Here is a 144,179-nt window from a genome sequence, read left to right as displayed (position 1 = left end):
ACACTTGAAACCTATATAATTTTATTAACTGACATCAATACACATTTTTCTTTAAAAAATTAAATAAATAAAAATAGTGTTTCTCGCAAAGTGTTTGGCACTTTGCATATGCATTTTGGAAGAGTTGAAGATACCAAAGTAATTTTAAAAAATACTCCCTCAGGATTTCCACTTCTAAGAAGATGTTATAGAGGTACTTTTCTCTATTCTTCCCACTAAGTAAAACTGAAACCTTGAATGATATGCATAAACAAAAACAAGAATACTCTGAAAAGCGGAGAGAAGGTGTCAGACTAGCTAGAGAATTCAGGACCTGAGACAAGACATCCCGGCATATCCTGGGTTTCTTTCTGCCTCTTGGAGTTGAATAATATGACAACCCAGATATGGCAGTGGGCACAGAAAAAATATGCCCCCCAAACCCTGCTCTCTCTTGCCAAAGGACTAGGAAAAGCGTGGCACAGGAAGACAGAAAACTTTTAGATAAAAACACCTCTACTCCAAATATTACAGAAAAAAAAACTATGGCTTCACTCCTACCCACCAGCAAGGGCCAAGTGCCCCCACAACCCCACCAGGGTGGGTTCAGAGAGCTGAAAGGGGAGCTGGGACTTAATCCCCACCGGCCAGGAGTAAGCTCCTCCCACAGCATCAGTAGAGATCACTGGGGAACTTGGAATTCCTCCTCTACCAGCAGTAACAAGACACCTCCCCTTCTCTCCATGGGGATAGTATCAGTGAAGGCCTAATAGAAAGTCAGAAATTTCACTATAACAAGGCCATTTCCACACCATGAGCCAGGAATCCCATCCCCGGCTTAGCAGTAAGAGAGAGCCTCTCCACTCTGGTATCAAGAGGCAGAACAGGAACCAGACTTAGTCCATCTGGTAGCAATGAGGTGGCATTCTTCCTCTCCCTGTCACAGCAGTGTCAGAGAAAGCCAGATAAACCAGAGGGTTAATAAGATTTAGAGTCTCATAATATAACAAGCAAAATGGCCAGGTTCCCATAAAAAAATTACTCGTCACACCAAGAACCAGGAAATTGGAAATCGAATGAAAAAGAAAATTAGTAGTTGCCACCACTGAGATGACAAAGATGTCAGAATTATCTGACAATCATTTCAAAGCAGCCTTGAAAAGAATGTTTTAATAAGCAATTTTGAATACCCTTAAAATAATTTTTTATAGTTAAAGTTTCAATAAAGAAGTAGAAGATATATAGAAGAACCAAATGAAAATTTTACAACCAAAAAATAGTAAAAATTTAAAAAGTGGATGATCTCAACAGCAGAATGGAGAGAACAAGGGAAAGATAGAACAATAGAACTTACCCAATCTGAAACACAGTGAGAAAATAACTATAAAAATTAAGTAAATAGAACCCTGGGCTTAGGGGACTACTATTGAAGATTTAACATTTGAGTCACCAGAGCCCCAAAAGGAGAGGAGAAAGAGGACAGACCTGGAAAAATACCCAAAGAAATAAGGGCTTAAAACTTTCCATATTTGGCAAGAGTCATAAACTTACAGATTCAAGAAACTGAGCAAAACCCAAACAGGATAAACCTAATGAAATTTATGCAGAAACATGGCATTAAACTTCTGAAAATTAATGACAAACTAAAAATCTTGAAAGTAGCCAGAGGAAAACAATACCTTACCTATAGAAAAAGTAATCACAATGACAGCAGATTTCTCATTAGAAACCACAGAGTCAGAGAAAAAGGCACAGTATTCTTTTTTATTTTTTTATTTTTATTAAAAATAGAGACATTTATTGAAGAAGATACAAGAAACATTGGACACAGGACAATGACATCTTGGTCCCCTTCAATGTTGACACCTTGAGATGTCACACAGTTCTCCCAGCGTCTCTCCCACTGTTCAAAACACTCACAAAACCCTTTGTTGGAACTGCCATTTTTCAAGTGCTGAAAAAAAAGAACAGTCAGTTTGGAATCCTATGCCCAGTGCAATGTCCTTCGAAAATGAAAGGAAACTTACGGCACTCTGAAGGAAAAATCATTACACTATCTGATGTGGCTCCAAATGTATGTAGAGGAAATTTTCAAGACAATTGTAACTGGAGAAGGATAAAATGACAACAGCATTGGACTGTGAGAAATTAGATTACAGATTGGAATACCTAAAGTGATCACTAAAAACAGCTAGACAAGGGACTTCCGCCAAGATGGAGGCATAGGTGGAAACACTGTGCCTTCTCCAACAACCAAGTTTGAATACAACAAAGGTTTAGAGAAACAAAGACACAACCAAAAGACAGAAAATTGAATTATACGGAAGTCCGACTACATCTAACCGTTCAACGGGGACGGTAAGAGGGGAGGAACCAGCAGCGAGCAGGGTCAGGCAGGACAGGGCCCCCGACCCAGGTGCGCAGGCAGACGGGAACCAGTTGGGGTGCGGGGAAGACCGCGGGCGCATATTCGCACACAGTGAGAAAGACCACGCAGGCCCCAGGGGGCGAGGGCTGACGGCGGTGGCACACTCGCGTGCAGTGGGACGAAACGCGTGGGCCCAGTGACGGCAGCAACTGTGGCACCAGTGAGGGTCGTGGCGGCAGGCGGCGGACAGGACGCCATAGTCCCTCTTTGACCCCGCCCCCACATACAGCGTCACAACCCAGCGACTTAGTTGCCTTGTTCTAGTGAACACTTTAGGGCTCTGATCCTGCTATGGAACAGGCACAAACAACCCGAAAGATGGCANAAAGTGATCACTAAAAACAGCTAGACAATGACACACTCATAAACACTCTACACAAATAAAAGCAATTCCTAGAAATGTTTAATAACATACAGAATTCAGAAGAAATAATACAAATGAAAAGAGTACAAACAGAAAAAAAATAAAAACAAACCCTAAATATGAATAATTATGGTAAATACATTGATTTTCTATTACTGCTGTAAGAAGTCACCACAAACTTGGCAGCATTAACAACACAAATTTATGATGTTGTAATTCTGTAGGTAAGAAGCCAGGACAGGTTTCACTGGGCTGAACCCGAGGAGTCAGCAAGTCTTCATTCTTTTCTGAAGGCTGTGAAGGATCCACTTCCTTGCCTTTTCCAGCTTCCAGAGGCTGCTTGCATTCATTGGCTTGTGGTTCAGTCCTCCACCCTCAAAGTGAATCACATCTTTCTTCATTTGCATCACTCTGAACTCTCTGCCTTCCTCTTCCACTTTTAAGGACCCATGTGATTACATTGTTACCAGTCAAATAAATGAGGTGTCCTCTTATCAAGGTCAGCTGATTAACAACCTTAATTAAATCCATCTGCTACCTTAATTCCCTTTGCCACATAAGGTAATGAATTCACAGGTTATTGGGATTAGTATGTGGAAATCTATGTAGAGGCATTATTGTTCCTACTTCAAATATAAATGGTCCAGATGTTCCAAATAAAAGACAGAAAATGACAGTGTTTTTTTTAAAAAAAAACATATGACCAACTGTACACTGTCTATAAGAAACTCACTTCATATATAATGATATGTCAAGATAGAAGTAAGAGGATGGAAAAATATATGCAAATATTAATCAAAAGAAAGTAAGCCTGGCTAGGTGGCTCAGTTAGTTGGAGCATTGCTCCATGCACCAAAAAGGTTGCGGGTTCAATCCCCCATCAGGGCACATACCTAGGTTGAGGGGTTGACCCTTATCAGGTTGTCTATAGGAGGCAACCTACTGATGTCGCTCGCTTTCTCTCTCTCTCTCAAATTAATAAACATATCCTCAGGTAAGTATTTAAAAAACAAGAAAGTAAGAGCGGCTATGTTAATACCAGATAAAGTAGACTTAAGAGCACAGAAAATAACCAGAGACAATGAGAGACATTAGATAACAAAGAACTGGTCCACCAAGAAGGTGTAGCAATCTTAAGTGTGTATACACCAAACAACAGAGCTGCAAAATATGTGAAACAAAACTGATAAAATGGAAAAGAGAAATGCACAAACTCATAACCATAACTGGAGATTCCAACACCCTTCTTCCAACAACAACAGAAAAAATAGGCAGAAAATCAGTAAAAGTATAAAACTCAACACCATGAACCAAAAGATTCTGATGTTTATAGAACACACCCATCCAACAACAGCAGAAAGTGGACGTTCTTCTCCAGTGCCCACAGAACATGTAGCAAGATAAACTATATCTTGGACCATAAAATAAACCTTAACAAACTTAAAAGAATTGAAGTCATACATAGTGTGTGTTATGGACTTAATTGTATCTCCAGAAATTCATATGTTGAAGCCCTAACCCCCTCCAACATGACTGTATTTGGAGATTGGGCCTTTAAAGAAATAATTTACATTAAATGAAATCATAAGAGTGAGGCTCCAACCCAATATGACTGGTATCCTTATGGGAAAGAGATGCCAAATGCCTGTATGTGCAGAGGCAAGCCCATGCGAGGATCACTAGAGGGTGGCTATCTGCAAGCCAAGGAGAGAAGCCTCAGAAGGAGCTAAATCTGCTAGCACTGTGACATTGGACTTGTAGCCTCCGGAACTGTGAGAATAAATTTCTGTGAAGCCACCCAGCCTGTGGTATTTTGTCGGGCAGTGGTAGTGACACAGGGTGGTCTCTGACCGTACTGGAATCACACTAGAAATCAGTAACAAAGAGATAGCAGGAAAATCTCCAATCCCTTGGTAATTAAACAACATTCTTCTAAATAATCCATGGATCAAAGAAGAAGTCTCCAGGGAAATAATTTCTTAAATACTTTGAACTAAATAATAATGAAAATATATAAAAATCTGCAGGATATAGGTAAAATAGTGTCAACAGACAAGTTTAAAACACTAAGTGCATACATTAATAAAAAGGAAAACTCTCAAATCAATAAGCTACACTCCCTCTTCATGAACTATAAAAAGAAAAGTAAAAAAAACCAAAGCACATACAAGGAAGAAAATAATAAAAAGCAAAAGCAAATAAAATAAAGCCCCAGCTTTCCAGAAGTATATAGCTTCTATTTAGAGAGATAATATTTACACATGGCACAAAACAATGGAGAACCAGAGTTTATAAAGGTCAAGAAGGATCCAGGTCTCTTCTATTTCTGGGGCTCCCAATGTTCTAAAAAACAAAGAATGCCAAAACAGGGTTTTTTGATATTGTGGTATATTTAAAGCTTTACATGTAGTAAATTGATCCTTATAAGACCAAGAAAATGCAGTAGTTGTATTATTCACAAGATAACGACAATTTATAGACATACAACTTTAGAGTCTACTTCAAAGTGTCTAGTACTGGGACAAAAAAGTAAATCTGTGTAATAGAGTGCATTCTTCATGAAGCCTGTCTTGCTACATGTGACTATACCTGAAGTTGAATTAAGAAATAATGTTAGAAACCTGCACTTAAAAATCTGCAGATGTTAAAACATAATGTGAACCACCAATTATTCTACTCTAATATTTATGTGGAAATGTCTCAACCAATAATAAGCCATTTCTTTGCTGCTAATTGAGTATTCACAAAACTCTGCACACAGCCAAAAGGGTCTACCATTAGTGGTATTATCATAAAGCCATATTCTGAAATTGCATCAGTTTTCTTGAGTATGACAGTCACGTCTGTTACACATAAAAATGTCAGAATGCCTGTTATGCAAATTGAGCAGATAAACACCCAATTACCCAATGCGAATGCAAAAATGCAGGTTTTGAATGTGAAAATAATATCACAACTGTACTGTGGTAGAACCTAACAGAATTGTCCTGGAGGGAAACCCAGGGCATCTGACTGTATAAAGCAGAAATTTCTATGGTCTACTTCCAATATCTCATCTGCCATTGATTGCTTTGGAGGCATGTAGCCCCCAATGGGACCACTTTTGCCATTGGTTCTCTGTGTTCAAGAACCACATGGGAACAGATTCAAGTGGGTCAAAATAAAAAGTGCCATCAGGTCAGGGGTCTGCCGATGCAAACCTGCTGTCAGAGCTAAATATCCTCCTGCCTGGCAAGAAGTCAGCTTGTCCTACCACACTCAGATTCAAGGTTCTGCAGCAAGTGTGCCTATTTCAATCTGAGTCAATGCCAGAAGTCCCATTTTTCTAGCCTGGCAGGCCCCACTGATGGACACAGCCCCTGTAGATACAGGGAGAGGTTCACGTTTGGCTCACAGGAAGGAATCAGGGTGCAATGCACTGTGCCATTTAGGTCTTTGTTCAATTGCCCATGAGTCATGTAACCTTAAAGCCAGTCACTTCATCCCAGAGCCTCAGTTTAATCATTTGTCAAACAGGGATACTGCTCAACATCAAGGTTATTAGGAAGATAGAGTGTAGTAATGTATGGCAAAATGTGTGGGAGATACCACACCCTGAATGAATATAAGTAGTATCAATAGCTGTCTGTTTCAAGCATGAGAACCAGAGGAGAAATTCAGAAGGGAGCCCCTTTCTAGTTCCTCAACTTGAAAAAGTGGGAGGACAAGGTGTCCATACCTGAGCAGTCTGAAAGAGTTTAAGGATGAATCCTGGATTACAAACAGCCTTAGTCACTCTGAGTTTGAATTACTGTCCCCATTGTACTTTTCCAGTTCCAGGAAAATGGAATTACCCACTAGCATGTTTCCTTACCACTGTTATAGGAAGTCAAGAGGTTACCCTCACAACCGCCATAAGAAGTAAATACTAATATTGCTATTTAACATACAACCCATGAAAGGTTGGAAAATAGCCCAAAAACTTGAGCCTTACTCTGCTTATGCCAAAGCTCATGCTCCCTCCTCTATAACAGCACTACTTTCTAATGCCAGCATTAATAATTCCTCTGAAAGTGACTCAAGTATCACTAATGCCTAAGATTTATTAAATATTGATAATGTGTTAGCCACTTTCATAAATGAAATTACATGATTTTTACAATAATTCTGTGAGGTAGGTGCTGTTGCTATCTTTATAACACAAATTTAGAAACCGAGACCCACAGAGCAAAACAACTTGGCCAATGTCAAATGGCTGGTGAGTGTCACAAGACCCACAAATCCACAGACACAAATCCACAGAGCCAAGATTTATCCATGGTGCGCTCGACACTTATGAGATGGATGTAGCAAAGAGAGTCATGATTCTTAACATTCATCTCACAAAATTCTTCCCAGCAAGGTGTGGCCAAGAATTTTAAATCCCTGCCCTGACTGGTGTGGCCTAGTGGATTGAGCACAGCCTGCAAACCAAAGGGTCAATGGTTTGATTCCCAGTCATGGCACATGCCTGGGTTGTGGGCCAGGTCCCCTCAGGGGGCGTGTGAGAAGCAACTACACACTGATGTGTCTCTCTTTCCTTTCCTTTCCCACTTTCTAAAAATAAGTAAATAAAATATTTTTAAAAAACAGAATTATAAAACTCATCAGAGAAGCAAACTCATTTCGCCAAGATCACACAGTGGTAAAACTGGAACTTACACCTAGGCTTCATTGGTAGTGAATAGTAACACCTACTATTTATGGGGAGTCTACCAAGGTCAAGGCACTGAATTAGGTACTTAATATCTCAGAACAATCCAGCCAAGTAAATTACAATTTTCTTCTCTTCATAGGTAAGAGAATTGGAGTCAGTGGTTATGGAAATTATATGAGGCAGGCAGCCAGTAAACTGGCAAATTCAGGACTCCAACCCATGTTCTTCTATCTTCAAAGTCTGTGCTTTTCTCAAACACTCCAGATTACTCCCTCAGCTTCCATCTACTGTTCTTTCCATTAGTCTGTAATTTCTTGCTTCCACTCAAAGTGAAAAAATTTGTTTCTCAAGATCTTATTTCACAACTAAAGTTTACACAGGTGTTTTTAAGATGAAACAAAAACATTCCAAGGACAAAGATCTTTTCCAAGATTTTTTCCTTTATCAAATTATGTCTTATTTGTTATAAATTGTTATATTTCACCCTCAGAGAAAATGCCCCCACAAATCTTGGAATTTATGAAATGCTCGTGAAGCGCCAAAACCTTAAATTAGGTTTTCTCTAGCATGAAGAGAGAATTTTGAATATCTGGTAACTTTTTATGCTCTCATTCTAAAGTAATAGAATATTCCTGGTCCAAAGCTACCTTCAATAGCATCTATCATAATCCTCATTTTACTTATTTAGATTTTATTCAGAAAAATAATTTGAAGAAACATACAATAAAAATAGAGATGAACTGGAACATTTGAAAATAAGTATATAAATAAGAACCTTATAGACAAAGGAAATAGATCATTCCATTAGGAAACTAAAGGGAAATCATAATTGAACTTGAGTACCAGTTCCATTTGTGGTTTGTTGACAGCAAAGGCAAAAATGGAAAATGTTATTTGTACATAATTTATATTATGTAATAATGGGAACAGCTAACATACACAGGGTCTGGCAGTACTAATGCCTGCTTGAGTGTGGGTGGTAGGGTAATAATGTGGGTGTAATAATTTAGAGCTTTAATTTGCACATTTCACCTAAAATGTCATATGGTGTGCTTGAGTGTGGTATTACTGTTACAGAAGTACATGCTTATGATTTTGTAATATGAGATTTTGTAATAAAAAAGGGGCATTGTTTGTGCCAGACCCTGTATAAAAAAGTCTGAGATGGTTCCTAAACAAAGTTGTTCAATAAGTGTTACTTCTGTCTGACTCCCTTTTTTTCTTTATCTCACATGAATTCTAGATTAGGGCATAGCATCCCTTTGTGAAATAACATGGTTTTGAATTTATTTTCTCCTGTGAATTGTTCCTGGACACAGTTCTTTCTTATTAAATAAATAAACAATTCCTATATTATAAAATTTTTTAAATAAATTATTTATGTCCTTAAATATCTCAAACAACTAGATATAAAAGAGAGAGAGTAAAGGGAAGGGAAGAAAAGGAAGTAGAGAAAGGGAGCACAAGCATATAAAACCAACATCTAATATGTGTGCCTGTTTATTAAAAAGTAAATTTCATCAAGATATCAAGATTCAGCTGACAAGTTTTTTCCTGTAATCATTCAAGACAACTCACCCACAAACACCCAGTGACTCTAGGAAAGCCACGCCCATTCACTTATAAACATGAATGAATACTACTGACTTGAATTAATAGGTGCTGACCAACCTTAAGAGCTATATGCATTTGAGGCTTTGAATAGTTCATCAAATACTTCTGCACATTTTAGATGTTGTTTTATTTATTCTAAAATTTTAACAAGTACAGAAATGAAAACTCTAAGACTCCATAGACAAAATCCTAATGAAATGGAGGCAAGATGGAACAATTCTGAGCTTCCCCATCCACATGCCACTGCCAAGGGTGCAGCTGTGCCAGCAGGAGATAGGTGATCCGAAATAGTGTCTCTCAGCTCCAGGCTCCTGGAGCAAGCAGCCTTGCCATTGACCCCAGAGTGTATAACTAGTATTTTCTATATATGGAAAAGGGTGGGGAAGCACCCAAAGAGGCTGTGGAACAACAGGGAAGTTGGCCAGAACGTTGATGAGAGGAATACTTTAAAGCAGAAGACAGAAAAGTCACTGAACAGACAGTCGCCCATGATTATAAACACGGAGGCAATTTAAAAGAGGATAATAATTAGAAATAGGAGTTACAGTGGTGAGCTTTGCCAGGCAAGATAATAGGGTTAAGAGTTTAACAAGCAAATAAATACCTTAAATGCTGTAGTAATGGTGAAGTATCTAAAACAACTACTTTATTATAAAATCTGCTTCTAGCATACATGCCCAGGAAAATAAATAAATTTGGGGGTTGGGTTGGTTTTGAGCTATACAACTCAAAATTGCATTCTCTATAGTGTACTCTGAGATGAAATCACCAACTGGACACAGTCATTCAGCTTTTAATTACACTGCTGGATTTTCAAATGCATTATTTTTATTGGTAACTATAAAAATCCACTTGAGTACTAATATATATGCTATTCCATGAACTGATAATTAGTAGTATTTCTTATTTCAATGAGTATGAAATTTAAATTTTTGTCCTGGGGAACTAAGAAAATCAAAAGATTGGCCAAGTTACAGACTTGTGTTCAAACTTAATTTAGATAATCATATAAAGACTATTTCTTACTAACACTCAATTCAAATTCAAGTAATAAAGTGCCTTTGAGAACACTCAGAATGATTTGAAATTAAAATACCTTCTTCATTTTCAAATTTTTTTGTTCAGTCCAAAATGTAGGTAAAATCTTACAATTAAACCTCCTAGAATTTTTTTTTTACTTTTAAGAAATAGCCACTCAAGCTGTAAAGTCTTTACAGTCCTTGAATACTCTTTGCATTTTTCACTGTTTATTTTAAAAATAATACTAAAAACTAAAAGAATTTCTGTTTCCCTCATCTTCAGCCTTATTTTGTTTCAACCGATATACAGATAATTAGCTCATACTAGAGTTATAAAGCACTACAGAGATTGTTACTGTTATTACTCAAGAAAGTCTGGTTTAGGAATGTTCGTCAAGGTTACTTTTCTATTATCCCCGCAGAAAAAAGGTTACATAATAATCCCATAAACTAGAGTTACTCTTAACACTCTAGTATATTCTCTTTATTTTTGTAATTGGGAAGGTGTCAGTATAATTTTTTTTATTTTTCAATTATAATTGGTATGCAATATTATATTAGTTTCAGGTGTCATAGCATAATGATTAGATGTTTCTAAGAAGCCTGTCCAGAAAAAAATCCAACCATTGTTAATGTACAAGAACTCTTTGCATGGTGACATCCATGTAACCTGGCAGCCAAGGAGAGTGGAATGGAATGTGCATGCATGAACAATGATTACTTCACTGTACTAGTCGGTGAGGGTGGTAGATGCCGTTGAGTGAGCATGTGTACTGTGTGGCTGTGGTAGTCAAAATGACTGAGTAAAGCAACAAATCTGCATCAGATTTTGCATTAAGCTTGAACATTCCTCCACAGAAACTATTCAGATGAATCAGAAGGCCACAGCTACGAGCAGCTAGTGATTTGGCAGCTTCATCATGACAAGGCATCCACTCATGCATCATGTCTCATACAGAGTTTTTTTGTGAAACATCAAATCACCCCAGTGATTCAGCCCCCCTACAGCCCAGATTAGGCACCCTAAAACTTCTCGTGTTTTCCAAAACTACAATCACCTTTGAAAGAGAAGAGATTTCTGACTGTTGATGAAATTCAGGAAAATATGATGAGGCAGCTGATGTCAATCAGGGAAAACAGTGTGAGGTCCCAAAGTGCCTACTTTGCAGGAGACTGAGGCATCATTGTCCTTGGTACAATGTTTCCTGTATCTTGTGTCTTCAACAAATGTCTTTGTTTTTTATATTATATGGATGGATACTTTATGGACAGACCTCATGTAACTTATGAAATGATGCCCCAATACATCTAGTACCCACCTGGTGCCATACACAGTTATTCTAGTATAGCGGTCCCCAACCTTTTGGGCACCATGGACCAGTTTCATGGAACAAGTGGTAGGGGAACAGGAAGCAGAGTTCAGGTGAGCTTCATTCCCCCACTGTGGATGGGGCAGGGGAGAAAGAGAGTGGGGGAGATAGGAAACAGGGCTCAGGTGAACTTCAGTTACAGCCTGGGTTCTACCAGGCTGTGGCCCCCTACCAATCTGTGGCCTAGGGGTTGCGGACCCCTATTCTAGTATATACTCATAGACATTTTTACACATATTAGTGTTATTTTTATATAATTAACATCCTACAATTTTGTATCATGATTTCTAACCTAATATAGAACAAGCATTTTCTATCTAATTGATTATAGTTAAACCACATTATATGTAACAGTTATATATTATTACATCTTACAACTACATTGTAATTTACTTCAGCAGTCCACTACTGTTAAATAATGTTAAGTCATTTACTATATTTCATTACTAGAAATATTACAGACTTCCCTGGTCAAAACATTAAAGTGTGCACTAATGTATAACAAAAAAAATATTTTTTTTAATTTTAATATGCAGCCCAATGTAAAATAAGATAGGGAAATTTCTAGGTTCCAGAAACAAAGAGCAACCTTAAAGTCTTAAGGACATGTTGGAGATGAAAGCACGCACCAGGGGTATAAGAATCAGATATAGACCATAGGGGCTAGAGGCTAAAATCTAAGAGGAGTTAGGAAATGGGAGAAGAGAAGCCATACCTGTTAGAGTCAGAACTAAACTTTGCTTGAAACCAGGAGCCATAGAGAGCTGTGCATTCTATTCTATGAGTTCTGCTTGTGAGCCTAGGAAAGCTGAAAGAAGCTGATTATGTAAACAGGAATAAGGTTGAAAAATAATCACCAATAGAAGAGCAGAACAGGCCTGGCTGGGTTACTAATTGGTTGGATCATAGTCCAAGGTTGTGGGTTCAGTCCCCGGTCAGGGAATATACGAGAATCAACCAATGAATGCATAAATAAGTGGAACAACAAATCAAAATCAGCATGTCTGTCTGTCTCTTTTTCCCTCATCGATAAATCTAAAAAGTTGGAAAAAGAAAAACAGAACCACAAACCTGGGCTTCTCATGGGTGTGAGGGTCATGTTCCCAGGGTGTGGACAGCTCCACATGAAAAATTAGTAGAATAGTTTGTCCAAACTAGTAAAGCTCATAAATCCTTAGAAAAGGCAAAAACAAAATCATTCCACAGGAATGACTCCACAGGGACAGCTCCACAACCCAGGACACTCGGACTTCTGAGGTAAACAACCCCCTGAAGTACTGCTCCCAGCTTAAGATTACAAGCCCTGCCCACAGCAATGAGCCACACTGAAGGAGAGGGGGAAGATGCTACTAATGGGTCCATTTGAACCCTAAGAATGAAGATAATGGGGCATTGCAAAATAAAACTTTAAATAAAGGAGTGTCAAATGACTTAAGAAATAAAGAAACAGAACTCTGTGTCAAGAACAAATTAGTTATAAATGTGCTTTTTAAAGAGAAATTCTAGAGCTAAAAATATTTAATCAATGTAATTTTTAAAAACATAAATATTTTGCCCTGGCTGGTGTAGCTCAGTGGATTGAGCGCGGGCCTGTGAACCAGAGTATTGCGGTTCGATTCCCAGTCAGGGCACATGCCTGGGTTGCAGGGCAGTTCCCGGCAGGGGACACACCAGAGGCAACCATACATTGATATTTCTCTCCCTCTCCCCTTCCCTTCCCCTCTAAAGATAAATAAAAAAAATATTTTAAAAAAAACATAAATATTTTCACTCAAAAATCATTAAGCAGAGTTCAACAAGACAGGTGTCCAAGCAAGGTCAGTGAGTTGAGTCACAGCGGCAGTGAGAAATGGGCTACACACAGGTGGGACTGATGCAATAAATCCATATATGGAGGATAATGAGAGTCAGTTTCCCACTGTCAGAGAAAGGAGTGGAAAATATGAAAAGAAAAAATAAGGTGGATTGGAAGTGAAGGTACTGGTAGAACCCATGGTTGTGATTATGAACAGTTTGGGGAGTAAGTGTAGAAGTATAAATATGTGAGTGAGACCTGAGAATTATAGCAATGGTTATGCTTAACACTCAGATCTGTTGTAAATGACCACTCTCCACGAAAAGAGGAACCAGGACTCCTTGGAGACAAGGCTGCTTCCGGAGCAGGGGTAGGGGCAGCACAAGGTGAGTCTGGAACACCTTTGGGGCAGAAGGTAAGGAAATGATCAAAGAATCATGGTTAAATATCAGAGAAGCAAACACCAGCATAAAGGACTCCTAGACAAATTTTGGACACTTTGAGCATCAAAATAAATAATGACTGCAACAGATTATAACCCATTGAATAAAGTAGGGATTCATGAGTCCACACTGATGTAAATAATAAGTGAATATCTAAGTGTGGGGAAAGCTTTTCCTTACAGCAGACTGCCAATGAATAAGTGGAGATAAAGTAAAGAAATCAGAAATCATACTTTGACACCATCCCAGTAACACTGAATTCAGCTGAGAAACATCAATGAATGCTAAAGCTACTTAGAGGAAGTTTAAAGAGGAATTGGGTGGGTACTTGTACAGTTTCACAGTATTTTACAAAACCGGTATTAAGTACAAAGGGATAAAGAGCATTTTTACAGTGGACTATCTTGACAGATACCACTTCACTCATGGTTAAGTAATGGAACAAATCGAAGCCATGTGCCACCTGGTAGAATGCAATGGAAAGAATATGGTAATTTAAAAGCATGATAAAAAAATAGAACTTAACCAGCTGTCGGGTGGGGGGTGGAGGGTGGAGAGATCGAGCAAAAAAAGAAAAAGGACTTGTGGACAGGAACAACAGTGTGGTGATTTCGGGGTTGTGGGGAGTGGGTGGAGGTGGGAGAGGATGTAAGGGGGACAAATGGTAATAGGGAAAATACAGTAAAAACAAACTATTAAAAACAAAAATAGTAAAAAATTAAAATTAGCAACACCAAAATAAACATTCTTGGATATATCTCTCTACAAATGGAATCCCGTGTTAAATTTTATGTATTTATGTAGACAATTTTTATAAAGACACAGTATTTTTGGTGTATCACAAGTAAAGTAAGGTTTTACTTCACAAATTATATTTTTAATAAAAACACTAACTGCATATCCCTTAAGCTTTGCCACGCTCCACGCTACTGCTAATGCTCCAACCACACTATTCCTCTACCTGCTCCCCAAACGCACCAATCTCCTTCTCACCTTAGGACCTTTCCATATGCCGTTTTCCCTGTACTGGGCTTCCCCTTTCTCCCACACCCCATTACAAACACGCTCCTTTTGGTCTTCGCACAGTCGCCAAAGAAGGTGACTCCCCATAGTCACCTTCTAGGAATCACCTTCTTTTGGACTCCCCAAAGAAGTCCTCTCTTACATTCTTCCTTAAATAGCCCTTCCTGGAAGATCACTTTCCACCTAACATGTAGCCACACTCTGCAGAAAACTTTCAACAACTTTCTGTTCTAAAACTGAGGAGTATAGTGTCACCTTCTTAGGTTAATTTTTATAGCACAGCCTTTATCTTTTGACACACTTATTCAATTTTTTCTTTCACAAATCAAGCTGCTAAGTGCTAATAAGACATATAATAAAAAGGTAAATGGCCTCTGTATTAATCTTAAGTACTGTCACTTGTAACATGATTTTTAAAGCTATATTCTCAAATTACATAAACCCCATGGGGCTGATTGTCAATGTCTTTCACACATAAGAAAGCCTCATTGTGGTTGTCATATAGCTTATGCCAAATCTGTTTTCTTCTCCTTTAAAAAAAAAAAGAAAAGAAAACCTTGTTGTAAAGATACGCTTGCAGACTTAGTGCTGGTGAAAGGAGCACACTAACGGTGCTCATGACCTTGGCTTAACAACGGGAGAAACACTTTCTCACAGCATTCGTATGCCTCACACACACACATCAGGAAATCCAGTGCTCCTGCTAACAAGCATCTAATGCTGGTGAAAGTTTCTGTCATTAGAGTTTTTGCCATTTCCAATAGGAAATGACCTGGACTACCACGAAACAACTGGCTTTAAGAGTCCAGTGATGGCTGCCCGGCATGAGCTGGTGAATTATTAACATTACTAGACCTGTCTGTAGCATTTAGGATTTTCTGAATGTTTTACAATCTCTTTTCTCAGTCATAACTCAGAGTCTTGTGAAGGAGGCAGCTCCTGTCATTTTCGCTTTGCAATTTGGATGCTGATCCCCGGAAAGGTTAAATACCGTTTCCAGGGTCACCAAGAGTTTTTCTGACGGAGCCTACTTAAGCATTCATTGCCTCTGACATGGGGCTCTGGGGGAGAAGGAAAGGAACGAGGTGAGAAATAGCCCTAAACCACAACGAGAATGCAATGCCATAGCACATCACCAGGGGTAACCTTTCCCATGAACTGCGAAAGACAACTTCACCATGAAATATTTGATTATGTCCAATTCTTGCTAATATTAAATAACCGTATCTTTAGAATTCCTGGGAAATAATAGAGCTAAAAATTGAAATAAAATGTGAAGACAAGGGGAAAAAAAGGACATTGACTTTTTATACCAAGACAGAATATTTATTTTCTATTTACACTATGTTGATGCTAACACACGTGCCTCATGTTTAGAAACTTCAGTGTAGTTCTGTCATATGTGCTAAAAGCACTAGACATTGTTTGAGTTTTCTAAGTGTCACAATAAGATCTGCCAAGTGAATTCTGCCATTTTTCAGAGAACTTTGTGTTCGTAAAAGTTAAGTGGATCATCCAACAACACACAGATACCTAGTGCACCTTGTCCCCAGCTTATCGTCCTGTCCTCAAGCTGCGCCATCTTCCTCTGCCCTTCCTCTGGGGGGCACTACTGATGCCCGTATATATGTGGAGAACATTCATGAAGACATTTTACTTTGTGGGAGGGCATCCGTGGAGGATATCAGTTGGCAAGAAAGAGCTACTAATGAACTGCAGAGGATTTGGGTGAAATGTTAAAAACACCCCAAAATCACGTGATCTAGAAAGATGGAAGTAGAGGAGTTCATTATTGCTCAGTAATCACAAATCCCAGTTTACCTCTTTGGTCAGAGAGGAGTTCAGAAACCCAGATTGGCTCTGGCAGTGGGCTGCGACTCCAATCCTAGGCTCAGTCCTCATAATCGTGTATCATTGGACTGGCTTCTGAACATGGAAAAGTACAATAATGGCCATGTCTTACAGAGAGCAAAGTAATCATGTACAAATCAACTCTCCAGTCTTTTCTCTGTTTATTCAAGATACTAACACCTTCACTGTACTGTGGTTCATGAATACACTTGATCATAAAAACTTGGCAGTTCTTGGGGGTCATTGTTGTTTAACCTGGAGTAGCATAAATGGCAAAGCAGAACCTAGAGCTGCTGAGCAGACTTGGACTTCAAGACATTCCTTTCAGTCACACCATCCTCTAAGTGCAGTCCAAGCATGGTTCAGTTACTCCTGAATTCAGCAGCAAACCACAGACTTTTCACTGTGGGGTTTAGGGATTTGGTTTGTTTTCCCTTAGCCCTGTGATCATGGCTTTTCTAACATGTGAGCAAGTTCATTGTCTCTGTGCTGAGCTCCTCTATTGGTCCCCACAGAACAGACTTGGCACTCAAGATGACTTAGTTAGGCAGTCCACGGAGTCTCCAGAATGAGGAAATGATGGAAGCAGAAAATATACTCAGCTGAGCATTCTTCCTGGTAGTGTAAGGGAGAGCCTAATTTGGACCTTAAAGGTTCAGTGGTAACAACAAATGAACCCTAGCTGGTCTTCTTAGATAGAACAAGGTAGGTAATGTGAAAATAAATTTGAGGTTCTTGCAGCCTCTCTCTGCATTAAAAAAAAAAGTCACACTGCCATACCGGCCACTGTCATAGAGTCATTCAGCTCTGTAGCCCTTGTGTGTGATCCAAAGCTCTTTGCATTTCTGACCGCCTCCCAATACCTGAGGGCTAAGTATCCCACTGAAAGCTTGGAGAGAGAAGCCAGAAAGATTTGGAGCTGGTGAGGGTGGCTGTCAAGCACAGATGGCTGGTTATGGATGTAATCTGTGTATCTGTGAGGCATGGGCTTTAAGGAGGCAGCTGCTAAACCAATTGAATCAAGCCACAGTTTTTAAGAAGAGAGAGACTGTGGACTGGAAAGGATAGAATTCTTGAATATGCAGCTGTGCAGGGCTATGACTGATGGTTAAAATTCAAAATTACATGACTAATTGACTGAGGGTTTTCCCAAAGTATGGCCCTACAGAAAGTCAGAGTGATGATCCATTTCACTGGCGAGGCAGCGGGGGGGGGGGGGGGGGGGCGGGGGGGGTCACTTTGCAAGCTCACCTTGAACTCTCTGCATCTATTGTTCTCCTGGTATGCCAAAATGTGTTTTATTACTGATGGTGCTCTGTGTTTTAGAATAAGACAGTGGATCCAGGTTTAAAAGAAGGTATTGAGCTGTGATTTTCCTGTGGAAGGAGAACAGGGAATGTTTTTACTCCATTTTTCGGTCACTTAGATATGTGGCTTAATCTGTATGGCTGTATGAATTGTGAATTTCCTATTTATCCATGGTGTATCCCATTATGTTAGTGGAAAATGAGCCAACATTACTTTGTTCTGGCTATGTGAGCAGCACTGAAGTCTAATTGTGTTGCTCCATCTAAGCCCAAGAATGGAAACTGCCAAGATCAATTCATTTTGATAAATCAACTGTTTCTGACGGCCATCTACACTGAACTACAGCTGCTGTGCTTTTTTCCCCTAACAAAATGATTATGAAGCAAGCGTGCTCCAATTCTTACTCACCCTGTTTTACCGAACTAATGAATTGCTCCGGGAAGCCTGTTATGAAGACTTTTGATCAATTATTGCATACAAACTGGTTAAAAAGAAATACATCATAATTAGGCTAACAAATCTATTGTGATGCTTCCTGTCCTGATGAACAAATTCCTTGGAGATGGAGAGCTTGGTGGGCACATAGGGGTACTTTGCATTTTTCAGTTTATTGATTTTCATACTTTGTAATATGATGGATTAGCAAACACTGGCTCATAATTGCTCTTTGTCCAGAATTTAATAGAGAAAACAATACCTTTCAGTCTCTTTAAAAGAGCTTCTCCTAGACATGCGAGAGGAATAAGCATATGGTCCCCAGCAATACTACTGAGAACATCACCTAGATCACAATGAGGATGCATTTCAGCTGTCACTACCATGTCATTACAGCCCCTCCTCAACTGCATTTACGTTGCCAACAAGAAGCCTCACCAGATCAAAATAATTGGAACCAGGCCCCAGACAGCTGTGGCCTAGATAAAGGAAACCAAATGTTTTCAGTCCCCTGGACACCGAAAAACAGCACATGTCATCGACAGCCAGTTAGCCATGTTGTCCTGCACTGCAGTGCCGCTCGGCTGTAACACTTCCTGTCCAGCGCTTGGACTGCCGGTGCCTGTCACAGTTTAAAGAGAAAAGGATTCCGTTTTCTCTGAAAGATTTTTACGGCAAAGTTGGGACCTCAGACAGCAAGTGTCACAGAGAAAACTTTGCAAGGCTATGAAAAGAACCAACAATCCAATCAACTACACGGGCCTTTATTTCAGAATAATTTTATTTTTCAAAAACTGTGGCAAAATTGGTATGAATATATATATTTTAGACTAGAGACTACCAAGTGACAAATGGAGTGTGACTCTACGTTTATTAAAATTTGAGCTTATATATTACATAAAAAAGGGAAAATCTACATGAAGAGAAAGTCATCAGTTGAAACCCTCACAAGAAGTTTTGGACATTGAAAAGAAAGTAGCCCCTTTATACCCATCTAAGTTTAAAGATGCTATCACCATTATGCGCTATGAGATGAAACTTAATAAACTGAACATTTTACAGGTCAGATATAAATATGGGTAGTTGAAATCATTTGGACTTTATGCCCAAACAAATAGAAAAGAATCTCTGGACTCAAGGGAAGGACATTTCTTAGAAAGAATCAGTGCACCATGTACCCTGTCCCGTGAAAGAAGCCAAAAAGTGCCCCTGTAATGCGCCTTCATTTTCCCTGGGCAGTGAGTGCTCTTGCTCTTATCCCAGGGACTCTCCCCAGGAATTCTTGCACCTCCTCATTCAGAGAGCTTTTGTTGCTCCAGCTTCTTGTTCCTCTTTCTGCAATAAAACTTCTCTCTTCCTAAGATAAAGGTAATAATACCCAACAGTACGGATGGAACTGGAGAGTATTATGCTAAGTATAAGCCAGGCAGCAAAAGACAAATGCCATATGATCTCACCTATAATGGTAACCTAATGAACAAAACAAACAGAAGAGCAAAATAGAAGCAGAGGCATGGAAACAAGGAACAGACTGACAGGGACCAGAGGGGAGGGTGGAAGGGGATGAGGGAGGAAAGAAGGGGAAGGGTCTAGTCAAAGAACAAGTATAAAAGACCCAGGGACATGGATAACAGGATGGGGATTGACTGGTGAGGGGGAGGCGGGGCAGAGGAGAGCAACAGGGGAAACTGGGACAACCGTAATGAACAACAATTGTTTAAAAAAGATAATAATACCATGTATGAGATAATTTGAAAAAGTGCGGTTTCCTTTGAAGACCAGTGTTAAAAGAGTCAAATCACTAGTAATTTAAAGAGTGATTCCCAACCTTTCTCACACTGCAGAACACATGAAGTTACTGTTTGTACACACAAGTTACTGTTTGAGGTCAGGCAGTCTGCCTGGGTTGCAACCTGCCCCCCTGAGGACTGAAAGCAGAAATATCTCAGGCAACCTGTACGCCATTCACATGGCAGCTTTGCTGTCCAGCAGAGGCGCTCAATTTTCTGTGTGCAAGGGACCCCTTCAGTATCTGGTAGCACCTGTGAGTGCCTTCTCAGAATATTTTTAAATGTGTAAAGTAAGTCATAGGATTGAAAAGGAACTAATTATACTGGAATGCATTTATAAAATGTTTTAAAACCAAATGCATGACATAGTATATTTGCTTTTCATTAAAGTATTAAATGAGGTCTAGTAACAAAGTCTAGTAACTACCATAATTTCAAAGTACCTACAAGTAATATTTTAAGATACCTGCAACAATTAGATTGTAGTATGAAAATATTTGTTAATTTTACAAAGTCATTGGAGTTGTTAGTACTAAAGTAGTGTGTGGCCTATATTCACAGTTGAGGGAAATTCTATCTTTCAATGAGAAGTGAGAGGAAATAAGGATGTAATTTTTTTTTAAATCCCAACTCACAGACCCTGCATTTTCTCCATGGATCTCAGGTTGAAAACCCTGAATTAAAAGCAGAAAGTTACAGTAAAAAAAGTCTTCCTTGGTGCTTTCTATTCTTCTATCCCCCAGGTGTGTCCTCTGTCTCTTAAACACTTTCCTGTTCCCTTTTCCTGCAGTTTCTTGCCGTTTCTTCTCCGTACTTGCCTTCCCTTCATTCTTTCCTTACTTCCACCCCTACTGCCTTCCTTCCCTTCATTTTCTTTCCTCATTTCCCATAATCCCCTTCTCGAAACGCTCAGTACAGGAGCAGACCCATGGGGGCAGGCCCTTGAATTAGTCTTCCCTGGCAAGCCGTGAAGGTTTGGGCAAAGAGGGAAACACGCCTTCAAATGCAGTCAGGTTGTGAGATGGATATAGTTTGCTCCAGACCAGGCCTCTTTGTTATAAGAAAAAGAAAGAAAGCAGCTTCCACAGCTCAGAATGAAAATGGGCAACTCTTTGCAATCTTTAGTCAATATTCAGTCAGTAAAGTCATCTAGTTTCCAAAGTAGAATATTTGTAAACATTATTTTCATCATTTACATATCCAGCTCTTCCTATAGAAATTAAGGCTACATTAGCTAATCCCTTATCACAATAGGAATTAGTATTAGCAAAATCCTAAAAACACTTCTGGACAGTGGAGAAGATTGTAAGAGGAATTAAGCATTTAAAATTATTATTCACATACCTTAAATGCACAACCATACACTGGCATTCAAGAGTGTAATAATACCTTACACACACACACTTACCAGCCTCCTCCTCAAGTAATATTCTTGAAGTATCTTATATGGTTATTCTCTTAGGGGCCTCTGGATCCTCTGGTTGGCCTCTAGGCCATGCTGAGTAATCCAGAAGACTATTATTGGGTCGGCCAAAAAGTCCATTTAGTTTTTCTGTAAAATAAAAAACACATTTTTTTCACCAATAACTTTATTGATTTGGATATTTTGCGTATGTTGGCTCTCTCCTACTATTGGCTTCTAGTGGGTAGAGTACAGGGTGTTGCTAAACATCTTCCCATGAATAAGACAGCTCCACAGCCAAGAATCATTTGGCCCAAATGTCAATGGCACCAAGAAACTTTGCAAACCACCTTTGACACATTCAACCAGTCACAGCACCTTCTCCACACAGTGCACAAATCCTTTTTCGCATTTCAGTCGAATTTTTACCTTTCTTGAAGCATAATACAGCTAAAATATTGTGTGTTTCCTTCCATCTTCAATATTAAAATGGTTGCAGAAAAATTCACCAATTTTGATAAGTTTTTTTATCAAAAATACAATCAATCTAACCAAATTATTTCAAATGAAGTTAAAGACAACAAAGCACTACTAGAGCCATCAATTGGGAAAAAAAGTAAATGAACTTTCTGGCTAACCTTAATGAATCCCCCAGTAACAATGGAAAGAAATATACTAAATAAAAAGAAGCAAACAACAAGTGCTGGAGAGGTTGTGGGGAAAATGGGACCCTAGTTCACTGTTGGTGGGATTGCAGACTGGTACAACCACTATGGAAAACAGTATGGAATTTTCTAAGAAAACTAAAAATGAACGTGCCTTTTGACCCAGCAATTCCACTGTTAGGAGTATATCCTAAGAACCCTGAAATACCAATCCAAAAGAACCTATGCACCCCAATGTTCATAGCAGCACAATTTACGATAGCCAAGAGTTGGAAGCAACCTAGATGCCCATCGGTAAATGACTGGATCAAAAAGCTATGGTACATCTACACAATGGAATTCTATGCTGCAGAAAGAATGAAGGAGCTCCTACCTTTTGCAACATCATGGATGGAACTGGAGAGCATTATGTTGAGCAAAATAAGCTAGGCAGTGAAAGACAAATACCATATGATCTCACCTTTAACAGGAATCTAAACAACAAAACAAACAAACAAGCAAAATATTGCCAATGACACTCAAATATGGAACACGCTGACAGGGTCCAGAGAGGAGGGGGGAGAGAATCACAGGGGAAAAGGGGATGAACTCACATGAACAAGTATAAAGGACACATGGACAATAACTAAGATGGGGGGCAGAAATGGGAGGGAGGTGGGGAGCACTGGGGGGCAAGGCTGGGAATATAAGACAGAAAACTGTACTTGAACAAAAATTAATTTAAAAAATTAAAATTTAATAAATAAATAAATAATTTTTTAAAGAAGAATGTCCTACATGCTGTTGGAATACAAAGGTGACAATTAAATGTGTTTGTAGAATCAGAGAAATCTTTACAAAAGATTTACAAAGAAGATGACTTTTCTTTTTCAAGAACCAGAGATGCTCTAATAGAAAGATCTTTAAACCATAAATCACATGAATTTTGTCCTAGTTGTGAACTTAGGCAAGTCACTTGAGCTCTCTGAATCACAATATACATTGTACAAATTATCTGTTGGTCTATCTCGTGAGAATCAAATGTTTGTGCAATATCTTTATATAGCACAGGTATAGTTGGCTGTATGTACCTATAAATGTTATTAACAAAGAAAGTGTTGTTAAATATCAATCTGGATTTTAAAAAAAGAAATATACTAAATCAGTATCTCTCCCTGGGTGGTGTGGCTCCGTGGATTGAGCACAAGTTTGTGAACCAAAGGGTCATCAGTTTGATTCCCAGTCAGGACACATGCCTGGGTTGCTGGTCAGGTCAGGTCCCCAATAGGGGGTGCGTGAGAGGCAACCGCACATTGGTGTTTCTCTTCCTCTTTCTCCCTCTGTTCCTCTCTCTCTAAAATAAATAAAATCATTTTAAAAAGAAATATATTTGATAAACATGAAAAGAAGAGATTCATAAATTATTTTTTCAAATTGCGCTGGATAGATTAGACTCACCCATAAGGAAAGGGAATTCATTTCATTTTAAATATTTCATTTTGATAAAGCATATGTTTACAGAATTTAATGTAATCTTGTGTAAAACTATCCAAATTATTTTTGCAACAAAAATTTGGCCACTTGGGTAGAAAACTGTGTAGAAAAAAATAAAAATTTATAAGAACGCCAATTGAGGAAAAGCACTTAATACCATGCTATCTAGCCCCCCCCAAAAAATGAGATCTACTCCAGTCACTTCATTACCCTGACATGAAGTTTTTCACATTATTTTATTCTTAATCCATCACAAATAAGACCAAATCAGGAGGAAGGCAGACGTACAAGTGTGAAAGTCACACCTGAATTCACACTTCTTTTCCCAGATGACTCATCTCTTTCCAGACTCCATAGGTCTCCCTTCCCGTTGTTTCAAGTACGATAAACATGATGTCTCTGACTCAAATCTTGGCTCCCCTAACTGTGTGAGCATAAGCATTTACTTTCTTCTAAGTCCCAGTTTCTTCAAATGTAAGAGAGGGGTTATGAAAATCAAGGTAGATCATCCGTGTTAAGTTGTTAGTGCTGAGCCTGGCACAGACTAGGGTCTCAATAAACAAATGGTGACAGTGTTTACCTGATCCATCCAACTGACCAGATATTTCAAAAATTTAACTGTAGTTAAGTGCTGTGTACTGTGGGATGCTTTTTACCTGTTTAAGAATCTATTTTGTTCTCCTTACATTTGGTAAAAATATATGTCCTTGGTGACCCAATGCTGTGCCACTTCTTACACACCAACGTTGGTGGAAGTATAATTTTAACTTCAAGTATAAGCATATTATGCCTAGGACTACATCATCTGCCTTGATACCACATAAGGAAAAACTCTCATCCACCTGGAGAGAGAGGACAGCTATGGCATTGTTTCTGTGATGAAGAATAAATTAAATTTTTGTCATTTCTATACTTCAAAATCCAAAGTACATTGGCTCAGCCTACAGATTTCCAAAATAATATTTTAAGTACTATTGATCTCTAAAACTAGGAAAATGATTTAAAATCCATCTCCTTTATTTAGTACACTCAAATATAATATCTATAAAAGCTTTGTATTGTGGTAATAATCCTTTATTTCCTCTCTCTCCTTGGTCTTTTCATTTATTCATTTCCCATTAATCGTAAACTTGAAATAAAAAGAGAATGAATTTTTTAAAGTCACTTTCCATTCTGAAGCTTTGTTAATTTCTTCTAAGTACACTTCAGTGCAGTTTAATCTGTATCTAGGGCAGCACACTGGTGCAGCACTATTCGCTATTCCTCTAGACAGAAGCAATTAGCTGGGCTAGCCAAATCCTCCACCTGGCCACCATCAGCATATGCACAGCACCAGGAGAAAACAGGAGGCTGAGTGTTCCTCAGGGCCTGCTTCCTGTGATATTCAAAATCCCCACTTTCTCTGCTGCGTCTGTGGTAGTGGAGGCATATTTATGAAACTCAGATAATCTCTGATCCTATTCCCAACAGACAATGAACACAGTTGTATTTCCATGCTCATATTTCAGAACCACCATGTTTTTCTATTTAAAAGCTATTTCACTGACAAGGAATCTTTAAAGCGCACTTAAGAATTTGGCATTGGTTAATACTTCTGATGTGTGTGTGTATGTGTGTGTGTGTGTGTGTGTGTGTGTGTGTTTTAACACCACTAAGAAATTTGCTGTGACACCAGCTGCTTATCTTAACATTTACCTCAATTTGGACACTATCTACCTGGCCATAATATCAGATTCCATTGGTTAATGACTCAGTCCTACAAGACTTGACCCCTCCCCTGCTTCAGATGCCGATTGCAAGTCCTGGTTGTCACCTGGGCTTCAGAACCACCATCAGTAGAGAGAAGGTTCGCATTACCTCCTCCTTGAATTTGATTAATTTGCTAGACCTGCTCAAAGAACTCAGAAAAATATTTTGCTTACTAGATTACTGGTTTATTATAAAAGATATAACTCAGGAACAGCCAGATGGAAAAGCAATGAATGTGGGAAGGGGCTCAAAGCCTCTCTGGGTGCACCATTCTCCCCAAAACTGTGCATGTTCACCAACCCAGAAGCTCCCCAAACGTCATCCTTTTGGGCTTGTATGAAGGCTTCAGTACACAGGAAAAATTGACCAAGATCCTTAGCCATCAGCAATTGATTCGACCTTTCACACTTTTCTCCTCCCATTGATGAGGCTGGTAGAGCTGAAAATTTGAAACTTCTAATCACAGGGTTGATTCCCCTGGCAACCAGCCCGCACCTTAGGTGCTTTCCAAAAGTCATCTCACTAAGACATACTCAGGTGTGGTTGTGAGGGGTTTGTTATAAATACTAAGGCACCTGTATGGCTCTTATCACTCACTAAATCCCAAGGGTTTTAGAGATTTTGTGATAGGAATGGGGGCAAAAAAACAAATGTATATTTCTTATGATAAATCACAATACTAGAATTCAATAGGATGGGAGTAAAAGACAGAAAACTGTACTCGAACAACAATTAAAATTTTTTAAAAACGATCAACGTTTTGGTAATGTTATCTATGAAAAGTCTAGAGGCCATGGCCAGAGAGCTCAGTTGGTTAGAGCATTGTTCTGATATGCAAAGGTTGTGGGTTTGATGCCCTGGCACTGTGGCTCACTTAGTTGTGTGTCATCCTGCAAACCAAAAATTTACATGTTCGGTTCCCAATCAGGGCACACTCCTGGGTTGCAGGTTCAGTCCCCAGTTGGGGCACATGCAAGAGGCAACCAAACCACGTTTCTCTCTCACATTGATGTTTCTCTCCTTCTCTTTCTCCTTCCTTTACCCTCTCTCTAGAATTAATAAAAGAATTTTTTTAAAAAGAAGAAACTGATGAATGCATGAGTGGAACAATAAGTGTTTCTCTCCACTTCCTCTCTCCCTCTCTCTCTGTCTCTCTCCCTAAAATCAATCAATAAAAGAAAACTTAAAAATTAAATAAAAGAAACAAGAGTGATCTTGTAGCTCAAACAATATTATGACTGCCCAGACTTTGGGAAATGTGTGGATTTTGGATCATAGTGAGATTGTCATTGCAGGGTCCACGAATAACTCCACACCCCTTTGAATTTGATTTGTTAAGTTTGAAGTGTAACCTGATATATTCCTATACTGAAAATGATTTTTTTCCCTAGATGATGGCAGCAACAGTTCCTAAGTTTTCTTCCCCGAACTTAGCATAGCACCGTCTCTAATGTACAAAAAGTTTCACTCCCTAGATGTCACCCGATGAACACTTATTTTGACACAGAAAAGTTTGATTTAAAAAATTAAATCACACTTCATCTGGGAATCTGGTACCTAAGAGAGCAAACATCTTTAACTAAGGATCTATGGAATTACATTCAAAGGAAGCAAACATTAAGCATTTTGTATAAAATCAATAGTGTGAGAAAATATGCAAAAATTTAGATGAATAGGACAAAACAATATTTTCATATGAAATGTTTGTAACTAACCCTTAATTTTTATTTTGAACAATACTTATACCTTTATTCTTAGGTTTCAATAAGAGATGTAGGATTCAGAAGTCCTGGAATTTGCAACCTAGAGAGTGATTCTTCTTGTCCTCGGTCATGTTTTTCCTGGTCTTCGAAGCTGCTAAATACCAAACCCACAGGTCATTCAAGGAAAAGGCCAAATGAACAATTACATCACCAAGTTGAAGGGAAGCCCCAAAGAACTTCAAGTCAAGTAACCAAAGTTGTAAGTTTCTTCTTCTAAAGCAACTTACCAGTAATTTTTTAAAAAATTAGTTGGGAAAACCATCTGCTAAATAGCTTCTTTCTTTACTGTGTACAATTTGAACAGCTGTTCAGAGTTGCAGTCTAGGTGCCTAGCTCAGAGACTAGCACATGGAAGATGCCACATAAATATCTTTAGAAATACTAAGAAGCTAATTTAGTGAATACCTAATTGAATGAATGAATGAAGACCATATGTTTTTTAAAAGAATTTTTATTTTTCCATTAGAGTTGACAGACAATATTATACGAGTTGCAGGTGTACAATACAGTGCTTAGATATTATATAACTTATATAGTGAACACCCAAATAAATCTAGTACCCATCTGACACCATATACAGTTGTTACAATGTTATTGACTATATTGTCTTGGCTGTACTTTACATCCCCATGACTATTCTGTAACTACCAATTTGTACTTCTTAATCCCTTCACCCTATCTTGGTTATTGTAAATAATGCTGCAATGAACATATGGATGTATATGTTTTTTGGCGTAGTTTTGAGGGTGTCTTTGGAATAAATACCCAGAAGTAGAATTGCTGGGTCCTTCATTGTCTCTTGTTTTCAAGTCTAATTTGTCTGGTACAAGTATTGCTACCCCAGCTTTTGTTTGCTTGTTTGTTTGTTTCCATTTTCATGAAATATCTTTTTCTGTCCCTTTACTTTTAGTCTGCGTGTGTTTTGATCTGAAGTGAATCCCTTGTAGATAGAATGTGTACTGGTCTTATTATGTTATTCATTCAGCCTTCATATGTCTTTTGATTGGAGCATTTAGTCCATTGGCATTTACAGTAATTATTAATAGATATGTATTTATTGTCATTTTATTGTTCAAAAATTTTATCTATTTTTTCTTCTTTTTTAAAAAGACAATCTAACATTTCTTGTAATACTGGGTTGATGGTGATGAACTCCTTTAGCTTCTTCCTGTCTGGGAAGCTCTTTATCTCTCCTTCAAGTCTAAATAATAACTTTGCTGTGCAGAGTAATCTCTATTTTAGGTCCTTGGGGTTTTTTTTCCATCACTTTGAATATTTCATACCAATCTCTTCTGGCCCTTAAAGTTTCTGGTAAGAAATCACTTAGAGTCTTATGGAAGCTCCCTTGCTGTTTTGAACATTTTCTCTTTGTCTTTAACCTTTGGCATTTTAGTTACAATGTGTCTTGATTTGGGTTTGGGACTCTCTGGGTTTCCTGGACTCGTATTCCTTTACCATGTTAGGGAAGATTTCCATCATTATTTTTTCACACAGGTTTTTTATTCCTTGCTCTCTCTCTTCTTCTCCTTCTGGCACCCCCATTTTGTGAGTGTTGGTACACTTGAAGTTGTCCCAGACGCTCCTTATACTATCCTCATTTTTTTATTCTTTTTTCTTCTGTTATGACTGGATGTTTTCTGCTTCCTTACCTTCCAAATCTCTGATTTGATCTAATTCTGCTTCATCTACTCCATTGTTGATTTCCTATAATGCATTCTTCATTTAGTTACTGTATTCTTCATTCCTGACTGGTTGTTCTTTATGTTTTTCTAACCTGATTTTATGTTTCCTGTCTCTTCGTTGAAGTTCTCAATAAGTTCATCTACTCTTCCCCTAAAGTCATTGAGCATCCATATAACCAGTGTTCTGAACTCTGCAACTGAAAGATTGCTTGTCTCAATTTTACTTCTTCTTCTGGAATTTTGCTCTGTCCTTTCATTTGGGACATGTTTCTTTGTCTCCTCATTCGGGCAGCCTCCCTACATGTGTCCTATGTATTAAGTAGGGCTGCTACATTTCCTGGGCTTGGCAGGGTGGCCTTATGTAGTAGATGTCCTGTAAGGCCCAGTGGCACAGTGTCCAGAACTCAGCACCCCATGTGCGCCCTCATGTGGGCTGTGTATACCTTTCTGCTGCTGGCACCTCAATGGAAGGAATTAACTGTTAGGCCTATTGCTGAGAAGACTGGCTATGACCTCCAACCACCATGATGGATCTGCTGTGCAGGGGCCAACCTCATAGAGGACTTACTTTTGCAGGGCTCTGGTGCCTATAGACTTTACCTCTTGTATTTTTTGCTTGTGGAAGTGGTTGGGTGGTGCTCCAAAGTGGTCTGAAACTTTCCACCAGGTCTACCAGCTCTGGAACATTCCCAGGAGATGCATTCCAAGGCCAGCCGCTGCCTGTGGCCTACCTGGGGCCACCCAGTATAAACCACAATACAATCTGCAGATGACTGCTACTTGTGCTGGACTTGGAGGTGCCCAGAAGAGGCCAGTCTACAAAGAGAAGCTGGCTGCCACTAGTGCCATGCCTGGGGCCACTTAGTAAGAAGTACAGGACACTTGAAACCAAAATGCTGCTTGTTTATGAGATTTTAGGAAAGTCCGAAGCATGAACCAAGTCAACCCTTTTGTATGGAAAAGTCACCGGAAACAGCTTGGGTGCGCCTGCAATTTGGGTGGGGCAGGGTTTCAGGGACTCACCAGGGCAGGTGAACTGTGTTAGCCAGGTTGGTGGAGACTCATATATGGTGCCTACTTGCTGGCTCTGTGGAAGGGTGGGCTCAGAAAAGTAACAGTGACCTCTGCCAGCTCTTCCATTTTGAAGAAAGCTGACTCTCCAGCTCTCACCCTAAAGCCAGACAATTTAGTTTCTCCTTTTATGTCCTTGGTGTTCTTCCAGCTGCTATGCCCCAGTGCTGGAGCTCACAGCAAGTAAATACCAATCCCTCCATGGGCCCTTTAAGAGGAACGAATACCCGGGACGCCAAAAGCCTTCTGTCTCACTCAGCCACCCTCTCTGCTGGTTTTTACAGCCAGAACTTATGGGGATTTATCTTCCTTGCATTGGAACTCTGGGTTGAGGGGCTTGGTGTAGGGCCAGGACCCCTCATTCTCTGAAGGTGGGGAGGGAACAGTCACAATAGAGATTTCCCTCTCAGTTTTTATCTGCCACATGGTGTGGGACCAGCCTGTCCCATGTCTTCATCCCTTCTGCCAGTCTCAATGTGCCTTCTTTTTACCCTCAGTCACAGGACTTCTGTTCAGCTGGACTATATTCTGTCCTTTTTTTTATTGTTGTTCTAGTACAGGCATCTCAATCCCCCCCCCACAATTCCCCCCCACCCATCCCCACCTCCCACCCTCTATCCTGCCTCCCTTCCACTTTGCCCATGTGTCCTTTATACATGTTCCTTGACCACCCTTCCCCCTAATCGCTCCAATATGCTCCCTACCCTGCCCTCTGGTTACTGTCAGTTTGTTCTTAATTTCGATGTCTCTGGTTATATTTTGCTTGCTTTTTTGCTTTGTTGATTAGATCCCACTTATAGGTGAGTTATTCTGTCTTAACCTATCACTACCAATATAGCAGAAGTGTCCTGAGAAGTTTCTTTGTTAATGTTATATTAACATTCATCATCATCACATTTTCTGCATTCCTACTATCAAAAACGGGCAAATATAGAATTGGTCTCTAGACTGTATAAGAAGCCAAGGAACAGAGCAAATCAGGATTAGGAAAATTTTCCTATCTCTCTAACTTCTCTGATAAATTAATAAACTATGCTGCATGTTCAGAATTTGAAAAGGTTTTAAAACAATTACTTTTTTATCTTGACCCTTTAAGAATCAATCTAAATCCTAGTTTTCAAATGTAAAATGTCCTTTTACCATAAAAGGACAAAGGGGGAGGGGATAAAATGATACACTCAAGGACACAGTTTTACGGAGTTAGATTGCTATATCGCTTCAGAGCAGTCTGGAAATGACAATTGGTAAGCTGTTTGTTGGTATTACCAGAGTAGTTAATATAATGTCTGTCATTTTTACTTAAGACAGGAAGACTGAAGGCCATTACTAGTGAAGAACAGTAAATTGTACCAGTAATTTGAACAGCCTTTTAGCTGCACTTCTCATATTCACATACTCACTAGTTTTTTTAATTTTTAGGTCTGTAATTCAATACCAAGTTTTAATGCAGCCTCACATAAGAAATACAATTTCAAAGATTTCTACAAAACAACATTCTTTTCTTGAGACAGGTATTCATAGTTTGATAAAGAAATCATTCAGTATCTACCCAAGAGAACGAAAACATATGTCCACACAAAGATTTACAGGTGGATGTTCATGAGTAAAAACAATATAAAATGCTCATGAAGTGGTGAATGGATAAACAAAACGCGGTCCATCCAGACAATAAAATACATTCAGCATCAAAAAAAAGAATGAACTACTGATAAACGCTGCACCATGGATGAACCTCAAAAACATTATGCTACATGAAGTAAGCCAGATACAAAAGAGTTAGGAAAATATGATATAATATTCCATTAACATAACATAATAATATAAAATTCAATTTCATATTAATTATAATATAAAATCATACAAAAATCGATTTCTATAATATAACATAAAATTCCACATATGAAATGCCCAGTAAATAAAAATGTACAGAAATAGAAAGCAGATCAGTGATTACCTAGAAATGGGGATAGGATCAAGGATAGACTGCAAAGGGGCCCGAGAGATCTATTTGGGGTGATGAAGAAGTTCAAAAATTAGACTTTGGTGATAGTTGCACAGCTCTGTAAATTTACTTCTTTATGGGTTACGCATCAATCCCTATTTACACGATTTCTCAGGAGTATGCTTTGGGGCATTATTGTTGGTGCTGTAATGAATTGAGAATCTGAGGAATGCTGGGGTGGGTGAATGCATTTCACCCCTTCACCTCTCTAAGGACCTAGACCCTCATTTCCAACTCCTACCGTACACGTCCACTGAATAACATATTGACAGTACAGTTTCATACACTAAATTTCATCAAATCTAAATTGACCTCAATTATACAATAAACCATTACTTTGCATACCACTAACTAATTTAAAAAGTCACCAATTTGATTATGATATGTTGTTCATTGTAAGAACCATAACAAAATGAGACACATGAGTGTGTGAGTGTGAGTGTTGGGGATGTGGGCGACACTGTGCCTTGGGTTCTATGTAGAGGGAGAGTTTCCTGGTTGGAGGGGGGAGACTTCAGAAAGGAAGACATTTCAAGCAGCTCCAGAGCATGAGCAAAGATATGGAGGTTTGAAAATACCTGGTTTGTGTGGGCAACCATGGCATCTGGAAAGACCAAAGCCAACAGTCTGTAGCCAAAAAGATCTAAGCAATTAATCAGGCTCTTGACAACCACCCTCAACCCCCTCGCTCTGAAATGTACTTCAGCATCCACATTCAAACTCTCACAGCGGGACAGTTCCACTTCAAACGAAAATGCACCATCCACTTTAGTGTCAAAACACCCTTTTTTAAATCACCCTATGAGCAGTTACATATTTTTAAGAATTCTATAACTCAGAAATGAGTCAATTACATTGTTTTTTTAGAATTTAGAAAGAATAGTTTTCTTTCAAAACTGTGTTAAAGGTGAAAGAAAAAGAAACACATGAAGAATATCTGATGCTTGCACAGATTTTTACTAACAGGCAGGCCAAAATCCAGCACGTACTATGACCTGTGGGAAGATGTTAAGGATAAAAAATATCATTTTGAATTTTTGAATCCAAATCAATTGGAACACAAAGACACAAGAATTGGCAAGTAATGGGTTCCTCTTCTTCCCTTCACTTTGGGAAGACAGTATCAAACACTAAAACAAAAAATAGAAATAAAGGTACAACTCCCTCTCACCCCAGCCTGTTTTCACCTAGAAGGATACGGAAGAGTAGGAGCACATCCAAGCCCACTTACTGTGGTCACAGCCTCTAGGCTTAGTTGGACTGTGCAGGAATCCAGGTTCCCTGGGGGCCTGGAAGCACTTGCAGATGTTCAGAGGAAAAAAATAACAAGGAATTTTAAGGAAATAAAATTATCTCTATTCAAGAAAAACTTCCCACTCTATAATTGCCACCCTCTTGGTAAGCGATTGTCATCTCTGTCCAGCTTGTCACATCTCAGCTTCCACTCCTTAGGCCCAGCTTCAGGGTTACTGCTGCCCTGGCTACAATTGTTCCACCTCACCTCACAAAACCACAGCTGCCTACCTGGCCGCCAACCTCTCTGCTCTGCACATTCCAGAGGATCGTCTGTTGGAGCGAGCCTCGGCTTCATGCTGGCATGTAGGAAGTATCTCACAGTGGCTGATGTTCACATGTGATTTATGCTGTAATAGGTTCGTGGGAATGCCGATGGAGCCATCAAAAACCATTGCAATGTCGAATCTAAACATACCACATGTATAGCTTTTTCCTGATTTGCTTTGCCACCTGTGTCCACAGCCTTTCTCAGGCTCACGGAGGCCTAAGTTGGATTTGGAGGCCCCAAGAGGACATTTGGCAATGTCTAAAGATATTTTTGGCTATCACAATTCAGTCAGGGCAAAGGGGGTGACCACCGGCGCCTGGTTGGCAGAGTCCAGGGATGCCACTAAACATTCTACAATGCACAGAATGGCCCCCACAACAAAGAATTGCCCAGCCCAAAATGTTAATAGCCTTAAGATTGAGAAAACCTGTGGTAGTCTAACAAAATGTCACTAATTCCATGACTATCAACTCATTTCTCATTTGTCATTTCTTGGCATACAGAGTTATAGTGCCTGCCTTCCAAGATTTAACAATAAGAGACAGAACGTGAAGCTGTTCTGCATAGTTGCCATGTGTACATCTCCATATTCAGAAACCACCAGCATGATATAAAATATTGCATGTCAGGAACATTGCTGACCTTTTTTTAATTCCCAGAATGCATGTAAGCTGTTATTAACCTGTATAAATCATTCACAAATCATTTTAAAAGTACATGAAAGAGCAAAGTCACTGGTGGTTTCTATACAGAATTTTCACTGACGAACCTACTATCCACATTGTTTCTGAGCCTCAAGAAACTCTGATATCCAGTAAACATGACATCCCCTCCCATAACCAGGAAGAATGTATGGATTCCTCTTTCATGTTGGATCTGAGCCGCATACCTGACGCTGTATGGCCAGAGTGTAGATTCTGCATGTAACTGATTCCCAAGATGATGTTCCTAAAACACGGTACTGATCTATGTGAACATTTTGTTTATTCGCTAAAATACTAAGTAGGAACATGAGCAAATGAATGGTTGCAAAAATGGGCATGAGTGAGGAACTGATAAAGGAAGAAATTGGGGACAAAAAGAGACTTTTGTTTCTTTTTTGTTTCTTTCTTTTAACACCAAGGCCTATGCCAGCAATATTGGGGATAATTACTTCAGCTGCATCCTTTGCTCTGCCTCTGAAGCCCGGCCATTGTCCACAGAGCGTGACTTGGTACTGTATTTCTCTCCATCAACTTGTCAGTCTGCCAGTTACAATTTGCCATCAAACAAAACTTTTACCAACTGCTACCCTTATGCCCATTGGACTTAAACCAGCTACTCTTCCCCACATTTTATACTCTGAACTAAATTGTGTGTGAAAATTACCTTTTATTGACTTTAGTGAGAGCCTTATACAAACAACTGAGGGCAGATTTCAGCTGCCCACTGCCAAAGTAGCCCTCCGTCCCATCTGTTGGATGCACATATCATTAAGACTTTTATTAGCCTCAGAAATAGAGACCTCATTTTATGATGTTAGCTAAAAATCTACAGAAAGTCCTTGAAGTGCAGTTCTTACCAGTCCTGGTAACCACTGCATCTGAACAGATGCTACTAAAGAACCAGATTGGCAGCAGACATTGAAACATAAACATGCCTCCAAATGATAGCACCAAAATGTGATTTTACCCTTTGCATTAAGCTGCTCAAAAAAATAGACCTACTGTCTCTTTGAAAACAGAAAGTTTTTAAAATTCAAGTTTTGAAATAATAGAACATTTACTCAGAAACATTGGAAAAAATATATTTAAAAAAAATGCCATTAAGTAAAGACACACAATCAGGAGAAATCAAGAACTTCCTTGGAAATGGAAAAGTTGTAAAAGGCTTAACCATTAGAGGCTCAGGGAGAAGTAATGATCTTTTGCCAGAAGAAGAGAATAAAATCATGGAAGCCTAATATGGCTTTTTACAGTTCTGCTCACAATTACTCATTAAACAATTTACCCCTCATGGATGGGTTCCTAAAGCCTGCTGAGATGTCGCACTTGGAGCAATGAGTACATGCTGCTTTTTCTTCTGTTGTGGTTTGTTTTTGTTAAAACAAAAACTTATAACAACCAAAAAATCACTTCTGCTAAATTTTACTCTTTCCAAGAAGACCAGCATCATGGATGAACATTTGTCTAGTGTTTGTTGTTAGTCCAACAGTAAAAGACAATGGCCTACACACCCATGCCCAGTCAATGTCCTATGGACTGGAATTCATAAAATTAGGGCAGCAGATGGCATACCTAAATTTTATTTGCTGTTTGATTTACCCTTGTGCTGGTACTCTGAAATGCAGATGCTGAATGTTAATCTAGCACTGTTAGAAAACAAGAGACCAGGCTTCAAGCAAGTTTATCATGTAATCTGATGCTGGTTTACTAATCCTGAGAATGAAAGCTATAGCCCATAGAGAGACACTCTCCCCAGATTAAGAGGGACCTGTCGGCAGCCAACACTCCATGTGTCAAGGACGACCTTTCGTGCCGTTTGAAACCACTACTCATGGCAGTAAAGCAATACCAGAGACCATCGAGAGGAAGAATGTGCCTTTGATTCTGCTGGTCTAATCTGAAATGAGAGGGGAATTTGTGTGTTTCAGCCTTACTTCCCAATGTTCCCTGAGAAAACTGCTGTTTTGTTCAATTGATAACGTGATCACATTTCCTTGCGGGTTCTTCTCTTGAACATTGTGCTACTGTCTTTGATGGTCCATTAGTATGTAGACATCAGACCAATGTTCTAGGCCACCACGTTCTAAAATGAAAACTTCTTGAGTCTTACGTTACTGCTTCTGGCAGCTGTCAAGATAATTCCTGCTGACGCCGTGTTTAACAGACTTGCCTCCAAGTCAAATCAATGTTGGGGAGCAGCATGCCGTGCTGCCAAATGAGCTCATTGATTGTGAAGCGAGCTCACCTCCCCTCGCATTTGGAGACCAAAATTCTGAGCTAAATGGGAATTAAACAAAGATCCTGGAATATTCTTTGAAATCTCAAGCAAGGTAACAATTTAGCTATTTTTTTCTCAGAGGTCTCTGGAAGAATTTTATTATTTAAAAATATCATGACTTCCTACCTGGTCCTCCACAGAAACTGTACAGCATTCCAACATTAAAATAGATCACTTTCAATGGGTAAAAATCAACGTGCTGACATCCATCGTACTGATCATCTTTCTCCGCACTCACAGGTCAACTTTTTCAAATGACTCCAGGATCTCTACCTGTTACTCACAAGTGTGAACCAGAGTGGTTGTCATAAGGTCAACTTATAAAATTCCTCACAGAGAAAAACACAAGCATCTCAATGACTTCAAACTGGGCAACAGAGAAAACCAACCGGGTAGTTAGAACCAGATTGCCAAAAGACAGCATGAGCGGCATTACCTGGAGGCTGCCCTTCCGCACTCATTTTAAGAATAAATTGAAATTGAACTGGAGCCATAAAGTCGAACACAGACCTTTTTAAGATTCCTATCAGGTAAATAGTAAATAGGTTGTCAGAATATATCAACATTTTCTTTTTTAAATTGATTTTATGCTTTTAGTTCTCTACCCATATGACATTTCATGTTATTAAGTTTATTTATGAAAATCCTGCCCTTTCCTCAAAAGGTTTTAAGGAGCTTTAATGTTTTGTTACAGCATTTGAAGAACAAACATAGTTCCCCAATACCCTACAACTAGAATAAAATACCTATTTCTTGTATATGAAGTAAAGGTGTCAATATGAAAATAAAACATATAATTTATTCACAAAACAATCCAAATACCTGAGAACTTTTTCCTACTGTCCACCATTTCATACATAAATCAAAGTCAAAATATTAAGACGGTCTATAAGAATTAACAAAGATAAATGTAGGTATAAAAACAGGTTGATTTATCTGGCACCGTTCCAGTTCACCTCCCCACGCCTCTATTCTGATTAATTGCCCTCAGCAAGGAGCTGGAGCCTAGTTATGCTGTTTTCTTAATTCCTGTTGATGGAGTGTTGATTCAAGTCTAGAAAGAAAACCAACCGCCTTTTAACTAACCCATTCTTCCTGAGTTAATCAATCATAACTTGTCCATTTTAATTATCTCCCAAATTCCAAATAGAAATATGCTTGCAGTTTCCAAATATTTGCATGATTAAAGATGTTTTCCTTGTTTCAATAAGAAACTTCAAATTGGTGAGTCAGGTGGTAAGATTTATGGGATGAAGTTGTCCTGTTTATCTCCCAGCTTTCAAAAATACTGGTCTGCTTTGCAACAAACAGCATTCCCACCAGAGATATGCAGACTACACCCATTAATGATGATGATCATGTTAATATATATAACCCAACATCAGTAGACACCAGAGAAAAAAGCCAGCCAAGAAAATGTTTACTACCCTCCCTCTTCATATCCATAAAAAAGACAGTTTATTAGAATATTAAATGTAATTACACAAAGCTAACAAGCCATTGATGCACCTGGATAACATTTTCAGGTTGTTTTTTGTCCTCTGTGAAACAATACCAATAGACTGGGTCATCAATCACTTATACCCATCAAGTTACAGGGAAACCAGCTGCCTCACAAACAACTGGGCAGTTCAGGTAACATAAGGGCATGAGCAGAATTGTCACTCTATTGACGGAACCAATTAGTTATTTTGATTGGATGCAAACAAAAAAAAAAAGAAGCTAACTCTTTTCTGAAATAACTCCCCATTTAGGAGCTTCCCACTTTTATCAATTAAAATATTTTTGTGTTTTTTAATACATAATCTTTATCATATTTTTTCACTACCATTTAGTCCCCTTATACTTGTCCCCACCCAACAATCACCACCCTGTTGCCCATGCCCATGAATCCTTATTCCTTTTTGCTCAATTATTCCACCTCCTAACCTCCCTCCCCTCACTAGCTGACATCTGCTCTCCATCTATGAGTCTGTCTCTGTTTTGCTTAGTTCAGTTTGTTCATTAGATTCCACAAATGAGTGAAATGATATGGTATTTGTCTTTCTCTTACTCACTTATTTCACTTAGTATAATGTTCTCTAAGTCCATCCATACTGTTGCAAAGAGTAAAATTTTCTTCTTTTTTTATGGCTGAGTAGAATTCTATTCTGTAAATGTCCCATAGCTGTTTTATCCTATTATTTATTGGTGGACACTTGACCTGTTTCCATATTTCAGTGATTGTAAATAACACTGCAGTAAACATAGGGGTGCTTATGTTCTTTGGAATTAGTGTTTTGGATTCCTTCAATATACTCCCTGAAATGGGATCACTGGGTCAAAAGGCAGATCCATTTTAAATTTTTTAAAGTATCTCCATACTGCTTTCCACAGAGGCTGCAATAGCCTGCATTCCCACCAACAGTGCAAGTGTTCCCCTTTCTCCGCATCTTAGTTAGTGTTTGTAGTTTGTTGATTTGTTAATGATAGCCATTCTAATATGGAATACTTGTATTCAGAATGCATAAATAACTGCTATAAAACAGTTTTAAAAAGCAAACAATAAATTTCTTTAAAAAGGCAAAAGACTTCAGTAGATGCTTCACTACAGAGGATTTACAAATTGTCAATAAATACATGAAAAGATATTCAGCATCAGGAAAATATAGATTAAAAACACAACTAGATACACTGCACACTCACTAGAATTACCAAAATTAAATACTAATAATACCAAAATGTTGGAGAGAATGAAAAGCAAGTGGATAGTGGTGAAAGCTTAAAATGGTCAACCACTGTGGAAAAATGTCAAAGTCTTATAATATTACAACTCATCTACATTATTTAGCAATTCCACTCTTATTTACCTCTTCCCAAAATTAAAGCATGTCAATAAAAAGATCTGTATAGTAATTCTTTTTTTTATTTAATTCTTGTTCAAGTACAGTTTTCTGTCTTGTATTCCCAGCCCTGCCCCCCCATGCTCCCCACCTCCCTCCCATTTCCGCCCCCCACCTTAATTATTGTCCATGTGTCCTTTATACTTGTTCATGTGAGTCCTTCCTCTTTTCCCCCGTGATTATAATTCTTATGGTAGCTTTATTCATAATAATACAGAATTGAAAAAAAAACATAAATATCCATCAACAGGAAAATAGGTTAAAAATTATGGTATATTCATGCAGTGTAATGGAACTCATTAATATAAAGGAACAAACCAATAATGCAAATAAAAATACCAATAAATCTCAAAAACAACACCTGGAATGAAAGAAGCCAGATACCAAGGAAATATATATGATATGATCTCTACTACATAAAGTTTTAGTATAGGCAAAATTAATGGATGAAGCTAGAAATCTGAATAGCAATTTCCTGAAGGACAAACAAACTTAAATTTACTCAAAAGAACTTCTCAGGGTGAGGATAGTTTTCTATACCTTGATAAGGATGTTTATTACATGGGCATATACATTTGTCAAAACTCATCAAAATTTACACATAAACCTATAGAATTTATTGCATGTAATTCTCCATTCAAAACGAAATCAAAATATAGACTAAAAAATAGGTTTTATTTAAAACTCATCTCCAGACTACTCAAGGTCTGACATCCAAATTAGACAGGTTGACTTTGAGATTATTTGCTCTGTTTCCACAGGTGTGGAGAGAGATAGACTCTCAGATTTTACACAGCTACCAAGGCAACAATGCCAGGAAAACCATTAATCAAAATTTGACAGTGCCTATTTGCAATCAGAAAAAAGAAAACAAAGAACACCCTGAATTATAAAAGCAGGTGAAACACCCAAAAGACCTACTCAGGCACAATGTTGGCACTCTTGGTTCTCACCACTGTGGCCCTAGCATCTGCTCAGCATTCTGGTGAGCACTTTGAAGGGTGAGTAAACAACTCCTTAAATGAGCAAGTCCTTCCTTGCTAATCCAAAAGTGCAAAAGTGCGAACAAACTTGTGTAAATTTGTGAAGAACCAAAGATACCCAATTTAAATTTTTCTCTTCTTCCATTGCTATTTCACCATTCAGTGATAAAGTGTTCCGTGTCACAGTTGAAGATGAAAATCACATCAACTTGCTCCAGGAGTTGGCCAGCACCAAAGAGGTAAATAACAATTCTGTACCATAGGTTTGCTTCACACTTACTCTAAAATCTTAGATAGTTTGCACTGTGATTCCATTAAAGGAAGAATGAGATGAAATAGTAACTATAGCATTTTTATAGCAAGAAATAAAGGCTTGAAAAATATTTAGTGCCACATACCTTTTTTTCCTGCTTAAATTAGATTGCTATAAGGGCAAAAGTATTATAAATCCATGGTAACTTTTTTAAGAGTGGACAGAGCTTGACAACTGGATGAGTTGGAACTGTCACGAAGGTCATAGAACATCTAATGTACAGTCACTTCCCTTGTAAGGCAAAAAGAAAAATGATCAACTTCAACATGACTGAAAAACTGGGCTTTTGTCCAACTTGAAATTCATTTCCACAACTCATGTATCATCTGTTCTCTTTGATTTTCTTTCATTCCAAATCAAACAGCTTGAGTTTTCATGACCTTGATTCAGGCCCTCTTCATGATATGACATGAGGGAGAAAAAGAAGGTAAAAAGACATAAGAGATTTTCATTCTTTCTTTTCACTTTCACAAAACCAAAATCTCTATGCTACTTTAAAAACTCTACTGGATACAGGATAAAAACTGACATTTTTAAATTATGTATGCAATGTGGGAGGACACTACTGCTGATCACAAATAGCTCACTTAGGCCAATTCTGTTTCTTCATGAATATATAAACCAAAAAAATCTACTAGCTCCTAAACATTTGTCTAGCCTTCTATCTATCCAGCTATGTTTTCTTTCTATATTTTTTTACCTTTCAAGATGTGGAAGGGGAGAAAGGAAAGTAGGCAGTGTCAGAATGTGAAACATTCAGAAGTATAGAATTAAAAAATAATATAATATAAAGTCATCTATCCCAGCCTTCCACTCAAATCTGGAATTTCCTCCATAGAAAGAGCGTACCTGGTTGCTACCACTAATAAAACTTGTTTGAGTACTTTTAGGGATAGTAGGGATAGTAAGAAAACTGATTTTCAGAGTAGGGTTGTGGGGTTGCCTTAAAAATCATTCCAAGTGTTATGTGAAGCTGAAAGCTACCTTCTCTAACTTTGACCCATTGGACCTAGCTCAGTCAAATGTTGTCTTCTAAGATTTATCTTTCCCAGGCCTTCCATCATTTCTCTTAGCACTGGTCTACAGACACTTGATCATTCTGGTCACTTCTGGATATTGTTCAAGCTTTCTGTCTATATTTCTTTTTTCAAATGTAGCTCTGAGAATAGACCTCCAAGTGTGGTCTGATTAATACCTAGTGCAGGATCATTGCCTACCTTCATTAATGAGGCTCAAGATTCTTTTCAGCATCTTGAATAGCTATTGAATACTCTTATCTCACAGTAAACCTATGGTCAATCAAAACCATTAGGTAATTATTTCCCACATGAATCACCCTCAAGGAAGATATTCTTCCTTATGTAATTGCCTAAATGACTTTATTTAAATTCAAATGCCAGATTTGAGATTTACCCTGCTAAAATTTATCTTGATAGCCTGTTTCCAGCATGTTGAGATCATTTTAAAAATGAATTCAGTCATCTGGGGTAATAATTCTTCCCCCTAACTTTGCATCACCAGCAAGTTTGATAAGCATGCCTTCTCCACTTTTATTTTTGTCATTCACAAAGAAAAACATTAAGTAACTCAGAGGTCGGCACGGAATTAGAGGGCTCCTTCATTGTTTATCCATTTAATACTTATTTATCTTGACTCTTTAATGTATCAAACATAGTGTTAAGCACTGAAGTGATTCATTAACCAACTCATCTTGAATAGTTTTTGTCAACTACCCATGTTGCTGGGTGTTGTCTACAGATAACACATTGCTTTTCAACTTGAAAAGAACATAAACAGAGACATGGTGAAATTCTTTGACCAAGTGTCTTCCAGATTCAGCATTCAGGCTAGTAGTCTCTCCCAATAATAAGATGAAGTTAATTGGGCCTGACTTATTCTTGCTTTAAACTGTGCTGGCTCCCAGAAATCACAGCTTCCTTTTCTGAGCATTCACAATCCATCTGCTTCCAGTTTACTCTTCAACCTTGCCAGAATCCATGCCAGGTGCCAGAAGCTCCTGCTTCTTGGACTCACCTGTTTTTCTCTTTATGAAATCCCAGACTTGACCATTCTATCCTCAGTGATCCCTTTGAGTTTTGATCCCTCCAAGATTGCTGAGAAAGTAGTTTGGCAACCACATCTGCAGTACGTTTTTAGTTACCTAAAATTCAGCATTTTATGGTGGTCAGGAGGAAGAGAATCTGGACTCCGAGTGCCTAGGTTGGACTCCTGGCTGTACCACTTGTTAGGTGGATCTCAGACATCTCTCTGGGTCTCAGCTTTTTAGTTAATCAAATGAGGAGAACAAGAGTATTTGACTTATAGGGTTGTTGTGAGAATTAAAAGAATTAATGTGAGTAAAGCACAAAGCAAGAATTTACATAACAAGAACTATGTAAGTATTTATTACATCTGGGATTTGGAAGGCCATTCACATAGCCAGCATGGTTCCCTCTCTCCTCATCTACTGTGGGCCTCAAAGTATTCTTTCCAAAGAAAGCTGTTTCTGATAAAATTATAACATGTGAAAAATTCGTTACTTATGTTGATTTCATCTCTCAGAAGTAGAAGAAACAAGAGATAGTGGTAACTCCTTGTGAAAAACAAAGCCAAACAGGAGTTAAATAGGTTACTTTCTCTCTTCCAGCTGCAAATGCCACGCTTTAGCTCCAAGCAGTGGAGCTGCATGTTTCTTCGTTATTCATTTTATTTCCAACATGATTGAAAAAGATATTTTTATTCTCCTTAGTGATCTTGCAAACACAGCATATTCTGGACTGTAGCCTTCCTGATAAGACCATTACAAGGGCATCTAGTCTTTGTATTCATCCTTGGCTTTGTGTCCTTCCTCCCAGCTTTTGAACATGTCCTTTTAAAAGTTAAGTGTGTTGGAGAGATCTGTGACCACATTGGACTCTAGCTGCCTCCCCTTTTTCATCTATAATTCTATAGTAAGGACTTTATCTCCTTGCAATCAGAGTTGTACTTCTTCATTTATTGTTGGCATTTACCATAAAACCTATTTTCTTTTTCTCTGTACTTTTTAAACTCTGTTTCTCTAAGGTACTGGTTTATTTATGCCTATAGCAGGAGTGTCAAACTCATTTTCATCAGGGGCCACAACAGCCTCTTGGTTGCCCTCAAAGGGCCGAGTGTAATTTTAGGACTATATAAATGTAACTACTCCCTAACAGTTAAGCAAGAGTTCAGCACTGTCACCGGAACAGATAAAACAAGGTGGAGGGCCTGATTTAACTCTTGGGCCTTGTGTTTGCCACCTGTGGCCTAGAGGTACCTGGTTATAGTCTTCAAGTGTTCTCATTATTCCCACTAAATTAGTAAGTTCTTCCATGGAATCAGGAGGAATCAAGCCTAGAATAAAAGTCACCTCCACTTGCAATAAAAAAGAAAATTCCATTAACATAAATGAAGAATCTGTAATATGCTCAACTTATACTCAAATGCAATGTGAAGAAACAAACTTGTGTAAATTTGTGAAGAACCAAAGATCCCCAACACTAATATTCTTTCATACACCCATCTTATTTCCAAAAGAATTTCAGTTAAGATAATTCTTCGTCTTTATCTTGCTATTGCACTAGTTTTGTGATATGTTTTAGGAAGGACTCTTTAGTTATTATCCAGCTAGCTGATTAAGCTGACATTCTCACAGTGTTATCACTTAAAGATATTCTTTTATCTTCCAACAAATGTTCTTATGGGTTTTTATCACTCAGTTTCATGGATTATAATTTTACGACTTCAACTGTCTAACTTCTTAACACATAACTCAGTTCCCTCTATTTCATATTATATATTTTATGCCATTTCCATACTTCCAATATAAATCTCATTCACAAGTCCTCGGTAATTATTGAAATTTATGTTTATCTATTTGTGCTAATAATTTGAGTTTATTATTTATTTCCATACTTGATGCACTGGTAAACATCATGTGACTATAGTGTTACTCCTGATTTTTGGCTCCATTTCTTCTGAAAAGCACTGGGAGTAACTTCAGTTTAATAAGTCTGCATCATACTTGCAGGACTCCGTAGAATCAGATGTTGGTATGTGTGCTGAACAATTTCTCCATGTCGAGCTGAAATTTTAAGAAACCTCAAGTTAGGTCTGCAATTCTTCTGTCAAATATGATTGATGTAGAAATTTCTCTACCTTTTGTTTTTTAAAAAGCATCATTCTTACTGCAGAATCATATATATATTTCTCCCTCACCTCCCTGGAATATTTATCAGAGCCAAGATGAATGGGCAAGAGGTTATATCAGGGAAGGCAACTTTCAACTTATTAACAAAAATTACACTATCCATAAGATTATTAGGCTATTCTAAAGTGGTATAAGACATAATCAACATCACATTAGAACCATCGCTAAGGATATTATGCAGGCATTTTTTGTTCTGAGTGACAAGCTACATCTTTATATATGTTGTTCCAAATAAGACCCTTAGACAAAGATTTGTAGGCAAAGATTTTTTTTTTTTCAGAAAAGCAGAGAGTACTGGTAGAGAAGTGGGGAGTGATGCAGAGAGGCCAACAAAGGGGGCCCTATGAAGTCACTTACCACAGAGGATTACTAGAACTTCATTCTACGGAGAAACTCTAGGAAAAGATGCAGACCACATGCTTCAGAATTATCCCACCTGAGAACTGAGGGAATTGGAATATTTAGACATCCACTTCCAGGGTCATGGGTGAGCACTTTTCTGAAAAGAGTTATTACTTGGCCTACCTCCAACTGTTAGCTTAGCTTTTTCTAATTCTTGGCGAAAGAGCTTTCAAGCATGGAAACACAGATCTCAGCCATGGGGAGTCCTCTGAGTGCACTAACAGGTCCCGGCATCAGGTATGGGTGCCACACAGCCAACTCGATACAGATACTTGAAGGAGTTCATGTGCTTTACCAATTCTAAATTTCTGTGTCTATAAAAATACACCTCCCTCTCCTGTTCCATCTTAGAATGACAAGTATTTATTAGAAATATAGATTAAGGGTTAACTTTTAAAAATATGCTTTCTAATTTAACATTCTTGTCTTTATCACACTTCTCTTTACAATGTTAGCTAACCAGTCCATTATTCCATCTGTTTTTCTTATAACACACCTTTATACTTCCTCCATTACCCTTTTTTAAATTTTTTTACTTTATTTTTATTTTTGACACTATTATAAATGTCCCTATTTCTCCATCCCCTTTACCTACCTCCATCACGGCCTCTCTCCCTTTCTACTCGGCTATCACCACATCGCTGCATCTGTGGGTCATGTATATACAGTTTTTGGCTAATCCCTCCCTCTTTTTTCAACCAGTTTCCCTCATTCCCTCTGATAGCTATTAATCTGCCCCATGTATCCAAGCCTCTGTTTCTATTTTGTTCATCATTCTGTTCATAAGATTCCACATATAAAGCAGATCATATGGTACTTGTCTTTCTCTGACTGGCTTATTTCACTTGGCATAATACTCTCCAGGCCCATCCATGCTGTTGCAAAAGGTAAGATTTCCTCCATTTTTATGGTTGCATAGTATTCCATTGTGTAAATGTGCCATAGTTGCTTTATTCATTTATATATTGATGAGAGCTTGGGCTGTTTCCATATCTTGGTTATTGTAAATAATGCTACACTGAACCTAAGGGTGCATATATTCTTTTGAATTGGTGTTTCTGGATTCTTAGGATATATTCCCAGAAGTGGGATTGCTGGGTCAAAAAGTAGTAACATTTTTAATTTTTTGAGAAAACTCAATAATGTTTTCCATAGTGGCTGTACCAGTTTTCATTCCCACCAACAGTGTACTAAGGATCCCTTTTCTTCACATCCTTGTCAGCCATTGTTTGGAGATTTCTTGATGATAGCCATTCTGCAGATGTGAGGTGATACCTCATTGTGCTATCAATTCACATCTCTCTGATTATTAATGACAATGAGCATTTTTTCTTATGTCTATTGGCCATCTGTATGTCCTCTTTGGAAGTGTCTATTCAGGCCCTTTGCCCATTTTTAATTGGATTGTTTGTATTCATGGCATTGAGTTGTATAATTTCTTTATAAACTTTGAAAGTTAATCCCTTATCATATGTCTCATTGGCAAATATGTTCTCTCATAAAGTGGGTTTCCTTTTCATTTTGTTGATGGCTTCTTTTGCTGTACAGAAGCTTTTTAGTTTGATGCAATCCCATTTATTTCTCTCCTTCATTTTCCTTGCCCTAGAAAACATATGGGCAAAAAAATATTGCTATGAGAGATGTATGAGATTCTACAACCTTTGTTTTCTTCTAGAATTGTTATGGTTTTGCACCTTACATTTAAGTCTTTTATCCATTTTGAGTTTTTCTTGTATGTGTAAGCTAATGTATGTATGTGTAAGCTAATGGTCTTGTATGTATGTGTAAGCTAATGGTCTGGTTTCTTTTTTTTTTTACATATACCTGTCTGACTTTTCCACCACTTGTTGAAGAGACTATTTATACTCCATTGTAAGTGCCTGCCTCCTTTGTCAAATATTAATTGACTACATAGGTGTGGATTGATTTCTGGGCTCTCTGTTCCATTCCATTGGTCTATACACTTATTCCTATGCCAGTACCAGGCTGTTTTGATTACAATGGACTTGCAGTGTAGTTTGATTTCAGGTATCATGCAAGCTCGAACTTTGTTCTCCTTTCTCAAGATTTCTGAGTTTTATGGGGTCATTTTTGGTTGCATACAAATCTTTGGAATATTTCTTCTAGATCTGTGAACTATGCCTTTGGTATTTTAGTAGGAATTGTGTTGAATACATAGGTTGCTTTGGGTAGTGTGGACATTTTGATGATGTTAACTCTTCTAATCCATGAACACAGTATGTGCTTCCACTTATTTGTATCACTTTCTTCAATGTCCTATAGTTTTCTGAGTAGAAATCTTTAACATCCTTGGTTAAGTTTATTCTTAGGTTCTTTATTTTTTGTTGTGGTTGCAGTAGTAAATGGAATTGCTTTCTTAGATTATTTTTCTGATAATTCATTATTAATGTATAAAATACCAACCAGTTTCTGAATATTAATTTTGTGTCCTGCTACTAGCTGAATTTATTAATTAGACCTGGTGTGTTTTTGATGGAGTCTTCAGATTGTTCTATGTACAATATCATGTGGTCTGTGAACAATAACAGTTTTACTTCCTCCTTGCCAATTTGGATGCCTTTTATTTCTTCTTCTTGTCTGATTGCTGTGACTAGGACTTCCAGTACTATATTGAATAAGAGGTGAAAGCAGACATCCCTGTCTTGTTCCTAATCTTAAAGGAAACACTTTTATGTTTATTGTCATTGAGTATGATGTTGTCTCTGTGTTTGCCATATACAGACATTATTATATAGAGGTATGTTTCCTCTATTCCCACTTTGTTGAGGATTTTTGTCATAACTGGGTGCTGCATTTTATCAAATGCTGTTTCTGTTTCTATTAATATGATCATATGGTTTTTATCCTTCATTTTGTTTAAATAGTACACCATGTTTATTGATTTTCAAATACTACACCAACCTTGCATTCTCAGAATAAATCCCATTTCTCATGGTATAGGATCTTTTTAATGTATTGCTGGATCCAATATGCTACTATTTTGTTGAGGATTTTAGCATCTATGTTCATCAGGGATATTGGCCTGTAATGTTCTTTCTTTGTAGTGTCTTTATCTGGTTTTGAAATTAGGGTAATGGTGGACATGAATAATGTGTTCTTTCCACTTGAATGTTTTTGGAATAGTTTGAGAAGGATAAAGATTAGATCTACTTTGAATGTTCAGTAAAATTTATCTGTGAAGCTATTGGGACCAAAACTTTTGTTTGATGGGAATGTTTATAACTACTTCAATTTCACTTATTGTAATTTGTCTATTCAGATTCTCTGATTCTTCCTGATTCAGTTTTAGAAGACTATATGTTTCTAGGAATTTATCCATTTCTTCCTGATTGTCCAATTTGTTGGCATATAATTGTTTATAATACATCTTAAATTCTTTGTATTTCTTTGATTACAGTTGTTACTTCTTTTGTTTTAATTTTATTTATTTGGGCCCTCCCTTTTTGTTTCTTATGAATCTGGTTAAAGGTTTGCCAATCTTGTTTATTTTGTCAGAGAACCACCTCTTAATTTCATTGATATTTTGTATTGTATTTTAGACTCTGGTTTATTTCTGCTCTGACATGTATTATTTCCTTCCTTCTACTCACTTTGAGCTTTGTATATTTGGGCATTTTTTTAGTTCCTTTGAGTGTAAAGTTAGGTTGTTTATTTGAGTTTTTTCTTGGTTTATGAGGTAGGCTCTTGTTATTTGTGAGAAACCCATGAATTTCTCTCTTGGAACTGTTTTAGCTATGTTCCATAGATCTTGGGTCATTGTGTTCTCATTTTCATTTCTTTCAAAATAACTTTTAATTTTTTTCTTAATTTCATGGTTAACCCATTTATTGTTTATTAACATGTTATTTAGCCTCCATAACTTTGTGTGTTTTTCCGTTTTTGGAAGGAGAATTGATTTCTAGTTTCATACCACTGTGGTCAGGGATAATGTTTGATATGATTTTAATATTCTTAATTTATTGAAACTTACTTTGTATCCTATCATATGGTCTACCACAGAAAATGTTCCATGTGCACTTGACTAGAAAGTATATTCTGTTGCCTTGGGGAGAAATGCTCAGAAGATATCAATTAAATCCATATGACTAAGTGTGTCATTGAAGGCCAATGTTTCCTTGTTGATTTTCTGTCTGGAACATGTACCCATTAATGACAAAGAGGTGTTACTCCCATACTATAATTGTATTACTATTGATCTCTTCTAAACTATTCTCATTCCTTTATGTCCATGAATATTTGCTTTACATATTGTGGTTTCTTATGTTGGGTGTACAAATGTTTGCCAGAGTTATATCCTCTTGTTGGATTGCTCCTTTTATCATTATGCAGTGTCCATCTTTGTCTCTTGCTACAGCCTTTGTTTTAAAGTCTATTTGTCTAAGTACTACTACCTGAGGTTTTTCTTTACTTTAAATTGCATGAAATATCCTTTTCTATCCTTTGCTTTTAGCTTGTATATATCTTCATTCTGATGTGGGTATCTTGTAAACAGCATATATATGCATCTTGTTTTCTTATCCATTCAGCTACCTTATGTTGTTGATTGGAGCATTTAAGCTATTTACATTTAAAGTAATTATTTATAGATATGTATTTATTGCCACTTTATTCTTTGAACTCTGTTCCTCAGTTTATTTTCTTTTTCCTCTTTTATTGCTTAAATAAGACCCTTTAATATTTCTTGGAATACCAGTTTGGTGGGGGGAAAGGCCCTTTAGCTTTTCCTTGCCTGAAAAGCTTTTTATTTCTCTTTCAGTTTTAAATGATAGTCTTCCTGGGTAAAGTACTCTTGTTTTTAAACCCTTGCTTTTTGAATCTCATTGAATATTTCATTCCAGTCCTTTATGACCTGAAATGTTTCTGTTGAGAAATAAGCTGACAGTCTGATGGGAAATTCCTTGTAGGTAATTAACTGCTTTTCTCTTATTGCACATTGTCTTTAAACTTTGCCATTTTAATTACAATATGTCTTGCTGCGAGTCTCTTTGGGTTCATCTTTTTGGGGACTCTCTGTGCTTCCTGGAATTGTATGTCTTTTTCTTTCACTAGGTAAGGAAAGTTTCCTGTCATTATTTCATCATATAGGCTTCTGATTCCTTGCTCTCTCACTTCGTCTTGCACACATGGAATATGGATGTTGTTACAGTTTATGTTACCCAAAAGGTCCCTTAAACTATTCTCATTTGTTGTTGTTGTTGTTTTTGTTTGGTTTCTCTGATTGGGTGTTTTTTTTTTTTACCTTGCCTTCCAAATCACTGATTTGATCTTTTGCCTCATCCAACCCACTTTTTCTTCCTTCCAGTTTATTCTTGATGTCAGATATAGTATCCTTCATTTCCAACTCATTCTTTTTCATGGTTTCTATGTCCCTTTTCACAGTGTTGTAGTTCTCATTACATTCCTTAAGCATCTTTATAAACATTAGTTTGAACTTTATATCTGATAAGTTGTTTGTCTCTATTTCAAGTAGATATTTTTCTGGAGATTCCTCCTGTTCTTTCATTTGGGACTTGTTTCTTTGTCTATCCATTTTGACTGCCACCTTGTGTTTGTTTCTATGTATTTGATAAATCTGTTATGACTCCCAATCTTCACGGTGTGGCCTTATGTAGTGAGTATCCTGTGGGACCCAATGGTACGCTCTTGATCTCTTGAGCTGTGTGCTCTAGGAATTTCCTTCATGTTGGTTATGTGGGCTCTCTTGTTATAATTAAGTCTTAATTTCAATTGGCCCTTTTGTGCATGGGATCAGCCTTGAAGTTGGCTGACTGGGCACTTCAACCTCAACCAGAGCCTGTGAGCTGTTGTGCAAGTGCAGTCTCTATGTGGTTTCTTCTGTAAATCCTTTGTTGAAAGACCCTCTTCAGCTACTCTTTGTTGGTTATTCTGGGTGATTGTTCTTTAATTTAGTTGTGTTTCCAGGTTGGCCCTGGAAGGAGGGGAGTATAAGATCCACTTACTCTGCTCCTATCTTAAAATTCCCTTCCTCCATTACTTTTTAATACCTCATCTTTGTCTCTCATCTTTGATTCACTAGGTACATAAAATCATAAATACTTTCTCCTTTCAACACCTTAGTGTCAACCACACTCAAACCTTTTCATCTGGAATCCTTCCTAATGTAGTCCCGTGCACCTGACTTCCACTGTGCTGATATTCCCTATGACCCCGAATCATGACTCAGCACCCATTAGACATCTACATGTTTGAAGAATACTAGGACAGGATACATTCCATTGGATTTTCCATAGGTTTATCTAAAATTGAGTCATCGATATTTCTCCTGACCAGTTTCTAGTAAACAACCTCTAAGTCTGTCTAAACTCCCTTCCAAGTTTCCAAGAAATGGCCCTAAATGTCTCCACCTGTCACATCTGCAGCTTGGGACTAACTTGTACACATCTACACAAGGATTGCACATGACACATAGGTAGAGAAAGACCCACTGTCAGGCTCATCTCATGTTTTTAGGTCTTTACTCAACTCAAGGAAGGAACAGAAAAACAGTACCTACAGGAGACAGCATATCCTTGGTTATTTTTTTCATAGAAAAAGGATATTTGAAACCACAGATGTACAAAGAAAGCCATAGAATTGTCAAACACATCATACTGTTATTTTGGGGCATAATTTTCTATAATTTATCCCTGAGGGCAGAAGACATGTTTCATTTGCTCAGTATTATATTTCTTGTTTCAGGCACAGAGTCTAGCACCTGGTAGGTCCTCAATAATAGTTGACAAATAATTGAACAAATGAAAGTGTCAATATATTACTGTATCTCCAAAGGTGATTTGTTTCTGGCCATAGAATCTAGATGGCCACTGTGGAAAGATACATTTTTCTGCCCTCAAGTATCCTCCACAAGTCAGGAATGCTCCTCCTGGGTCCACATGTTACTGTGATATGCACAACACTGGTTTCCTCATAAAATAAATCCATTAAAAATCAAAAAGAAAAGCTCAATTTCTCTTTTTTAAATTTTGTGTCTCATTACACATTCAGTACATTTATCCATCACCACAAACATTGCTATCCCAATAAGTGACTGCTCCCAAAAATCAATAAATAGAAAAAAATAGCTATAAAATACTGCAATTAACTAGCATTCTGGGAAATAATTATACATTCTTCATGTTTGTTGATAATAAATTAGGGCTATGAATATATGTATAAACATTTTTATTGACATCTAACTGCTTGGTCCCAATTCTCATTCACTCAAAGGGTACATCTCTAAGAGATTTCATGAGTAATTTGAGTTTGAGAATGACTCAATGGTGTAGAGCAATAATGTGCTTGACAATGATAATTCACCCAAAAGATTATAGGTGTCCAATACAATATATCTTATTCCTTACTCAGATTGACTTCTGGAAACCAGATTCTGTTGCACAAGTCAAACCTTACAGTACAGTTGACTTCCATATTCAAGCAAATGATACTTCCAACGTGGAAGACTTTCTCGAGCAAAATGAACTACAATATGAGTGAGTTTGTGTTTTATAGCTACTAATATTCCCTTCCATGTATGTTCTCATGTGAGCCTCTGAATAACTCTGGGAAGGTAAAAATAAGACCAACACCATGGCTTTCCTAGGGTCCCACAAATAGATCATGACACAGCTGGCCCTAAAATCCTAATATTAGGACTTCAGGCCTGGTAGATTTGTGTTTAGTTATTGCTCTAATAAAAATGGTTTTGATTATTGAACCCCAAATCTTCAGTCAAATATCTGACCTGCTACTGGTTTATAAGTGATATATAGGCTACAGGCCAAATAAACTGGCACTCTTTTATCAGAAAGACCATTTTAGTCCCAAATCATACCAAGTCTCCTTTCCAAGTGAACAGCCAGATATATTGTGAGCCATGAGAGCTATTCATGTTCCTTTAGATTAAGGACCAACCAGAATCAGAATGAGTGGTCCTCCTGTCCTTTTTCTCCCAAGGCCCTACTACTATATCTAATGGCAAAAGAAACATGGAGAGAAAGACTAAAAAAAGGAAGTCATTTTCCAAAATCCTACAGTAGAGTTGGCTAAGCTGATCACACCATGCCTCCTCTCCCTAATAGTACACTGGTCCATCTAAGCATTTTGAGGTGAGAATGTCTTCCTAATTAGAGGCAGTTGTCCATTTTTTCACCCAACAAACAGTGAATTCCTACATATACCAAGTACCAAAATTAATAGATATGGCCCTTCCCACTTCTGGGTAAAACAGATTATTAATAAAAATTGCAATAATGTGTAATAGATGTTAAGAAGAGTAGACAGCTCAAAACACAAGAAAATAGACCAAGTCTGGGGGCTAGAAAGGTTTACCCTGATTTTTTAAGATTTAAGATGGTGGCAGAGTAGATGGATATTATGGTTACTTCTTCCCAAGACAAAACTGGCCATTAACAGCTAAAATATAAAAAAATCAACCTAAGTAACAAATTGAAGACTAGGTTAAGGGAAGTTTTTAACCCTAGGATTCATAGAAGAAGCCACACAGAGACTAGCAGGAAGCACAAAGACACAGAAAGGAATGGCCACCCTCCCATGAGCAATGGCTGAGATTCCAGAAGGATATCTTAGCTATAGGAGATATGACCTAAGAAGTGTGATGTTTCAACTCCAAGCTGGGTTCTAAAGCCCAAAATACCAGAGCCAAGAAGAGATGGCCACACAACATCAGACTGTGAAAATCAGTGAGGATTATATTTGCCAGGGAGAAATGAAAGTACACTATAAAAACAGGTGTCCTCTTAAAGGGCCAACCCACAAAATCTCATTCACAACCACTCAACCTGGGATCAGGTGAAGTGAGGGCAGAGTGAACTAGAGTCATCCAAAGAGAGACTAGGTTTTGTGGCTCTGGGAAGACAGTTAAAGGGACAGCCACCAGATTACCTGTGCTAAGTCACTTTCCCATACTGCAGACACCATCTTTTTTGGGTGGAGCACTTCCCTCCATATGGCATCAGCCTGTAAAAAATCAATAACTCCACCCTCTAGACTCCCTGTAGCTTCACCTCTACAAAGATTGTGCCCTGCAGAGAAGTCAGTCAGCTGTCTAGGCTGTGGTGTGGAGATCTGAACCAACTCAGGAGGTGCCAGTGAGTGTGTTGTGTGGCTCTGGGGTAGGAGCCACAACTCTACCTTCCCCCAAGCCTAACTGGCACCTCCTTCTTACAGCAAATCCATTAGACCCATCCTCCTGATTCCCAGAGGCCCTGCCCTGCTGAGATCAGGTTCCTGACAAAACTATGGGACAGACTGAGTTGTGTGATTCTAAGAAAAGGGCCATTTTCTCCTCATATGACTAAGCAGTACAGAGCCTTCCCCTTACAAGGCCAAATCTTGACCTGGTTGGGCCTGATAAACTCTGCTAGCTTCAACTTGATTACTCCCTGAAACACCAGCCCACCACAAAGGTGTACGAACACCCAACAGGTGGTAGCTAGACTTAGTATACCCTGGCGCATCAGCTGAGTGGCCTTAAACACAGCCTTGTCACCATGTTTGAATCTGTAGCAATCTGATGAGCACTTTCCCCTACCTGATAATTAACTAAGAACCTACTTCAGGAAGTGTGAGTATCACCAGAGGCTCTTGCAGTGATGGAGCCTAACAAGAGCTGACAGGCAGAGGCAGGCAAAGGCAGACCTTGAGGTGCCTTGGGACTCTTGCAGATCTGTCCCCAGGCCTGGTGCTGGTAAAAGCTGGCCTTGGTGTGTAGCTTAGTCCTTCCTGCACATGTGAAAGTGATGCAGAGACAGCTACAAACTATGGATCACTTTATAGCCACAAACAGGTTGCCCAGGGCCAGTCACCAGCATCCTCTGACATTGACCTGCACAGCAGTCCCTCCCTACAGGCCCCAAAACAAATACACCCAGTGGCCAGCTTCAGACACTATCAAAGCAGGATACAATTAGTTTCACAAGTGGCATATCCAATGAGAGAACTCAGCAGGGACTAGAACCTGAAGCAGTGGGTTCCGCTTTGTCTGGTCAGCACCTGCAAAGCAGCTCATACACTAAACTACAGGTCAGTCCTCACAGACTTCCAGCATGAAGGTCAACCCATGCATAAAACAACCAATATAATCAAGATTTAATTTAAAGAGGAGGGCCTACATAACCCACAAAAGGGACACTCAGGAGCACCAATTTAGGAGATCAAAGAGACTATACCTCTGGGTCCCACAGGACACCCACTACATAAGGCCACACCATGAAGACTGGGAGTCATAATAGATCTATTTAATACAGAGAAACAAACACAAGACAATGTGCAATAAGAGAAAAGCAGTTAATTACCTACAAAAAAATCTCCCATCAGACTGTCAGCTTATTTCTCAGCAGAAACATTTCACATCAGAAGGGACTGGAATGAAATATTCAACATGATAAAAAGCAAGCGTATAAAAACAAGAATGCTTTACCCACTTTACCCAGGAAGGCTATCATTTAAAACTGAAAGATAAATAAAAAGCTTCCCAGACAAGAAAAGGCTAAAGGAGTTCATTACCACCAAACCAGCATTATAAGAAATGTTAATATGTCTTCTTGAACAAGAAGATAAAGAAGAAAAAAGAGTAAGAGGAAGAAAAAGAAGAAGGTGAAGAAAGGAGGAGCAGGAGGAGGAAGGAAGATGAAGAAGAAAAAGAGGAAGAAGGAGAAGGAGGAGGAGGAGAGGAAGAAGAAGAAAAGCTATAAAGAATTAAATGACAATAAACACCTACCTATCAATAATCACTTTAAATGTGAATGGCTTAAATGCTACAATCAGAAGACATAGGATAGCTGAAGCATAAGAAGACCCATATATATAATGTCTACAAGAGAAACACTTCAGGATAAAAAATACACATAGAGTAAAAATATATAGATGGAAAAATGGTATTTTATGCAAATACAAGTGAAAAAAAGCTGGGGTAGCAATACTTATTCTAACAAAATAGATTTTAAAACAAAGGCTGTAGTAAAAGTCAAAAAAAAGGACACTATATAATGATAAGGGGAGCAATCCAACAAGAGGATATAGCCCTTGTAAACATTTATGGACCCAGCACTGGAGTATCTAAATATATAAAGCAAATCTTCACGGATATAAAAGAAGAGATCAACAGCAATACACTAATAGTAGGAATTTTCACACCTCTTTGATATAAATCAACAGATCTCCCAGACATACAATCAACAAGGAAACAGCAGCTTTAAATGATACACTAAATTAGATGGATTCAATTGATATGTTCTAACCATTTCACCCCAAAACAGCAGAACACATATTCTTTTAAAGTACACATGAAACATTTTCTAAAGTAAACCATATGTTAGGAGACAAAATGAGTCTCAATAAATTTAAGGAGGTTGAAATCATATCCAACATCTTCTCTGATCATACTGGTATGAAGTTGGAAATTATCCCACACAAAAAATGAAAAGACATGAAGGCTAAATAACACGTTATTAAACAACTCATATGTTCATAATTAGATCAAGCAAGAAATCAAAAGAGATGTTGAAAAATGCAAATGAGAACACAACAACCCAAATATATTGGATACAGCCAAAGCACCTTAAGAGAGAAATTCATAGCATTACAGGCGTAGCTCAAAAAAAAACACAAGAAAAATCTCAAACAAACAATCTAACTTCACACTAAAGGAACTGAAAAAAAACAATAAACAAAATCCAAAGTGAAAGGAAATAGTAAATATCAGAGCAGAAATAAACAAAATAGAGTCTAAAATAAAACAATACAAAAGATCAGTGAAACCAAGTAGTGGTTCTTTGACAAGGTAAACAAGATGAACAAACATTTAACCATACTCATTAAGAAAAAAAGAGGACCAAACAAATAAAATCTGATATAAAAGAGAAGAATAACAACTGTCACCAAAGAAATACAAACAATTTTAAGATACACTGCAAACAACTACATGCCAACACATTGGACAATCTGGACAAAATGGATAAAACTCCTATAAACATACAATTTCCCAAACCTGTGTAAGGAAGAATCAGAAATCTGAATAGACAGGGTACAACAAATGAAATTGAAGTAGTAATACAAACTAAAAAAAAAACTCCAAAAAACAAATGTCCTGGACTAGATGGCTTCACAATTGAATTATACCAAACATTCTAAGAAGAACTAATGCCTCTTTCTCAAACTATTCCAAAAAATTCAAGAGGTTGGAAGACTCCAAAGCTCATATTAGAAGGCCACCCATATCCTAATTCTATAAACAGATTAAGACACTACCAAAAATGGAAATTATAGACCAATATCCCTGGTGAGTGTAGATGCTGAAATTCTCAACATAATATTAGTAAACCAGAGGTAAATAGATGATACTTCATGATTAAGTGGGATTTATTCCAGAGATGCAAGTTTAGTACAACATCTGCAAATGAATAAGCAATACACCACATAAATAAAATGAAGGATAAAAACCACATGATCATATCAAAAGGTGCAGAAATATCAATTTGTAAAATACAGCTCCTATCTGAAATAAAAACTCTCAGCAAAGTGAGAATAGAGAGAACATAATGCAATAAAAATGCTACGTGACAAACCCACATACTCAATGGGCAAAAACTAAAAGTGTTTCTTTTAAAGTCAGAAACAAACAGGGATGTCCACTTTCACCATTCTTATTCAACACAGTACTGGACATCCTAGTCACACCAATCAGATAAGAAAAAGAAATAAAAGGCATCCAAATTGGAAAGGAAGACATGAAACTGTCATTATTTCCAGATGACACAATGGTGTATATAGACAATTCTAAAGATTCAACCAAAAAACTACTAGACCTGATAAATAAATTCAATAAAGTAGCAGATACAAAATAAGTATTCAGAAATCAGTTGCATTTTTATACACCAATAATTAACTATCAAAAAGCAAAACTAAAAAAAAATCCCACTTACATCTAGGAATAAATTCAACTATGATATAAAAGAACTGTACTCAGAAAATTATAAGACACTAAAGAAAGAAACTGAAGAAGATACAAATAGGTGGAAGTATATGCTTTTTCATGAATAAGAAGAATTAACATTATTTCAATGCCCATACTATCAAAGCAATCTATAAATTTGATGCAACTCCTATCAAGATACCAATGATGTATTTCACAGAAGTAGAACAAATACTCCAGAAATGTATGTGAAACCACAAAAGACCTGGAATAGCCACAGCAATCTTGAGAAAGAAGAACAGTTGGAGGAATCATAGTATCTGATATCAAACTATACTATAAGACCACAGAAATCAAAATAGAATGCTATTGGCATACAAACAAATATATTGGCCAACAGAACAAGATAGAGAGCCCAGAAATAAACCCACTCTTTTATGGTCAATTAATATTTAACAAAGTAGGCAAAAACATATAATAGGATAAAGATAGTCTATTCAATCAACGATGTCGGGAAAATTAGACAGATTTTGCAAAAAAATTAAACTAGACCACTTTCTTACACCACACACAAGAATAAAGTCAAAATGAATTAAAGGCTTAAATGTCAGAGTCAAAATCTTAAAACTTCTAGAAGACATAGATGGTAAAATCTTGAACTTTGCTCATAGCAATATTTTTTCTGATATATCACTTTGAGCAAGGGAAACAAAAGAAGAAATAAACAATGAAACTACATCAAACTAAAAAGTTTTGCACGGCAACAAAAACCATCAAGAAATCGGAAAAACAACCCACTGAATGGGAGAACATATTCTCCAAAGATATATCTGGTGAGTAGTTAATTTCCAAAATTTATAAAGAACTTATACGATTCAACATCAAAAAAAGAAAATCCAATTAAAAAATTAGCCAAGGATTTGAATACACACTTCTCCAAAGAGGACATACAGATGGCCCATAGACATATGTTCAATGTCATTAATCATCAAAGAAATGCAAATTAAAGCTATAATGAAATATCACTTCACACTTGTGAAAATGACAATCATCAATAAATCAACAAACAAGTATTGGCGAGGATGTGGAGAAAAGAGAACCCTTGTGCACTCTTAGTGGACCCTTGGTGCACACTGGTGCAGCCACTATGGAAAGAGTAGGGGGATACCTCAAAAAATAAAAAATGGAACTGCCTTTTGACCCAGCAATCCCACTTCTGGGAATACATCCAAAGGAAATAAAGACACTGAGACACTGATTCAAAATCATATGTGCACCCCCATGTTTATTGCAGCATTATTTACAACAGCCAAGATCTGAAAGCAGCCCAAGTGCCCATCAGTAGACGAGTAGATAAAAAGGCAGTGGTACATTTACACAATGGAATACTACTTAGCTATAAAAAAGAAGGAAATCTTACCCTTTTTTGACAGCATGGATGGACCTGGAGAGTATTATAAGTAAAATAAAGCAGTCTGAAAAAGATGAATACCATATGATTTTACTTATATGTGGAGTCTAGTGAACAAAATAAACTAACAAAATAGAAATAGATTAATAAATACGGAGAACAGACTGACAGCTGTCAGAGGGGAGAGGAGGCTTGGTTAAAAAAGTAAAGAGAGTAAGGAAAGAAAATAAACCTCCTAGACACAGACAACAGTATGGTGATTACCAGATGGAAATGGGGGTTGGGAGAGGTAGAAAAGGGTAAAGAGGGAATAAATTATGGTGGAGACTTGACTTGGGGTGGTGAACACACAATATACAATATGCAATAGAATATACAGCGATGTATTATAGAATTATACACCTGAAATCTATAAAAGTTTATTAACTGATGACACCTCAAACAACAACAAAAAAATGTAAGTGGCCACCCTAAGAAATGAGGCTTCTGCTGAGCACTAAAAGATGAGCAGGAATTAGCCAGACAATGATATGAACCAATCATACTCTACCAGAGGTATCCAATCCATGGCCTGTGGGCTTCATGTGGCCCAGGATGGTATGAATGTGGCCCAACACGAAATCATAAATTCACTTCAAACACGAGATATTTTTGTGATTATGTGTCGCAATGCATTTAATGTGTGGCCCAAGACAACTTTTCTTCTTCCATTGTGGCCCAGAGATGCCAACGGTCGGACTCCCCTGCTAGGCAGAGGACAGACTACTGTATTTTTCAGACTGTAAGACACATTCCCACCCCCAAATTTGGGAGGAAAATGCAGCAGCAACCCTGCTCCTGCCTCCTGTGACCGCACTCCACTGCCACCCACCCCCACAGGGAGCCAGGTGAGCTACATGCCGACTATAAGACGCATCCCCCTTTTCCTCCCAAATTTGTGGGGTGCATCTCATAGTCTGAAAAATACAGTATATGCTAAGGCTTAGAACTGGGAGGAACCATATTGACCTAGGAGGAAGGAGAAAATGAGGCGTTAGTTCAAAGCAGAGTTTTTCCTCCAGGGAGGGGTAAGCATGGAGCAAAGGGACAGTCTCAGACTCTAGGTCTAAACATTGAAATGCTTATCCAACAATCCCCCACCAAAAGCTCAAGTCTTCATTATATTTTGATAAAATGTGATCTACATAATTTTTAACATCAAATTTATTTTTCATATCTTAAACATATAGAATGCATTTATGCTACTGAACATGTCAGAATTTTCACTTGTAAAATCTGTACATCCATCAGGGGAAGTGATGCAGCATAGTACAATGATTTGGAAAAAAGCATTGCTCTGAAAATGCTTTGAATGTTTTAAATAATGCTTTGGGGGGAAAAAAGTAGACCAGATTCAAATCCTGGCTCTGGAACCTCCTGGTGGTGTGATCTTGAAAATTTGCTTGACCTTTCTGATCTTCCATTTCCTTCTCTATAAAATGGGAATATGATGCCTCTCTCAAAGAACTGCTGTGAAGATAAACCCAACAATATGTAAATAAATTGCAACTGATAGTCCTATTACTAAGGATGCTGTGGTTTAGATTTACACAAAGAGGGAGATGATATATTTTTTAAAGGTCAACAAAAAGTATATGTTTAACCCCATTATCATGTTTCGCATAGCGTAGCTATCTGCTTCTGCCTGTGGAAAGTAAAACTTTGACCTTAAGAGTTGACTGCCCTTTAAAAACAAAAATATAACAGAATAAAGTTCAAAATGCAAGAGTAATTTTTGTGACAATTTGCTCTTCTTATTACACTAGGAAGGACTTCTAAATTCCTAGCCTATAGCAGCCTTTGGGAAGATTTTAAAAGATGACTGTTTCTTTATAATTCTTTAAGAAAAGAAGATCAGTGACCATAAGCTAACCGTAGTCACCTGAATGATGTCCAAACTACTCATATCAGAAAGTAGTAAAATGGCTTTTAATGACACACCAATCTCCTTGTATGAGATAGAAAATTTACATGCATTTTTAGTGGGTAAACTTTTGGGGAATTGTGTATGAGCGTTGTCTCACCTAGAACACAGGACTTTCCCCAAGGGCTGAGATCTTGTTAATTTTTGCTTCTGTATTCACTGTGGAGCACATCTGTAGCATATAATTTTTTAAATATTAAATAATAATAAGTCCCTAGAAATCCTGGGGAAGCACACCAGCAATATCCTTGCCCAGGCTGCAAGCAGTCCCTGTGCATCCCATTATTACCTCATATGGTAACTAATTTGCATTTGGATGATTTCCTGCCAGCAAGAGTCTGCAGTTGTGTTTGTACACAATAAGAACCATCTACTGCACAAGTTCCACCAAAATAGCTTTTCAGATATTTCGGTGATTCCAACCCTCTTCTCCAATACTTGTATCATTTGGCAACTTTAATCAGATTCTGAATTATCACGTGACAAAATTCACAATGTATATACCCAGAAAAAGAACTATTTTTAAAAGCTTATGTTGCACCCTTAGATACAGAAAGACTATGAATTCAGTGGTATCAATATCCAATCCAGGCAGAGACTTATTATTCCTAACTGCCTATAACATCATTTACCTACATCTTTCAGATTCTCACAGGAGAGTGCCCCCGCAGAGCATGGGTACATAATAGTGTTCTTCAGTAGCAATGGGCACACAGTCCAAAGACTGAGCAAGTACTCCTTTGTCAGGAATCTGAAAGGCGAGAACTGAGCCATGTCTCTCCTTCTCAGGCATTGTATTCCTTGCGTTGTTGGGAGCCCCTGTTATCTTATTTGCCTGCATTAAAAAAAAATAAAGTTGCACAGCACTACAAAAGGAACATATAAAAGTACAAAACAGTGTACATGCCTCTGTATTTTGGAGCTGTAATGTGGTCGCTATTACATTAAGAGGCATTGTTTTAATCTCCTAGAATAGGAGCTCATTATTTAGTAATAATATTTTGTAATATAGCTAAAATAGTACTTTGTCCTAAATCTAATAAAATCAAATAATCATAGGGCTGGAAAGATCATTGGAGGTCAATTCCCTGCCTTCAGGCAAAAGTCAGCACCACATTTCAACCTCATTCTGATGCTATTTTTGCAAGTTACTGGAGGATACTTTTACTCTTTGGCATCATCTTAAATTTACCTTTTTTATGCTTCTTTGTCCTGGTTATTGATGAAAATGTTTAATATTTAACATAGTAATAATGCTAACAGAATAGCTCATCAGTACCAAACAGAACACCAACCCCCACACAGTCACCGATTCTCCTAAATAATTTTCATTCTAGGGCTTGGGTGCAAGAGAAAGGCAGCGATGTGCTGTGAAAGCTCTGCTGCCCCTGCCATGCAGGGCTGGTCCGTGATAGGTCAGAGATCATCGCCATGGTTATGGTCTTAGATACAAATGTCTAGGGAAAGTCTTGAGGCTGTGGAATACCTGGGAGCAATTAACTGATGACTTCTTTTCTCTGGGCATCCACTAAGAAACCTTATGACCGAGATGCTATACTTCCTGCTCACTGACCATGGGAAATCTTGTTAAAGTGAAAATAGATGTCATTTACTGTTTCCTCTTCAATTTTTAGTTTTGTCATTTGATCAAAGAAGTTCATCCCTGTGTTAGACAGGATTTATTCTTCTAATTTGATAATCTTGGGATGTAATTGCTTTCTTAAAAGTTTCTGCTTACTAATATTGTTTATTTTCATTTATATTTGAAAATCATTTCCTAAACTATCTCTATTCGAAACATTAGTTTGCTCTGTGCTTTTCTGAATTTTATGAAAATGTTAACTACAAACTTGACCATAGTTTTTTTTTTCATAAACCTTGGAAAACATCTATGTAAATGACCAAGGCCTATGCATTTGAGTCAAGTCATTGCATCTTAGAGCTGAAAAAAACATTAAATACCAGCTAATCAAATGCTCTCATTATAAAAATTATAAAATTAAGGCCCAGAGGTTAAATTAATTTTCTAAATCCTACTTATGAGTTAGGCAAAACTATGACCCTGATCTTTGATTTCTAATTTAGGATTTCTTCTACTTCTACCTTCTTCCCTAACATTGTAATGTAGGTGTTGAATATAATTATGGAGCTTACTATAATCATGGTCCCTAACTATAGTAGGCAGAATGATGATCCCTCCAAAACTTATATATCCTAATCCCCAGAACATGTGAACACATTATGCTAATTGGCAAAGAGGTGTTAGTGTTGTGGATGGAATTAATGTTGCTAAGCAGACGAACTTAAAATAGGTGCATTATCTGAATTGTCCAAATAGGTCTACTGTAAACACAAAGGTCCTTAAAATTGGAAAAGGGCGGCATAAGCAGAGGTCAGTGATGCCACGGGAGAAAGACTTGAGCCACTGTTGCTGGCTTTGAAGATGGAGGAGAGAGCAAAGGCCCAAGGACTGTGCCTCTAGCAGCTGGAAGGGGCAAAGGGTCAGATTCTCCCCTAGATCTTCCAGAAAGGAACTCAGCCCTGCTGATTCCTCAATTTTAGCCCAGAGAGACCTATGTTGGACTTCTCCCCTACAGAAATGCGAAGTAAAAAAGTCATGTTGTTTGTGGTAGTTTACAGCAGCAACAGACACTAATGCACTAACAAAATACTAATGATGGCTCATCAGAAAATTTTCTTTCCACAGGGTAAATTTTAAAATCTGCTCCTTTTCTTTAAAAAAAAACTACCTTAAGACAGTATTTACCTTTTGCTAGGAAACAAATATCAGTTAGCATTATTTGATTTCGTTTTCTATAAACAGATATAAGTTCATGTCCAAGTTAACCAAATGAAGGAGAGACCAGGAAGGGGGGAGGCTCAGAGGCTGACTCAGCCACACTTCTGCAAAATGCCCCAGGTCAGCTGGAAGAGAGGTAGACTTTTGATGTGGGGCTGAAAGGCTCAGCGTGTCAGATAAAAACATTTCAAGGCTTGACAGTGGTTAACAGAAGTTTCTGCGACCTGGCCTCTGCCCGTAATATTCACAGTGCTATGATTAAGGACATTAGTGCTCATAAAATTTTGTCCCTTCAGAATACACTTTCCATTTAAAAGTAGCAAAGAAATGAAGGCACATATACACACAATCTCAGGCCTGCTTCTAACAGTAGGAAATTTCACCAGAACAATCATTTATAGAAATAATCAGGCCTCAAAAGTTCTATCACTAATTTTCATATTACCTTGCTACAAAAGCATTCTTAGATTACTTTAAACAGTTGAAAGAAAGGCCCGCAGAAACTAGGTCTTAAACTCAGTATTCTTTGGTCTAATAAATCCTCTGCTTGTTAATATTTCTGAATTTCCACCCATCAAGTTATTTTTCTCAAAAACATAGAGAAAGATGACAGATGACAGATGACAATTGTGGGACTGAGTAGGTTCCTGGGACATGGGACTTAGTGCTAACAACAGCAGTGTCCTGAGGAAGAAGGACCACAGATAGCATACTTAAGTGCATACTTTTGTGTGGCATCCCATGGCCCTGACCTAGAATGCCCCTGTTACCAAGATAAAACATTTTTTCAGGGTTGGGTCCTAGGCCACCCGAGAAGAGCCTGCCCTGCCCACACTCTACAATATCTTTCTCAGTGATGTACTCATCATTTGTGAAAACCAGCTCAAGTTGAAGGACATTAGGAACTATCACAGAACACAAGTGATTCTATGGAGAATGTATTGTACCATCTACTAATGCAGCAACTCTGGGTTTTCACATGTATTCATCGTGAAATACACTTATGATCACAGATGCACCCATTTTGGTTTATTGCAGGGTATTGATTAGCAACCTGAGATCTATGCTGGAGGCTCAGTTTGATAGCCAAGTCCGTGCAGCTGGACACAGTTACTTGAAGTACAACAACTGGGAAACGGTATGAAGCACACATGATTTAGTCAGACATTCCTTTGGGAGTTGAACCAAGAATATCACATTAATCCACATGGTTCTGTTTGATAGATAGAGGCTTGGACTCGACAAGTTGCCAGTGAGAATCCAAATCTCATCTCTCTGAGTGCAATTGGCACCACGTTTGAAGGACGCACTATACATCTCCTCAAGGTAATTGCTTTTAACCGTGACCTTGCCAAATCTGAGGGCTTTAAATCAATGAATTCTACATATTAACATTTGTTTCACAGATATGCTCATCCCAAACATTGTTATAGTTCTGCCCCCATCTATATCCCCCAGGGAATCAGATTCCCCAGCTTCTTTTATCATATGTTGATTTTTAAATCATTATGTTGATTTATTCAAAAGGAAAAATACAATAAAATAAATGTCCTATATATTTAACCACACTTCTCTAAGCAATGTAAATGATCATCTACCTTGATGAAATACTCCTCTCCCAGATGTAGTTTGCAAATCCATTTGCTAAAGAGGTTCATAAACTTCATGTCTATCAAACAACATTACAAAGCGTATGAATGATCTGTTTCTGTCATCCTCTAACATCATTTAGGTCATATAATTCTAATGAAGAACATTAAAAGACAAGGAATAAGTGGGAGAGTAGGAAAAATTCTTACAAGATTAGCAACAATCATAATTACTTCTAATTATTTATCCAGTCCTGGCCATGTCTCTTAATCATAGCAGCTGAGAATAACCTCCGCATGACAATTAAGCAGACTAATCAAGCATCTTCTGAAAATATGAGCTTGTCAAGCTTAATAAAAATAATAAACAGCCATGTAAGCCTTCAGCTCGAACACAGTGAGTGTGTAGAAGTAAGAGCATACTATGTTGGTATTACGTTTTAACTTAATCATGGGATAGAACTCTTGCTGATATCAAGTTTCACCTGTTGAGTTCAAAGCTCAGAAACACAATGAATGTTAAGCCTTGAATGTGATGAAATCTGAGTTTTCCTTTTGTCTGCAATAGGTCGGCAAACCTGGACCAAATAAGCCTGCCATTTTCATGGACTGTGGTTTCCATGCCAGAGAATGGATTTCCCCAGCATTTTGCCAGTGGTTTGTGAGAGAGGTCAGTACATAGAATGATTCTGAGCAGAGGGTAATAGAAATTATTTTACTTCAATCAATTCCTTATAAGCTAGCTATAATAAAAGAATAATAAGAGAAAAATTATAATTTTAAGGTTCAATTTTTGGATATTAGTTTCAACTTTCACCAAGAGAACTTAATAAGGCAAGATTTTTTTAAATAAAACAGAAAATTGTATTTACTTGCATTTCACTCACTTGAACTTGCACATCCATCTTTAGTGGAGAGGGCAATTGGTAGTATACTGGATAAAAGTTAATGATTGTGTATAAACCAGTAACTGGATCATTACCTCCTGAATAATAATGATTGTGTGTTTTGGAATAAAAGAAAACAGTATAAAAGGTGGGTGGGTCAAGGGTAGGAAGTAGGGATGCCTGGGATGGGAGAGTGGTGGGGAGAAAATGGAGACAACTGTAAAAAAGAAAACAGTATGAGCGATCCCTATTCTAAATTATATCATTTTCATTCTTTACAATTATAACAATACTATGTATTTGAAAGCCTTTTAAAAACAAAAAAATATTTGAAGTTCCATGACCCCTATTGATATAAAATAGATGAATAAGTAAATAAATAAAAGGGGAGGAAGGAAGAGTCTTTCTTACAGAATCACAACTAATGGATGCACAAAGAATGAGCAAGACAGAAAATCACCACCAGAATACCACAGGTATAATCAATTCAGTGAAATCAATGAATGGGTGCAAAAATCGGGGGGTAAAAGTTTAAAGAGAAACAGAATGCTTACAGTCTCAAAAGTTATCTCCTCAAAAATACATATCAAATTATAAAGGTAACATTGACAGTTAAGAAACCTAGCACAAATTGCCTCAATCAAATGATCCAGGTTAACACCACCAGTGTTAACACACATAATCAATACAATGTACCTTCTGATATTACCCACTGAACAGGCATGTTAAAAGCTTATGCATAACCTCTCTCTAATTAATTACTTTTAAAAAACGGGAGAAGACCACTTAAGGGACTTTCTGAAAAAATAACCAGACCAGTACTCTTCAGCAGAAGTGTCAAATCATGAAAGACAAAGAAAGATTGAGGAACTGTCACATAAGAGGGGACTGTGGAGACGGTACAACCAAATGCAGTGTGGGGTCCTAGAACAGAAAAAGGACGTTAGTAGAAAAACTGGTGAAATCTGAGTAAAGCCTGCAGCTTCGTTTATAATATTGTACCAAAGTGTGTCACCTGGATCAGGTACCATGGTTATGTGAAATGGTGACATTAGGGAAAGCTGAGTGAAGAGTGTATGGGAACTCCCCCTACTTGCAGTCTTCTGTAAGTCAAAAGTTATTTAAAAATTCAAGGTTTAAAATATTAAAGTGCTTTAAAATATAAGTATACTATTGTATACAACATAATTTCTGTGAAGCACTTCTGTATCTATTTGCATGGTTTTGGTTTCCAGATGTCTTACGTATCTAGTTGGTATCATTTAACTTCAGTGCGTGTCTCACCATCTGTCCCCTAGAAGGAAAGAACTTTTATCATTACTTTGATTCTCTCCAATTGCAGGCCACTGAAAAGTGTGGTTCTATAGCTCCTCTCCCCTAACAAGCCCACACTTTACCATGTGTTATTATACTGAACATACACACATAGAATCACAAACGGTATTTAAAAACTATTAATCCATAGAAGCCTTAAGTATCATAAAGTCTATTCAAGCAAGCCTAGGGAAGACTTCAATTTAACTTTAAAACAATTCTGGGGCTGAGGGAGTGTGACTAAGAAAGCATAATGAGTTGGCATGAGGCCCTCATTCATAGAAAAGTGTCCGCGTTACCTAGCATGTAGAACTACTCCTGCCCCTTAACAGAGCTCCGTTCTGAAGAAAGAAGGGTAAGAAGGACACTTCCATCAGTGTGCAGTGTGGAGCCTCTGTGAGAGGCTCCCCAAAACTCATCAGTGCAAACTCACTCTATAATGGGAGAGTTTCTCACCTTTCTTCCATGATGGACATTCTGGTGAGACCCTCAATAGGAGGTTTTCTAGAAATTAAATAAATTTTCTAGATGATATGAGAAACATGCATAGCCACCCATAGACATTCCTTACTTATGAGAATGGGTCTCACCCTCATATCCTGCTAACTTTGAAAAAAAGTTATTGCAGTTACTATTGCAAAGAAAGTGTGAATATACCCAAAGGTATGCCCAGGAAAAGTCCAGCCATTTTTTAAAGATAATATTTATTGGACTTCCGCCAAGATGGAGGCATAGGTGGAAACACTGTGCCTTCTCCCACAACCAAGTTTGAATACAACAAAGATTTGGAGAAACAAAGACACAACCAAAGGACAGAAAATTGAATTATACGGAAGTCCGACTACATCTAACCGTTCAACAGGGACGGATGGTAAGAGGGGCGGATCCAGCAGAGAGCAGGGTCCGGCAGGACAGGGCCCCCGACCCAGGCACGCAGGCAGATGGGAACCAGTTGGGGTGCCCGGCAGACCGCGGGCGCATATTCACGCACAGTGAGAAAGACCACGCAGGCCCCAGGGGGCGAGGGCTGACGGCGGTGGCACACTCGCGTGCAGTGGGACGAAACGCCTGGGCCCGGTGAGGGCAGCAACTGCGGCACCGGTGAGGGCCGTGGCGGCAGGCGGCGGACCAGACGCCATAGTTCCTCTTTGACCCCGCCCCCACATACAGTGTCACAACCCAGCGACTTAGTTGCCCTGCAATACCAGTGAGAGCCACTGTCCCTCTTTGACCCCGCCCCCACATACAGCGTCACAACCCAGCGACTTAGTTGCCCTGTTCTAGTGAACACTTTAGGGCTCTGATCCTGCTATGGAACAGGCACGAACAACCCGAAAGATGGCGCAAGAAGAACTCAAAGTCCCAGAGCCAATAACTCTAAGCGACCGAGAAATTGCCAGCCTCTCAGAAGCACAATTCAGGACACTATTTATCAGGATGCTCACAGAACTGGTAGATTATAGTCACAAATTAGAGGAACAAAGTCACAAATTAGAGGAACATATGAAGGCTAAACTAATTGAAATGAAGGGAGATGCACAGGAAACCAATAGTGATGGAAAGGAAACGGGGACTCAAATCAATGGAATGGACCAGAAGGAAGAACAAAACATCCCACCAGAAAGGAATGAAGAAATGAGAATTCAAAAAAATGAGGAGAGGCTTAGGAACCTCCAGGACATCTTTAAACGTTCCAACATCCGAATTATAGGGGTACCAGAAGGGGGAAAGAAACAGCCACGAGTGGAAAACGTATTTGAACAAATAATAAAGGAGAACTTCCCCAGTCTGGCAAAGGAAATAGACTTCCAGGAAATCCAGGAAGCTCAGAGAGTGCCAAAGAAGTTGGACCCAAGAAGGAACACACCAAGGCACATCATAATTACATTAGCCAAGACCAAAATGAAGGAGAGAATCCTAGAAGCATCAAGGGATAAGGGGACAGTCACCTACAAAGGAGTACCCATCAGACTGTCAGCGGATTTCTCAAAAGAGACCTTACAGGCAAGAAGGGGCTGGAAAGAAGTATTCCAAGTCATGAAATCCAAAGACCTACAGCCAAGATTGCTTTATCCAGCAAAGCTTTCATTTAGAATGGAAGGACAGATAAAGTGCTTCTCAGATAAGGTCAAGTTCAAGGAGTTCATCATCACCAAGCCCTTATTATATGAAATGCTAAAGGGACTTATATAAGAAAAAGAAGATGAAAAATATGAACAGTGAAAGGACAGCAAACACACAGCTATTAACAACCACACCTAAAACAAAAGCAAACCAAGAGGACAGCTAGATCAGGAGTGGAACCATAGAAATGAAGAACACATGGAGGGTTAGAAACAGGGGGGTGGGAGGGGGAGAACGGGGGAGAAGGCACAGAAAATAGCATAGATGGTAGGTAGAACATAGATAGGGGGAGGGCGAGAATAGTGGGGGAAATATAGAATCCAAAGAACTTGAGACACGTGGTTATAAACTAAGGGGGGGAGAATGGTGGGGGAGGGAGGGTGCGGGTGGAGGGGAATGAAGGGGGGGGAATAGAACAACTGTAATGGTATAATCAATAAAATATATTTAAAAAAAATAAATTAATGAACTTTAAAAAAAAAGATAATATTTATTTATTTCTAGAGAGAGGGGAAGAAAGAGAGAAAGAAAGAGAGAGAAACATCAATGTGTAGTTGCCTCTCACATCCCCAACTGGGGACCTAGCCAACAATGCAGGCATGTGTCCTGACTGGGAATCGAACCAGCAACTCTTTGGTTTGCAGACCAGCACTCAATTTACTGAGCCACACCAGCCAGAGCCAGCTATTGTTACTATAACAAGAATGGTGTGACATCCACGTAACCTGTCAGCCAGGGAGAATGGACTGGAATGTACATGCATGGACAATGACAATTTCACTGTACTGGTCAGTGGAGGTAGTAGATGTCATTGAGTGAGCACATGTACTGTGTGGTTGTTGCATTCAAAATGACTGAGCAAGTAGAGCAATAACTCTGCATCGGATTTTGCATTAAGCTTAAATATTCCTTTGTGGAAACTATTCAGATGATTCAGAAGGCTGCAGCTATGGACAACTGGTGACTGGCAGCTTCATCATGACAATGCACCCACTCACACATCACATCTTATGCAGTTTTTGAGGGAAACATCAAATCACCCAGGTGACTTAGCTGCCCTACAACCCAGATTTGGCACCCTGTGACTTCTGGGTTCTCCCCAAACTAAAATCACCTTTGAAAGGGAAGAGATTTCAGACCATGAACAAGATTCAGGAAAATGACAGGGCAGCTGATGAAGATTGGAAGAATTGTATGAGGTCCCAAGGTGCCTACCTTGAGGGGCACTAAGGTATCACTGTCCTATGCACAATGTTTCTTGTATCTTGTATTTTCAATAAATGTCTCCATTTTTCATATTATATGGCTGGATACACTCTGGACAGACCTAATAAGTTCATTAGAAGTCTTTAATTTTGTTAAATTTTTATTCATCTTTAAAGTTAAAATAAAAAATAATAATTATATGGATTACATAGAGATAAAATAGAGTATCCCAAAAATAGAAAAATTAGAAACAAATATTTTAAACAAAACTATCAGTACTATTTTGCTAAATGCTTTTTAAATATTAATAACATCTACCTTAATAGAGAACAAGCTTTCATTACCAAAGTCGATATTCATCCAGTCTACATAAATTTTAGCAGCAACAAACAATCCATTTTTTTCATGAAATTCTGCTTTATATTTCATACACAGGCTGTCCGCACCTATGGAAGTGAGAGCCACATGACAGAATTTCTCGAAAAGTTAGACTTTTATGTCTTGCCTGTGTTGAATATTGATGGCTACATCTACTCCTGGACGAAGGTATATGAACCAATACTGAGAGGCACTAATCAAATTAAAACCAACTACTCTCTATTGTATTTGTTCTAACCATATAACTTACTTTCAGAACCGAATGTGGAGAAAGACCCGCTCCACATATAAAAAAACTGGCTGTGTTGGCACAGACCCCAACAGGAATTTCGATGCTGGTTGGTGCAGTAAGTATCTGGCTGACCATTGTCCATGAATCTGTTGAAAAGCATAGGAGGAAAAATAATATAGAAACACAACAGTGCCTAAAAGAAGAAAAAGTATAAAATTTTATACTTTAGAGTTCTAACTTCTGAAAATATAGATAATAAAGTTTATTTATTCAGTCAATAAAAATGCATTGCATGCTCTACTGTGTTCCCAGCTGTGTTCAATGCTGGAAAGATAAGACTGAACACCCCGGCCATAATCCTACTACTTGTAGAAGAGATAATCTAGAGGAAACCATCTTCAAATAGTTATTTAAATAAAATTATCATATAATTGTAATTTTGTGATTTGACTCTCAAAAATAATTACAATAATATGGAAATTTCTCATGTATATTAATTTTCTTACTCTATATTGCCTGACTGTATAATACAACACAGGAAAACACTGCTGATTTCACATATAATTGATTACCCTGTTAGCTTAAAAATGTGCTATCCTAATCTTGTGACTAAATGTGTACATACTTTATAATGTATACATACATGAGGGTGATTATAAGTAGCCCTGTGAAAAACACTTACTTTTAACTCTCTAATTTGAAAGTTTGAAACATGCCCTGTGAGAACTTCAATAGATGATGATTTACCAATAACAACAATATATGTGTTTTCAGAAAAAGGATCATCTAGAAATCCCTGTGATGAAACTTACTGTGGACCTGCCGCAGAGTCTGAAAAGGAGACCAAGGCCCTGGCGAATTTCATCCGCAGTAACCGATCTTCCATCAAAGCCTATGTGACCATCCACTCCTACTCCCAGATAATGATCTATCCCTACTCTTATGACTACAAACTCCCAGCGAACAATGCTGAGCTGGTAAGTAGTCATGACAGTAGACGTGGTATTTCACTCTTGGAATTTCTTAAATTTTATTTCTGGAAAACACTCTTTAAGAACCATTTCTTCAAGTTCCATTAATAATTTTTAGTAATAGAAGCAAAAACTCACAATGGATTTATAGGGGATCTAGAATGGGCTAGATGAATGAGCTAAAAGAAATACAATTTTGATGCAGGGATGGTCCCCGACGGGTGGCTTATTCACGAATCTTCAGAACGACAATAGTTCCACCTCCTCCTGCTTCACCACAACACTGACTCACACGATCATGTCTGAGGCCTCTGGGCTAATCAGCAAAGTGCCTTCATCTCATACGTAATCTTAATAAGAAAGTCGACTTTGTCAGGTTGCCTTGAGCTGGATCTGACACAGGCAGAGCCCTGCAGATGTCATTAGGAAGGTGGCACATTTGGTTGATGTGGGTTAAGTGATGAGATCCTAAAATTACTTATTTCACTGTTTGATTAGGTGAGACACAAAAGTAAATCAATCAATGAAAAAATGATGTGAATGAGTCCTTACTAGATATAGGAAATAGTGTAAAAAATTTAAAATACCTGACTCAAAACCTAGCAATTTTGTTGGAGGATCAAGATATAACTATATGAAAAGTTACATTATATAATTAACAAATACCATACATCAATGCATATTTTTTAAAGAAGCAGGTTTGAATTCTTCAAATAATTTTTTTAATTTATGAAACATCTGGCTGCCAGAAGTTGGGACCAGTAATCTAAAAGAACAAGTATAAGATTTAAAGCATTTGAGTAATGTCAAAAAAATTATCCCACTTAGTGACATAGATATTTGGCTTACCTAAATACATAAATTTGAAAACACAGTAACTTTAGCGACTGGAAATTATTGTTTTGTACTTTCAGACTCAGTCTTTCAGAAACAAATCAAACATGTAATGCTGTAAATATTTTGTGAAGAGAAAAATGGAAAAATAACTTAGCCTCTTAAAAAAACGATAACTAATACAATAGTTGGCCGGGTCCTCCTTTAAGAAAAAAAGGCTATTTTTCAAAAAGCTCTCTGCTTTCCCTGCCTGCAGCCAAAACACAAAGGAAAACATCATTAGTTGAAACCATTAAATATTTCAGTTTTCCAGTCATACTCGGTCCATCAGTGTTCCCAGTGGGCGCGCTCACAGGTTTGCTGTCCCAGAGGTGTGTGTGTGGGGGTGGGGTGGTCAGCTTTTCATTGCTGTCCCAGATTTCTGGCCACCAAAGGAGAGAGGGTGAGGTGTGCTGTTTGCTTAATTCATGTCAATATGTATATTTTTTTAAATACAGTTTATTGATTATACCATTACAGTTGTTCTATTCCCCCCCCTTCATTCCCCTCCACCCGCACCCTCCCTCCCCCACCATTCTCCCCCCCTTAGTTTATAACCACGTGTCTCAAGTTCTTTGGATTCTATATTTCCCCCACTATTCTCGCCCTCCCCCTATCTATGTTCTACCTACCATCTATGCTATTTTCTGTGCCTTCTCCCCCGTTCTCCCCCTCCCACCCCCCTGTTTCTAACCCTCCATGTGTTCTTCATTTCTATGGTTCCACTCCTGATCTAGCTGTCCTCTTGGTTTGCTTTTGTTTTAGGTGTGGTTGTTAATAGCTGTGTGTTTGCTGTCCTTTCACTGTTCATATTTTTCATCATCTTTCTTATATAAGTCCCTTTAGCATTTCATATAATAAGGGCTTGGTGATGATGAACTCCTTGAACTTGACCTTATCTGAGAAGCACTTTATCTGTCCTTCCATTCTAAATGAAAGTTTTGCTGGATAAAGCAATCTTGGCTGTAGGTCTTTGGATTTCATGACTTGGAATACTTCTTTCCAGCCCCTTCTTGCCTGTAAGGTCTCTTTTGAGAAATCCGCTGACAGTCTGATGGGTACTCCTTTGTAGGTGACTGTCCCCTTATCTCTTGCTGCTTCTAGGATTCTCTCCTTCATTTTAGTCTTGGCTAATGTAATTATGATGTGCCTTGGTGTGTTCCTTCTTGGGTCCATCTTCTTTGGCACTCTCTGAGCTTCCTGGATTTCCTGGAAGTCTATTTCCTTTGCCAGACTGGGGAAGTTCTCCTTTATTATTTGTTCAAAGAAGTTTTCCACTTGTTGCTCTTCCTCTTCGCTTTCTGGTACCCCAATAATTCGGATGTTGGAACGTTTAAAGATGTCCTGGAGGTTCCTAAGCCTCTCCTCATTTTTTTGAATTCTTGTTTCTTTACTATTTTCTGGTTGGATGTTTCGTTCTTCCTTCTGGTCCACTCCCTTGATTTGAGTCCCAGTTTCCTTTCCATCGCTATTGGTTTCCTGGACATCTCCCTTGATTTCAATTAGTTTAGCCTTCATATGTTCCTCTAATTTGTGACTAAGTTCCTCTAATTTGTGACTGTACTCTACCAATTCTGTGAGCATCCTGATAAATAGTGTTTGAAATTGGGCTTCTGAGAGGCTGGCAATCTGTTGGTCACTTAGAGTTATTGGCTCTGGGACTTTGAGTTCTTGCACCATCTTTTGGGCTGTTCGTTTCTGTTAAGTAGCAGGAACGGAGCCCTAGGTTTTCACCAGAGCAGGGCAACTAAGTCGCTGGGTTGTGACGTTGTATGTTGGGGCAGGGTCAAAGAGGGACAATGGCTTCCCTCCGGCGCCCGCCTCCGCGACCCCCACCAGCACCGCAGCCACCACCGTCCCCAGGGCCATGCGCCCCGCTCCACTGGACGCAAGTGTGCCACCGCTGTCAGCCCTCCACCACTGGGTTCGCCCCCTGGGGCCTGCGTGGTCCATCTCACTGCGCATGAATGTGCGACCTTGGTCAGTCTGCCCTGCACCCCGACTAGGTCCGGGCTGCCTGTGCTCCTAGGTCTGTCCTTCCCGACCCTGCGCCGCTGCTGGCTCTGCCTCTCTTACCGTCCCCGTTGAACGGTTCGTAGCTGTCGGACTTCCGTATAATTCAGTTTTCTGCTCTCTGGGTGTGTCTTAGTTCTCCGAAACTTTTGTTGTATCCAAACTTGGTTGTGGGAGAAGGCACAGTGTTTCCACCTATGCCTCCATCTTGGCGGAAGTCAACATCATCTCATGTCAATATGTTTAAATTGTACTACATTAGAAGAGAAAAGGACAAAGCCATAAGAACTAAACACTAATGAGTTAGTAAGTACAACAGTAAAACTAAAATTATAAACTATATTAAGTGTAACAATAATCAGAGTAGCCAGTTTACTTAACAGCAACTAGTTTCAAACATAAATTCTAAAAAACTAATGCTTAAAATATGCTTTGGAATGGAAATGCTTCACAAAGTTTCAGTGTTCGTTCTTAATTTGAGAAAATATTCAAGCTCTTTTAGATGAAAACTTCATTGCGATGTATAATAACAACACAGTATCTGGGCTACTCTAAAGTTTACAGATTATCCTCCTTAAAAAAATGCCAACATGTACTTTTAGAAGCTCATGAATAATTTTTGGTACTCCCTGTTGTAGTTTTATTCAGGAAAAGACCCTGACCCAGAGTTGCGGAGTTTAGCAGGCCAGTCCGCACGTGCCCCGTGGTGGGCAGGCATTCCCTCACAATGCTGCCCCCCACTGCTCCTCCAACAGCCACTTCTTCGTGGAAAAACAAGGAAAGAGAGGGAAGAGTAAAGGAGATATTAGAAATCCTGCACTTCAAAACTGTTTGTAAATTTGGATTAGCAAAAAAAGTGTAATCAGCAGAAATATATCAAAGTAACATTTTCACAACCTATTGTCCAAAAAAGCAAAAACCACAAAATAATCTTATCTTGGATATTTATTTTTATATTCAAAACATCAATACATTCAAGGAAAAGTACATGCTGCTTCTCATCTTTTTCAGAGTATAACAAGATAGGTTACTATAATGCAAAATGTAATTGTACTGATATCACACTCATTGATTTACAAGTTACTTTAATTTCCAATAATTTTTTCAATGATCAAGCTTTAGCCTAGTCGCTTAAAAGAATATTTAAATGCTACTAGTAAAATCTAAGGTAAATGTTATTTGAGTCATTCAGAAATCTGAATTTAGTTTGATACTCCAAAGCAACTTTAAATCTTTTGAATAACTGACAAACCTTTCAATCTTTTTCTTATTTTGTGTAAATCCAATTCACTTACTTCCTTAGCACATTTTGCTGGAACTCATAACTATAGCATCATTACAAATGTATGTATAGCCAAAAGAGAATTTGAGTCTCTCAAAAAGAGCAATATTAGCTTTTTCACAGTTGTTATTTGTAACGAAGATATCAAGGAAAAAGTAAAAGTCCTGATCTAAAAAGGTGAATGTTCCATCCTAATCTAGTGCCTCCATATTAATTCTCAGTTTTAAAAAATGTGACCCCAGAGCAGAAAACAAAAGGTAGAAAAAAAATTAATGGGATAAATTCTGGGCATACCACATTAGTATAGATAAGTATAGATATCTATACTAACACATTATAGATATCTATACTAATACATTATAGATATCTATATCTGTACATTAGTATAGATATATAGAAGATAAGAATCTTCTTAAAGGAACACTAAGCAGATTTTTGTCTTACACAAAATTTATGTGTGTATATGTGTATATATATGGATATCTATATGATTCTAATTTCTCTGCATGTACTTATAAGGTTTATAAGATTATACTTATTACCAAAAAATGCTTCAGGAGAATAAGACTCTAGGCTGAAGAAATTATTCTGTACTTATATTAGCATTCTCTGTCCAAATATAGGACACTTTGAAAGCAGCAGTCCTTTGATATCTGAGTCATGATAAAAATTTATGTAGCTTCATTCCTGAAAGGTCTTACATGTAGATTGCCTGCCAATTGCTCATATCATGAGACAGACTTCAGAAGGAAGGCAGGCAAAAATAGGAGTGCAAAAGACCACTAAGGTAAAAGAACAGAAGTACTGCATGTGTCACAAGGAAGGCTACAAAAAAATATGTCTTCACCTGATTAGTGTTTTTTTTAAGTATGAGGAATTGTAAGAGTATCTTACATGCGTAATGCTTCACTGTTTACAAACCACTTTTACATATACTATATTACTTAAAGGAAGAATAGAAAGTGTATTACGAGCTTCCAGTGGTTTAATAAACTGTTCAGTTCATCAGTGTTGACTTCTTCAATATAAAGCTATCACTATCTTCAAAGGAAGTTTTACCCAAATAAAGAATAGCATAACTGGTGTGGCTCACTGGCTTGAGTGCCATCCTGCAAACCAAAAAGTCACTGGTTCAATTCCCAGTCAGGCACATGCCTGGGTTGCGGGCCAACATCCCATCAGTGTTTCTCTTACTTTGATGTTTTTCTACCTCTCTTTCTTTCTTCTGCTCTCTCTAAAAATAAATAAAATCTTTAAAAATTTTAAATATCCAGATAAAAAGTATACTTACATTTTCAAAATTCTAAAAGATAATGAAATATTAGTTTGTATGACCTCTTTATTGTCAGAGGAAATTAAAACTAGGAGACATAATTGAAAAAGCTCCCAAATCTATTCATGTCTTTTCATATATTGCATATGTAAAAGTTCTCAATCTTTGTTACCTTCCCCCTTAAAGAGGACTACATGGCACTGTTAATAATGATTATTATTATTAAACCACTTCTAAGTTCAAAAGCAGGAAACCAGAAAAATAACAGGTCAACCAAGTATCCTGACCCACTCCCCAGACTGACCAAACAGAAAGCTGACATGCATTCGCTCTACAAAGGTTCTCAAAGGGGCACGCACCTTACACCACATTTCTGAATTAGAAGCACTGAATTTTATAGCTGAAAATCTTGGAATTTCTCTCGTTGTTTTCTCATTTTCCAGCGGAGCCAATAAAAGCTTGGCTAAGTCAACAGCAATAGTAGAGGCAGCCTAGGGCCTAGAAGTATTGCATCTCAAAGAATTTCCTAGGCTCCCCCAATTTTCCAACACACACACACACATATTGGTGTGGCCCCGTTCTATGTTGGCACCCCATGTACTGTCACTCATCAAGTAAAGTCTTTCCTACCTCTGTCCATAGACTGTGCTAAGGATTCACTCATCCACTGAGGTGCTTGACTTCTCAAGGCTCAATCTTGATGATTGTGGCTGTACTTTCATGGCTATATATTCATTTAACAGGAGAAAAATGACAGTCTTACTGAAAAATTAATAAATGACCAAAAAGATAGAAATCTTCTTCTAAAATCTAACACCTTCTAGTCTCATGGCACCTCACTACCACTTAAAGTTTCAGTTAATGAGCCACCAAGATAGAAATCCAGCACTTCACCCAAGCATGTGAGCATAGAGCAAGACTCTGGTTAGAGAAAAACATAAAAATCAGAAGGAAGGAAATTGAGATTAGGAGGTGGACAACTGCAGGGCCACGAGCACACCCAGTCACAACCACCCCCATGGCCATGCCTAATAACAGGAGTGAGGAGGCCATAGCCCCTGTGTCAGGCAGGCGAGCAGCAGCTACAGCAGACAGGACAACAGGCACAAAACATCCACTTTAGGTATTTTCTCAGAATTTGTAATTTTGCTTAAAAGACAAAAAATTTTCAAATAACAACTGCAGAGTTTCTTTGATTAGAAAAACTGGTTGCTGATTTACCACTATACATTTTAAGTGACTTCTTGGCCTATTAAAGTTCTCCTCTAGGGCCTGGTCAGTACATGGCTCATCAGGACACTACCGGAAATTTCAAAGAGCACCTAGAAAGTGCTCAGCGTAAACTATGGTCCCTCCAATAGGGAACATAGGATCCCACTGGAATGAGAAGACTCGGCTGCGTGATACACACAAGAGCAGTACCAATGGGAAGTCCCCACTAGGCACAATATCAGGACTCCAGGGCGGGGAAACCACAATGTGTGATGCAGCTATTCCATGAAGGCTACAGAGAGGAGACCTGGTTAGTTCTGAGCCTCGGGGGACGGGGAGAACTCGGGCGACAGAGGAAGGAAGAGTGCACTTCGGGCAGGGAGAAGACCTAACAAATGTGCCACAGTAGGACTGAGAATGGAGTCGAGGAGGAGAAAGAGAGGGTAGGCCTGTTTTGAGTGATCTTGTGAGAGTGGGAGTAAGGTGACCAGATTCTGGAGGAACTTGAACGTCACAATGAACATCCTGTGTCAGAGTGGGGTCCTGGAGCTAGCAACCTGGAAAATAGGATTGCCAGGTCAGATATAGGACTCTCAGTTTCATTTGAATTTCAAAAAACAACATATAATTTTTAGTGTTTAAGTATTTCCAAATATTGCACAGGGCAGACTTATACTGAAAAACTATTTATCTGAAATTTAAATTAAACTGGAAATCCCATATTTTTGGCTATATCTGGCAACCCTGCTGATAGAATGATACTTTAGCAGGATTGACCCAGCAGTAGTATTTAGGAGAGACGTATGCCATTGTCAACAAAGGAAAATAAGGATTCAGGGCACCTTTAAAACCAGTTACCAGCCCTTTTAATATTCTTTCTACAAAATACACTCTTTTGCCTTAATTATGTCCTGTATCTGATTTTCCTTTAAACTAATGTTTCCTCCTCCCCTGCCCTCAGGGGGCATTTGGCACTGTTGGGGAGACATTTTTGGTTGTCATAACTGTGGTAGTGCTTGGTCTGGAGTTGGTAGAGGCCAGGGGATGCTGATAAATATTCTACAATGCACAGGATGGCCCCACAGCAAAGAATTACCCAGCCCACACATCAAGAGTGCTGAGGTTGAGAAACCCTGCTTTAAACAAAGATGAGAACCGAGTCACATTCCCAGCCAAAGGTGCCTGGCTTTCACAGGATCAAATGCCCTCCTCACCAATGGTTTAGGATGCTCTGCAAATCTGAAGTGCAGGAGACCCTGTCCATCCCCATTCTGTAGCACTTGTTTTTTAATATTTATTTGGAAAAAGCACCACTTCCACACACACAAAAAAAATCTCTGGACTTTGAAACTTCAGCTGACTCATGCTTCACATTTTCCTTGAATTTTAAAGAGCTTAAAAATATGTCTGTAGATCAGCCAAAGGAAAACTTTGGTTTACATCAGGGCAAACATTCCCACACTCCCCAAGGGCTCTGCTGAGATAGCAGGCCACACTCCTGAGCCAAGCCTGCCCCTAACTCCTTGCCTTTCTCTAATCTGAGGATTCTGCAACAAGGGCCTGCGCCTGTTTACTCTCTTCCTTTTCCAGAAACATATTTGTTTGTTAAAGCCCCAAAGGCTTTCTCTCCAGTGCCTTCCTGTAGGCCCTGCAGGCTTCTCCCTTTGCACCAAAAGTATAAAAGTTCAATTCCTCACTGGTCCCTTGGTTTAAGGTCCCCATTATCACAGGAGGGAAGGAAGGAAACTACAGTTAAAGATCATGTTGATGCTTCCATTCTCTCAAGCATCCACCAGAGAGATGGTTAAACTAAGGACTTCCAATAGGAAACAAAGTTCTGCAGAAAATTCCTTTGAATCGGTTTAGACGTCAAGTCACTTGGGGGCCTTCATTCTCTTGTACTATAAAAAAGGACCAGTGGAAGATTAGAAGGCAGCATCCCCAGTCTTGACACTGGCTGTGTACACGGAGGCTGCAATGAGGACCATGAGCTCAGTCACGAGACAGGGGCTTCCTGATCACGTGCTACCCAAGAACACAGGTCATTGGGAAAGAAACACCCTCACTTTATTAATCTCCCCAGCCCCCTGGAGCTCAGAGCCTGGAGAAGCATTACAGTGGTCCTCTGCCTCTGGGGCTTTGAGTTAGACGTGACACTTTAGACTCTCTCTGTCTTTTGCTGTATGACCAAGGCCACTTTCTAAGAAAACAGGTGACAAAAGAGAACATGCATAAAATGTGGTAGGAGATTCATATCTAAGGATTAATAAAGCCTCGTTATGTTTGGCCTTGACTGAAAGCAAAGTTTTCTCTGAGGCTGATTTATATTTAGCTTTCTTCTGTTCTTTACAATTGGTAAAACCAGCTCCAGCAACACTTCCTTTGAAGTATTCGAAGGCCACAAGGAGAAGTGAAAAAGAGCACAGGATTTAAAGTAAGAAGAACCTAGCTGAAGTCAGCCACTTACCAGGGGCTGCGTGCCCTTGGGCACGTTCTTTTATCCTCTCTGAGTTTCAGTTCTTTTATCTGTAAAATGGGGATAAAAATATCTAGCTCTTATCAAGAGTTCTTTGTAGAGTCTAAAGTTTATGTAAATGTTAGTTCTTATTTTGAATCTATTGAGCAAAGATGTAAGATATCCCTCAAATGACAGGTTACATAGAAAGTGTCATTAATTGGAGTTTTGCAAGATGTGGATCACACTCTGATGTGCAATTGCTTCTGTGGGTGTTTCATCAGCTGTCTCTGTCCCTTTTTACAGGGTCATACAAGGGAAAGGAGTTACCACTCTAACATGTTAGCAAATGCCAGGATCACCTCCCTCTCTCCCATTCCCCGCAGGGGGTCAGTCACCCAGCTTGGCCGAAACATTCCCACCAAGCATACTGCCCCCCATGGCATTCCATTCTGCTGCAGATTCTGTATCAGGGAAATGTGGACAGATAATGTTGGGAAGATAAATGACTAATATTTGTGAAAGTATTTGAATTCTTCAAAAGAAAAGACCCACACTGATTCCAGGGATTTTTTAAGATTGTTGGAATTTTAAATATGATATTTTGGTTGCTTAATGTCCATTCTGAACTTTTTATCTCTTGGCTTTGAGGAGCTAAGAGAAAGGGTTCACAGATTTCATTCATTCAATATTAATGAAAATAAGAAAATCCACAGCAGAGGTCAATGTCTAAATGTGGCAACCCATCAGGCATCACTGTATGGTTCCACCACCCTCCCCACAAGCATCTCAATCACCACTCATGTGGGTTACAGTTCAGCTTCTGCAAAGAGGTATTTACTGCATCCAAATCAGGCCCCGAACCCGTAAGTCCTAGAGTAAAACTAAATCAACCAACCATGTGCTACGTGCTGTGCAATCTGCTAAGGGTACAAAATGAATAGCCAAGAACACCTTCTCACCTGGGGGTAGGAGGCAAATAAATGCAAAAAAATGATTACAGCACAGAGCTGTAATTCCTCAATCATTCCTATTGAGGAACTCTGATCAAGGTATACGCCCTCACAAAGGAGGGGACTCAGTGCTCCCTAAGAGAGTTCAGACAGCTTAGCAAAGACAGATGATGCTACAAACTGAATCTTCAAGAACAATAGCAATTTTTCATATGAACAAGGAAAGAAAAGGGAGTGTAAAAAAGGAAGAAGCACACTCGAAGTCTTGGAGGTAGGGAAGGCAAGGTAAGGTCTACAGGGATGAGTTCAGGGAAATCTGGCTTGGAAGGAATAGGGGAGGCACGGTAAGCCTGCAAGAGAAGGGGGCACCAGCACACACTCTTATGCAAAGAACAGAGGCTCACCTTCATTAGAAGGTGAGAGTCACTGAAGATGTGATGAGGTGGCGCTTGTTAGATGAGTGATGAGGTAGATACCCAGATGAGAGAGCCCCTGAGGGCAAGGAGGGCTAAGGCTGAGACATATAAACTAAGTGTTCCTGCAACATGCACCAGTGACAGAAGCAAGGCAAAGGCAGTTTTAAGATAACATCAGTCTTAGATATTGCTTCAGCATCAAAGGCAGAGCAGCTGTTTCCAAGAGATGCTTATGAGGCTTACAAAACACTTGGTTATCACTTTGAGAAAAGGCAAACGGAACTCTTCTGTGTAATCTTAACAGTAGTATATGGCTAGATTGACAAATTGATTAAGTCAAATGGAGTAACAGATCACGAGTAGGTTTTCTTGGATAACTCAAACAGTATGTGACCCCGATAAATATGTCACGAGACTTGAAGGTCAACCAACATATAGGAGTTCCACAGATGACGACAATGATCTTCTTGTCTTAAATCCTCTCTAGTCTTTATAAATTCTCACATTTGGGATCAACCCTGGAGAATCGTGTATCTCTTTGTTTCCAGTTTTCTTGAGACATAACTGACATATTATAAATACTAGTAATACAATGATTTGATCCATGTATATATTGTGAAATGTTGACCGTCTTAGTCCACACATCCTTTACCTCACACAATTTTCATTTTGTTATTGTCGTTATGGGGAGACCGTGAAAGCTCTGCTCTCGTAGCAGCCTTCACCTGTGTAATGCGGCATTGTTAACTACGGCCACGGTGCTGCTGTACCCGAGATAACCGGAACTTACTGAACTCATATGTCTCCCAAATAAAAGGAGTAATTCAAGGCTGAAGGGGAAAAAACAAACAAATGAAAAGCCTGGAGAAGGTAACAACGGGAGGAATAAAAGTTTTTTAGGATCGAATGTTCTGCCTTACAGAAAAATAACAAACTAGAGATGGCTTTGGGTAATGGCAGGTCAAAGAAATTGTGGACCAGTAAAAACATGCTGTTTACCTGCCAAAAGAATTAGTACCTCACCGTGTTTCACATTGCTAAAAGATGGTTTTAATCTGAGTATTATACAATGTTTGCAGATTATTCCTATTCTATCTGGCAATAGGCCCTACTTAGGGGTGAGAAGACCTAATTCTAGTGCGTTGATCAGAGTAAGATGAACAGGAGCTACACACTTAGATCCCACGGTGAAGACTCCATGCAGTGAGAGGAAGCAGTTGATAGTTTGCCGGTGTGGAAAAAAAGGAAAGTGAAATCCTAAAATTTTCAAGTTACTAGCCACAATTCTGAGAATAATAGGTGAACAACAAAAAAACGGACTATGTCATTTCAATTGACCAAACCAAAAAATCATGATTAAAATTGTATCATTCTTTTTAAAGTTTCTAATTTACCACTTGGTTGACTCTCTGGGAGCAGGAACCCTTGCAGTCTTACAGACATGGCCTCATCGATTTTACCCAAGACTCTACTAAACTGGTTTGAATATTACAGAAAGAACTAAAAGAAGTTGCTCTATTGTAAATAGAATTATTCTGTTTTCATCACTAACCTCACAGTTTTCCAAGCATAGGTACAAGACATAATTATGATGCCAACGTATGAAATATAGCTAGTTTCATAGCCATGATGAATTGTGGCTTTTTCTCTTACAGTAAACGGATTTTCAAATCTGTATTCCCCAGACAGCCCATGCAGGCCTTGCTTTTCTTGTGATTCATTTAAATAGGCCGTGTGCGAGTGCATGTTAGAGCACTCAAGGTACAAGGAGGGGCTGGGTACCGAGCCCTCCCTCTCTTGAGGAGCTAAGTGCAGGGGCCAGTAGGCAACGGGTCCTTCGAGAAGGTGATGATGCCTTTTCTAAAAAAAAGAAGAATACTCAAAGGTTAATATTTTCTACTTATTCTAGAATTCGAATGTTCTGCATTTTGAAATAGAATAAATGTTCTCTAGTTTTTCAGTCTAAATCTCTTCCAAGCTGGAACTACCCCACATCCTTGCAACTGTCAATTCCTAAGCATTTATTTGCTGGACTGGGGATTGCATATTAGATTGCACTGGCTATTCCGTCCTTCACACGTGTAGTTTCTAACGCTCCTGCCCCAACTCCCATTACCCTGTCATGGCTTTATCGCGACTTCATAACCTGCCACATTTCCAGGAGATTCGTGTTTCTGTTTGGGGTCATTTTGTGATTTTTGTTCATTTGTCTGTAATAGGCACACAACCTCTGCACAATCATAAAACCCTCCTTTCTTCTCACTTTTCCCTCACAAGCTCCAGAGACAAGATAAATTTGCCAAACTAATCCTGAGATGTGACCTAACTTTTAATACACAGTGACATTTTGTTATGTCGACAAACGTGATATCTGGGACAGTTACAGATTGGTACAGCCTCATTTCCCTAGCCTGAACTAAGGTTTAAATAAGTTGTTTAACAAGCCTAAATAAGAATTCCAGGAGGAAAAGCACACAACTAAGTTCTATGTAAATAAAAAAAAAGAAAATGAAGCAAAAGATTGTCCTCTAAAGGACAATCTTTAGTCTTACTAAAACAGAACTTACTCCCAGAACTCATACTTCACTGTAACAATGATTTAAAATAAATAAACCAATTCTCAAATAATTGGGTAAGAAGAGTGCTAACCATCCTCAGAGTTGCAACAAATAGTTCCTGAACAATCACTAAGTGACAAGCCCTGAACTAGACCCTGGGGCCACTGAGAAAAAGTCCCTGAGAACTCAGAGGCCAGCAAGTGGTGTTGACACAATTAACACATTATGCGTGTGACAAAGAGAAGCTCAGAGTGACTGCTTAGGGCATTAGGGGAAGGCATCCTTTTGGGGCAATCACTGGGATCACATGTCTAAGTTCAAAGGGAAAATTGGAACAGGTGCTGGTAAGTATGAAACGTTAACCAGAACTGTGACTTACACCTCTTCAATGTCCTTAAAATAATGCGTGGCTGTTTGTTTGTCCGTTTGTTTTTTGTCAGGATGTGCTCTGATTTACTTACTCACCTCCCGCTGGTCTTTTTGCAGAACGCCCTGGCTAAAGCTACCGTGAAAGAACTGGCCTCACTGTATGGCACCAAGTACACATATGGCCCAGGAGCTACCTCAATCTGTGAGTCTGCAGAACTGTGTGGAGGCCCCATGCCTAAAAAAGCAACAAATGGTTCCCAGGGCCTTTTCTTTCTGATCATTTAAAGCACATGGCTTCTGCCGGACAGTGAATTTTCTATTAAATATGTCATCAGTTTTCTGTTCAGGAGACATTCGCTCCCTGTAAATACCTATTGAGCATCTGTGGTGTGCCAGCCCCTTACTAGGTCCTAGGGAAGAAAGGAAGGGTGGAGAGGAGGGAAGGAGAAAAGGAAGGAAGGGCCCAGCACAGTCTTCAAAGAACCCACAACAGGGAAGCAGGGAATGCAAGGATAGGTAAGCTTTGTGCTGGGGCCGAAGTGTGCAAAGGAAAGAACACACCAAGGACTAATCAAGCCAGCTCGTGGTGCCAGCAATGACTACCCAGGATTGTGACCCAGAAGCTTTGTCTAGAAGGACAATGGCCTGAGGAAAGTATAAGAGGGAGTGTTTCCCTGGCTCACCAGTCACCTGGGCTGTGCAAACAAGAGGACAAGAGACACACAGCAAGAGAAGTAGGTGGGGGCTAGACCCCAGAACCTTGGACTTCACTGGGAAGGCATATTCTGCAGGCTCTGTTTTCAATTTCTACTGATATTTTTCTTTGCCCCTGTGTGACTTCTTTCTGCCCCACATCGGAAAGGACTAAAAATACAAGGAAAAAGACTCAGTCCTGTCATCCAGGGGCCTCCCATGCAATTGGACAGGCTCAAAACCAAGGGCGCCTTTTTAAAGCTTTATGTAAAGCACAGTTTTCTGTATTTTTGTCCTTTTTAAAACTGCTCTGGATCCAATGGGGTATACTATTTTTAAGGGGTTCTAGCAGAAATAACCCATCTATTCATATACTGAGGACATCTTGTCTACTTTATACTGTGAGACCTGAGAGGGCGGAGGCCACGTCTGTCCTTTGTCCTGACTTCCCAGAGTTGAGGCAATGGCCTGCTGCACAGTGGGTCTGTATGTCATTGACTGAATGAAAGAGATGAAAAAATGAACAAACGAGTGATCGAGCGAATGAAGAACAAGTGAATGAACGAATACATACTCTGTGTGGCAGTGACGTCATACCTGTTAATGAATGAATGCTTCACCTATGCCAGGACAGATGCCAGACCCTGAGGAAACCAACGTGAAGGCACAGCCCTGCCCTCTAGCTGCCCCGTTTCATCACGCAGCACAGTTTCTGCAGGGTGTGGAGCCCTTTCCTCTCATCAGTCATCACCCAGCTTTTCTTGTTTTCCTAGGAGATATGCATTCTTTTCCCAGAAAGTGTACATGTTTTGTAAACAAATCACAGCCAATGTAGCATAGTTTACCATAGCCTACAGGCACACTGAGAAGATGGTGTATTACAATTACATACTTCCTAAGGTATTAAACACATCATTCCTACAAAAAAAGCTTAGAGGTAACAATGCACTAATTTTTTTAAGTAGCCCCTGTGTCTTTTATGATTCCGTGTACTAGACAACTAGCCTAGTTCTTTTATGTTGCACAGTGAAACATCTGCAATTATAAAAGGGAGTTGACATCTTTAAAAATTTCCTTTCTAGATGTAAAGATTTTTTTTCTGCTGTTTACACATTTTAGATCCTGCTGCTGGAGGCTCTGACGACTGGGCTTATGACCAAGGAATCAAATATTCCTTCACCTTTGAACTCCGGGACAAAGGCAGATACGGCTTTACCCTTCCTGAATCCCAGATCCAGCCAACCTGCGAGGAGATGATGCTGGCCCTCAAGCACGTTACTGGCTACGTCCTGGAGCATCTATACTAGTCAAGCGTGCAGACAGCCTTATTTCAAAGTGCTCTTTCTTTTTTGTCCTGAATTATAATTTCTGTTTGCCTAAATACTTTCAGATCCCAATCCTTCTTTTAAGTTTCTGGGTTTATTAAATTACTTGGATCTTTGAATGTTTGCCATGAAAAGAGTGAATCGTCGTAATTGGGAAACCTGACAGATTACCTCCTTCTCTGGGGGGAGAGTGATGTGAACAAATGACTGAGCAAGCTGTGCACAGGTAGTGACCTGGGTCAGCACACATAGGAGTTCAAGTCCTCAGGGTATCAGCCAACACGGGCAGAGCACAGAGCTGCACAGGTTCTGATGGGGGCTTGCAAGGAAGAATAAATGTAAGGGGAAATTAAGGACTGTAAACCCTAGTATAGGTGAGAGGACCCCATCTTGGTTCAGCTTTCCTCTCACTCAGCTCACTCAAGTTATTTTCTGCCCTGTCTACTACATGCCAAGCACTTTGTGAAGCAACTGAGAACAGAGCAATGAATGAAAAAGAAAGATAACATTTCTGCCCTCAGTGGTTGTATAGGCCATTTGGAAAGACAGACCTGAAACAAATGTTTACCTTATTATTTAGTAATTCATTAATTTACATGAAACAAGTAAGTGTTGGAGTAAATAAATAAATAAACAAATAACATTAAAAGATCTACTTACCTGATGTCAGGTGAAGGCTCTCTCAGGAAGTGCTGAATCCTGAAAAATAGGTCACAATTAGCTGACAAAACGAGCACCCCTTTCAGGCCCTGTGACTACTCAGAACCTGAGAGAGAAGCCAATGAGGGTGAAGCTTAGAGATCGGACCACAGAAGGGTATGTGTTTGGGCTGAGGAAGGAGCTGGGGACCCTGTCAGGCAGGTCATCTTAAGGACTTGGAACATTGTTCTAGGGACAATGGAAAGCAATTAAATACATTAAGTTGTAGATGACAGGATCCGTTTTTAAAATACCCACCAGGCTAAGGTGTGGGAGGCAGACTGGAGGTTAAACAGGAGATGTCTGGAAACCTGGCTGCACCAAAAATCATTCCATGACTTGAAGTTTTCCAGAATTGGAACTGAACATGCTAACATTGGAGTGTATTGTGCAAAGGTCAAATTTTTTAAATAACATGTATTTAGGATGTATAATTTGAGGATGTCCCTTACTTCAAATTCATAATCAAAATATTAGCTTATTGTTTCTATGCAGATTCAAGTAAAATCAAGTTCCACATCTAGCAAAGTATGTTAAAGTGTCTGTGAGAGTGCTCTACTCAAAATAAGAATTCTACTTTGTGCTCAGCATCAAAAGAGTACACAATAGCCCTGGCCGGTGTGGCTCAGTTGGCTGGAGCATCATCCTATAAACCACAAGGTCGGATGTTCTATTCCCGCTCAGGACACATACCTAGGTTGTGGGTTTGATCCCGGGTCAGGGCACGTGCTAGAGGAAATAATTGATGCTTCCCTCTTTCATCAGTGTTTCTCTCCCTCTCTCTCTTTCCCTCTTTCTAAAACAATAAGCATGTCCTCAAGTGAGAATTTTTTTAAAAAAAGAAAAGAAAAAACCATAGGGGAAAAAAGAGCAAGCAATAGAGTATACAAATATTTTGACTTATAATGTTGTACACCTGAAATTTATATAATGTTATTAACCAACATTACTTCAATAAAAAAGTAATTAAAGTGATAGTATGTGACACAAAACCAAACCAAAAAGAATCATTTGAAGTACCAATAGTTTAGAAGTTGTCAAGCTGAAGAATGATTAATGCATTAATTGTCCACTAGATGGTAGCAGTGAAGCTGCTACACTTTGTCAAGCAAACAACGTAATTTAGTAATATATTATTTAAATAGGAAGATAAAAAGAGACATCTTAAGGGCAAAAGAAATCCCCATAAATTCTTAAGCACTATTGATAGTAATTTAAAAAAACAGATGTAATTTAGCTAAACTATCTTTCCCCCATTCCAATTTAAGTTATATCCATGCTGTGAATTGGAAGGGTAACTCAACTGTAGCTACCTGGGTGAAGTTTTCTTACTGGAGGCGCATCTTTCAGTTCATAGACAGTTCCACAGCGCACGCCCTTACCTGCCTCTCGCAGATAACACCGACCCCTAAATAAGGGATGCTGTGACCCAGAGTTCAGAAGTTATGTGAGTAAAACATGAAGAACTTTCCAAAGTCCTTAAATTGAATGCTTTGAAATAGAAAATAGGAATATGAATGGGATTTTTCTAAAATTACAAGGAATTTTTAAGAAGAAAAATAAGAATTGGGTGAGCAAATACACAAATACTCTCATTTACAACCCGATGTATCCGAGATCTCCTGCACTGGGACATTTTTGCTGTATCTGTTGCAAACTGGCTGACGGTGTCAGCTAACTGGCTAAGAGTGTCACTTGCCTGAGCTAAAGTTTAAAAAAAACAAAACAGAAAAGTCCACTTTATCCTTCCCAATGCAATGGTGCCACATGCCCTCCTGCCCAGCTGACCAGAGACTGCCAAGGGCACCAGCCCAAACTTGCCCCCTCAGGGATCTCAGGCTGTTAGGGCATCTCTTCTCCTCCCTTCCGTAACGTACTCCCAGCCCTAGAGCTCAGGACAGACTCTGAAGACTCTGAGCCCTGCCTTCAGCTCCATATTCTCCTCTCCCTCAAAGCAGCAATCAACCAACAACACAGGAACGGCCCGCTGAATCTCTCTTTTCTCCAATGGTTTAGCTATAAAATAACAAGACTGGTTTTCCAGACTGGATTATAGAAGTTCTACACACCTAAGACCACATTCCATAGGTTTATCTGCTTTTTTCAACTCACTATATGAACGGGTTGGGGGAGAATTTCAGGCCTAGACGGAAGAGAAGGAGTAATCATGGTAGTTAATGAGGTCATTTGGGCCTTGATGATCCCTTGGGTCAAGACCCCTGATGGAGTGTTGATGATCCTCTTGGGTCATTTCATGGGAGCAGGCAGTCACTGTCCCCTGGCCAGGTCTGACACTGCCTGAGTCACACACCCAGGCCTTTGTCCAGAGACGCTACCTTGGCTACAATGACTGAGGACAAGACTCTCTGCAGCAAGGCAGCTTCGCTTCAATGTTATGAATCCAACACCCACAATTAAAGGGAACAAATTTTTCTTTCACCGTATCCATTATGAAACACCTAAAGGTATCTCTGGGGTGGATTGGATTGGATTTAAAGTCAGAGAAGTATTTGAAAGATTTTAATAAATTACAAGAGAATCCGGACTTCCATTTTCTAGGACATTTTTCTTATAAGAATATGGCCTGAAAAATATGCAGAAATGCATAGTTTAAAATAAAGTGATGCTTTAAATCATGGTTAGACATATATTACTAAAAAATCCTAGGAGTACAAAGATCCAGGAAGATGGAAAATGAATGGCACGTGAGGCTTCAACTTTAAATCTTTTAAAAGTGATTAATTGAACCTATCAAACATGTTGTCTTACACAGTCGATCCTGAAGTGATACAGTGCCCCAAAACTCGCCCAGTCCATACACATGCCAAGATCTTTTATGAATCTTGCTACAGTCGTATAAAGCTGTACTGAACGGTGCTTGTCAAAAATCTCTGACCTGTTCTGAAAAAAAGCATCAGTATTCTCTTGTACTCCATCTACTGTACAGTTCTTCAGAGGCTAAACAGATTGGGGAAAAGTGAGAGGTCTTAAAAGCATCACATATTTATGTCTTACTCCCAAAACAGGGAAGTGTCAATACACAACAGACATTAACGAGCCAAAGATTTATTTACTTTGAGTCTTAACCTGGGAGATATCAGGATCCTTAAAATATTTACCTAGATCCCAAAGTAAAATAGGAGTATCCTTCCTACTTGACCTAAAAAAAGATACAGAAGTCTTTTCCACACAGTTTTAAAACTAGTCACACACACACACACACACACACACACACACACAGGATTCAAGAAATATATCAGAATGTTAGAATTCATAGATTTTTCTGTTGTCTTCTTCTAACTTTCCTATATTTTGCTAAATTATTTTCAATAGGCATTTATTACTTTTAGAATCAGAAAATAGATTTTCACACAGCAAAGTTATTACATAAAAAAATTCTTAAGGTAGCCCACAGTGATACAAATAGAGAGAGAGGTGTTGGTCGCCCCGGAAGGTCACAGCACACACTTTAGTCTGCCACGCCATCCATGCTGACACTCGTCAGCTGTGCGACCCGCCAGTGGCCAGTGTGAGTTGGTTTACAGAATCTGACAATTTCGTCAACTACCTAGAGGTCACCGCATGCTTTTTGGCACCTGCCATCCACCAAGTCCCTTACATGTGCTCCCTCACGTCATCCTCACAGCCAATTTTTAGAGGTGCATTTGCATCCCCGTTTTACAGATGAGAAAACCAAGGCCCAGAATGACTAGGTAGCTTGCTCAAGGTAAACTAGCCAGTGTTTGGGAGCTACGCTGAGGTTATATCTGTCTAAGTCCAAAGTCAAGCTCTTTCTTTTTCTCTGCACCCCTGCGAAACATATGCTTAGAAACAATAGAATAAGCATTTGGTCTGGGAGTTTCTAGCTCTGATGAGCTTATCCAATGTCAAGAATATGAAACCATTTGTAAAACCCTCTTCTTCCTTACCTGCAGGGCTGGGGCTAGGGGACCTTTGAAGGAATAAAGGAAAGTCATACAGTATATCACACACCTATCAGATGGAGAGAAATAAACTATTGCTGCTACTTATAACCTATAATCTCCCCCAAAATATTATTTTGATAATGAAAACAGGCAACCATGACGCTAAGAAGTTTCATATACAACCACCTATACATCTGTCAATGTAGGGGGGGATTTTTAAAGGGCAATTCTAGTAACTTCTCTGATTAGATCAATTCACTCACTCTATTAGATTACCCATGATTCTGGGTAAAGGTGTGTTGTCTCCCAAATAACCCATAATTAACTGAGCTGTATTCAAAACTAAAGGCCCTCCCCCAAGAAACAATTTAAAATGGCCTATAAATGACATTCATTAATTCAATTTTCATAAAAGCATTTATAGGGCACCTGCCCCACCCAGATCCTGAAGATAGCAGCCAACCTACAACATCTGAGGGACCCTGTTATCTTGCCCTCCCGAGTCCTCACTGCTTTAGGCACAGGCACTGCCTCTGAGGACAGGGAGGGAGAATGAGAAAGGAGTGGGGAAGTGGGTGCTTTAGCTCTTTCCATAATGCTTACTTCTTTACAAAGAGAGGTACAGAACAAATATAGCAAAAGTATTACCACCATAAAGTCTAGATGGTGAACGCATCAATGTTTTCTAGATTACTTATAATATTTCAATAAATTTAAAATATTCTGTCCTGGCTGCTGTGGCTCAGTGGATTGAGTGCTGGACTGCAAACCAAAGGGTCACTGGTTCGATTTCTGCCAAGGCACCTGCCTGGGTTGAGGGCCAGGTCCCCAACTGGGGGTGTGCAAGAAGCAACTGATTGACTTATTTCTCACAAATCACTATTTCTCTGCCTGTCTTTCTCCATCCTTTCCATTCTCCCTAAAAATAAATAAATAAAATCTTTTAAAACTATTCTGCAATTTAAATGCTTTTAATTCAATGATTTACTAGGTAGCTTCAAAAAACATGTTATTGCCCTGGCTGGTATAGCTCAGTGGATTGAGCGCAGGCTGCAAACCAAAGGGTTACCAGTTTGATTCCCAGTCAGGGCACATGCCTGGGTTGCGGGCCAGGTCCCCAGTGGGGGCCATGTGAGAGGCAACCACACATTGATGTTTCTCTCTCTCTTTCTCCCTCCCTTCCCCTCTCTCTAAAAATAAATACATAAAATCTTAAAAAAAAAAAAAACATTGTTATTAAGGACCACCCAGCAAGGTTCAGTGGCCAGATACTCAAATGCATCTCAAATTGCAGGCTCCAGATGCAAATTTAAACTGATTCCTTCCATCATTCAATTCAAACATATGGTAGAGTAGTATTTTAGAACAAAGAACTAGGTTCAATGCCAGCTCTGTGATCATACTAGCTCTGTTACCTTAGGCAAGTTATTTGTTTAAAAAGAAATCTGCCTGAAAGACAAATACCATATGATCTCACTTTTAACAGGAACCTAAACAATAAAACAAACAAACAAGCAAAATATAACCAAAGACACTGAAATACAGAACAGGCAGACAGGGACCAGAGTTGGGGGAGGGAATTTCAGGGGGAAAGGGGAAGAGTTTACAGGAACTAGTATAAACGACACATGGGCAAAAACTAGGGGGGGGGGGGGTGGGAACTGGAGNAAGAGTTTACAGGAACAAGTATAAACGACACATGGACAAAAACTAGGGGGGTGGGTGGGAACTGGAGGGACGTGGGGAGGGCTGGGTGGGTGGGCTGGGATGGGAGTAAAAGGCATAAAACTATACTTGAACAACAATTAAAATAAATTTTCTTTTAAAAAAGGAACCTGCCTCCCATCCCACCTGTAAAACGGGAATTCCCTATTATAAAATATAAATGAGTAATATGCCCTTTAGTGTTAATGTTGCTCCCCCACCTCTCTCCCCTCAACTAGAAAACATGGTGGGGTGCATGGTAGAGGGACATTTCATCCACCAGCACCCTAAGAGGAAGTCAGCTGCTCCTCCAGATAAGAGCTGAGGCATAAAACTGGCAGAGGATCTGGGGACAGGCAAGCAAGAACTATGCAGTTTGTCCTGCTGGTGTGTCTGATCGCTACCACCCTGGCGGTTGCTCCTGTCCGCTTTGACGGGTAAATCTCACCACCCTATGTGGCCGTCTCTGTGTGGGAAGAGGATCAGGGAATACTCTTTACAGTTCATATTTTTCATCTCTTGCATTCATAAAGGGAGAAGGTGTTCCGCATAAAGCCCCAGGATGAAAACCAAGCGAACATCATCAAGGACTTGGCCAAAACCAACAAGGTAAAGCATTTAGGGAGATATTTTATCTTTTCTTTCTATTCTCTAAAAGCTGCTTCTTTTTTGTTTTATGTGTAATGTCCAATGACAAAGATAAAGGGAAGTGGCAGGAGCTGCTTGGATAGTTCAGCCCATCGTCAATGCTTCTTGGTTTTGTTTTTCTCCAAATTACCACTCCCACTTTTCCTCCCAAAAGGGTGGTAAACAAGTACTTTTTGTAGCTGAAATTGTGAACTAAGGGGATGTTCCTGACCTTTGCTGGGGCCTCCTTTTCTTCCTTGCCCACTCCATACCAGTTATGGGAGTGTTCACTCCCACCCTGGTCTTTACCCATGGCATCATTTCTTTTTAAAGTATTAACTGATAACATTAAGGACCAAGATGTGACCCTTTCCTTTCCAAGAGCAGATCCATTTTGAAAGGAAATTCTTCAAGTTTGATAAGTCTTTTTAATACGCCAGGCTGACAATCACTTTATCGTTTTTTCAGCTGCTCCCATACAAAGGTGCATGTGCCGGCCACCTTGCAGACATCATTTCAAATTCTCCAACAGATATTCAGTGTCAGCGTCATGACTTAGCCCAGGGGCGTCAAACTCATTTGCACAGGGGCCACAGCAGCCTTGCAGTTGCCTTCAAAGGGCCAAGTGTAAGTTCAACTCCGTAACAGTTAAGGAGTAGTCACATTTATACAGTCCTAATATTATTTCAGCCCTTTGAAGGCAACCATGAGGCTGATGTGGCCCCTGTGCAAATGAGTTTGACACCCCTGACTTAACCCATTTAAAACAGAACTGAACTTCAAAGATAGTAAATTCAATAATCAAGATGATGCATCAGATTTAAACCCAGAACCAAACGTGGGATTTATTCTAGTCCAATGCAACCTTATCTCCACTTCAAATCAATCAAAGTTCCACCTATTCTAATTCTAATTCTAAAATCCATACTTTTCACTGCATTTCAAGGCTATTGCCAAGTTCACATTGGCTCTACCTCTTACTGGGACAATTTTAGTAACAATTCAACTAGCATTCAGGGTCCTGGTCCACAAAGTCATTCCACACCCCAACTGATTGCCCTCTCTAAAACTTGATGTTGCATTCCTCCATGTGAAACTTTTTCATGAGAGGCAGACAATTATAGACAGAGCATGGTCTTCACAGATTCCAACCCAGCTGTGTGGCCTTAGGCAAGTTACTTAACCTCTCTGGGTCTCAGTTTCCTTCTCCATCAAATGGGGTAATAATCATACTTATTTCCTAAGGTCGTTTTAAAGACTAAACAAGCTACTATTTGGGGAACAGTGAGTAGCAGGCCTGGTCACAGTAGAAGAAGCACTTTCTATTGGTGCTGGTGTATCAAGGTCTTAAGATCTGCCAGACTGCCAGCCTCTGTGGTATCCTCCTCCCCACCTGTCTTCCTCTAAAACCCCATGAACACCATCAACTCACCCAGTGTGGCCCCACACAGCTTTGCTCAGGAGGAGTGTTTACTCTTTGACTTGGCTAACTCTTCTTCTTCAAGACTCAACTCAGGCAGTGTCTCCTGCAGGAAGTCTTCTCTGGCCACCAACTCTCACGGCCCAGCTGGGACTGGTTCTCGTGCTCCTGGAGCACCTGTGCTTCTCCCCGGTGTTGGTCAGCGTGTGATGCCTCTCCTGCAAAACATCTTGTTTCTCCCAAGTCTTTTATTAGTCTCCATAGTGGTGACCCCCAGCTCTGTGCCTGTTGCTTAAAAAGTGCTCGTGAAAGGTCACTGAGCCCTAGGCCTTGTGACACGCTACCCTGTTCAGACAGAGAAACTGCCATTACAGTTAAGTGGCCCTGCCTAACTGACCTTTACATCACCTTTACATTCTCGTATGTCCAGCTCATCTGTAGCTTTTTGATCAAAACAAACCAATAAGTATTAATTCATAGCAGTCTCATAATGATGAACTGAGAGGTACAGTGGGATTCAAATTTGAAAGAGCCAGGCAAACTTAGATGTGCCCACAGGCCCAGCGTAATGAGTAGAAATTGGACATTTCCTTCACGTCTCCCAGGTTGGAGAGTTGTACTTCATTAGTGTTCATAATTGAATATGATTTTGAAGAAGAACACAAACTGGAATCTCCTCAAAGTTATCTTAATCTGAATGCGATCCTATGGGGCCCATTCACCAAATTTCTGAAATCCTTAGCCAGAGGAAGAGAAAGGGAAGGAAATCAGCAGCTGTTAAAAACCTGCATATGTCAGACCTCAAACCATTTCACAATCTTCACAATATCCAAGTGGAGTCCTACTAGCCTTGTTTTTTAGGGAAGCAAAGTGAAACTCAAAGAGTTTTAGTAATTTGCCCAACGGCATACTACTAGAGAAATTACAATACTGAAGATTGTGCCTTCTTTTGGAACTTCCAGGAATTCCAGAGTTTACAGAGACATCTGGTTTTGAGGTTCGAACTGAGAAGGGTAGTGGAGAACCATATGTTTAATCTATATTCCCAATTAGATACAGATGCTGTGGCTAAATCAATTATGGAACACCCCAATCAAGCCCCAAATGGTGGAACCAAACAAATTAACCAAAAGCTGCTCATTCTTTTTGTATTTATAGGTACCATGTCCTGTAAAACTGACTGGCACAAATGGTTTTTTCCTCACTCTGTTATATTCAACAGATATTAAGTATGTGGTATTTGCAAAAATTTCATACGTTTGTTAAGAAAAGGGTCCACACCTTAGTCATATTGAATCCAAATTCCTTTCATGATGCATGACATACAGTCATTTCTGAATAAATATGTTTTGGGTGAGCTAACAAACAACTGTTTCTGCAGCTCGACTTCTGGTACCCAGATGCCAGCCACCATGTGGCTGCTAACATGACAGTGGATTTCCGAGTCAGTGAAAAGGAATCCCAGTCCATCCAGTTTGCCTTGGACCGAAACAAAATGCACTATGAGTAAGTCCTATTATTCAATATTCAAATGTGTTGGATATGCAAAGTTCAGGGCAGCTTGAAAGAGAAGTACTATTTTTTTAATTGGGAAAAAAAAACTTGTATCTATGACATAAAATTTACAGTTACTTCCAAACAGACTATTGAGGCCTGACTCTAGAGGCCATTAAATCACACCTGGCCCCACAACTTCCACCTTCTGTTTGCTCTGATCTGCAAGAATGGCAATGAGTCTACACCTGCCATCTCCAAACCAGCCCCTAGTGAGGACCGAGTGCATGTGAGCAGACACGGATGCCTTAGGCACACTCACCACCTCAACAGGCAGTCACCCAGAGCCCAGACACTACTGGTGACCACCAGCACCACATTTTTGTATGTGAATTCTTCTGATACATAAAAGGAGAACCAAATAATAGCATTCATCTCATTTGTCAGAGGTGAGGGAATATAGAATATATAGTAAATAAATAATTTTTATGAAAAACTTCTTCCTCAGAGAAAGCAAAAGCAATGCAATGGAATAGGACAAATCCAAGAGGAGAGAATTTTTGAATGGCCAAAGATGCCAAAATGAGTCATTTGGATCCCAGAAGAAAATGAGGGGAAATTACAGTATATTGATCACCAGCCATGAGTCGTATACTGTCCGGGGGTTAGTGAACAAGAAGGAATGAATATTACAAATGAACGCAATATAGAAAACAAAACGTGTTTTTATACTTTCAAACATTTAGCGATTAAGAGTGGTCCCATTCTAACTTCCCCAGCCCTTGGCATCTCAGGAATCCCCTTTATTGAGATCCTCACCACTCAAAACACTGCTAAGCACTAGTTCTTTCTTCTTGACTTGCTATTTCATGCCCCTGCCACCTTACTTAGGGCTGTCACACAAAAGGCTTCTTCCAGCTGAGACAAAGATCCTATAATCTGTTGCAGAGTGGATTTCCTGCTGCTCATCTTGACTTGGTTACACGTGTAATATTCCTTCAACATCCTCAATAAATATAAACCCTACTGAAATTTTAAAAAAAAACATATGTAAAACAAGTTAAAAAACTCTTGTTTGTGGCTTAATAGCTTAAAAAGTAGTAGGTAAATGACTTTAAAAAGTTGTTTATCTCTGTTTCTGCTGTTGTTTCAAGAGGGAGGTGAAACCCATGAAGTGAATAAGTGAGGAAAATGTATTCAAAATTAATTTATAGCAGCATTTAACTCCTTTTAAATAATATGTCAACATGCATTTTTCTATTTTTAATAAATGGCAGCACTGAGTTGGAAGAGACACTTTCTAAAATACACCCCCAAGATTACAGGAATTAGTAGTGCACGACGCTAAGGTTCAGATGACGTCTGGACTCTCCCATCTAAAAAACACCACCTCTCCACCCTATGTCTGCCCCCTAGTGACTGAGTCTCTTGATGCACTCCACAGCCAGCCTTCTCGAATGTGTGCCTCAGGTACTGCACTCTTCAGTTGGCTTCATTAATACAGACCTGAGTCAGATTCCTACGATCATCTAATTCTTACACAGTATCAAGCCTGAACTAAAATACATTTTAGCTAGCCAATCTTGTGTAATTTGGTTTGACCGGCAGGGTAAAAATGAAGTATTATGTTTTCCTTCATATCTCGGTAATGTAGACAAAAAGCTAGTTGCTTGGCATGAGTGTGGGTAGTGGAATAAATCACTGTAACGGAAGACACCTGGGCAGGTGGCGGACACGCCTCCATTTTACCCAATCGCTCACATCCTTTCTTTCTCTTCTACGGTCCTCTATTGGTCTCTCCCAGCCCGACTTCAAACAGAAGTCTAATGATCTAAATTCAGATGCTCATAAGTAGCGCATTTTTCAATTTGTCTTATGCCATCGTCCTTACTTGCTATGCACATCAAGAACCAAAGTGTTAAACTACCTATAAAAATTAGTTTTATCTAATTAGGACATGATTTCTAGAAATTGGTCCAAATTAGCCACAGTTGTAGGAAAGCCACCTAATTAGATAGTTACCTTACTCAGAAATATAAATATGTAAAGTGATCTCTGCAGATGAGAACTACTTAAAATCTTGTCTCCAAGTACTAATTATATAGATAATTTTATTTGCATATTAATTATATGTGTTACTTGGTGTCAGTCAGTAACAGAAGAGGATTCTAAGAACAGAAACATCTGGTTGGACCCAGGCACCAGTCTGAATAAAACCACATTACGAGGCTGGTTTGACACAATGATTTACTTCGACAGCCTTCATTAGACAGTGCATATAAACCACTATTTAGTGTAAAGCATCTGTGTGTGATTTTTTAATTTTCAGAAAATTAAATTACTAAGATTTGATTTTAAAGCAGCATGTTTGCTCCATTTTTATTTACACTTTTACAAAATCATGTAAGGCCAAACCAAAAATAACCCAAATAATATGTATATACTAACAAAAAATGTATACAAGAAAGTACATCTATTCAACTGAGCCTAAAGGTGTAGATACCATATTTAGATTAAGCAGGTAAAAACTCTAGCATTTTTACTATTTTTTTGTATTTTAGATATTTGTATTTTAGAGACATTTTCGGTTATCCTTTCTTTCATCTAAAGTTAAAATTATAAGATAAAGAGTTGTTCACTATTAATATAATAGTAAAATTCAAATAATACAATTAAGTAAAATCTTATTCAGATGCACATAAGACTATGTGGGAAATGCAAAGGATATTTACACCAAACTGACATAGCAATCATCACCACTTCACATTAATGTCTAAGTATCTGATGATGTTTAGTCAGACACATGTTCATGTTCCAAGTATGTACAGAGTCCTATAAAATAAGTATTTTACTTTATGGTGTTTCACAGGGGTTTTATGAAGATTGACTGGGACTACAGAATCACTCTTTGCCTGGGTCCTTTACTTCTATTAAATCAAGTGGAGGAAAGACCACTTACATGTGCTTACACAATCATGCGTGCACGCTCACACACACTGTACAACAGAGGATAACTAGAGGCTATCGGCAGATGCTCCCTGTCCCTCCCAGTGAATAAATTAATGCCATATAGCTTATTGTCCAACACTGGATATGCCTCAAATGTGGGGAAATCCACGTCAGAAAGTGACGCAGTTTGATACATGGCAACCCAGTTAGGAAGCTACTTGGGATGAGTGGGATCTCATGGAAACCTGAAGTCATGCTTTTAAGTAGACCTTGTCCTACTGAAATGTGGGCATAAGCCCAGGTGGGGCTTATAAGGCACATAACAATGACTCTGCCTCCCTGAAACATGTTTCCCCCCTGTTGGTATACACACAGGCACACACGGACTGTTTTTAGTGATGCAAACATACCTATGCTAAAGTTTAATTTATAAATTAAGCATCATAAGACACTAACAATAACTAATAATAAAATAGAACAATTATAACCATACACTATAATAAAAGTTATGTGAATGTGGTCTCTCCTTCTCAAAATATCTTATTGTTCTGTACTCACCCTTCTTCCTGTGATGATGTGAGATGATACAATGTCTGTATGAGATGCAGTGAGGAGCACTCAGAAAGGCATCCAATTTAAAATTTATGAATTGTTTATTTCTGGAATTTTCCACTTAATATTTTTGGACCATAGTTGACCACAGGTAACTGAAACCTTGGGGAGGGAAAGTGTGAATAATGGGAGATTACTGTAATATTGAGACAGGTTTCCAAGAGAGCTGGTCAAGTGGACAAATGTTACTCAGTAGGGCTAAGAACCTGCGTTTCTCTGCAGGTCTGGTGGCCTTGTCTAGGGTTGTCACTCCTTGTAACCAAGGCACCATTGTGTGATGTTTCACAGCTAGAGGTCGGCCCTCTCTCACTTCAAACCCCAACTTCTGTATTTTACCAATTGTGAGAACTTAGTAAATCTATATAACCTGTATAAAGGTGGGGGTTATAATGGTAGCAAATTAACAGTGCTGAAGTCCAGATTAAAAGGTAAAATGTAAATGCCATGCTGAACCGAGTTCCTGGCACATAAGAAAGACTGGATAAACATTAGCCATTCACATCATTAAACCCTCAATGATAATCATTTATCTTTTCACCTACATTTAGAAATATTTTAATAAATTAAATAATTATTGGAGTGCTAAAGTAATATTTAAGAGCAAGTAATTTGTTTCATCTAAGCCTGGCTGCTGGTTATTGGAAGAGCTCATGAAAATAACATCTGGCCCCGGTTCTTAATTTTCAGCCTTAGGCTCAATTTTTAGTCCTTATCAGCAACAATCTGGCATTGTTCTGATGTCCACATGCAGCTGCCTTTGTGGAAAGGTCGTATTTCAGCTCACCCAATTTTCTTTTGCTGTTGTTATCACAAGAGCTAAATTGATATGTGTTAGTCTAAAAATATTATTAGGTATAAGCTTCCTGTGATTAATACTGTCTTATGTTACAAACCAACCTTTGGGACCATAAAATTTTTCTTTGGCCTATTTCCTCTACTTCTATTAATGCAGGTAGAGAAAAATCCACATGCCCTATTTAGGATATAAAATAATTAATTATGTATGCAGGTACCACCCAAAATATAATTTCCAATCTTCTCAGGCCTTTGTGTGAGTTTTAGTGCAAGATGTCCTGGCTGATTCCAAAATTTTCATAATTTTTTCTCAGAAATCCCAGATTTATCGTAAGTCAAAAGCCAAGCAAACAGTGAGTTACACATAATGTGCATAATAATGTGCTTGTCAGTGCTGTTAATGGGAATCAATATTCATGAGCAGTACTTGGTCTCATGTGCTAAATAAACCCTAATTAGGAGTATACCTCATTTAAGTTATGCCTCCAAACTCAGATCAGTCAGTCAATCAGCAAGAAGAAAATGACAAGTAGAGTGGGTGCTTCAGTGTCACAGTTCATTATTGTGAGAAACTGAAGAAATCGGAGTCAAATGAATACAAACCTTCCAAGCCTGGTTTAAAGACATCTTAAAACTGTGAGGTGGTTGTCAGTTTCATGACTCATTTTCACTATCATACTGAAGTTCACTGGGTGCTTAGGGAATGCCAGGTACCTCTCACATTTCACTTAATTTCATCCTTACCACAATCCCGGCTGGTATATTTGGTACTATCGTTAAAGTGAGTGAACTGAGAGTTAGAGAAATAGTTAACCTTCCCAAGATCACATTCAGTATTAAGATGATAATGGGTTTGGAACCCAAGATCATCTGGTTCACAGAGCCTCTTCCCACTGGATTCCTGCTTCCTTACTTGATGGGATTTATGGAAGTAAAAGAGTGCATAATACTGTCCTAAATGACTAGAATAAATGTTTAAAGCTAGAAAGCATCTTTCTACATAGAACTCTTGGCTAGCAGAAAAAAAAATCATGTATTTTATCAACAAAATAGAATAATGCCTTTTTTATATGAAGTCTAGATAATTCAAATAAAGAAATTGCTCAGATAAGTACAACTTCAGAAAATCCTTTATTTTAAATATTTCACAGAGATATTTTCATTATAAGCCACAATGCCCTATAAAATAAAGTATATTAAGTATAGTTTATTTTTGGTTACAAAGTTATTATTATAAAAAGCAAATTTTCATATGGTGCTGTAAGGGAATGACCTTTTCCAGGACTAAATTCCCAAAATATGTTGGGTAATTTGGATTTACATCAGACCCTTGTGTTTCCTAGTTCCTCTGTCTATGCAATTTTACTTTGCTTTTTTTGCTGCCAGCTATCACCTACAATGGTATGCTTGCTTCCTACAAATTATTTTCCCTGTGTCCAGTGCATTACTCCTAGGTTGCACAAGATTTTATAATTAGACTTCCACCAAGATGGAGGCATAGGTGGAAACACTGGGCCTTCTCCCACAACCAAGTTTGAATACAACAAAGGTTTGGAGAAACGAAGACACAACCAAAAGACAGAAAATTGAATTATACGGAAGTCCGACTACATCTAACCGTTCAACAGGGACGGACGGTAAGAGGGGCGGAGCCAGCAGCGAGCAGGGTCCGGCAGGACAGGGCCCCGGACCCAGGCTCACAGGCAGACGGGAACCAGTTAGGGTGCCGGGCAGACCTCGGGCGCATATTCGCGTGCAGTGAGACAGACCACGCAGGCCCCAGGGGGCGAGGGCTGACGGCGGTGGCACAGTCGCGTGCAGTGGGACGAAACGCGTGGGCCCGGTGATGGCAGCAACTGCGGCACCGGTGAGGGCCGTGGCAGCAGGCGGCGGACAGGACGCCAGAGTCCCTCTTTGACCCCGCCCCCACATATAGCGTCACAACCCAGCGATTTAGTTGCCCTGTTCTAGTGAACACTTTAGGGCTCTGATCCTGCTATGGAACAGGCATGAACAACCCGAAAGATGGCACAAGAAGAACTCAAAGTCCAAGAGCCAATAACTCTAAACGACCAAGAAATTGCCAGCCTCTCAGAAGCCCAATTTAAAACACTATTTATCAGAATGCTCACAGAATTGGTAGATTATAGTCACAAATTAGAGGAACTTAGTCACAAATTAGAGGAACATATGAAGGCTAAACTAATTGAAATGAAGGGAGATGCACAGGAAACCAATAGTGATGGAAAGGAAACTGGGACACAAATCAATGGAATGGACCAGAAGGAAGAACAAAACATCCCACCAGAAAGGAATAAAGAAATGAGAATTCAAAAAAATGAGGAGAGGCTTAGGAACCTCCAGGACATCTTTAAACGTTCCAACATCCGGATTATAGGGGTACCAGAAGGGGGAAAGAAACAGCCACGAGTGGAAAACGTATTTGAACAAATAATAAAGGAGAACTTCCCCAGTCTGGCAAAGGAAATAGACTTCCAGGAAATCCAGGAAGCTCAGAGAGTCCCAAAGAAGTTGGACCCAAGAAGGAACACACCAAGGCACATCATAATTACATTAGCCAAGACTAAAATGAAGGAGAGAATCCTAGAAGCAGCAAGGGATAAGGGGACAGTCACCTACAAAGGAGTACCCATCAGACTGTCAGCGGATTTCTCAAAAGAGACCTTACAGGCAAGAAGGGGCTGGAAAGAAGTATTCCAAGTCATGAAATCCAAAGACCTACAGCCAAGATTGCTTTATCCAGCAAAACTTTCATTTAGAATGGAAGGACAGATAAAGTGCTTCTCAGATAAGGTCAAGTTCAAGGAGTTCATCATCACCAAGCCCTTATTATATGAAATGCTAAAGGGACTTATATAAGAAAAAGAAGATGAAAATATTAACAGTGAAAGGACAGCAAACACACAGTTATTAACAACCACACCTAAAACAAAAGCAAATTAAGAGGACAGCTAGATCAGGAGTGGAACCATAGAAATGAAGAACACATGGAGGGTTAGAAACAGGGGGGTGGGAGGAGGAAAAGGGGGAAGAAGGCACAGAAAATAGCATAGATGGTAGGTAGAAAATAGATAGGGGGGAGGGGGAGAATAGTGGGGGAAATATAGAATCCAAAGAACTTGAGACACTCGGTTATAAACTAAGGGGGGGAGAATGGTGGGGGAGGGAGGGTGCGGGTGGAGGGGAATGAAGGGGGGGAGTAGAACAACTGTAATGGTATAATCAATAAAATATATTTTTAAAAAAAGATTTTATAATTATATCTAAAATAAGAAGCACAGGCGTTTTTCTGAGAGTATGTGTAAATCTCCTGTGGCTGCAACATAATATTTAACATAGTATGAAATTTAATAATAAATTTTAATTGCAACCATACATCAATGAACAATAATAATTTGATCATAAACACTGCCATATTAATCTCAAAATGGCAATCAGCATTATATATACTTAATGGTGAATGACAGATTTTCTTGTTCAAACCAAAAAAAGAAAATAGAACTTCCTCTTTAACCACTATTATTACCCTGTTCAGAGCTTAGTCAACTCAATAAAACAAGAAAAAATGGATATTGGAAAAAAGTAGAAAGTATAATTTTTTGCAGAATAACTACATAGAAAATCCTAAAGACATAACTCAAATAATCAGAAATAAAAGGATAGCCTTTAAACTAATACAGTGCCTAATAGATAAGTATAATAAAAATAACATTTTTAGCCCTGGCTGGTGTAGCTCAGTGGATTGAGTGCGGGCCTGCAAACCACATGATCGCGGTTCAATTCCCAGTCAGGGCACATGCCTGGGTTGCAGGCCAGTTCCCAGCAGGGAACCCACGAGAGGCAACCATACAGTGATGTTTCTCTCCCTTTCTCCTTCCCTTCCCCTCTAAAGATAAATAAATAAAATCTTTTAAAAAATAATAATAACATTTTTAATATATGAATAATAAAAAGTTTATGTATTTAGTTGGAAAAAAACACTCCGAAGACTTGTAAAAAATATATCAATAAACAAAATACAGAAAATTTTACTGAAGTATCAAAAAAGCTATATTATGTTTTAATGTTAATTATAAATTTCTCAAACTTATTCATAACTTAGTACAATTCTAATCAAAATTCCACTTCTCTAATAATTCCTAAAGTGATTCTGACAAAAAATTTCTTTTTTTTTAAAGATTTTATTTATTTATCTTTAGAGAGGAAGGGAAGGAGAGAAGGAGAGAAATATCAATGTATGGTTGCCTCTGCTGGGGACACACAATGTATTGTGTGTCCCCTGCCGGGAACTGGCCTGCAACCCAGGCATGTGCCCTGACTGGGAATCGAACTGCGATCCTCTGGTTCATAGGCCTGTGCTCAATCCACTGAGCTACACCAGCCAGGGCCAAAAAATTTCTTAAAGTAGATAAAATTACTCAAAAAATGTGGAAACAAGAATAAGGAGAGATTTTATCAAATATTAAAATTCAGAATTAAAACTATAATTATGGTTTGGTGTTTAGACAAGAGTAGGAAAACAGATCAATAGCACCAAATAGAAAATCCCTAAAAAGGAAAAATATACAAAAATATTTGTGTATGAAGTTATGACCAGAGGAAAGGTCAGACGAGCTGGGTTGAGGAGAGCAAAGGGTGGGGACAGAATTGGGGGCATCTGTAACAGGGTCAACAATAAAAATAAAGAAAAGCAACATTTGTATATATGATGATTGTGGTATTTTTGGAACATCAAGCTGACATTCAAATTCCCAACTGCACCACACACAAGCTGTATTTAAACTTTTAGAACAACATCTCCACCTGTAAATGGTGATAACAGTAGTAAAACAATGTGTGTAAGGCAGTACCCGGGCCACACTAAACATATGAATGTCCAGATGGAAATGTCAGGTAGTCAGTTGGATGTGAAAGTCACAGGAGAGGTAGGGGAAGAGGTGAGGGGAAGGTAGGTTCAGGCAGAAGCCAGAATTGGAGGCACAAATATGGATTACAATTAGGTTATATTCAAAGCCATGTGATTCAATGAGGTGATGAGACGATATAATGCAGATTGAGATGAAATAGGTAAGAGGGCAGAGACATACCTCGTGGTCCCCAACACTAGCTTTCCAGCGATTCTTCCTGCATCTTATGTCACACTCCAAGCCAACCTAGCCATTTACTTGCCTGTAACCATGGCAAGTTATTTAAATACTCTATATCTCAGGTTTTTTCATCTGTAAAATGAGGATAATAATCTCAGTGTGGAAATTAAATAAGTTCATGTACATAAGTTGGTTAGAGCATAATTGTCACATGGTGAGTGCTAAGTAAACGCTTATTATTATTGTTACTCAAGTTCCTTGGGAGAGTGAGCAGATTTGTACACAAGAGTATTCACTCTTGCCTGAGTTGTGTGTTTATGAATGTGTGTGTGTTTGAAGAAAGATTGTGAGTGACTATAGAGAAGCACTTACCAACAGCAGTATAATGAGAGGCACATGGATAATTTTAAATATTCTAGGAACCACACTTTAAAAGTAATTTTAACAAAATATTCTATTTAAGCTAACACATCCACAATATTATTATTAATCATTCCAACATGTAATGATTATAACTTATTAGTGAGGCCTTTCACATGTACAACAATCTCTATGATCAGACAAGTCCATTTTAAGTATTCAATAGTCATGTGTGGCTATAGACTATTGGACAGCACAACTGTTGATAAATGGGAAGATCTTAAGCCAGACATATGACATGTCTAAAGGAAATGGTAAGCGAATAATTGAGAAACAGGAAAACCTGATCTAAGATAAAGGAAGAGAAAATTTTGCAAATGAAAGATAAATGTGTTTTTCTTCCTCTAGTAAATGTGCATTTTATCATTCCCTTGTCAAACAGAATCTTGATTCATGATCTACAAGAAGTGATTGAGAAACAGTTTGATGTCAAAGAAGATATACCAGGCAGGCATAGCTACGCAAAATACAATACCTGGGAAAAGGTACAGTATAAAATGCTTGTGGTTCCAGTCTTCCCTGGGAAAAACACAGGTGGGAGCTGACGTTGGCCTGCACCACCCAGTAAACCTCAGGGCCAGTGCACCCAGTGGACAGCTACAGACCATGTCAGAGCACCACCATCTTGTCCCTGCACAGGTGGTCCTCCACAGAGGGTGGAGGTTGGTGATCAGTGGTCACAGCCAGTTCTCGAACCTGACTAGCCTGGGTAAATCCCTTCCATTGATATGCCAACAACAACCAAGTCTCAACTACAAGAGGAGGGTGTATTCAGCCCACACTATGAGCACATCTCAAGTACCCAGCCTGGGTGATAGGGAAAGCTGTGCCATTGAACCCTAGAGGACACCTCCTACATTAGGCTACACTAGCAAGACTCAGAGTCAAAGCACCCCACCTAATAGAAACAAACACAGGGAGGCTGCCAAAATGAGGAGACAAAGAAACATGACCCAAATGAAAGAACAGGCCAATCTCCAGAAAAAGAACTAAACAAAATGAAGATAAGCACTCTATCAGATGCAGTCTGATTCCCTTATAAAACATCCTTACAAAACAGTTTGTAAGAATGCTCAAGGAACTTAGAGAGAACCTCAACAGCATAAAAAAGATCCAGTTAGAAATGAAAGATACACTAATTGAAGTAAGGAACAATTTATGGTGGAACAATAGTAGAGTGGATGATGCCGAGAATCAAACCAATGATTCAGAACATAAGGAACCAATACAAAAACAATCAGAACAAGAAGAAGAAGAAGAAGAAATAATGAGGGCAGTATAAAGAACCCCCAAAATAAGGGTAGTATGACACCTCTGGGACAGCTTTAAGAGATCCAACATTTACATCATAGGGGTACCAGAAGGAGAAGGGAAAGAGCAAGAAATTAGAAATCTATCTGAAAAAATAGTGAAAGAAAAATTCCCTAATTTGACAAAGGAAGTACATATGCAAGTCCAGGAAGCACAGAGAATTCCAAACTAGACAGATAAAAAGAGGCTCACTCCAAAACATATCATAATTAAAATACCAAAGGTAAAGATAAGAAGAGAATCTTAAAAGCAGCAAGAGAAAAGAAGTTAGTTACCTGCAGGGTAGTTCCCATAAAACTGTCAGGTGATTTCTCAAAAGAAAATTTGCAGGCATGAAGGGATTGGCAAGAAATATTCAAAGTCAGGATAAGCATGGACCTACAGCCAAGATTGCTCTACTCAGCAAAGGGATCATTTAGAATCAAAGGGTAGGTAACGAGCTTCCCAGACATGAAAAAGCTAAATGAGTTCATCATCATCAAACCATTATTAAAGGGACTTATTTTAAAAAGAGTAAGATCAATACTATGAACAACAAAATGGCAAAAAAATGTTGATAGATACATATCTATCAACAGTTCATTCTAAAAAAAAAAAAAAAACTAAGCAAACAAGAACAGAGACAGAAGCAAAGATACAGAGAATGTTTTGATGGTAGCCAGAAGGGAAGGGGTCAGGGAGAATGGGTGAAGAGGTGAGGGGATTAAGAAGTACAAATAGATAGTTCCAGAATAGCTGTGGGGCTGTAAAGTACAGTACAGGAAAAGGAGTAGCCAAAGAACATTTATGCATGACCCATGGCCATGAACAATGGTGGGGGGATTACCTGAGGGAGTTAGGGGTGCTGGGTGGAGGGGGGCAAAGGGGAAAAAATCGGGACAGCTGTAATGGCATAGTCAATAAAATATAATTTAAAAATATAAAAATAATGCCTGTGCTTCAACTAAAAAGAAAAGAGTTACCCTAAGTATTTGTTTTCTCTTATTAGTTTTCTTTTATCCTAATTTCTCATATTGAGTTTACTCTTAAGATTGTTGCTTGGACTGAAAAAATGGTGCACAAGCATCCTGAAATGGTCTCTCGCATTAAAATTGGAACTACTGTTGAAGATAATCCACTGTATGTTCTCAAGGTAAAAATAATTCAAGAACTACTAATTCATATTATTGTTGAAAAACATGAAATTTAAAGTTACCTTCTAACACATATAGCTAATTTTGATATAATAAACGTCTTAAGTTTTGGTGAATATTTAAGCTCTAGACATCCATTCTAGAACAGAAGTGACAGGTGATTTTATGTGGACCTAGAAAGTTCCTGATTAAACCATTTGTCAAGACACCGTGGAAAGATACAAATGTCTTATCCTGTATGTTTGTTACAAGAGTTTATGATGTCCCTGGTTCATAAAACAGTTTCTGTCTATTAAAATTCAGTGAAACTGTTAACTAAAATGTCATGAAGAAAAGAAAAATTCAAGAACATAGAATCATAGGCTCCCAGAACAGTAAGTGAAGCATTTCAACCCCACCTGGATGGATGATTCCATTCTATAACAAAGCTGAGAACTGCCATTCAGCTGCTGTTGGATTTGCATACATCCAAAGACACTGCTCCCAGATACATCCCCTAACTGGGAAGCCCTTTCTTACCCTAAATTCCCATCAATTCATTCTCTCCAACCATGCAAAACAAATTGAGCCTCTCTTCAAAATGACAGCCCTTCAAATATCTAGTCACTAGTCCTCCTTCTCACATCAAAAACAAAATCTTTTCTACTCCAAGCAGAACATTCCCAGGTTATGAAGACAGAAAGGAGAAATGTCAGAAATAGAAGCAACTTTGTAATTTATGTCCCAGACCAAAGAATGTTAGCAGAAAAATAAGAAAAACATGATTGTGATTTAAAAAATAATAATCCTAAAAGCAACTCTTGACACTAGGAAAAGCCTTTGAAAAATATCCTATGTAATCGATTAGGAATTATGTACAGACATTTAAGGATACATGCCATGGTCCTACCTGAGAACAATATGTACTTATACAGTTACTCTTTAACAGGAGACAGGAGGAAGAATTGCTTTGAGAATAAGAGTGAGTTATTGGACAACAAGAGATCAGTGTGTGAATTTGTGCAAACTACAATAATATCTCAACGTTACTTTTAAATAGATTGGGAAGAAAGATGAAAGAAGAAAGGCTATTTTTATGGACTGTGGCATTCACGCCCGTGAATGGATCTCCCCAGCATTCTGCCAGTGGTTTGTCTATCAGGTAGGTGAATTGGAACACGCAGTTGTCTGATTGTCGAGTCTTCAGCACTTCGCTGAGTGGCAACTGCTCTTTCCAAACAAGTGCAGTTCCATTGAACTAGATGAGCCCATGCTTGGTGCTGTCAGGAAATAAATGGTTTGGATTTTACTCAACATTCAGCTCTTATAAAATTGACACTTTCCTTCGGACTTTTTAAACTACAGCTGACAGCTTGCAAAACAAAAAGAAAATTTGGGGGGTTACAGTATGAGAGTTTTTCCTGTAGTTAAGCATGGAAAATCTGAAAACTATCTTAACACCCAACCTACAAACATGGACTTTCTTCAGTAAGCTCAAAGCAGAGACCTGATTTCTGCATAGGTATTTCATTAACCACACACACACACACTTGGGATACTTAAAATCCCTTTCCAAGGGAAAAATTACTCATTTTTTAGTTTATGTTTGTTATTTCTCTCACTCTATTTCTGTTGTATTCTGACTCCAATTATGTTTAACCTTCTCGGTTCACAGCTTTTGCACCCACCACACTGATGAAACAGGCATGACAATGGCCTTCTGGGTGTGCATAGTTTCACTAGGTGTGAATCTGCCAACTGAGTTGATGATACTTGCCCTGTTCTAGCTCTTCCAGCTGAGAGCCCAGTGCACCCCTCACAAAGGAACACCCATCATAGGACTACAGGGTATCTCCCAGCTCCAGTACAGCTATACCTGGAAGAGATTTTCCAAAAATGATGACAGAGATTTTAGGTAGCCATAGAAAGCCCAAATAATTAGAGGAATTTCAGTCTGATGTGAGAGAAAAAAAGTCGATGGTCAGTTTCTAAACTCTTGATATTTTTAGTCAATAGAGCACTTTTTTAGTCCTATTTATAATTAATTTATGAATCCTCTCCAATATTTACATATTCTAATGCTTACAGACTCAATTCATATTTACAAAAAGGATGTGAGGGAAATAATCCATGTAAAATAAGCTATACTGCTAGTTTTTCACTTGGCTTCTAATCTTTCTATGAAATGTATCTTGCATGCTACATTTGAAATGCTACAAGTCTCAAAAATCAAATGATCCTTTAAAGAATGCTCAGTTCAATTAATTTCATTAGTCTGAATAAATGTCATTTTATGTCATCTGTATGGGTCATTTTTTTTATAGTTTAGGATAAATATGTTCAAAATCATTTGACCTTGGCCAAATGACTTAAGGAATGGTAGTTATTACTATTATAACCACAACTTTCCACATAATAGCTAAACTTTACACAATGGCTTCCTTTTTTCCTATCCCTATAGGCAACCAAAACTTATGGGAAAAACAAAATTATGACCAAACTCCTGGACCGAATGAACTTTTATGTTCTTCCTGTGTTCAACATTGATGGATATATTTGGTCATGGAAAAAGGTAATATACTGTTCTGTAGTTTCTTTTTTTACATTAACATAATATATTACTTACTGACTTTAATGCACAGTGATTGTTATATTAAGTTTAAAATTTGGGTAACCAGTTAATTTCAATTCACAAATGTATATTTTTTAAAATCTCAATCTCAGACTAAGAAAAGCATAATTTTCTAACTGCACAGGTATTGTTAAAACAATATGAAATTTTTGCTGCTGAATCTAATAATGTGAAAAAATGAAATAAAGCAGTTACTATAAAGGATACTCTAGCTAAGAATACAAGTCACTGAAAGAAAGATATTATGAAGTCAAGTCACTGACTTCCAAGCAAAAGTCACTTTATTTCATCAACCTGGAACAAAATTTGAGGAGCAACAATTATATCAAAAATAAATTAACAAGTGACACAGGTATCTATCTGTCTTTTAACAGGATCCCTTATTTCCCTGTTGCTGCTAAATAAGATTAATAATGAACTTTCAGATAGATACTATGACACCAAGTTCTCTCCTGAAAAGTATGCTCCAATAGTCACAATTTGACCTGTATTATATCTGAATCTATAAGTGGTGAATGATGTAATGAAGTTATAGTTTAAGTATAGGTAATTCCAGAACATCATTTATATTTTCTAATAATGAGAACTAATACACAGTTTTTAAAACTAACTGAATTAGAATATTTATATAAAAGCAATATTTCTGAAACTATTATAAGTAGTAAGAAAACAATAAATTTTTCTTTATAATAAAGGGCCTCATTTTAACTAGATAGATGTCAAGTAAAGCCGTAGAAATTTGCAGAGAGGATCTCAAAGGATCAAATTGAAAAACTCAAACTGATCTGCTGTAAATACTTCTGTCATTTAATCCTGCAGAACCGCTTGTGGAGAAAAAATCGTTCCAAAAACCAAAACTCCAAATGCATTGGCACTGACCTCAACAGGAACTTTAATGTCTCGTGGAACTGTGAGTTGACTTGATCTCAAGGAAAAAAGCTATAAGTGTTTAGACACAAAATTTACTTAAACCACCTACTTATTTCAGTAAAGATATGTTTTACCTGAGTGTTAATTTTCTAATCTAAAAATGAAAGATATCATCAATGCTAAACAAGCATTATGAATGTTTTGTAATATGGGAGGAAATGGGGTGTGGGGTTATCAAACTATCTCAATATATTTAGCTTGCTAAAATTTAAGCACAAGTCAGATGTACAATAATTCAAATAATCTGAAGAGAGATCTAAGGTCCTTCCTTATCCTGATCTGATAAAAGTTGAGAAATACCAGTGGTTAAAACTAAGAAATACCAGTGGTTAAGACTAGTACAGATAGTTCTTTAGAGGTTCAGTGAAAAGAAACATCTGGAGAGAAGAGAATGAAAGGTTTAATGAAAATGCAATAATAAACAAAGATTTGCAATATCATATGACTCTGTAGTTGCTACACAAATATCACTTTATTACATATATTCCCAGAGAAATGGCCACTATCCCAATTCATAATATTTTATGCTATCTAGCTTTGCGGAAAATCCCAACTTTTAATTGTATTCTACTATAATGAATATGATACTAGCAGCTTCCCTAATTGCTGACTGCCTGCTAAAATAGGTTGAAGAAACTCGGGTTCAAAGAATGTAGCCAGTACCTAGCAAGTTAGAAACGCAGTTGAATTGGAGCTGGGATCTCTCTGGCCCCAAGCCCTGGACTGCTTCTGCTTTGTCATTCCTGTTACTGTGGACAAAGGAGGGGAAAATAAACAAAGGCTAAGAACATTCCAGCAAGCTAAGGTTGTTACACTCTGAGTTGTGCATACAAAGTTAGTCTGCAGTGACTCTGACGCCAGAAACATAGAGGGGCCCTGTAAACCTGGTAGGCTAAAATGTTTCAAACAGCCCTGGCTGGTGTAGCTCAGTGGATTGAGCGCAGGCCTGTAAACCAGGCGATCACGGTTCGATTCCCAGTCAGGGCACATGCCTGGGTTGCAGGCCAGTTCCCGGCAGGGGCCAGTTCCTAGCAGGGGATGCACGAGAAGCAACCATACATTGATGTTTCTCTTCCTCCCTCCTTCCCTTCCCCTCTAAAGACAAATAATAAAAATAAATAAATAGAATGCTTCAAACATTTTGTGAATCCACCGCAGAAGTGGTGGCTGTGCTGAAGAGGGGAGCAGATTGTGATCTCGTCCATCTATGTCCTCTGCAGCTTCTCCTACCACCAAAAGCCCATGTGAGGACGCCTATCCGGGCCCAGCAGCAGAGTCCGAGAAAGAGACCAAAGCTGTCGCTGACTTCATTCAAAGCCACCTGAAATCAATCAAAGCCTACATCACCGTACACTCCTACTCCCAGCTGCTATTGTTCCCATATGGATATACATCAAAATTGCCACCTAACAGTGAGGAACTGGTATGTAGAAAAAAGCCTGTGATTTATGCTTTGACACCACCACTGACTTTCAATCAGGTCTTTATAAAAAACTTGTGTTATGTTAAAAGAATTCCACATTTTACTACCAGAGAAAAGAACTAATGAAATTTACTTTAGAGTTAAAATCATATCCTTAGATTAATTTTTATGTATTAAAAGTATATAGCTAATAAAATCTTTCAACATGATTCTAAGATCAAGCCAGTAGGAAGAAATGTCTCTAGGCCACCAGAGGAGAATTCCATAACTACGTAGATTGTTAAACGTTTACAGTATGTCGGTGAAACCACACACAGCCAAAGTTTAGTAGAACAGCAAAGATATCTGTTATTCTTATCCCTAAGATACCAGATTTAAGGGTGTCCATTGCATTTCCATCCTCCAGATCACTATCCAAAGAAAGAACATTACCATCCAAAGAATGTTTGCAAAATTTCCTAAGAACAGTCTTTCCAGAACTATGATCCACTATGCATCCTTTTCCATTCTATGGAGACTAATTTGTTAGCTTTTAAAAAATGGTACATATGCCTGGTTGCTGTAGCTCAGTGGATTGAGCGTGGGCTGAGAACCAAAGAGTTGCTGGTTCAATTCCCAGTCAGGGCCCATGCCTGAGTTATAGGCCAGGTCCCCAGTATAAGGTGCATGAGAGGCAACCATACATTGATATCTCTCTCTCTTTCTTTCTCCTTCTCTTCCCCTATCTCTAAAAATGTATAAATAAATTCTTAAAAATTTTGTACATATGAGTTTCAATGAATTGCAAGAACTAGCCATGTGAATGAATGAATATCCATATAAAGAAATAAATATCTGCCCTGGCCAATTTGGCTGTTACTTGGAGCATCAGTTTGTAAATCAAATGGCTGCTGGTTTGATTCCCAGTCAGGGCACATGCCCAGGTTTCAGGTTCAGTCCCTTGTCGGGACACCTAAAAGAAGCAATTGATCAATGTTTCTCTCTCATATCAATGTGCTCTCCATCTCTCTCTCTCCTCCCTTCCCCCTCTCTAAAATTAATAAGCATGTACTTGAGTAAGGATTAAAAAAAAGAAAAGAAATATTTTAATTGCTGTAGAAGAAAAGAAATAAAGCAGATAAAATTTAGTGTCCTAAATCCCATGGTGATTGGCAAATACAACATATCCAGTAAAAGATATGGTTCAAATACTGCCTCATAAATTTTTTTAATTTTGAAGACAGACACACAATTGTCATTCTGACTTCAGTCAATTGTTTCAGCAAAACAGCATTTGATTTTGAGTTGAAGCAGACATTTGGACCAATCAGCAAAACCATCTGTGTATTTGCAACCGAGAAAATGTACAAGCAATCCAGGGCCCATAGAATCATTTATTTAACCAATTTATTTGAGAGTCTGAATCCATGAGTATAAACAACTTATACAAAGACACAGCAATGCAACTTCAATCTGCCCTTAGAAAAACAGCACTATGGATTAAAAACTAGGAATATATACAAGAAACCATTTGAGTAAAGTAAGAGTTTTTACACAGCAACTAAATCGATTAAGAAAAAATGTTTCTTGGTTATATGCACTATACACGTAGACTAAAAAAACTTCATTTGATTACAAATACATTAATAACTATATTCCACTACAGTTTGTTCCAATAAATCGCTCTCATAGCACAAAACACTAATGTGTATTAAAGATCATGGAATGCTGCTCTGGAAGAAAAGCTCCAATTTAACAGAACTATTTTAAAGAGGAGTCGACCACCCTTCTTCCGCCCTGACAAGCTAAACTCTGATGCGAAGAAAGACCTGTGATGATGTGGAACCTATAAAGACGAAGAAAAGAAGAACAAGGGAGAAAACGGCTTAGAAGAGACAAAAATCTGAACCTAGCAACAACATGGATGGACCTCAAGAATATTGTGCGAAGTGAAATAAGTCAGACAGAAAAAGCTAAGAACAATATGGTTTACTTAAATGTAGGATATAAACACTGAAACTCATAGACACAGACAACAGTGGTTACCAGAGGGAAGGGGGATGGGGGTCAGTAAAGGATAAAGGGGGCCAAATACATGGTGATGAATAATTATTTGACTTTGGGTGGTGGGCACACAAGGCAGTATATAGATCAATGATATAGTATAGAAATGTACACTTGAAACTTATATGATCTTATGAAGCAATGTCACCCCCAATAAATTCAAGTTAAATATATATATAAAAGCTAAAAAATCTGAAGCCAGAAAAAAATGTGAAAGAATAAAGATATGTTTTATTATAAGGCATGATAGAATGAGGAGAGGGAGGAAGTCACAGAGGAAGGGAAAGAAGGAGAGAGAGAAAAGAAATAGAATCACAAAAGGAGATAAGACATTACTGTAGATAACTGATTTCACATTTAGAAGTCTTCACAATGACAATATATCTTACTGAAAATAAATGTTTTATTTAACCATTTATTTTATTTTGACCTTCAAATACCAAGTAACCAGTAAAATGGACTTTTTAAAAAATATTTTATTTATTTATTTTTAGAGAGAGGGGACAGGAAGGAGATAGAGAGGGAGAGAAACATCAATGTATGGTTGCCTCTCATGTGTCCCCCACTGGGGACCTGGCCTGCAACCCAGGCATGTGCCCTGACTGGGAATTGAACCAGTGACCCTTTGCTTGACAGGCCCGAGCTCAATCCACTGAGCTACACCAGCCAGGGCTAAAATGGACTTTTTAACCTCCAGTAAGTTAATGGCACTTACATAGCACCCTAACTTCCTAACTTCCCTTTCTCTCTAGACCAAAGTTGCAAAGATCGGCACCAAAGTTTTATCAACTCGCTATGAAACCCACTATGTCTATGGTCCAACAGCATCAACAATTTGTAAGTTTTTTCCTGTTACTTAATGTGTCATTTTCCTTAATTCTTTTTATAAACATTAAAGGAAATTATATAATTTGTAAATTAGGATTAGAACATTTGGAATTGCTAATTTGACCTTTAGTTTTAACAGGTGATTTTGAATTAAATGTGAATCTGGGGGATAAAATCTGCTGTTGGTGAGGGTAATATCTTTCTTGAAACAAAGTATACTGAGCTTTTTAAAAGGTTACAAGGTCAACAAAAGTTATTAAATCAAGACAAATTTACAGTTTAATTCATCCCCCTTCCTGTGCCCTCCAACCACACATTTTATGCTCACAAGAATAAGAATTAGTTGGGGCAGAGTTGATACTTTTTTAATCATTTAATTTTAAATGGACTCTTTCTTACTTGGGCTAGTCTCCCAAGCAAGCACAGTTTTTTTCCCTGCTCCTGGTAGAAAAATCGGTAGGCCCACAGATGGAGCCACTTTGATCATACAAAACCAGTTTTCTGTCTCTCACCAGCCCCTTCCTACTGTGTTCAACCCAAATCTACTCAGTAGATTAAAAAAGGAGGTCACAGGGTCCTAGTTCTGTTGTTCTGTTTTACTGTCTCAGCACCACTTCTTACTCTTACTCTGCACTATTTTTACTTTCTGTCTGCACTCTAAATTATTGACATATTTCTTACCTATCAGACACTTGCTTAGCCCTTGATTTTCACTATCTCAATTAATTGTGACAGCACCTTATGACTTGGGCAATACTTGTAACTAGCTAAACTGGCGGTCGTTCCCAGGTTTTAACAAAATGCAAAGCCCATGATCTTGACCACTGTGCATACTGCTTACCCATTGGGTTTTTGCAGCTATAGTAATTAGGCTGTTCCATATTAAAGCAGTGAAGATAAATCCATTTGTTTTTCACCAATCAAAACCATTCATTCAGACTCTGGAAAGTGAGATCGTGTCTGCTCTGGTGGCTAGATCCCACTGGCATTAATTTGAAAATACTTCAGTAAAAATTTCCTTTTCTCCAAACCATTTCTGAGCTTCAGTTCTTAGACCCAAACTTAACAGAAAATTCCCAATGAAACTGCTTACAACACCTTAGCTTCTTAACAAAAGTTAATTCCTCAAAAATAAGGATCATATTTCCTATCTCCTCTTACACCACCTAATATCTAGCACAGTGAGGGGTACTGGACAACATCAAAAATAGTTTCAAGGAACTTGCTCACTCTTTTTGGACTTATCCAAAAAAAGTGAACTTGGACTGAAACCACAAGACTGAACTTCATTTAGCACACATCACTCTCTAGAGCCATGATAGCCAAACTTTTTAGCATGAAGACTGCATTTCATGGACCACTCAAACTTATTTCTATTATTTATACCTTTAGAATTTGTGTATTGAAAAAAATGAGTATGTGCATATGAACCTATGGATTCCTTGCACTAGCTCTACTTGGCCAAACTTTAAAAACCACTTCCCTAACCCAGGCTAAAAGAATAAACTTTGAACTGAAAGTCTAACACCTTCAACAATTGGCATGATATTTGAAAATGCCATAGTCTTCATATACAACTTCTAGAACCAACTTATTGGCAGCTTTTTTTGGTGGAATTGGATAAATGACAAAGAAAAAGGCAAAAAAACAGACAAGTCCCATTCCTAGAGAACATTCATCAGCAATCACCTATCCACCAGTCATTGGCAAATGGGCTAAAGGAAAAGAACAATGACATAGCTAATTTCCAGCACCCAAATGGATCATGCTGAATAGCCAAGCAGGGAATTCATTATGCATACAAGTGGATGACAACAAGGTTTCAAAACGAATGATACATCTAGACATGTGAGTGGGCAAAAAGCAAGCAAAGTAAACCACAAGAGAGCAGACTTGAACACCTGTTTAAAATAGCAGTCTACTTAGTGAATACTGAGAAATAGCAGGGCCAGATAAGCCACCCAGATATGATGTAAGAGCAACTTTTACATCATAAGTAAGAAAAACACACAGATATTCTTAGCATCAAAAAAACCAAAAGGTTCTAAACAGGAATAAATTTTGCAAGTGGCAACTAGAAAATCAAAGGATTGTTACACACTTTCCACATCTATATATGCAAATTATCAGCATAGTAGAGCTATGCATGGCATTGCATCACAATGATTTGATTTATGGAGCACCTACCTAATAACTGCCCAGCACTTTGGAGCTTTGAGAGGCAGGTGAGAAGAGTTAAAGCGCAATTACTACTGTCAAGGAGGGACGTGCTAACTGGAAGACAGCCAAAGATACCATACATTGCTCCATGCCATCTTGTGTCACACTCGAAATGAGAGGATCGAGTAAAGAATTATTATTCTGTACAACTGTGTAGCAGCATTTTTAACTTGTTTATTATATAACATTAAAAGACTTTTAAAGGAATTCAGATTTAGAAAGCATTGCCCCTTTCACACAGGGCTCCATCAGCTTGATATTCAAATTGTTTAGCAGTGAATGCTTAATAAAGCCTTTGATTGAGTGTTAAACAGTCATGAGAAGTAAAGGGTCACAAAGTGTTTGACTCGGTAAGAATAGAAAATAAAGGCACTCCACAATTCATGTTTAGTCATACCAATATCTTGATTGTTACTTAAGAAGTCCAGGATTTGCCATTATTTTTTTCTTTGATTTGATAGCAGCAGAAATGAAGGTCTGAGGGAACATTTTTAATACCTAAGTTGTAGAGAGATCTCTGACCTCCAGAAAAAAATAAATATGCTTGCAATCTAAATCTAAGAATGAGATACAACAAAATTTTTTAAGTTAAAACCCAAAAATTTTAAACCAGGAGGAAACATAAAAGATGATCTACTTCAGTGATTTTCAACCATTTTCACCTCATAGCACACATAGACTAATTACTAAAAATATTAATTTTTTGCTGATCTGACAAAAATTAAGTATAATTTTGATTCATTCATACCAAATGGCTATTGTTATATTAGCTATTGTCATTTATGTATTTGACAACCTAAGGGAAGAGATGTCAATGCCCCTGACTAAAAAGTCAGATGCTGCGTGTTTTAAAATTTCTTGCAGCCCACCAGTTGAAAATCACTGATCTACTTCATGATTCTTATATCTTACTTCCCATTAGTCATCTGAGACACTCTTAAAACACAAGTGGTTAGGCCCCACCCTAAAACATTCTAATTTCGTTAGTCTGTGGTGGGGCCCAGGCACTTGTGTTGTTTTTTAAGGACCCGAAGTGATCCTAAGATGAGAATATGGTTGAGAACCACTGATCTGAACAAAATTTCTCATTTGTAGACTGGAAAATTGACATATAGAAAGACTTTATTACTTTAGAGCAGAAGACATACAAAAATCAGCATTCCAGACCACAGTGGTATACCAAGTACCCTGCCACAAAGCAGCCACATTGAAATTGCACAAAAATTGATGTTAAAAAATTGTGAAAATGTTTACTTTTGCATACTGGCAGTATATCTAATCCTTTACCATCTTAGAAATAATTGAACATAGTACGTGGTTAGTAAAAATAGCTCATTGACTTAATAAGAACCAGGTCATATGTATCATTATTAATATCATCCATGTATCAGTCACATCATGAATTAAAAAGTTAATGACAAAGTGCCTTGTTTAGTGCCTTCCCATACACCAAAATTGCTAGATCTGCTCCTGTTTCTCAACCTTGTACTGTTTTCCACAACACATTTTGAAAAGGAGAAAATCAAGACCTCAAATTTGTAGCTTACAACACTCAATATCTAGCTACTAAGAGAAATGCAGGCTGAGATTATATTAAGGAACAACAAAGGGGCAGAAAAAATATTTTATTTTATGACCATGTATCTCTTGCTTCAGCCCCCTTGCTTAAAATAGAATTTTGACTTAGTGTTGATGTAAAAAGTACAGGTTATTATGTTTAATGCATGTCAATAACACTTTTTTCTAAAAAAAATATACATTAATTTACCAGCATCACTTTATGTGAATTCCTTTGGGCTAAAACTGGATTCCTAGCTCCGTTCAGTTTTATTTTGACTAGTTTTAATTGTATTAGAGTAAGTTCCTTGCATATAATGTGGCTTGAAAGGAGTAAAAATATTTTTAATGTCTATGTGTTAAGAAATATTGTCACCAAAAAAAATTATCTTGTAGAACTCAATGAAAACTCTTCATTGGGAGAACTATAGATGGACATAGTAAATAATACTGTATATGGTTAATATCACAAACTCTAAAGACAGGCTTCCTTTTCTGTAAAACAGCAATTGGTACTTAAATCATAGGGTTGTGATAGGAATTAACGAAATGAGTTAATTTAGCAAGTTATATTATAGTTTATAAATATACACATATTTTAGTTAGTATAGATGGAGACAAATAGAAGGCTAAACTGCATGGTCAACAAATTAAGTTCTATAACACTGTGTTCTCACTAGTAGAAAGCTTTTAATGTTGCATTTATTTTATGCCTTAGTAGAGTTTTGGTTCTTAAATTAAGGTTTTAAAAATACAAAAAATAGTATCTTAAAATTAAATGTACACTCAGTAACACCACAAAAATATGGAAATCCATTATCTATGTATAAGTGTGTATATGTATACATATATATAAAAGGTCTGTCCAGAAAAAGTCCAGACATTGTTAATATAACAAGAACTGTTTGCATGACATCAATGTAACCTAGCAGCCAAGGAGAATGGACTGGAATGTGCATGCATGAACAATGACAATTTCACTGTACTGGTGGTCAGTGAGGGCAGTAGACACTGTTGAGTGAGCATGTGTACTGTGTGGCCATCATATTCAAAATGACTGAGCAATCAGTGCAACGAATCTGCATCAAATTTTGCATTAAGCTTGAATATTCCTCTGCAGAAACTATTTACATGATTCAGAAGGCCAAGCTATAGGTAACTGGTGACTGACAGCTTCTTCGTGAAGAAGAAGAAGAAGAACTTGCCAGCTCATACATCACATCTCATGCAGTTTTTTAGTGAAACATCAAATTACCCAGGTGACTCAGACTCCTACAGCCAAAATTTGGTGCTGGCTTTTCCCAAAACTAAAATCGCCTTTGAGAAGGAAAAGAGTTCAGACTGTTGATGAGATTCAGGAAAATGCAATGGGGCATACTGTGATTGGGAGCCAACGGGCTGATGGTGATTGAGAGAACCGTGTGAGGTCCCAAGGCCCCTACAATGAGGTGTCATTGTCTTATGCACAATGTTTCTTGTATCTTGTATCTTCTTCAGTAAATCTCTCTATGTATCATATTACATGGCTCGATACCTTCTGGACAAACCATACATTTTTTTTCTCAATTGCCATTATTAAACCTAATGAGAAATTTCACATAAATTTTTCAAAATGGAATAGCCATAATCTTTAATTCTTTTAAATCAGAAGAGTTTATTTAACTGCAAGTGGAAAGCTAGTACAACTAGAAACTGGCCCAGTTTGTTAAAATATCTAACACACTCTAAATCACAATTTTTATTTTCCTTACTTTCATTGCCACCAAACTCTTACCTTATGTGCTTTCTTCCTAATGAACTTAAATTCAACTCTAGCTAAAAATGGCAGTCTTCTTGATCACTAAAACCAGTACAGTTATCTCAGCTTACATGCTCCACAAAATCCATGCCACATTGGACCCTGTTGATATCCCTTTTTACCATTTCTTACCGTCCTTGACACTAAACTCACCTGGTTTGCCTTCTCATCCCTCTTTTCTAGTCTGTCTTTGCTGACGCTTCTAAAAGTAACCATTTTTCCAATAATAGGTATAATATGCAGCTACTTCACAAGGTTCTCTCTTCAGGCCTCTCCTACTACTTTCCTCATCAGGGAAGTGCTCTCTGTCCTCACAGGCTGGAGCCTGTGTTTGACCCCTAGAGGCATCAGGTAGGCCAGCTAAGAAATCACTTTTCCTCCATGCAGCAGGCACCTGCAGGAATCGGTTGGAGCCCCACATCACCAGATGAACGAACCAGACCAAAACAGCAATACAATGGCTCTGAAAACTCTATTGTCATTTGAGCCACAAGTCATAATAGAAGACTAGGAAGGGCCTGCATACTAAACCTAAACAGGGTGACTACTGCTAAAATATATTTCAGTTAAGATTTCAGATTTAATATAATAGCTAAAATGTCCAGCTACTAATACCTAAAATTTTTTATTTGTATAATCAAAAATAGATAAAATAGTAGCAAATAATAGCTAAAATCTTTAATTTCTACAATCAAAAATCACTTGTTATATCAAAGATGAGAAAAATCGTAGCTTGAATGAGGCAAGACAAGCAATAGATGCCAATATTAAAATGATGATTTAGATGTTGGTATCATTTAATAAGAATTTCAAAGTTACCATCATGAAAATGCTTCAACAAGCATTACAGAGCCATGAAATAAGTGAAATACAAGTAATCTCACCAAAGAAATGCAAGATGTAAAAAACAACCAAATGCAAATTATAAAATTGAACAGCACAATAACTTAAATATTAAAAAACTCACTGGAGTAGCTCAATTGTAAGATGAATATAATAGACAGAAGACTCAGTGAACTTAAAGATAGAACAATAGAATTCACCTAATGTGAGGAGAGAAAACAACCTAAAAAAAGAAAATGAGCAAAGTCTCAGGGACCAGTAGCATAATAGTAAAACCTACAACATTTATATCATCCAAGTCCAGAAAGATAAGAGGGAGAGAGTGAAGCTAGAAAACAAATACTTGAAGAAATAAAGACAAATTTTATAAACTTCCTAAAGACATAAATGAATATGCCCAAGAAGCTAAGTGAACCCTAAACAGGACAAACTCAAAGAAACTCACATTGAACCACATCATAATTAAAATTCTAAAACCAAAAGACAAAGAAAAAACTCTTAAAGATAACCAGAGAGAAATAATTAAGAGGGAAAATAATTCAAATGACAACAGATTTCTCGTTTCAAACCATGAAAGGCCAAAAAGAAGTGACATTTTTCAAGTGCTAAAAGAATTATCATCCCAAAATTCTATATTCAGTAAAAATATCCTTTAGAAATGCAGAAAAATAAAGACATTCTCAGACAAAGGAAATCTAAGAGAATTTTTCAACTGCAGACCTATCCTTTAAAAATGGCTAAAGGGTACTTCCAGCCAAGATGGAGGCATAGGTAGAAATATTTCACTTCCTCCAACAACCAAAAGGAAGATAACAACTAATTTAAAAATCAAAAACAACCAAAACTGACAGAAAACCAAACTGCATGGAAGTCTGACAATCAAGGAGTTAAAGAAGAAACATTCATCCAGACTGGTAGGAGAGACAGAGACAGGAACCTGGTATGGAAAGGATAAGCGGCAAGGCAGGAGCTGGAGAATGTGAGTTCCCACATTCACATGAGGATAAGCCAGGAGGAACAACTGGGGAGCGAAACAGACCACACAACCCAGGGTTCCAGCAGAGGAAAATAAAGCCTCAAAACCTCTGGCTGAAAAAATATGTGGGGGTTGCTGTGGTGGAAGAAACTCCCAGTCTCACAATAGAATCTGTTGGAAGGACCCACAGGGTCCTATAATATACACAATCCCACCTGCCCAGGAATCAGCACCAAAAGAATCCAATTTGCATGTTGGAAGCAAGGGAAGTGACAGAAAGTGGGGTGAGAGCAGAGCAACAAGTAAACAGAACTGTTCTCTCTCTAATCCCTCCCCCAAATACAGCACCACAACACAGCAAAGTGAGTTGCCCCCACCTTGGTGAATACCTAAGGCTCTGCCCCTTATTAGTAATAGGTGCACCAAAACAAAAAAATATGACCCAAATGAAAGAACAGATCAAAACTCCAGAAAAACGACTAAGCAACAAGGAAAGAAACAACCAATCAGATACAGATTTCAAAACACTGGTAATCTGGATGCTCACAGAATTGATTGAGTTCAGTTGCAAAATGAAGGAAGAAATGAAGGGTATACAAAGTGAAATAAAAATATATATATAAAGAATCAACAGTGAAGGAAAAGAAACCAGGACTCAACTAAATGATTTGGAACAAAAGGAAGAAATAAACACCCAACCAAAACAGAATGAATAAACAATTCAATGAAATGAGGAGAGGCTGAAGAACCTTTTGGGACAACTTTAAACATTCCAACATCTAAATCATAGGTGTGCCAGAAGGGGAAGAGGAAGAGCAAAAAATTAAAAACTTATTTGAACAAATAATGAAGGAGAACTTCCCCAATCTGGCAAAGAAAATATACTTCCAGGAAGCTCAGAGAGTTCCAAAGTAGTTGGACCCAAGGAGGAACACACCAAGGTGCATAATTACATGACCCAAGATTAAAGGTAAGGAGAAAATGTTAAAAGCAGCAAGAGAAAAGGAGACAGTTACCTACAAAGGAGTACCCATAAGACTATCAGCTGATTTCTCAAAAGAAGCCTTGAAGGCAAGAAGGGGCTGGAAGTATTCCAAGTCATGAAAGGCAAGAACCTACATCCAAGATTGCTCTATCCAGCAAAGCCATCATTTAGAACGGAAGAAAGGATAAAGTCTTCCCAGATAAAATCAAGTTAAAGGAGTTCATCATCACCAAGCCCTTACTATATAAAATGTTAAAGGGACTTATCTAAGAAATAGAAGAAGATCAAAAATTATGAACAGTAAAATTACAACAAACTCACAACTACCAACAACTGAACCTAATAATCAAAAACTAAGCAAACAACTAGAACAGAAACAGAATCACAGAAATGGAGATCACATGGAGAGTTAATAATGGAGAAGGGGAGGGCAGAATGGGGGAAAAGGTACAGAGAATAGGAAACATAATTGGTAGGCACAAAATAGATAGGAGGAGGTTAAAAATAGTATGGGAAATGGAGAAGCCAAAGAACCTATATGTACAGCACATGGACATGAACTAAGGAGGGGAATTCTGGAGGATGGTGGGGTGCAGGGCAAATGGGAAAGAAAAATTGAGACAAATGTAATAACATAATCAATAAAATATACTTTAAAAAAATAAAAATGGCTAAAGGAAGCTCTCTAAATAACAAAGAAACGCTAACAGAAGAAGGCTTGAAACTGCAGAAAAGAAGAAAGAACAATGGATTAGGCAATGAATGAATGAATTACCTTATCTTTTTCCTTCTGATGGGTGAATCACAAATTATAACCCCTTCTAATGTGATGTTCAATGTACATAAAGTACTCAAGATAATTGTACTTAAAAAGTGGGAAAGGAAAAAGAACCTAAATTCCAGCTTTTTATACTCACTTGACATGATAAAACATTGATACTAATAGATTTTGATATATTATGTATGTATATTATCACACCTAAAGCAACTACTAAGAAAATGATACAAAGTGATATAATCAAAATCATTATTATAAGTTAATCTAAAGGGAATCCTAAAAAATATTCATGTAACAAAACAGAAGGAAATAAAATAAAATATTAAATATACTTAAATATATTAAATATAAAACAAATTCCTATTTCAGAGTAATAAAAACAGATTGAACAAAGAAAAATCAAATAATAAAACAGCAGATTGAACTCCTAAAACTAATTTACCTAAATATATTAATTAAAAGTAGAGATTGGGAAATAGATTTTAAAATATGTGATTTATCAATACGCTATAAGTAACCCAATTCAAATATCACATAGATAGGTTGAAACTGAAAATTGGAAAAAGATATACCATGCAAAGAAAGAGTGGCCATATTAAATATCTGATCAAGTAAACTTCAGATCAAAGAAATTTTCTAGAATCAAAAAGAGACATTAATATTATAAAAGAATCAATCTTATGCAAGCCAATTTCACCTATAACATTTCTACCAAAATTTCAAAATTGATTTTCCCAAGTTCCCAACTGATTTAAACATATCCTTGTGCCCTACTTCCTTCACTTTCTCTCCCCTATCACTACTCTAAGTTTCTGTTTCTGTTAACAAAGTGGATCTTTTTTCAGCCACCAGATTGAAATCTCACCGATTTTTATCGAATTCTGTGACTCTTCCACTCTGTTCCCTACACCAAGCCCTGAATTCTCTGGCCAGCACAGTGAAAGTCTATACTCGGGCAGGCTTTCCTTTTACAAGACCTCTGAACCAGTCTCTACTTACTCCAGCCCAGGTTTGTCATCCTAAACACAGCATTGAAATAGCTGTTACTGTCTCCTGAACGAAAGACGGTGTCCTGATTTATCGGGTTTTCTGAGTTTTGCCTACAAATTCTCACTGCTTCATTTGTTCCTGTCCCACTGGATGTCACTGGTTCCTAAAAATGTATGTGTACTTTTCCATCCTTGTAGTTCACTGGCCAGAATACCTTTCTTCCATTCCCATCTGGAAAATGACCTTTCTTCAGAGTTCACCTCAAATACCACCTCCATCGTGAAGGTGGTATTAAAATAGGCATTGAGCATGAAATGCCATTGTTGTCACCAGGCATAAGCCCTTTTTTCTTTAAAATCTTCATAAGATATTTTACCTTTCCTATAGTGCTTACACAGTCTGTCTAGTCTCAACTGATTTGCATCTTTGACTCCTCTCCCCTAAATTCTAAGTTCCCAAAGACACCAATTGCATCATCTTTGCACCTGCACCACCCACCCTCCACAGTGCCAAGTGCAGTGCACATATTAAAGGTTTAATAAATATTTGTTGAAAAATTTAAGAGACAACTTTATCTCTTTACATCAAAACATTATTTGTCTCTTTTTTCATCACAGTTTTGAATTCTTAGCTTTAAAACCTAAAATGTTAATGTCAACTAAACTTGATACTTGCTCTGGAACACAGATTATTTTATGTACAAAAAAATAGTTATTCTATTATGTAAAGCAAAATATACATAAATGTATTGTAGTATTTATATGCACTATATAAACTGATAAGTATATAACTTCTAGATGTGTTTATATTTTTTAAAGATTTTATTTATCTTTAGAGGGGAAGGGAAAGAGAGAAGGAGAGAAATATCAATGTATGGTTGCCTCTTGTGAGTCCCCTGCTGGGAACTGGCCTGCCACCCAGGCATGTGCCCTGACTGGGAATCGAACCACAATCATGTGGTTTGCAGGCCTGTGCTCAGTCCACTGAGCTACACCAGCCAGGGCTAGATGTGTTTATATTTTTAATCCTTTTACCAAATAATACCATTTTTAGTAAAATTTCAAAAACGTTGCCATGGAAAAGATAAATGAGGGGATCAAATACACCCTTAAGATAACTTTTTTGACCTTTTAACTATAAAATAGTTTACTCTAGCCACATGAATAGAAAGAGACCTGAATTGTTAACAAGAATGTAATTTTGCATAATTCATATGTATAGTTTTCCTTGGTGGGTTTTCAGTGACCAATATCCCCTGCCTCAGTTGATTTTCTCAGCAGCTTGTTTTTGCTCTGATCAACTCCATCTGCATCAGCATAGACAGGAAATAAACTCAATGTAGGGTACTGACCCAAGCAAAACATAATTTCAAAAATGCAGCATATATTTAAAATATGCGGTAGGTCCCAAACCTATAATTCTATTTTACCCTATGCTCTAAACTATGCAGACCACTACTCCATTCATTACTGCAATTAACTGTACACATAATTATTTTTTATTGCTAATTTTACACCAGTGAATTTCCATTTCAAGAAAAACAGTAACACTTGTTTCTATTTAAATATTTACTGCTTATGTCTTACAGACCAGACACCAGGTTCTTCTTTAGACTGGGCTTACAACCTGGGCATCAAGCACACATTTGCCTTTGAGCTCCGAGACGAAGGCAGATTTGGTTTTCTCCTTCCAGAATCTCAGATAAAGTCAACCTGTAAAGAGACCATGCTTGCCGTCAAATTTATTGCCAAGTATATCCTCAAGCATACTTCCTAAAGAATTGCCCTCAGTTTGGAATAAGCCAATTAACGCTTCTTTGTGCCTCTCATCAGAATGTCAATCTTCAATTATCCCTAAATAATGCTCCCACATCACCTGACTCTTGCTCATTTAAGTACTATATTATTTCTTTTTGCTTTTATTCTCTCTCAGTAGCAACTTAACAAATAGCTTTAAACAAAAGATGTTAACTGCCTTTCTTTGTTCCAAGTAAAGTTTAAAACCAGCACAAAGTATTATTTTGAATATTTTCAAAGGTGATATAAAGTGGATCATAATAAAGACATGAGAACCCTCATGTCTTTGAACACCCTCATGTGATTCTGGAGAAACCCTCAGTTTCTCCAGAATCACATTTCCACAGTGTGGCTTCATCATTTTATGTGCTAATATAATAAAAAGAAAACACATTCCAAAATGTGTCTTGTTATTTATAAACTATATTCTCTACATTCCTCTATTAGCATCAATAATCAAGCATTAATATTTCTCATGCATACTGTTAAAAAGGAAGAATATCTTCAATTTCAAAAACATATTTTGCTTACATATGTACGTTTTTAAATATACATAGGCATTGTTTGTGTCTTCACAACAGCAAAAGGATGTCCTAACAGGAAATAAAATCGTTCATGCGAAGATGAATCTCAGTGCTTTAAACCAGTTCCCATCAATATAATATATATGAAATTCAAAATAATTTAACCTGTCACAACCAGAAAGAACTACCTGCCAAAACATCCTTGGCGGTTGCAGACGCATCGGGTCAGCTGTGAGCCCTGCCCCCATCAGAGATCAAAAGGAAGCCTGAAAATGTACAACAAGTTGAAAAGAGAAAAAGTCACGCTGATCAAGGGCAATTGGAGTAATTTATACCTTTATACTGTCTATAATCCTATTGCCTAAGAGACTGTTACAAAGTACCTTTTCCCCAGTCTTTTTTTTTTTAAGATTTTATTTATTTATCTTAGAGGGGAAGGGAAGGAGAGAACTATAAATGTATGGTTGCCTCTCATGAGTCCCCTCCTGGGAACTGGCCTGCAACCCAGGCATGTGCCCTGACTGGGAATTGAACCACGATACTCTGGTTCGCAGGACCGCGCTCAATCCACTGAGCTACACCAGCCAGGGCCTTTTCCCCAGTCTTAATTCTTCAATACTTCACCATGTGATGACAGTGATGTCTGCATTCTAGAAATCCAGAACATAGATGCCTGACAGAATTTGAAACCAAGGAGAAAGTTTCTTAACTTCCTTTAAACTTACTTTTCAGAACATTCTAGAAAATTTTTGGAGATCCTGAGAAATCAGGTCAACAAATCCTCTGGCACATTCCTCATGAATCCTTTAGGGGCCCATAAAAGCAAGAATGCCATCAAATCTACAGGTCATAATGATTCTGATACTTATAAGGAAGGTAAAGGTAAATGTTTTCCATGTAAAATTGTCTGGGAGAACCAACAGTAACAAAATTGCTTTATAAATAGAGGAAAGAGAAAATGACAGTCAAGAAAGTAGAAGACAAAACTGTGGTTATGAGATTAAGTTGTCCCTTATAAAAAATATAATATCTATGCCTAAGCATTTACATTCAAAACTGGCTCAGAACATAGGAATGTAAATGTGTTCCAATAAACATGCCATATGGAAATTATACACTCACTCACATTTACTCACTCAACTGAGAAAGGACTAAAAGAAATGCTAACATTAAGATCTACATAAATGCTTCTAATTCCAACGGGTGCGTAGATGGAGGACGTGAGAGGATAATCCCAATTGTTGAATATCATCCTGTGTTTGTCCATTATTCCGTTTATAAAGGACACAAAAGTTTTATGTACTATTTTATTAAGCAACTATGTTGTTCAACATTTATTTTCTCAAACAGGGAAATCTTTCGAGTGAGTTAAAATTCTAACAAGACTATTTCTTATCTTAATTAAATAGGTTTTGCGTAGTATCTCAGAGCATTTTGCTTCTTTGTCTTCATATAAATTATGAAGATAAATAGGTCAAGAAAAATAGCCATGTTAAAATTAAAAACTAAAACTTTATGGGAAAGCTTGAGTACCCAAAGCTGCGATTCTTTCCTTGACATTTCTCATTTAACAGTAAAAGAACTTTTTACCCAGTTACAAGTTATGCTGTCTCCTACAATATGTCTCACATGCATACAAAATAATCTTCTGAATCATCATTCCTTTTCCAGTGTTCTTACTACAAAGTTCACTCAAAGGACATTGTTTTGTATCTTGAAAATTTTTTAAAGATTTTATTTATTTTTAGAAAGGGGAAGGGAGGGAGAAAGAGAGGGAAAGCGAGAAACATCAATGCGTGGTTGCCTCTCATATGCTCCCCTAATGGGGTCCTGGCCCACAACCCAGGCATGTGCCCTAGACTGGGAATCAAACCTGCAACCCTTTGGTTCCCAGGCTGGTACTCAACCCACTGAACCACACCAGCCTGGGCAATATTTTGAAATTTTTTGTGGCAGTATTCTAATGCCTGAGACATGGAGGTAGAGAGGGCAAAGGGAAGATAAATGGTAGTGGAAAGAAACTTGACTTGAGGTAGTGAGCATGCGGTATAATATATAGTTTATATATTATAGAATTGTACACTTGAAATTTGTATAATTCTATTACCAATGTCACCCTAATAAATTCAATAAAAATTTTAAAAATAATGAAATAAGTAAATAAATAAAAGATCTTATTGATTATTTTTACTAACGTAAAAAAATTGAGTTTCTGTTGGGAACTGCTCTGCCTGGTTTCAGGAGTTGTAACTGCCCCTCATGGCTAAGGCTGAGTGAGTGACCTCCAGGAATGTGAGCCACTAAGGAGACAAAGCTTATCCCCTGCCCCCAATGCTTGGTTTGGTACAACCCCTCAGAGGAGGGGCAACCTAAGCCTCACTTGGGAGGCCATCATGGAAGGACTCGGGGAGCTGCAGCAAAGGCGGGGGGGGTGATGGACCCTTTCCCTCCAGGCTATTCTGACATAGCCCAAGTCCCCATTTCTGTCTGGGAGAGGCACTTCCTGGCTCTAACTCACTTAAGCCTAAAAACCTATGATGGAGAAAGCGGTGCAGCCCTGTGCTGGAAAGGGGGGGTTCCCCAGGTGGTCAGGTCTAAGAAAGAATATGTAAAATCCTGTGAAACCTGCTTTGTTTAGAATGCTCTCATTTAAATGATAAGGGTCCAAGTAAGAAGTTTGTTCCTCAAAGTTTTATGGCTCTTTAGCTATCTGACCCTGACTGAGAATAAGCCCTCATAGTTTTTTGAATGCTATCTATTGTTTGATCCTTACCTGTATAGATCAAAACAAACCCAATGAAAGTCCATTGAGGAAAAGGCTCTTGGCCCTTCTCCTTTGAGGGACCGGCCACCTTTCCTCCCCAAGCAGATCATGTCTTGGTAGCTTCACTTTCATCCATGGCGGACAGGGGGGACTTTGCGGTCAAAGTTGCCCCCACAAGTTTCCAATGGGCATTATGACTCCAAACTGATTTTAAAATGTCCTATCAGAAATACCCTCTCCACACCTTACACATCAGATACACTCTACAATTACAAAGTGCTCCTTGGCTAAGTAAAAAATAGGCTCACTGACTAGAGTCTGTTTCTCATTTAAGACAAATATCTATGCCCGACTTTCTCTAGATGAAAAAAATTAAGTAATTCCCAGAGAAACTTACAACAGATCACTGAGAATGCACAAATTCTCTCTGTCCTCAGGTTCTCCCCTAGCAACTTGTTCTCACAAAGCATTTGCATTAACTTTGGCCATTCCAGATGGATGGACATACACCTGAAAGTTATTGAGAGCACACCTTAAGTGTTCTACACACACACACACACACACACACACAATTACGTGAGGTGATGAAGTGGTTAATTAACCCTATTGTGATCATCATTTTACAACATAACGCACGTGCCAAATCATCAGATTGTACATTTTAAATTACACAGCATCTATGTCAATTATATCTCAATAAAGCTGGAGGAAAAAAGCAGAAAATATGAGGCTCTTATAGAAGCTATGATATTTGTAACTGCACATTTACAGTGTTTGGGGGCAACTTTACATATCGTCACTCAAGAAATTAACCCATTGAAATAGGACAAGCTGTATTCTACCATATAGTAAACAATTTATAGAGAATTATTTGAAGTTCCAATTACCTCTGGTGGTAGAAGATGCCTCCTTTTCATTCATCTAGTGATACACGGAAAGTAATAAGTGAAACTCAAATTAGGAGTAACAAACAAATGCAACCTCCCAAATTAGAAGGCTTTAGTACGTGAAACCACATTCAAAGCAACAACACTTACTAAACAGTGTAGCTAATATGAATAGATGGCAATATTTCACAGATTATGTCTCTACAGTTCTTACTCCTTTCAACGCAATTGTACTTCGTGATTAAAATACCAACCCATTTTTCTATAATGAGTAGAAATGAGTCATAATAGCATCTTGAAAATCTCAGCAGCATATAGGCTACTGTCAGAAATTCCTTAGGCAAAGCTTTTTGGAGACTCTTGCATTTCATTGTCACAAAACCCATTATACCAGGACAGATCTCAGCCTGCCTGAGTAACGTCTGTGTGAGGGTTATAATTTTGTCATAAAAATTTACTCTCACATGAACTTAGCATAAAAGGTCTCAGTCCAGAAAATAGGAATTGAAATGGATATATTATCACTTGAACTGCCTTTTTTGCTCACTTATCCTTCAATTACAATGTGCCTTAAGTTCACTGGTGTCAAGAGAGGTTAAACTGGAAAAAATGTAAAACAGTTTTTGAAATATGTGAGGAAAATTTGACACTTAATGTTGCAAATGCATTATTATTGCCATGGCATCACTGAAGTGCATTATTGAGTTGGCTCATTTTACACTGCGGAGTCAAGGCTTAAAAGTCTATTCATGAAACAAAGAAAAGTCTGTATCTCTCACTCCATATATAAAAGAAATAAGAACTCTGGTTTATTTTTTTATTTTAAATTCTCCAATTATTTTTTCATTAAATTTCTGCAAAACTTAAAAAACCAAGAGGTAATTAAATTTTAATGGGGTAAAAGGTGGGGGTGAGAAGGAAAAGTCCTGAGAACTGCAATCGTACTGGCAGAAATGATCATATGAAAAGGAACATTTTCATAGCACTGGTAATTTAAAAATTGCCCTCTCCTGCACATGTGCATTTGATCACTACTCTGTGAGACTGAGTTCAGAGGATGCTATTTATTATCCACATTTCACACATTAGAAACCATGATTCCAAGTACTTAAGTGACTTGCATGTACAAAGTTGCAAACTGAAACTAGATCTTCACACTATAAAATTCAAATTATTTTCACTACACTACACCATTTAATGGTCATTACTTCTCTCGAAGGCTGAGAGGGGAAAAGGTTATTTAATTTGTGACTCACCAATTTAGGTTCTAATTCTAGAACCTTGTGAATGGCCCATCACACACCCTTCTAGATGATGTAGACAAGGGATTCTCACATTTGAACGCATACTGGAATCCCCAGGGAAGCTTATTAAGGTGTAGATTGCTGAACCCCTCCCCCACGTAATGCTGGTCAGGCTGGTCCGCCACCCACACTTTGAGAACCAGTGACATAAAATAATTCTAAAATTTCCTTTAGCTTTTCAATAAGATTTTTCAATGACTTTAGTGATATTTATTGAATTGTGCAGTTTATTTGCAAAAGTAATTTACTCACAGGTTTTATCTTCAATTAAAATTTTAGACTGAAAATCAAACAGACAAAATAGGGATGTTTTTCATTAAAATTTTCTGCATCCATAAAAATGTTTATTTTTTCTGCATCTGTAAATAAGAACACCAAGTGTTTGAACACAAACTTACAAATTTCAAATCCACTCAACATAAAAATTTTTTAAAATACATCAGTAAATAAGGATAATAAGGGTCCCTGCTTTGAAATTGTGTTGATTCTATGAATTGCAACATAGCTGGCACTAATTCATTGTAATTATCTAGAGTTTTTTTTATTCATCAATTTGGAATGTTTTAAGTTTTTATGTTAAGTGGCATATCCAAATCCATTCTCAGATCGTAAAACCTGTGACCTCCACCAAAGCCCACAGTGTCTGTTGAGGAAACTACTTTAGTATCCATTGTAAAAAGTCCTCTGGCAATGAGCAATAGCTTCCTTAATAGTAAAACTAAGCAAGTTCCTGAAAAATATTTGCAGAAGTAACTTTGGAGTCCACAGCGTTTGTTTCATTGAAGACTGAGGAGAGGGTTCCAGCTGACATGGTGCTTGGCGATCACTCACAAGCTCAAGCAGGGTAACAGGATAACCCAAAAACTTGCTTACGTTCAGGCATCCCTTGATGCTGCACTTGACAAAGCTCAATTTTGTTTACTCTAATTAATTTTTCACAAAGGCAGAGAAGTGAAGAAAGACAAGGAACATGTGTCCGGTGGTTTGGGCAGAAGACTAGAAAGAAAAGGCCAGTAAGAAAAAAGTAATAAAGTCAGATTTTCCTTAGCCCCTTCCACAAACTAACACTCTTCCATAATAATTTAAATATGACTGCTTCATCTTAACCCAACTGTTCACTTCATGTGGTCTACAAAAAGCAAGTCTTTGAAATAAGAAAGCAAGTTGTTACGAGGGGAAGGGGAGGTAGGGATTGGTGGGAAGGGAGGTGAAGGGAGTAGTCAGAGAACACGCATGAAGGAGCCACAGGCATGGACGACGGTGTGGGGACTGACTGTGCAAGTGGGGGGGGAGGCTGGGTGTTGGAATGCCAAAGGGGGCAAGACATGGGACATCTGCAATAGCATAAACAATAAAACATCAAGAAATTAAAGGGAAAAAAGGAAAGAAAGAAAGTCTTAAAGAAGACACGCCTTTTCTTAGACCTTGGACCAGGGCAGCCTCATGATTTTGGTGTGTCCCGTATATTCCTAATTACCTATTTTTTTTTATTAAAATAACCACGTAGGTTAAAGATCTTTTATTTCTTTATTTTATTCTAAATCACATATGCATATGAAATGCAATTTAAAAAGCTAAATGAGAATGCAAGAACATTTGAATGTACAACCCGAGTAATGGAACACACAGGGAGTCTGAAGTCACTCCGAAGCAGATTTGAATAGAGGCTTCACTATTTGCTAGCCATGGCCCATCTGTGAAATTCAGATAACAGTAGTTTTGTCACAAGGCTATTGCGAAGATTTTTAAAGCACTATAATTGTTCTGGCTTGCTCAGAAGCAAGGGGTTTCCCAGCATGCAAGATTTTCAGTGCTAAAACCAAGACGATCCTGGGAAAACTGGATGGTTAGTCACCAGGTTGTACTGAAATGTTTCTCAAGTAAAAATAAATATTAGGGCTCCTTCCTTTCCCCTTCCGATTTTCTAGAAACTATTTTCAACAGATAATATAAATGTTAATATTTATTAGTAGTTATCACTTCACTACTAGACAGATGTTCAATACTTTACATAGATTCTATCATTCTTTTTTCATTATATTTTATTTATTATGCTATTATAGTTGTCCTGATTTTTCTCCCTTTGCCCCCCTCCACCCAGCACTCCCCACTCCCTTAGGCAGTCCCCATACCATTGTTCATGTCCATGGGTCATGTGTGTAAGTTGTTTGGCTACTCCATTTCCTATACTACACTTTACATCCCCATGGCTATTTTGTAAGTACTTATTCGTACTTCTTAATCTCCTCACCTCTTCACCCATTCTCTCCCTCCCCTCTTCCATCTGGCAACCTTCCAGTAACTAACTTCTCTTGCTTTTATGATTCTCTCTGTACCTTTAACCTTTGGCCTTTTAATAATGATGTGTCTTGGAGTAGGTTTCTTTGCATCCATTGTAATTGGGACTCTGAACTTCCTGGACTTGCATATTTCCTTCATCAAATTAGGGAAGTTTTCTTTCACTGTTTTTTCAAGTAGATTTTCAATTTTTTACTCTTTCTCTTCTCCTTCTGGCACCCCTATGAGGCAAATGTTGGACCTCTTAAAGTTATCCCAGATGCTATTTATACTATCCTAATTTTTTTTATTCTTTATTCTTCTTGTTGCTCTGTGTGGTTGTTTTTTGCTTCCTTATGTTCCAAGTCATTTATTTGATTCTCAGCTCCATCCACTCTGCTGTTGTTTCCTTGTAAACTGCTCTTTATTTCAATTAGTGTGTCCTTCATTTCTGATTGGATCTTTTTATGCTGCTGAAGTCCTCATTAAGTTCCTTGAGCATCCTCATAACCAGTGTTTTGAACTCTGTATCTGATAGATTGCTTATATTCATTTAGTTTAGCTCTTTGAGGGGGGGGGGTTGATATGTTCTTTCATTTGCGCCATGTTTCTTTGTGTCCTCATTTTGGCAGCCTCCCTGTGTTTGTTTCTATGTCTTAGATAGAGCTGTTTTGACTCCATGTCTTGGTAGAGTGGCCTAATGTAGTAGGTGTCCTATAGGGTCCAGTGGCACCACCTCTCCTGGTACCCAAGCTGGGTACTCCAGGTGCACCCTTCATGGTGGGCTGAGTACACCCTCCTTGTAGTTGAGACTTGTTTGTTGTTGGCAGATCAATAAGAGGGATTTACACAGGCCAGTGAGCTGCAAGTAGTGGCTGTGACCACGGACCACCAACCTCAGCCCTCTGTGGAGGATCAGCTGTAAAGGGGCAGATTGGTGGTGGAGCTACAATGTGGTCTGTAGCTGTCCACTAAATGTGTTGGCCCTGGGGTTTCCCAGGTGGTGCGGGCCAAGGTCAGCCCCCACCTGTGTTTTGCTGGGGGCACCCTGCCTGAGCTGTGAAGCAATCTGAGATGGCTGCTACTTGTGTTGGGCTTAGGGATTTCTAGGTGAAACAAAGCTGTGACTCTAATTTGGCTGCCTAAGGCTCACTGAAGCCAGCTGTTACTTGTTTGGCAGAGATTTAGAAGCCAAAATCAGCCATTCTTACAGAAAAGCAGTTTGGGTGTTCCAAACAACTGGCCTGTAAATTCAGTGGGATAGAGCCTCTGGGGATCTCCAAGGTGGGTCACACAGTGTTAGCCAGGTTGATGGAGTCTCAAATATAGCACCAGCTTGCCAGCTCTGTGGTGTCTGGTATTGGGGCCTCTGCTCTTCTCAATAACAGACACTTCGGTCTCTCCCTGTATACCACTGGTGCCCTTTAAGCTACCACTCCAGTGTTGGAGCTGAGAGGGAGCGAGTCCAAGTAGGTAAGTCTGTGTGCGGGCTCCCTAAGAGTAGCTGCTTAGGGCTCTAGCAGCCTCCTCCACTGATTCAATCCCCGCTAGTTTTCGCAGCCAGAAGTTGTGGGGACTTGTTTTCCTGGCACTGGAATCCTGACCTGGAGATGGGGGGCCTGAGGTGGGTCTGGGCCTCCTGACTCCCAAGATATGCCTCCTGAATTTTTACTATGGGGCGGGGCCAGCCTGTTCTACCCCCCATACCTCTCCTACCAATCTGGATGGATGTGGTTTCTCCAACTCTGCAGTTGTCAGACATCCATTTAACTTGATTTCCTAATTGTCAAGCTTCCTTTCAACTAGATTTCTGATGTTCCTGAGTGATGGTTGTTCTGTGTTTTACTTGTAATTTTCATTTAGTTGTGCAAAGAGGTACGCCACAGCTGCCTACTTTGCCATCTTGACCAGAAGCTTCTATCAGTTATTCTTTAAATAAACCCTTAAAGCTAAATGCCATGTTAATTACTCCCATTTTGACAGGTGTCAAATGGAGGCAAAGAGCAGCTAAATGCCCTGCTCAAGGTCACAGAGCTAAGAAATGGTAGAACAGGCAATCAAACCCAAGCAGTCAAATTTTAAAGTGTGTGTGCTGAACTCTTTCTACTCAGTGTGGTCCTCAGACCAGCAACCTGAGGATCGCCTGGGAGACACGCAGACTCAGCACCACACCCACCCAGGCCGCCCAAGCCACAGTCTATGCTGTGACACGGCGCTAAAGAGCCTGGCACATTACAGCCGGGGGGCGGGGGGGAGCAGAATCTTGAGCTTCAGACAACACTGACAATCTCTCATTCATGCTCCTAACTCAAGAGGTCACAAATCCGAAGCCCCAAACCTCTAAAAGCCACACAAAGACTTAATAATGAAGGAAACTAAAGTTGAAGTAAAGGAGAACTTGCATTCAGTAGGAAACTTGAAAACACTAAGTAAACATGAAACTGAAATAAACCCAAACAATGCTTTCTTAAAGCACCAGTTTGGGGTGTTTTTTCCCTCAAATTACGCCTACTTAAAACATGACCAAAATAATATCATTTTCTTACAGGAATGCATCAAGTAATTGGGAGGGCAGAAACCAAACATCAAAACTTTTTGAAAAGAAACTTTGAGCTGATCTACTTTTTGTGCTGTTCAAGTTCTTGGCTTTCACACAAAACTAAATATGGTGGGGGAATTTATGATTAGGACATTTGCTTATGTTTAGAATGAATTTAGAGTTTTGAATATAAATATACATTAACAAGTATATAATGTTCTTTTCAAAAAACAAGATCTTAGAGAAATAGTCTATTGAGCACGGTTACCAAAAGCTGGAAGACTATGAAATCTCATTGCAGGATGAAACCCTACACACACAGTCAGAAGTGATGAAGTCATTATCGTTTGCTAGATTAAAAACACTCAGTCTCAATAACACCTCAGACCCAGTTCAGAATAACAGCTTCAGTCTATCAGAGTAAATATTTTATGTGCCAAAATATGTTGGGTACATAGTCAGTACCAAATTATGTACTTAATTAGCTGCATTTCATCAGATGCCTTTATAACAAGGCTATCTCTTCTCTATGACATTTTTTCCCATCTAAAGTGAACAAAATAGTCACTGAAAACAACCACATTTAGGAAACAAAAGTATACTTCCACCTTCAAAATTCTTCAGTTTAAATCTAAAGATTTTTCTCTTGCTGTGTCTTATTATTAAATAGTGCTTAAATATCTTATTTTTCATTTAAATTCAATTGTCAAGGCTTTAGCTTCAGGTATCACAACTGACCTATTAGGCCCTGTTGGAAGAAAACAGACATTTCTGGACTTCCACGCCAGGCTTTTTACATCATTAATTTACTTAATCTCCTGATGACGCTAAAAGACAGGTGTAACTCAGCACCACATAAAGGAGGAAACCAAGACTCAGAGAACCCAGGAGAATCACCAGTGGCTTTCACCTAAGGGGCAGCACTTGGATTTGACCCAGGTCTGAGACCCACACATGCTGCTTTCCAATGGTGACCAGAAATCCTTGTGGTACATCATTCAAGGCCCCTGGAGCTGAAAGTGACTTGTTTCCTGTCTAACAAGTGAGAGCTTACAAACAATGTGGACTCACAAAGAATGAGTAAATAAAAGGAAGGTCTACTGCCTGTCCCGGATACCACAGCCCCTGCCTCCATCTCTCCACAGCCCATGGGAAAGCAAATGCTACAGCTCTTCCCCAGTGATAAATAAGGGGGGCAGCATGGCTCCATTGGGTGAAGGTCCACCAGGATCTGGTCAGCATTCTTCAGTAGGCCAGGGACAACAATTCCCCCAGAAAGTTCCAGCACAGGTGACAAAATGGCTTGGACTTGAATGCATGGACCATAGTATGTCTGGCTGCCCCACAGAGCAAGCCAACAGATGCTTCCCTTTATGGGTCCCACCAAACCTATGGCTCTTAGCCAGCGCTCGCGGGCATTTATAAACTGAGCTCCCCACACACAAATAAGCCACTAAGCCTCTCCAAGGACACTGCAAAGTGTCAACTGCACATCTCCTTGGCAAACATGGCATTTGGATCTATATTCTAACATCAATCCCACAATCACATTGCCTGCTCTTAAGAGCTACAGAATTCAGCCAACAATTTGGTGACCCAAGAAGAACAGTGTCACATTTTTAAATGGCATCTGCTTGCGAGGCCAAGTCTTCAAAAAGAAAGTGTCCTGGGGCCCTTATCAATAGTGCACCCCCAATTCAAATTCACTGCTCTGACCTGGTTTCCCCATGGGGCTTTTCCCAAGTGTTCCAGTTCACACGTGTTTTCCACTCTCTCAGCTGCTCCCAGCGTTCAAGTTGCTGACTTTGGTTAACTGCCCCATATGTAGGGTTACTCCTACGTAACCTGCATCTATACTCTTGGAAATCAGCCATGGCTGCATGGACTTTTTTTAAGTTCCCGACAGCTCCTAACACCTGTCTGACACAGTTCTGGCAGGCTGCTTTGTCAGGGCCTCCTGGTATGGCAACACCTAGGTGGAGTGACCGCAGTCCAGAATCTGACGTGCAGAAATGTGCTGACAAGTGAACGGGCTCTGCTAAATGAACACATGTCAACCAGACTCCTCAGAGTCTGACTTTTACGTGACATTGCCAAATTATTAATTTAGTATGGGCCGACAGGGGTTTGAGATGAATTGGAGAGCACAGAAAAGATCCACTGGGGATAGGCAGACAGCATCCATCCTCAGCAGTTGGTAGAAGCACAGAAGCAAACACGCTGAGAGAATAAAGGTCACAAGCTCATGCTAAGTCTCGATTTTATGCATTTGGCCTAGCAAATAACATGAGCAAAACAAAACCAGCATAGTGCTTCCAAGTAGCCATCTCCGTCTTCGTCACCATTCTTTCTCTTTATTCAAAACAATGAGGGTGTCTCTGCTTTTTCAACCTCAGAGAAGCCCAGAAATTAGGGTGTGGGGACAATAAATGCCCCCAGGGGTGAAGTTAATGCCTCAGAGGGTCACTTGTTTCCAGAGGTCCCTTCTATGCACCCACATCCTTGTCTCAGGCTCTGCTTTTAGGGAAACCCAAAATCATAGGGGAATGAAAGCAGAAGAAAAGTAAATAGACAAATGAATAGACAACCATCCAGAAAAGATAGAAGAGAGGCATGTGTGCGTAATTTATGGGCCATCCAGGATTATCCATAAGGCCCTACATATCCATTTGTCAGAAACTTTTTGCTGACTATGAACAAAAGTTACTTAATTTACAGCAACATGTGATTCAAGTGAGGAAATTAATAAAACTATTTGTTTAGGAAGTGCTAAAGAAACTACAGGACTCATATTATCACTACTAAAGGTGCTAAAGAGATTGAGATTACAACATAGGTCATAAAAGAAGCCTAAACTGGTAAAGCTATGCATAATTGATAATAACAGTATTGTTGTCATATTTAATTTTTTAAAAGGTTTTCGTTTTTAGGGAAATTATAGGTTCACAGCAAAATTGCACAGAAATTATAGAGCTGCCCTGTGCCCCTGCCCCACACACACCCGGTCTTCCCAAACCAACACCGCACACCAGGGTGGTACCTTTATTGCAATTAGTGAACCGACCCTGGCAAGTCTCTGTCACTCAAAGCCCATATTTAGATTGTTTCACTTTTGCTGTTTCACATGCCATGGGTTTTTAATTTTATTTTAGATTTTAAAATGATATACAAAAAAGAACTCTTCCCCCAACATGTTATAGTATATGCTCAGAAGCATAGATGGATTTCCACTAAGCCACCTGAAAGTCTTCAGAAGAGATATCCAGGAACCCTACACAACCCACCAATTAGGTTAGTTCTTTTTTTTTTAATATTTATTTATTTATCTTTAGAGGGGAAGGGAAGGAGAGAGGAAGAGAAACATCAATGTATGGTTGCTTCTCGTGCATCCCTTGCTGGGAACT

The 144,179-nt window shown here is 38.4% G+C and overlaps 2 protein-coding genes across 2 annotated transcripts; both read left to right on the top strand.

The window, feature by feature from the left end:
- The first annotated feature begins 40,246 nt into the window (after positions 1 to 40,246).
- CPB1 (carboxypeptidase B1) lies at positions 40,247 to 88,627 on the top strand. Its single transcript, XM_037061788.1, has 11 exons — positions 40,247 to 40,330; positions 40,476 to 40,551; positions 52,642 to 52,766; positions 65,420 to 65,519; positions 65,606 to 65,707; positions 66,539 to 66,640; positions 71,937 to 72,047; positions 72,136 to 72,226; positions 72,886 to 73,088; positions 86,604 to 86,688; positions 88,299 to 88,627. The coding sequence occupies exons 1-11, from the start codon at positions 40,260 to 40,262 to the stop codon at positions 88,484 to 88,486; spliced, it is 1,254 nt and encodes a 417-aa protein (XP_036917683.1). The 5' UTR covers positions 40,247 to 40,259; the 3' UTR covers positions 88,487 to 88,627.
- Positions 88,628 to 95,195: 6,568 nt separating this feature from the next.
- CPA3 (carboxypeptidase A3) lies at positions 95,196 to 130,633 on the top strand. The gene is made up of 11 exons (XM_037061857.1): positions 95,196 to 95,270; positions 95,367 to 95,442; positions 98,262 to 98,386; positions 108,641 to 108,743; positions 110,600 to 110,701; positions 111,742 to 111,843; positions 113,143 to 113,253; positions 114,133 to 114,223; positions 115,464 to 115,666; positions 118,462 to 118,546; positions 130,273 to 130,633. Exons 1-11 carry the CDS (start codon positions 95,203 to 95,205, stop codon positions 130,458 to 130,460), a joined length of 1,254 nt encoding a protein of 417 aa, XP_036917752.1. The 5' UTR covers positions 95,196 to 95,202; the 3' UTR covers positions 130,461 to 130,633.
- Positions 130,634 to 144,179: the final 13,546 nt, after the last annotated feature.

This window comes from Sturnira hondurensis, unplaced genomic scaffold (genome assembly GCF_014824575.4).
Source record: "Sturnira hondurensis isolate 20B ecotype Veracruz unplaced genomic scaffold, ASM1482457v3 Scaffold0013537, whole genome shotgun sequence".
Taxonomy (NCBI): domain Eukaryota; kingdom Metazoa; phylum Chordata; class Mammalia; order Chiroptera; family Phyllostomidae; genus Sturnira; species Sturnira hondurensis.
Note: the sequence above shows the minus strand (reverse complement) of the source record. Positions and strands in the feature narration are given on the sequence as shown.

Coding starts and splice junctions, on each gene's coding strand:
- CPB1 (XM_037061788.1), top strand. CDS start 40,260: ATGTTGGCACTCTTGGTTCTCACCACTGTGGCCCTAGCATCTGCTCAG. Junction 66,641..71,936: donor GCCAGTGGTTTGTGAGAGAG/GTCAGTACATAG, acceptor TTTCATACACAG/GCTGTCCGCACCTATGGAAG. Junction 73,089..86,603: donor CAGCGAACAATGCTGAGCTG/GTAAGTAGTCAT, acceptor GTCTTTTTGCAG/AACGCCCTGGCTAAAGCTAC.
- CPA3 (XM_037061857.1), top strand. CDS start 95,203: ATGCAGTTTGTCCTGCTGGTGTGTCTGATCGCTACCACCCTGGCGGTT. Junction 95,271..95,366: donor GCTCCTGTCCGCTTTGACGG/GTAAATCTCACC, acceptor GCATTCATAAAG/GGAGAAGGTGTTCCGCATAA. Junction 108,744..110,599: donor AATACAATACCTGGGAAAAG/GTACAGTATAAA, acceptor TTTACTCTTAAG/ATTGTTGCTTGGACTGAAAA.